General features: G+C 46.2%; 3 protein-coding genes across 4 annotated transcripts in view; all 3 read right to left on the bottom strand.

Annotated features, from left to right (window-relative positions):
• Positions 1 to 10,521, bottom strand: part of UBE2A (ubiquitin conjugating enzyme E2 A) — a 19,243-nt gene extending 8,722 nt beyond the window's left edge. The window contains exons 1-3 of the mRNA XM_066581754.1: positions 10,277 to 10,521; positions 10,119 to 10,199; positions 2,987 to 3,012 (exon numbers count right to left, since the gene is read on the bottom strand). Of these exons, the coding sequence (XP_066437851.1) occupies positions 2,987 to 3,012; positions 10,119 to 10,199; positions 10,277 to 10,320 (151 nt within the window). The 5' untranslated portion in view covers positions 10,321 to 10,521. The remainder of the gene's footprint in view (positions 1 to 2,986; positions 3,013 to 10,118; positions 10,200 to 10,276) is intronic.
• A 20,990-nt stretch (positions 10,522 to 31,511) lies between these two features.
• Positions 31,512 to 91,701, bottom strand: LOC136580867 (uncharacterized). 2 transcript variants are annotated; one of them, XM_066581756.1, is made up of 20 exons: positions 91,566 to 91,701; positions 81,872 to 81,932; positions 72,467 to 72,689; positions 68,215 to 68,348; positions 67,105 to 67,297; positions 63,566 to 63,615; positions 62,275 to 62,384; positions 61,163 to 61,267; positions 59,581 to 59,703; positions 56,778 to 56,888; positions 53,094 to 53,216; positions 50,513 to 50,651; positions 48,310 to 48,371; positions 46,990 to 47,107; positions 43,038 to 43,099; positions 42,492 to 42,714; positions 41,329 to 41,365; positions 35,263 to 35,444; positions 34,896 to 35,008; positions 31,512 to 33,978 (listed from the first exon to the last, which is right to left on the bottom strand). In XM_066581756.1, the coding sequence occupies exons 1-20, from the start codon at positions 91,659 to 91,661 to the stop codon at positions 33,919 to 33,921; spliced, it is 2,325 nt and encodes a 774-aa protein (XP_066437853.1). In that variant the 5' UTR covers positions 91,662 to 91,701; the 3' UTR covers positions 31,512 to 33,918. The 2 variants fall into 2 exon arrangements, with proteins under 2 accessions (XP_066437853.1, XP_066437852.1); XM_066581755.1 differs by having other exon boundaries at positions 53,085 to 53,216.
• A 49,789-nt stretch (positions 91,702 to 141,490) lies between these two features.
• The window catches only part of SLC25A5 (solute carrier family 25 member 5), a 3,772-nt gene continuing 1,083 nt past the window's right edge, over positions 141,491 to 144,179 (bottom strand). The window contains exons 2-4 of the mRNA XM_066581757.1: positions 142,632 to 143,118; positions 142,406 to 142,546; positions 141,491 to 141,995 (exon numbers count right to left, since the gene is read on the bottom strand). Coding sequence (XP_066437854.1) covers positions 141,838 to 141,995; positions 142,406 to 142,546; positions 142,632 to 143,118 — 786 coding nt within the window. The 3' untranslated portion in view covers positions 141,491 to 141,837. The remainder of the gene's footprint in view (positions 141,996 to 142,405; positions 142,547 to 142,631; positions 143,119 to 144,179) is intronic.

The raw sequence follows: 144,179 nt of genomic DNA on the forward strand, positions 1-144,179 counted from the left end.
AGTGGAGCTCTGGAGAATAAGACGGGTACGCTGGTGTATAATACACAGGCACTAGCAGAGTTACCCGGCCCCAGACACGGCCACTTCATGGAACTGTTAAAAACTTCATTTGCCATGGATATGAAGCAATGTAATAGAGTCCGCTCACAGCGAGTAAAGAAAGGATAGCCGGGCTGTTGTGCGCAGAAATCTGATGTCCCAAAGATTGTAATTAAAGGGGCTGCCTGGTTATTGGACAACTCCGCTTCAATAGGATGCCCTGGTCTAAAATAAAAAGTGAATTCTACCAACCCCTCCACATGCACTGGGATCCAGTGCTGCAGCCCCGCTGTGGTCTCCATGATTGCCATGACAGGTTACAAGATATCAGGCGACCCGATTTCCTGCGACGTCGGTTAGAACCCTCACGAGGGCCACAGTGGGGCCGCAACGCTCCCGGAGAGGGAAGTATACTTCAATTTTAATATAGGCAGTCATACTGAAGCCAGGTTGTTCAACTGGACAATCCCTTCAGCATTCACATTTTATTTTTTTGCGAATATGTTGAGAACGATCGGTCCTAAAGAACCGAAACCCTCTAAAGCACTAGATAGGGCATACATTATACATACATACAGGGACTGTGCGATTTCGGCAAAAAGTTGAAATCTCAACTTATGCCAAATAAACTGATAAAATAGCCATATGGGCCGTGTTTTTGTAAGACCAATTCTACTTTTGAATGGCACCACCTTGGGATACATCGTTTTTTCCCCTCCCATAACAAAATGTCATTCACTAGAGTGTAAATGACTTGTCAGTATTCTGCTGAACACCATACACTTAGGCTGGGTTCACACAGGGCGGATTTGCCGCAGCTTTGCCGCGCCGCAAATCCGCCCGCGGCCGCTAATCTCGGGATTAGCCAGCCATGTGGACGAGATTTCTCAGAAATCTCGTCCACACGGGACGGGCAATCCGCTGCGGTAAGTCCGCCTGAAACCGCAGCCGCGGTTTCAGAAGATGCAGCATGTCTATTTACTTTTTTTTTTTGTTTATTTTCGCCGGCCGCAACGGAAAAGAGCGGCCGGGCCGCTTCAAAGCCGCGGCGGTTCTCCCGGCGGAAATCTCGTTTTTTGCTGCAGCCTAACCGCGAGATTTCCGACGGGAATACGCCCCATGTGAACCCAGCCTTATAATTTCTCATTTCACTACTTTTCCACAACAAAAACAGTAAAAGAAAATATATATTGTATTTGCATTGCTGCATTTCAAAATCCATAAGACTTCTGCCACCGCTGCGCGTGTTTGTTTCTTTTTATTTTAATGTAGCAGGAGTTGTAGTTTCCATTGATACCATTTTATCGTGACTTTTTGACTACTCTATTTACTCGAGTATAAGCCTAGTTTTTCAGCACATTTTTTGGTGCTGAAAAAGTCCCCTTCGGCTAATACTCGAGTCTGGGAAGGCTTAAAAAAAACAAAAAAATTTAAATAAATAAAAAACCTCCATACTCCCCCCTTCCAGCTGGCGTCTGTCTCCAGCAGCGGTGCGGCAGGCTGCTTGAATTCTCTCCATTGTTATCCCCTGCTATCCTCTTTGCTCGGCTCTGTCATCCCCTGCCGTCAGCGCCGTGTAAGTAGGAGCTGTGATTGGATTGAGCGCCGGCCAATCGCAGCTGGTGCTCGATTATTCACAGCCAATCCAGCTGCTTTAGAATTTTCCCTCCTCGGCTTTCAAATCCCCTGCCGTCAGTGCTGTGTAAGTAAGCGCTGTGATTGGATCGGGCGCTAGCTGTGATTGGTTGGCGTTCAATCCAATCACAGCGCTTACTAACACAGCACTGACAGAGCCAAGCAGAGGACGGCGGGGGATAACAGCAGGGAGGATTCAAGCAGCTTGTCGCACACACAGATGCCGGCTGGGAGAGTATGGAGTCTTTTTTTACCTAGTATATACTCTAGTATAGCTCGGCTTATACGTGAGTCAATAAGTTTTCCCAGTTTCTTGTGGGGACACTTATTGTTTCGGCTTATACTCGAGTATATACGCTGTGTTTGGTTTTGGAGGCGACTAAACGAAAAATTGCAGTTCTGGCATAGTTTTCAAATGTTTTCCTCACCTTGTAGGATAATGGCCAATGTTTCTATACTGCGGGATATTACAAATGTGGACATATCTAGCAGTGACAGATCTATCTTTTTTTTTTTTTTAAACATGAAGACATTTTGTAGGATTTCACTCAGCCCATGTTTTTTCTATGCTAAGATTAAAGACAAGTAATAAAGGGTTAACAGTACGGAAAAAAAAGGTTGCTTGAAGTGCTGTTCCTATGAGCAAATGAAAATTGAACATAAGCTGTAATGGGTTAATACCAGGCGTAAAATACTCACAACCCATCACTGCAGCCACTAAAAGGTTAACAAACTGACACCCTTCCTTGGAGCATCAGATGTTAGAATGTAAGGGGTTAACGTGCCGACCTGTACTGCCCGGATTAACCTCGTGACCCAGCAGACTATCCAGCCATTGTACATCAGTCTAGAGTCCCTCTACCTCCTCACCTCTCCCCATGGGAGACACAGCTTGAAGTATTCCCACTACAGCAGCCATCCTTGTAGGTAGCTACAGAGCGATGACAACCGCGGGAGGCTGACCTAGCTGCAGACGCTCGGAGCCGCCACCTGCAGAGCGGTGGCAGAGGAGAGTTTCAGCAGATCCGCGATGGATGGTGAAGACTAAACCCAGTCACAGGGCTGCTAGAGAGGCCAAGCATGTCCTCCAACAGTCAGTAGTTAGCCGACAGCGTCCTCACCCTACTGCGGCGGGGCAGCAGGGGTTCTGCTTTATGCGGCACTGCGCCCCCCATTTAATAAAACAATCGAATTTAATGATTCAACATAAAAACTGAATTGGGGGGCAGTAAATTGCATCACCGAGCCCTAACATCTAAAGCTTTATACAGATATACAAGTGGAGACAATCGTTAGCGCTGCATTCACTTACCATCTTCAAATGGCGTTCCTTCTGGTCTGTAGAGAAGAAGAAGAAAAATTAGATTAGATCTTATTTATTTTTTTATTTATTACATAGTAAACAGGGAAAGCTGCAGTTTAGAATTTTTTTTTTCCTCCTCACTTTATTTTCGTCCCACTAGGGGACTTTATTATTAGCATCTAGAGATGAGTGAGCATACTCGCTAAGGCTAACTACTCAAGCGAGTAGTGCCTTAGTTGAGTATCTGCCCGCTCGTCTAAAGAGTCGGTTGCTGGCCGTGGGCGGGGAGGGGAGATCCCTCTCCCCTCTGCTCACCATCGCCACTCACCTGTCACCCGCGCCGGCAGCCGAATCTTTAGACATGAGTGGGGAGATACTCGGCTAAGGCACTACTCACTCGCTCAAGTAGTTCGCCTTAGCGAGTATACTCGCTCATCTCTAATAGCATCTCTTCTCATTCTTCTAACACTACTATATATCAATATAGAAGAGTATTAGACAGCCAATGAGCTCAGCCAGAGGCCACCATAGCTGGCAGACCTAAAGGTTATAGTCACCCTCCAGGTGCCCTAGCAACCCATTGGTGCCCCGCAATCACAGCCCCCCTCCCTCCGTCAGCCTTTTACACACAGCGGTTGCACTGACCGTGACATGTAAAGGGTTAAACACCGCCAAGGATATTTTTCCGGTCCCTGATGTTAGAGCAGGTACCCGGCTGTCATCCGACACCAGAGCACCCACTCCCCCTGGGCATGGGAGACCCGCGCCAGGCTTCTAATGCAGCGCTTTAGAATAAAGCCCCTTAACAGCTGCCATCAAAAGACACATGGGCAACTGTTAAGGGGTTAAAGGGACTAGAGCAACATTTTTATGAACGTAAACCAGAGAAACATTTTCATTTTTTCTAGTATTTTTATTTTCTGAGTGTAGAATGTTTTATTCTGTCTGTCCAGGACTGTGGGGACGGCCATTTTTCCTGAGATACAAACAGCATTTAGTGATTTGCTTTACAGCAGCTTCATGGGCCATTCACACAGCAGACAGGAGGGGACCCATTGATGTGTATGGGAGACTGTTCTAGACATGCTCTATGACCGAAGCAGAGGTCCTTGCGCAGGGAGGGGGAGGAGGCAGTCACAGCTGATCACCTATTGTGAATGGGGGTTATCTACATACAGGTGTCACCTCAGTGTAATCCTGCCTGTGATGTCAGCGAGATGACTGCTGCAAAGCTTTCTCTACAGATCAGGAAGGGACAGACTAGTATGAGCTCTGCGGTCAGTGTGAAAAATGTTGAATTTTAGTATTTAAAAATATAGATTTCCACCCGCTGCGGAGAAGCAGTTGCCGCCAAACCGCACTGAAGCCAACATGCCGTGCGGATTTCAAAGCCGCGGCATGTCAATTGTATCGCTGTTTCCGCGGTGGCCTCTCTATGAGGAGAGAAGGCCCCAGCGGAATACAGGCAGCGAAGGCGCTTCGAAACCGGAAGGCACAGGTTTTGAAGCAGCATTTCTGCCGCGGAAATCTTGCGGTATTTCCGCGCAGTCCCACTGTGATCTGTATGCGAGTGACCGCAGCCTAAAAGGGTTTTTTTTTCCTCCCCCCATACAAAGTGCTTAAGAGGCCTAAAGGATTTCCACAGGTTTGAAAAAGAAAAATCACTCCGGAACGGAGAGGTCCCAGTCTAACAAAAAATAAATAGGATGAACTTAAAGCGTCCCTCCGGCCTGGACAAACAAAGATGGCCGTGCCACTTCTACCTGGTACACTAATATGCATCGGTACAAGGGCCTCTTCACACGGACGTATTTGCGCAGGCAATATGCAGAGAGCAGAGCCTAGTCATTTCAATGGTTTCGTTCTCATTATCCTTTTTGGCACGCATGAAAACAAAAGCGGCATGCTCTATTTTTGAGCGCATTTTCCCACCAACCGCCCCATAGAAGTCTACAGGAGGAGTGCAAATAGGCACCCAGCGTGCGTCCAAACACACAACACACTGTGCAATTCTGCAAAAAGCTAGCACATCTGGCCCTCACGTGTAAGAGCAGCGCTACGTGCGTAAACCGTACAGTACTCCACGCCGATACGGACGCAAATCTACGTCATCCAACCTCGTTCACTGCACAAATACGCCGCACTGAGGTGAGCATATTTGCGCATATGCTTGCGTGAAGCCTCCCTGAAGGCACGCTTACACAGTAGAAAACCCCGCAGCCCTCCCAAATCCAAAACAGAGGCAAAAAACGCCTGCATGCCCCTCACCTAACAAGCCTTCGCGCCATCAGCGGATTGACTCCTGTTTTGAATGTGGAAATGCTGCAGTTTTATACTGGGGAAAGTCCATTAGATTTCAATGTTTAAAGTAACCCCAAGGGGTCCTGACACGGACGGATCTGCGTGTGAATAGAACCCATAGACCCGGGGTTCGCTCACATGCACGGATTGTGTGTGTGCAAAGAAAAAAATAATAATAAAGGAACCGAACACGCTCCATCTTTCTGTGCACCCAAGGCCCCGTAGAGGTCGATGAGGGGCGCGCAAGGAGATTTGTGAAGAAATGCTTCATTCTGCTGGAGAAAGAACACATCTGGAACTAATTAGCCATTTCAATCAGTGCGTCTTGTTCGCCGCATGCAGACGTGCGCCTTGTGGGCTTAAAGGTACAGTAAAACACGCCGATACGCGTGCAAAAAAGGATCATAGCGCAAAAAAGTTGCACTAAGCACACACGCTTATGACCGCGTGAAGCCCGCCCAAGACACCCCATGCTGATCTAATGGACCTGCACTGCTTATGGGGGCACCGCTGGTCCACCAAAGCGTACAACTGATGCATGCTACACCGTGCCATCAAGTGGTCAGAGAAGCAGGGCCGCCATCTTTGTTTGTTCAGGCCCAGAGGGGCGCCTGACGAATGATTACCTTGTGAGCCTTCAAGCCACCAGACCTCTCCCATTCATAAGGATATATTGTGGAGGTACGTCATGGGACCTACTAAAAGCAGCCTGGATATCTACTAATATATCAGCACTAGACGCCAATATAAGGAATGCTGCTCTCATATCGATGGATTACATGCCATTTGCCTTAACTGTTTTTTTTCTGGAAAACCCATCTAAAGTTTTTCTTGGGGGTGGGATGGGCACAAGCGGGGCACGCTGCCAACTAAACATAATGAATGATCCAAGTTTCATATGGTTCTGTATTTGGGAGCCTTTTTTGTGTGTCATCTGCTTGGCGGTGCTGAATACATTCAGGCTGTTGCCTAGAAACAAGTGCCAGAGAAAATATTCTCCGCACATCACCCACCACCATGGCGTAATAATAATGTACTATTAGGGACCTTTCACACGGGACAGAATATCCCGCAACAGCATTGCAGACAACGCAGCGCACTCAGCGTGCCGTCACCAGTGCTGCCGGATGTAACCTGGTAACCAGTCAGAAAGATGGCGGGCCGGTAACTCCATCTACCAACTGACTCCAGAAGAGCCCGTCAGCAAGCAGGCATCAGACTCGGGGTTTTCTGGCCGATTGTTTGAACGAGTGTTTGAACGAGTGACGTCATCACCAGGTCGTTCAGATTCGCTGAACAAGTCATGGAGAACGACTGCTGTGTGAGGCCGTCTGTACACGGCCAGGTCGGATTCTGCATATTGGAGCTCCCAGCGGGATCCGACCCAGTAAACAGCCGGCATCCACACATACCTGTCATTTCTTTTTTTCTGTACTGCGGTTTTTATTTATTTTTTACTCTGCTTTTCCGCGACCTTTCTGCAATGTCAATTCTGGAAGGGCCGCGGGTTGGACGGCTTCAATGGGAGTCGTCCGCGTAGAATTCACGTAAAGATAAAATATGCTGCGAATGTTCCCCTGCGAGCAGAAAAATCGTGATTTCATGTGCAGGAAAAAGCGTTTTTTCATAGCATGTCTGTGGGCGGTATTTGCTGCAGAATTTGGTGTGCCCGGAGGGGGCAGAGAAGACCCGTGATTCTCCCTAATCTAAGGAGGGGGACAAGTCTTTGCTGACGTTATCAGCCCCGCTATCAGTCAGTGTAGATTTGCTCTGACTGTCACATATGGGTTTTTACCCAGAAAAGAAGTGCAACAAGAAGGACTTGGTCATCTAAATCACTCCTCTACATTGTTTACCACCCGCAGATGCTGCAGTCATTGTTGGCCATCACATCAAAAGGTGGGTTTATTTGTTGGTTTATTTTTAAAACAGGGAAAAAAAAAAAAAAAAGTTTCCCTTCTGTCACGGCGCCCCCCGCAGAAGCCCCATACTCACCCCTTTCCAGATCCACCGTGTGCGTCCCGCCTGCCGAGCCAGCGTGCATGCGCAGTACAGCGTGACGATGCGGCTGGCGGTGGGCACGGACGTGTAGTCATGTGATACTTTCACTGTGCTCACAGCGGGAGTATAGCATGACTGCCGGCTTCCAATGACTAACGGAAGCCGGCCTCGCGTTTTTTCCGCGTCAGTTAGAACGTGCCGCGGTTTCTTTCACACTGTAGAATTCCAAAGCGTCAACATTGAGCTATTAGATTCAACAGAGCCTGATAGCTGCGGCAGAACGCCGTGGACTTCCGGCAGAAATCTGGCTATGGGCATTAGCCCTTAGATATTGAAAAGGGGGGGGGGGAAAAAACCCCCACATAATTGCCATCGCCACATCACTACATTTTTTTTTTTCATTTGGCAAGCATGAGAAATTCAATTAAAAATAAAAACCAATCCAAACAGCGGCGTTCTGATCCAGCCTGCACTAAAAATAAAAAAATACCTCAAAATGGTACCAATAAAAACCACAAGTCGTCCCACAAAAAACAGGCCGGGTCCGGCTCGGTCATGGAATGCGCTGCCACACAAAGTTTGAGAGAAACCAAGCGTCTACGTAGCGCAAAACTGGTAAATCCTCTCTGAATGTGGGGTAGTCGTAATTCCATCACCGGCGTTGGGGTCACTTCAGGGGTTCCATCTCTCTGCTCTGTTTTTGGAGGAAAGAAACTGAAATACAAAAACTGGGAAAAAAAAAAAAGGCACCCGTTCCACCGCCTGTAAAGGGGTGTGAAAGAAATAAGCCGTCCGTTTCCTCCCTCGCTGCAGAGATCAACGGAGAAAAAAAAAAAAATCTGCCGCTTCAGCTTCTCTCCTCCAAAAACAGAGCAGACGGAAACCCCGAAGGCCCAAAACACAGGGGTGACGGCGGCCCGACAGAACGCGTAGACCGCACCGCGAGCACCGGGAAACTAAGGCACTAAGTGGACTGCTTTTCCTTTTCATTACCCCCCCCCCCCTCCCCAAGCAAAAAAACAAACAAAACAAGTTATTTAATACGTTATTTGTCCCCGAAAACAGGTTTCAATAAAAACTAGACCTCGCCCCGCAGAATACAAGATGTCGCACAGTTAGGCCACTGCAGGGACCAGCGCGGGTCTCACCCTCACCCACAGCTCCGTGATGTGCCAGTCCATGTGCAGAGCCGGGGCGCCGGGAGTGACATTTCTGTTCGGGCTTCCGCACTGAATTAGAACATGTCGCGGTTTGTTTTCCCACGTGTGTTTTCACGCGGACGAATCGCGGCCATCTGCCAAGGATTGCGTTTTCTACGGCTCCTTCCCACGGACGGATTTTCCACGCGTAATACGCAGCGGAAATAAGCTGCGTTGCCCACAGCTATTAGGTTCTATTGAACCTTATAGCACAATGCCACCACGGAATTCCGCACCGTGAAATCTCCCGTCCTCACCCGCGGCATGCTCTATTTACCACCGGTGTACGCGCTGACGGCTTCCATTGCAGTCAAAAGAAGCCGTCCGTCACGCTATCTTCCGCTGTAGCACGTGACGCTGTGGACGTGTCATATGACGTGGCCGGCACGTCACATGACCCTGCGGCGCGTCACACGCTCTATTGCGCATGCGCGCCAAAGCGTCATGCGGGACGTAGGACGCCGGAAGTATTGGGGTCTCTGGGGGGCGGGCGCCGTGACAGGCTCCGCCGCGGAATTCTGCGGCGGAGCCTGTCTCGGCCGTGTGAAGCCGGCCTAACGCAATCCTATGGCAGCTTCCACGGGGCCAAAATTCTGCGGGAAATCCCTCCTCGGAATTCCCACCCGTGTGCAGCGGGCCGTACAGCGACGGGAAAAATAAGTCATTACCACCGGAACACAAAAGGGGAAGGATTTACTGGTTCTCAAAATCAGTTCTGTTACCGCGGGGTTAAAGATGCGCCAAAGGCAGAAGAGTTCTAGAACAGACGGACATTCAAAATCTACAACTTTAAAAAAAAAAAAAAAAAAGTGACATTCAGGTGTTTGCAGTTGCGGTAACCGCTGGGGGTTGGCGAGGCTGTACCGGAAGGTCCAGCTTTCCCCTCGCTCCCCCCTGACACGGCTGGGCATCCAACGCTAGTGCGCCGCCCGCCTCAGTCCCGGCTGGTCTACTTCTCGTCGCCCGGCGGGCGCAATACAGATTTTTTTTTCAGCGCGGACGGTCAGCGGTCAGACGGCTCCTACTGACATCGATGGAAGCCGACCGCGCAGATTCCGCGGCACGCTGCGATTTTTGCTTTCCGCACGTTCTGAGGGAGAACCCATCCCCCGTAGCGCACTACGCACGCTATTTTCCGCAGTGCGAACGCAGACACCCAGCCTCTTACACAGGATGACCTGCGAGGCGCAGAACCCCAACCGGACGTCCCAGGGATGATCGCTCCGATACTTTGGCGCAGGAACGATCATCGCGCCATGAATGAAGGCGGAGCCGGCCGCGGATCGTTCCATCCTCCAGTCACAGGAAGCGCTACGTTTTTTCTGTACGCAGACGCTGAACACCGAACAACAGGAGAACAAGTTGTTGCTCATCGTTCAGCCGGGGTGTGCCTTTACACTGAACACCGATCGCTCCAAAGCTGAGTGGAAAGCAGGCGGACCCCATTATAGTCCGCGGGGGCTGTCCGCTTGCGTTCCCCTTTCTCACTGGACGGAAGGGGAAACCGGAACCCCAACGCAGATGTGAAAGCGCCCAACCGCTACGATCCGCCAGGATCGACACACTGAAGAGCTGCAGGGACCGCCTGGCGGACAGCCGCAGTACTCGGGGTCACCAGCAGGGCGGCAGCACATCCTTACCCGAATATTACAGCATTCCACACCATGATGTTGTTCTCCGAGGGGGCGCCGCTCACTCCTGCGGGGGGATCCTCCTGCAGCCTGCGGGACAACAAGCAGCCCGGGTTACATCCGCCTCACTCCTACAGGGAGACGCCATCTTGCAGTCTCCCACTTACCTTTTAAAGTCTCTCATGAGGCGCCGTCTCGCTGGAGTTGACATTTGCCGAAGCTTCCGGAAATAAATAAAACAAGGTTCGGAAAATACCGGGAAGAGGAATCACCGGAGGTCTCCGCCGAACAGCCGCCCCGGAATACCGCGTCCAGCGACACCGAGAGACACGAAGAAAGCGCAGCAAGGCCGGCGGCAGGAGCCTAACCTCTTCCGGGAGCTGCCGACCCTGGCGGAGGGATATAGGAGTGCACAGCGACAGAAAGAAAAACAAGTCCTGCGCTTTGGAGCGAACCATTTTTTATAGGGGTGGTTGGTTTTACATTATTGGCTTCTGAGCATGTTCCAAAGCTTCGGCAGATATATGTGTGTATTAACCCAGTAAAAATATGTTTTTTAGACGAACGTAAAAAAAGATGAAGACTTACGCACGTCGTCAAAAAATAACGCGATATCGGCCGAACAACTATTATTTCCCCTATTATATTTTGGTACGTTCCATATTGTGTCGTCAGGTAAACAGCTGCTCCACCAATATGACGTCATTCGGTACCGCCCATCGAGAATGATTGACGGTTTGTCTCAGGGAAGACATGGCCGTTGTCTAGAGCTTTCTGGTTGATAAAAAAAAAAAAACAAAAGAAAAAACTCGAGAAGTCAGACAATAAGCTGTAATATTATATGGGCGGTGCTGGGAGGAGTCTGCTGAATAGGACTCTGCAATTAATACCCATTTAAGGGAAAAGTGGAGCAGTGTCCTGGACTGACCAATCAGGTTGCAGCTTTCATTGTCCAAAGGGCTTATGAAAAATGAGAGCTGGGATCTGATTGGTTGCTAAGGACAGGTTGCTGGTAAGGCAGCGGAAGATAGCGTGATGGACGGCTTCCATTGACTGCAATGGAAGCCATCTGCGCGTACACCCGCGGCAAATAGAACATGCCGCGGGTGAGGACGGGTGATTTCACGGTGCGGAATTCTGTGCTGGAATTCCGCACCATAAGCATTGTGCTATTAGATTACGCGGCGGAAATCCGTCCGTGGGAAAGAGCCCTAAGGGCGCCTTCACACTAGCGATCGCAATATCGCTGTTTTTTTTTTGTCAATAGGACTTTGTAATGTTAAAGGCGCATCGCACAAAAATCGCAAGTTTGCGCTTTGCGATTTTTGTGCGATGCATTTTGTAACATTAAAAAGTCCCGTTGACATTCGCGATAAAAAAAAAAAAACAGCGATATCGCGATCGCAAGCGTGAGGCTGCCCTAACAAGTGCGATATGTGCGGAGTGGAGAACGTTTGGCGCTGCGGTGGCAGTCAGTGAGGGTCGGACACGGCTGCCCTTGCCGGGGGAAGCCATTGCCAACCAGATGTTACTTTCCCCGCAGCGGCCACAACACAAGGAATACACTTGTTATGGCCCATTCCCAAGGAACAAATGTCGCACAAAATTAGTTCAAGGTGCGTGATAATTGTTACGTATAAACGCGAAGGCATCGCGCAGTTGCTGTTCGCATTTCGTTTGTCGCCCAGGTTCAGCCTGTGTAAAAACCACCGCTGGTTCGCTGACTTCTCGCTACGTGTAAACGCTCCCCGCTCGGTGTGGAACATAGAATGTGAAGCGCTGAGCGAGAAGTGAGCGATTCTCAGCGGTGATCCGCCTGTCTAAGCATTCTGCACGAGCGCGAACAACTAGCGCTGATGTCACTTACTCGTGCGCTCGTTCAAACGAGAAACGGCCGTGTAAAAGGGCGTCACATGGCAGCAGGGGCGTAAGTAAAGGCTCAGGGGCCCTGATGCAAAAGGTGAGATGGGGCCCCCCCTCTATCTGTATCTGTACCCGTACCCATACCTAAACCATGCTGCCCAGAGGCGTAACTTGAAGCTTCTGGGCCCCAATCCAAAACCTGTAACATGGCCCCCAACTATAATGCTTTATTCATAGTACTGGGCTCCCTATATGGAGAAGAGAGGCCTTATGGGCCCCCTAAGGCTCCTGGGCCCGGGTGCAACTGCATCCCCTGCACCCTCTATAGTTACGCCCCTGCATGGCAGTCATTCAGATCAGAGGAAGTCCATGTAATAAATGGGAGTCTTGAGGCCGCCAGCTTTTGATAAATGAGGCCCGATACCGTGCTCGTCAACCTGCGAGGGGATTTTCAGCCAAAATTGCCCCACATCCCTTCTGAAATTCCGCTCCTATGGTGCGAGCTTCACGCGCGATAGCAGATCACAAGTCTTTCCCATTGATTTCAATGGGAAACCTCCCATCGCACCCGCATGCACATCTCACGGCGTGCAAGTGCCGTGCGATGTATCTACGGTCCCACTGAACTCAATGGGCGATGCGTTCCGAGGAACGCAAAAAAATAGAACATGCAGCGATTGCTCTCCCCCGCCACATTGCTGTGAGGGAAAACATCACTGAAGTGTATGACTCCATTCAGAAGAATGAAGTTCATATTCGCGCGAGTTTCGTGAGTCTCGCAACGCACCAAACTCACGCGAGATTTCCGGCCGTGTAAACCGGCTATGATCACGTTTATTTGCTCCCCTGCTGCCTTCTCTCTTGGCTGCAGCAGCAGTGACATCCTGAGGGCGGATGTAGCGCGTGGCTTTCTCCACTTTTGCGGCCGTGATAATCAGAGTGGTATAACGGGACAAACCGAAACCACGGATCTCTATGGGATTGCAGTGGTTTCATCTTCACCCCCGTTAACTGTACGTCCGAGAAAAGTAAGGAGCTGCCCTATCTTCCGCGCACGTACTGAATACGGCACCCGTCTTCCCCCAGTCTTTTTCAAACTTCTGCGCTCTGGCGCGGAGTTTGAAAAGCTGGCGAAGGGGAAGAACTTCCCCTCGTTCAGGCGCAACTATGCTCCGTGCCGGCAAGCGTAATTGCGCCTACACTCATCTGAATTCGGACATGTTGTAACTAGAGATGAGCGAACGTACTCATTTAGGGCGATTTCGCAATTGTGCACCGCTTTTTTTGAGTAGCTGACTACTCGGGCAAAAAGATTCCGGGGGCGCCGGGGGTGAGCGGGGGGTTGCAGAGGGGAGTGGGCGGGGGGGGGGGGGGGGAGAGAGAGCCCCCTCAGTACTGATTTCTGGGACTATGGGGGGAGGCATTACTTTCCGACACCCTAATACAACAAGAAGAGTTCTCTGCCATGATCTTTTTGGCATATGTGCTTTAAAATGATGACATCTCCACCCCGTAACCCTTGGGGAAGGTTTATATCCACTTCTCACATCTATAAAAAGGCTGAAGGACCACTTATGTCCTGGTGAGACTGCTGACCGCTTCAACAATTCGGAGTTCTATGGAAGTTTGATGAGGTTTCCGGTTAGATTACTATTCGTAAGCAGCTTATTTGAAGCTCGTCAACCTAAGACAAGTGCTTTGATTTTGTCACAAGAGTCTTCTGTTAAACCTTGTAGAATATGCAACATTATAGAATTGGAGGACTATCAGTTTCCTGATTTAGACCGGTTTCAGAAGGCTGTAACAAAGCCATATTTTAGAGTCCGCATGATGGCCACAATTCCCATACCTTCTTCAGTTCTACTGATCCAAGCTCACGTCACCATACAACTCTCCTCACCACCTTTACCCGCCTCTTAGTATTAGGTCAAGCCATTTACCTTGGGAGCCATGAATTTTTAGGCTACCCATTCTATCTAATCATGGCATATCCTGACTAAGTGTGTAACAGGTGACCATGGTACCACCCAGGTCATTTGTGGTAGCATAAGTAGGAACTAAACTTGAGTCTAGTTTTTCCAGGGTCCACGTGACGTGTTTAGTGCGCAGTCCCTTTCTCTCCACAACTGCATAACGTGATTATTCACTAAATACGTACCGTAGGTACCCTGTATACATCGGCAACCAGTAGCCATACCTGTGACTCATATGAGCATTAGGGTTTTAGCGGAAATCTTTTAATGCAGGCAACCTTTGTGATCTCCATACTTTAACTAGTGACAGGCGTATTTTAGCCAATCATCGAACTATTCAAATATTTGCTCACATCATTTGGGGCCTTATCAATGCCCTGCTCCTGAGGAACTATCGGTCATTCCGATAGGGAAACGCGTCGAGCAAAACAACACGAGCAAAAAAATACATAATTAAAATTTTCAGCAACGTACAGTAATAATCCATCACTCTGTACTACACTCCAATGAGTGAGCAATAAAAGATTGGAACATCTACAAACTGTGCAATATTAAACACTATATTTTAATATATTAAAAAGTTCTACAAGTGTCCCTAAAAACAAGAGTCTTGTGTTGCTTGAATTAGGTGACAACAGCAAATATATACCTCCACTGCAAATAACAATCTCACTTGGAGTATATATCATCAAACAACACATTAAATTTCATCAAGCATATTCCCTTCAATTGGGGTATTAATCTTTCCCCCATTGGGAAGACTGTAAATCGACTCTTGGGGACCCGAGTCAAGATTGGGTGGAAACCTCTGATCGAGGCTCCCTTTCCCCCATTTTTGTTGTAGTTCTTTTTCACAACTTATTTGTCTGTCCTGTCACTATATGTTTGTCGTGATTGTCTTTCTTGTTGGCCTTGATTTTAAGTTTATCTCCAATAAAGTTATTTTTTAATTTTCTATATCTGTGACGGCCTTAGTATCTGTCTGGCTATGGCGAGTGGCGGACTTATATATATATGATTATATAGTTCGTGAACATATTGGTTCCATGAGGGCTACCCAGAAGAAACATCTTTTGTCGGGTGAGGTGTTACTAGTACTTTTGTTGCTCCGTGAATGTCTGCAGAAACCCTTCTGAGGCGGTATGCCAGCCGATGTTGTTGGGGAAGGGTGTTTTCGGTTCCAGTGGTTTTCTTTTTCAACAAGTTGTTCAGTTTTTCGCCTATTTTATGATTACCAAAGTACTCATAAAAAAAGTTGCATGGAGCAAAATTGGGTAAATATAGAAGATTAGGCAAGGGTGTTGTGCCGTCTTCATCAAAAGTTGCGAAACACTTAATGCTGTTGCAGTGTCTGAGGAGCGGGCCATAGCCGAGGAGGTAGTGGGGTAGATTGAGGCCTTGTCACGGGGCTCTACTATCTCCTCCCCTGGGGGTAGCACAGGATCCGTCCGAGTTTCACCGGGGTAACCCAAGATGTGGATTACTTGAAGGTTCCCTTGTCACTTGTGACACCACCATTCCTTCTTCTGCGGTGAATCGAGATGGTAGAAAAATAGGTAGTCCACACGCAGGGAAACATTTAAAGCAAAACTGGGAACACTCGGCAGCGCTCCTTTACTTGAACATAATGGTTCAACAGTCCAACATGCCAGCAGCAAAACTGGTGCAAAAACACAGTGGTGTGACAGGGAGGATTCACGAGATGACAGACGAGTCCACAGTTCACATTATCTGCGGGGTTCTGTTCCTGGCCAATCTCCTTCACCCTCTAAAGCCCTCTACCGGTCAGCACTCACATTTGGAAGACAGGCACTTTATGCTGCATGGCGGCTCCTCTCTCTCTTGCTCTCTCACTGTTTTAGGGGTAACACTGGCATGTCCTGGGTAAAGCAGGCCGGCGGATACCTTTCAGCCTTTTCCATTCTGAACCACACAGAGCAGATGGTGTCTGTGTGGCTCACTCGCAGAACAGCACTCTCCTCTCTCTTGCAAGCCCGGAACAGATCATCTCTCTTCCAGACACCTTGCACAAACATATATACGAAGCACGATCACATGACATACAACATGATACATTTTCCAGAAATCTCACATATCGGACAGTTAACCCATTCAGTGCTGCAGCTATGCAATACATATCGTATTCATGCAGCATAGAAGACACTGACAACACATAGGCACAAGACAAATGCATTCACACTTATGGAGGGGCCCCGTTAACTCTGGGCCACTACGCTGTGTGGGCAGGTGCGTTGTCATGATGGAAGAACCACTTACCTGTTTGCCCACACAATGTTGAGCGTTAAGCAATTTTTGACGAAAAACAGCATGATACCTTTACCTCACCCGATCTCGCTCCATGTGACTTTTTTTACAAGTGCTTTGAGCAGTGGGAAAGGAAACATTCATACAAACAAGTAACATCTTGCCAGCAGAAGAAGAGTCCTGTTTCTTCTGAGTGCCCCCTCGTATTCTGCGTTATTGCATTAGTTGTAACAGTGACCAATAACAATGCATAAATCTGTTGGAATTAGATTACCAATCTTAAGTGTTGCCAGTTTATTGCAGCGGTCTGGAAATTAAGGCGTTTTAGAAAATGTCTTTGTGCAGATAGCCATTTCTGTTTAATCACGCACTCACTCACAGCTAGTCGTACCCTCATATGAAGAAAACAAGAATTACCCTTGAAGCAAAAATCTTTGCATTTTTGATGTTATCTTCTTGTTCACCTCAGTTTGCATATATTTGTATGTCTCATATTTCTAAATGCTAAGTCTTATGTTTCTGTAGGCATTTTCTCAGCCGTACACTAATATGACTCTTCATACTTGTACCTTTAGAAATTGCACAACACATCCACAGCATAATGACCGCAGGGAAGGGAGGGCAATTACAGCATAGGAGGGGAAAATATGGTAACTATTGACCTAAAAGTGTTTTTTCCAGACTATTTCTATTGTTAACCTATCCTAGAACTGCGCCTGCAATTACCAGGATTGACCACTACATAGGAGTCGGAGCTATCTGCCTCTGCTATCATACCCATACCTTAACCGCAATGCATACAGCTGCAAAACAAATTTACATACATGACCTGGCCCCTTGGCATAAGCTTTCTGAACATGACTCATATCCTGGACCACGTGAAAATTTGTTTGGAGCCCTTTAGGCTGTGTTCATGATTTTTGTAGCATTTTTGAAACACAATTAAAAAACACATAAAACAACTGCATGCAGCATTCGAAAACCACATACACTACTAAAAACCGCATGTGGATTTAAACAATGCATGCAGTTATTTTGAAGCCTAATGCAGGTTTTTGATGTTCTTTTTTATTGCGTGCGAAGCTTGCAATCATATACAGGAAATACCCAGGTTAAACCAGCATGGTCCATATCACAATATACAGGAGATGTATAACTTATTCCAGCTGTACATATAATTATATACAGAGGATACCCAGGTTATATCAGCATGGTCCATATCACAATATACAGGAGATGTATAACTTATTCCAGCTGTATATATAATTATATACACAGGATACCCAGGTTATACCAACATGGTCTACATCTCAATATGGCCTTCATTGAATGGCTGTGATTGGTTCATTGAGCACTGCCTCTGATTGGCTGAGCCGTGGCACTTGAGAACCAATCACAGCCAGCGCTTCCTAGAGGCGGGAATTTTGAACCTCCAAACCAGGAAGCGCTGAAGAAAAACTTCAAGCATGTCTGTTGGAGCTTCAGGGGAGTCGCACGGGGAGCTGACAGCGCCTGTTAGGTGATGTATTCTTTTATTTTTTTTATGTAGCTGGGACTTATTTTATGGCTTTTACAGATTTCCTACTGTCCATATCACTTTATCAAGCTCAATAAAGGCTATTGCATAGCCGAAATGCGTTGTGTACCCTGAATAAACGTTGTCTCTTTGTTACTACACAAATACGATTACATTTCTACAAGCCGACCAGGATCTTAGGGGTGTCATTTTCATTGGCACCCCTGCTAAGTAAATCCTTCTTCTTGCTTTATTCCGCTTATCCGCTTACTGGAGCACTGGGTTTTTTTTTGTCTATTCTACACTACTTCCTGTTGCCTCTGGTATAACTTTTTTACCTAGAGTCACCCTGTGATGCTTTCCCTTATTGGGATGTCCCTCTGACCAGTAATTTGGATTCACTGATGACATCACCTACTCAGGACCAACCTTTGATACCATCTGCCATCCAGGACCATTAGACAAACCGTGACCTTTCCCATAGGGTCCGGTTACATCAGGGGTGAGTTCTATCTGATTCTTTCTCGATTTATCGCCATTCTCTCCACGCCAAATTGGAGCCCTAATCTCATATCTTTTACCTAATATCTCAAATATGTGCAAACATACTGTACAAATTTTTAATAAGATATATATTTCCATTTGATTACTTTATTCTGGATGCACATTTGAAAAACTTTAGTTTTTTTTTCAACCATTTAGGAGATGCACAAATTTAACATTAATTATCAACATTTTGAGGAACATTTTGTTTGCCTACACGAAGCCAAGCTTGCAAAGGCTCATAGGTGTCAGAATGACAGATCCCCCCACAAATGACCGCATTTTAAAAACTAGAATTTTCACCGTACTGATTAGAGGATTGTATATAAAACTTAACTACCTAATCCACCACTAACTTTCCAGAAAGATATTAGATCCGGATCTGAATGGTGACTCTGGCCCACATTGTAGCATTCAGGAGTAGTGCCTATAGACGCACATTACTACAATGTCGGAGAAAGGTTAGGGTGATTAATTTTTCGTATGAGACTCACTTATGATTTTATTCAATCTTTGGTTCTTCTCATATGTATATTTCGTAATATGAAAAGACCCAAAGATTGAATAAAATCATAAGTCAGTCTCATCCCAAAAATTAAAATCACCCTAAACTTTCTCCGATATTGTAGTAATGTGCGTCTATAAGTACTACTCCTGAATGCTACAATGTGGGCCGGAGTCACCATTCAGATCCGGATCTAATATCTTTCCTAGACCCATTAATAAATTCATCTAGGGGTGTTCTGCATATTTTGGCCCCACAGTTTGTGAAGGAATCTAAGCAAAGCAGAAGGAAAAAATTACGATTTTCATTTTTTGGGCAATTGTGTCATTTAAATTTTTTTTTTATACAGTACATATATGAATGAAGACTTGCACCCCAAAATGTATACCCCTGTTTGTCCTGTGTTCAAAAACATACCCATTGTGGCCCTTATATTATGTCTGTATGCACAACAGGGCTTAAACCGAAAGGAGCAGCCAGTGGCTTTCAGAACAGACATTTTGCTTGAATGTTATCTAGGCCCTATTGCCCACTTGTAGAGCCCTTGAGTGGCTAAAACGACAGAGAAGCCACACAAATGACCCCATTTTGAAAACTAGACCCTTTAACGAATTCATCTAGGGGTGTACTGCTTATTTTGACCCCACAATTTTTGAATAAATGTAAGCAAAGCAGAAGGGAAAAATTACGATTTTCATTTTTTCGGCAATTATGTCATTTTAAAAATAGGTTTTTTTGTATAGCACACACATGAATGAAGACATGCACCCCAAAATGGATACCCCTGTTTGTCCTGTGTTCAGAAACATACCTGTTGTGGCCCTAATCTTCTATCTGTATGTACAACGGGGCCCAAAATGAAAGGAGCAACCGGTGGCTTTCAGAACAGAAATTTCGCTTGAAGGTGTTTTAGGCCCCATTGCCCACTTTTAGAGCCCTTCAGCTGCCAAAACGATGGAGAACCACCACAAATTACCCCATTTTGAAAACTAGACGCCCTAACGAATTTATCTAGGGGTGTATTGTGTATTTTGGCCCCACAGTTTTTAAATGAATCTAACCATAGCAGAAGGAAAAAATATGATTTTCATTTTTTTGCCAATTGATTCATTTTAAAAACTGCTTTTTTTCGTACAGCATACATATGAATGAAGACATTCACCCCAAAATGGATACCCCCGTTTGTCCTGTGTTCAGAAACATACCTGTTTTGGCCCTAATCTACTTACAGGACACATGGCTAGGCCTACAATGGAGGGAACGCCTATTGGATTTCAGGTGAGATATAACTTCAACTTTTTAAAAAACTTTTACGTGATCGCCATTATCTATTGGATAATGATGATCATGTGACCAGGAACCGCATACCACAGGCCCCCGTGACATCTCCAGGCTCTTGCCTACCTTTGGTAGCCAGGAGCAGGGAGATTTTACATTTCCTAGGCAATCTTTGACTTTTGCGCATGTGTCCGCCATTACGCTGATGGGCACATGTGCCGAAGCCTGGGTAAGATCTGTGGATAAAGATCCCATTGGGGGACAAATCCTGGAACCTTAGTTAAGTAATTTCATCTGCCCTCACAGATGCGTAAGGGAAGATGAAACTTTAACTTTTTAAACTGTTTTTACGCTTTTTAACTTCCATGATCACTGTTATGCAGTGGATAACAGTGATCATGTGACCGGAACAGCATACAGCGGTCCTCGGTGACTTCTCCCTGCACTCGACTATCTTTGACAGCCAGGTGAAGGGGAATTTTAAATTTGCCGGGCTCTCTGGCGTTCTGCGCATGCATGCCACATCGGCGCATGCGCAGAAGCCCGTGGCAGGTCCTGATCTCTGCAGGACATCACGGATGACTGGGGTGAGTATTTTCACCTCCCCTCATGGATCCGATCCATGAGGGGAGATGAAACTTTAACTTTTATAACTTTTTTTTCACTTTTCTGTGATCGCTCTTATCCTGTGGATAACGGCGCTCACGGGTCCGGAGACTGCTCACCGCAGTCCCCGGTGACATCTCCTGCATCCCGACTACATTCAGGAGCCAGGAGATTTCAAATTTGCCTGGGCTCCCAGCCTTCTGCGCATGCGGCTGACGTAATGACGCCTGGCATGCATGCGCAGAAGGCCAGTGTCAGGTCCTAGAGGACCAGATCACCGTGGGACAGCACGGAGGACTGGGGTGAGTAATCTCAGCTGCCCCCATGGATCCAATCCATGAGGGCAGCTGAATCTTTGACTTTTTAAAAACTTTTTTGCACTTTAATGCAATCGGCGCTATCCGTCGGATAGTGCCGAAATACATTGCCGGGAGAGGCTCCCGCTGTCCCCAATGACAGCTCCATGTTGTCAGCTACCTTCGGGGACTGGCAGCATGGAGCTGTCATGTCCATAGCCAACTTGGCTTTAATCCCTGCAGGATGCATGTTTTTAAAGTCTACAGTCCACTACTATCCCCAGGTCTCTTTCCATCTAACTTTGCCCTAGCAGTAACCAATTTAGTGTATATTGGTGACATCCATTTCTCCTGCCCATGTGCATAACCTTAGATTTATCAAAGAATTTATCATTCTTCTACTCAAGCCCCCAGCTTATCTAGGTCTTTTTGTAGCCGTACATTGTCCTGCTTTGTATTAATCTTGCATAATTTCATATCATCTGCAAATATTGATATTTTACTGTACAGTTCTTCTATCAGGTCATTGATAAATACATTGAACAAAATGGGGCCTAGTACTGTACCCTGTGGCACCCCGCTAGCAACGGTGGCCCAATCAGAGTATGAACCATTAGCTACCACCCTCTGCTTTCCATCTCTGAACCATTTCCTTACCCAGCTACACACGTTTTTGCCTAGACCAAGCTGTCTCATTTTATATTTAACCTATTATGCGACACAATATCAAATGCTTTAGAAAAATCCAGATATACGAGATCAATAGACTCTCTCAGGTCCAGCCTAGAACTCACTTCATTGTAGAAGCTAATCAAATTGGTTTGACATGATTGACTCCTCATGAACCCATGCTGATAAGCTGTTATACCATTGTTTTCCATGAGGTATTCCAGGATGGCATCTCTCAAAAATATTTTTCCAATTATTGAAGTGAGACTTACTGGGCTGTAGTTACCAGCTCTATTTTAGACCCCTTTTTGTATATTGGAACCACATTGCCAGTACGCCAATCAAGTGGTACAACCCCGGTCTCAATAGAGTCCATAAATATAAGAAATAGCAGACTGTCTATCACGTCATTTAGTTCCCTTAGAAACCTTGGGTGTATTCCATCTGGGCCCAGTAATTTGTTGATTTTAATCCTTTTTGATCTACTCTGCACTTCCTCATGCGTTAGGCAGGTGATATTTAGCGGGGGGTTCGTTTTATCCCCCTGCATCTCGTGTAGCGTTTCTTTTTCCTTCGTGAATACACTTGAGAAAAAAACTATTTAATAGATTTGCCTTCCTCCCCATCATCTTCTATGATTTCTTTTGCATTATTTGTTAAAGAGCCAGTGCTCTCAGTGCAAATCCTTTTACCGTTTTTATAATTGAAAAATAGTTTGGGGTTATTTTTCCTCTCTTCGACAATCAGTCTCTCGTTTTTTCCCCATATGTTTTTTGTGCTTCTTCACTGCCTTCTTGTTTTAACAATTTAAACACTTTCTTTTTTTCGTTTATTGCCCCCCTTACAGTCTTGTTGAACCCCATTGGTTTCCTTCTACTTGTAGTTCTTTTATTTTTGAAGGGTATGAACTGTTCACATGAGGTAATTAGGATGTTTTTAAACTTCCACCATGTGTCGCCTGTACTATTATTTTTGAGGACGTTGTCCCAATTAATGTTACCGATAGTAGTTCTGAGCTGATCAAATTTTGCTTTACTAAAGTTTAGTTTTTTTGTCGCTCCCTGATAAGGCTTCTTATTGAATGACATTTGGAAATTAATTATATTGTGGTTACTCTTTCCCAAGTGTCCCTCAACCTGTACCCCCATTATTCGGTTTGGTTTGTTAGTTAATAATAAGTGCAGATTGGCCCTCCATCTAGTTGGCCCTCCCTCAAGTTGGGTAAGGTAGTTATCTTTAATTGTTTTCAAGAACTTATCGCCCTTATGAGATTTGCAGGTTTCGTCTACCCATAGTATATCCAGATAATTAAAGTCTCCCATAATAGTTACTTCATTGCGGTTTTACACCTTTTCTATTCGTCTTAATAATAAGTTTACAGGTTTTTTTTGTTATGTTTGGTGGCTTATAGAAAACCCCTATCAGGATTTTGTTATTTTTCCCCTCCCTGTTGTTCTACCCACAGAGATTCCACGTGTTCATCTCCTACACCTGTATCTTCTCATAGCCTCAGCATTAAGAAGGGTTTTAACATACAGTCATACCCCTCCCCCCTTCTGGTTCCCAGTCTCTTCTGTAGAGATTGTAACCCTGTAAATTAACCACCCAATCGCACTTATCTTCAAGCCATGTTTCGGTTATTCCTACTATGTCGTAAATTTCTTCAGACATTCTTGCTTCAAGCTCACCCACTTTACTGATCAGACTTCTTGCATTCGTTGCCATACAATTGATATGGTTGCTGTTATTCTTTATATACATTATGCTACTTATGGGCCTATTAGCTGTTTTGTTAGTTCTAACTGTACTAACCACACCACCCGCTCGACCACCATTCCCATTGCTTGGTCCCAGGTCACTATCTACACTGTCTATCCCTATTGCTCTTGTTGCCCTCTCCCCCGGTCCGTAGTTTAAGCCCTTAGTGACCAAGCCTGTTTGCGCCTTAATGACCAGGCCAATTTTTGCAAATCTGACACGTGTCACTTTAGCATGGAAAAACACCAGAAAGGTTTTGCATATCCAACCGATTCTGACATTGTTTTTTCGCCACATGTTGTACTTCATTTGGGTGGAAAAAAAAGACAGATAGAATTTGTGTTTATTTATTAAAAGCGCCAAAATTGGGAAAATTTTGAAAAAATCGTCATTTTTTCACATTTCCAACTGCAATATCTCAAATATGTGCAAACATAATATAGAAATTTTTGCTAAGATTTATATTTCCATCCGTTTACTTTATTTTGGGCGCACATTGGAAAAACTTTCATTTTTTTTTAACCATTTAGGAGACGTACAAGTGTAACATTACTTTTCAGCATTTTGAGGAACACTTTGTTTTCCTACACCAATCCAAGATTGGAAAGGCTCATAGGAGTCAAAATGATAGATACCCCCACAAGTGACCCCATTTTAAAAACTACACCCTTTAACGTATTCACTGAGGGGTGTCATGAGTATTTTAACCCCACAGTTTTTTTTCAGGAGTCAATGCAATTTAGAAGAGAAAAACTAAAATTTCATATTTTTGCAAATATGTCATTTTAAAGACAGGACTTTTTTCTATAGTACACATGAAAATTAGGATTTGCACCCCAGAATGGATACCCCTGTTTGTCCCGTGCTCAGAAACATAGAGTGACTAAAATGATGGAGAACGCCCACAAGTGACCCCATTTTGAAAAGTAGACCCCTTAACGAATTTATCTGGGGGTAGACAAGCCGAAGGGAAAAAATTACGATTTTCATTTTTTTGGTAATTCTGTCATTTTAAAAGCAGTTTTTTTGTACAGCACATATATGAATGAAGACTTGCACCCCAAAATGGATACCCCTGTTTCTCCCGTGCTCAGAAACATACCCATTGTGGCCCTAATCATATGTCTGGATGCACAATGGGGCCCAAAATGAAAGGAGCAACCGGTGGCTTTCGGAACAGAAATTTTGCTTGAAGGAGATTTAGTCCCCATTGCCCACTTGTAGAGCCCTTGAGTGACCAAAACGATGGAGAACGCCCACAAGTGACCCCATTTTGAAAAGTAGACCCCTTAACGAATTTATCTAGGGGTACAATGACTTTTTTGACTTCACAGTTTTTGAATGAATCTAAGACAAGCCGAAGGGAAAAAATTACGATTTTCATTTTTTTGGTAATTCTGTCATTTCAAAAGCAGTTTTTTTTGTACCGCACATATATAAATGAAGACTTGCACCCCAAAATGGATACCCCTGTTTGTCCTGTGCTCAGAAACATACCCATTGTGGCCCTAGTATTACGTCTATATGCACAATGGGGCCCAAAATGAAAGGAGCAACCGGTGGCTTTCGGAACAGAAATTTTGCTTGAAGGAGATTTAGTCCCCATTGCCCACTTGTAGAGCCATTGAGTGACCAAAACGATGGAAAACTCCCACAAGTGACCCCATTTTGAAAAGTAGACCCCCTAACGAATTTATCTAGGGGTACAATGACTTTTTTGACTTCACAGTTTTTGAATGAATCTAAGCCAAGCCGAAGGAAAAAAAATACGATTTTCATTTTTTTGGTAATTCTGTCATTTCAAAAGCAGTTTTTTTTGTACCGCACATATATAAATGAAGACTTGCACCCCAAAATGGATACCCCTGTTTGTCCTGTGCTCAGAAACATACCCATTGTGGCCCTAGTATTACGTCTATATGCACAATGGGGCCCAAAATGAAAGGAGCAACCGGTGGCTTTCGGAACAGAAATTTTGCTTGAAGGAGATTTAGTCCCCATTGCCCACTTGTAGAGCCATTGAGTGACCAAAACGATGGAAAACTCCCACAAGTGACCCCATTTTGAAAAGTAGACCCCCTAACGAATTTATCTAGGGGTATGATGACTTGTTTGACTTCACAGTTTTTGAATGAATCTAAGCCAAGCAGAAGGAAAAAATTATGATTTTCATTTTTTTGGCAATTGTGTCAATTTAAAAACTGTTTTTTTTGGACAGTGTACATAGGAATAAAGACGTTCACCCCAAAATGGATACCCCCGTTTGTCCCGTGTTCAGAAACATACCCATTGTGGCCCTAATCTACTTAAAGGAAACATAGCTAGGCCTATAATGGAAGGAGCACCCATTGGATTTCAGGGTACAACGGAATAAATTCCAGGCCCCATTGCCCACTTGTAGAGCCATTGAGCGTCCAAAACGATAGAGAACCCCCTCAAATGACCCAATTTTGAAAACTTAACCCCTTAACAAATTCATCTAGGGGTGTACTGCATATTTTGACCCCAAAGTATTTGAATGAATCTAAGCAAAGCAAAAGGAAAAAATTACGATTTTCATTTGTTTGGCAATTTTGTCAATTTAAAAACAGGTTTTTTTTTACAGTGTACATAGGAATGAAGACTTTCACCCCAAAATGGATACCCCAATTTGTCCCGTGTTCAGAAACATACCCATTGTGGCCCTAATCTACTTACAGGACACATGGCTAGGCCCATAATGGAGGGAATGCCCTCTGGATTTCAGGGTACAACTGAATAAATTCCAGGCCCCATTGCCCACTTATACAGAAAAAAAATTGACTTCCTAAAAATAATCCTCCCCCCCGCCATCCCCATTTTTTTGGCATTCCCTAAATATTAGATAAAGGTAATAATATAAACTGCGTTTTATGTCCGAAGACAGGGGTAATTACGGAGGCTGCTTGGGATGGGCACATGGGGCAAGAAAACCGGGTATCCCCCCCCTCCTCTCATGTATTTTGGGGGGTATTTCGTAACCTCAGCGGCGGGTATGGGGTGTAAAAAGTGGCGCTCTGTGAAGCTTTGTAATTTTGCTGCGGTGCGGTGGTCTCACACAGAAGGCGCTCAACAAGCTGCTCCTGGAACTGCATGAAGGCGAGCGTTCCCGGGGCTTCTTGTAAATTACGGATTACAGGTAGCGGTCTGAATAACGCCGGGCTCACGTAGCTGTAGGCGGAATCTGCTTGCGGAGGCGCGCAGCGGATTCCAGCTGTGAGCCCTGCGTACGGCCTCGTAATGTACTGCACATAACTGCCTACTCACACAGGCGTTTTTTTGTTTATATTTCCCGTGCCGTCGCTTAGAGATGACCCGGGTACCCGCAGCCCGTACACAATGTAATTGCATATGGGCTGCGAGTATATCCGCGTTCATAGAGCACAATGGGCTCTAGGTCGCGGATATCCACGGTAAAATATAGCATGCCGTGTTCTGTTTCGGCGAGTGGATTCCATAATTCCGACCCACTAATTGGGGGGAATTGTGTGATCCAATGCATGTGATTGATCCGTGGATTACCGCTGATCAAGCGCATGCAGAACCCGTAATTCCTCTCCGGTCATGTGTGACCGGCCTAATGTTAGTTTGCTACTTTATCACGTGACCGGGGACCGCTCAGCGAGGCCACCGGTCACTGCTCCAAGCACTCAGGGACCGTTGGTCGCTGGGAGCAAGGAGATTTAAAATTTCCTGGGCTCCCCGGCTCCTGCGAATGTGTCCGGCACTTTGCCGGCGGACACATACCCAGTAGCTGGCAGGATCCATGGAGGATAATCGCATCTGGATTCAAATGCGGAAGCCTCCAAGAAGATGGTTCATCTCCCCCCACCGATCGCATCGGTGAGGGGAGATGAAACTTCCACTTTTTAAAGAACTTTTACGTGATCTCCATTATGCATTGTATAACGGCAATCACGTGACCAGAAACCGCATACCGCAGCTCCCTGTGACATCTCCAGGCTCTTAGCCAAGCAGCAGGGAGATTTTACATTTCTTGGGCAATTTTTCACTTTTGCGCATGCGTCCGCCATCATGCTGACGGGCGCATGCGACGAAGCTGGAGTAAGGTCCACGGATCAACATCCCACCAGGGAACAAATCCGGGACCTTGGGTAGGTAATTTCATCCCCCCTTACGGATACGATCCGTAAGGGGAGATGAAACTTTAACTTTTTAAACTTTTTTTAACTTTTTTTTTTTTTACTTTTTAACTTTATATGATCACCGTTATCTGATGGATAACGGTGATCATATGACTGTAAACCACATACAGCGGTCCCCAGTCATATTTCCCTGCACTCGGCTATCTGTGACAGCCGGGTGCTGGGAGATTTTGAATTTGCCGGGCTCGCCGGCTTCTGCGCATGCGCGCCACATCGGCACATCGCAGAAGCCAGTGGGGGGTCCCGCCACCGGCCGGAGGACATCGGCGGACCTGAGGTGAGTATTTTCACCTCCCCTCATGGATCCGATACATGAGGGGAGGTAAAACTTTTCTTTTTTTACACTTTTTTTCACTTTTCCGCGATCGTCGTTATCCATTGGATAACGACGATCGCGGGTACCGGGGACTGCTCACCGCGGTCCCCGCCGACATCACCTGCCTCCCGGCTACCTACAGGAGTCAGGAGCCAGGAGATTTTAAATTTCACGCGCCGCCGGGCCTTCTGCGCATGCGGCTGACGTAATGCCGCCTGGCGCGCATGCGCAGAAGGACGGCTACGGGGCCCGAAGCATCGGGACAGCAGGGAGCCGTGCCGCGGACCTCGGTGAGTAATTTCAGCTGCTCCGATGGATCCGATCCATCAGAGCAGCTGAATCTTTAACTTTTATTGCAGTTTTATTTACTTTTTTGCGATCGGCGCTATCCATTGCATAGCGCCGATCGCAATGCCGGGGGGGGGGGGGGGTCCGAACAGCCCGAGATGACAGCTCCATGCTGTCAGCTACCTGCGGACACCGACAGCATGGAGCTGTCACGTCCACAGCCCGAGGGGCTTTATTCTCTGCAGGAAGCATGTTTTTACGTCCTCAGAGAATAAAGCCCACTTCGGGAGGACGTAAAAACACTATGGGCTGGTCGTTAAGGGGTTAAACACTTCTCCAAGCTTCTAGCCATCTTCTCCCCAGCACAGCTGAATTCAATGGGAGGTGTGCCTGGAAATCCAAGCTTGGCTGCTGCGCTATGGCTAGTGAGATCTGCTTATTGCGCTGTCCGTAGTGACAATGGTACTGGGAATCAGTTCATCTATTGATGACCTGTCCCACAGCGCATTGGTTGTGTTAGACTATCATTTCACTATACCTGCTCTCTGATTGGTCAGGGCTGATCCAATTGGCCAATCAGAGAGCAGTGCACAGTGTGCATTAGGCAATTAGAAAATTGCTGTAGCCATCTGGGATAGCCAAAAACAGAGCTTAGAACTGGCAGATTAGAGAGGCGGCAGAGAAGAACAATTGCAGGAATAATACCTTCCTCCCTCATCTGTCCTAGGACAAAATCTTGTCCCGAAACCAGAGGATTGCTTTAAATTTTCTAGAATCCAGCTTGCCTTCTTTGTATGTAAATCTGCAAAAAATATTCACATCTGGTAGGCCCTGTATACTCATAGAAGACAGAGAGAATCAGAATAATACACACATTCTGACTTGCTTTTTGTTTCCTTTTGTCCTGGTGGGCCAGGGTCTAGCAGCAAAAAATCTGGTATGCAAATGAACACTATGAGCAATTGTTGTCCATTGATATGGGATGCTACTCAGTGTTAGGCCTTAGGCTACCTTCACACTGGCGTGAAAATCGTGCAAGATTTGTGCATTGCGAGACGCAGAAATTTCGCACAAATATGAACCCCGCTCTTTTGAATGGGTTCATACAGATAAGCGATGTCTTCCTACATGGCACCTCGATGCGATGTCATGTGGGAAACAAATCACGGCATGTTCTATCCATCTGCGAGACCTCCCGTTGCCTCCAATGGGGACAGCGGCAGCAGCACCAGCCCTGTTGAAAGCAATGGAAGAACTCTGCGATCCTCTGCCGTGGCTCTGCCTCCGTGCCGGAGGATCCATGCATCCCTAAAGTGATGCAAGGCTGTCTTCACATAAAAACGCCTTGTATCCACGGGACTTTCACACGTTGGCAAGTGCGATATCGGGCCATGAATCACAACTCGATATTGCACTCGCCAGTGTGACGGAGCCCTTAAACAGACAAGCGCTTGTGCGAATATGCTTGCCGGTACAAAGCATATTATTTACGCATGAACAAGTCAAAATTTTTTTTTTTTTACCATTTAAATTTTTTTGTGCCATTGCACACAGTAAAAAAGAAAAGCAGGAAGTTAGACCCTTTCCTATGTTTTTTGACTTGTGCATTAATATCGCACGAGAATCCCGCTAGTCAAAAGGAAACCATTGAAATGAATGGTTTCGTTTCGTCACGTTTTCTGGCCGTGATTTCATGGCTGCAGAACCTGATGAAATCACGTTTGTCTGTTTAAGCCCTTTGGTAAAAAATCAGCTAGTTCAGACTGGCCTCTGTGACCTGTTTGCTCTGCCGTTCTCTTGCAAGCTCTTATCACTCAGAGTTCATATGTTAAATTTACTAGTACAAAGGGTAACTTGTCTGACCAATGGTCACTAATATCCAAAAATACATACAAACACATATAAAAAAAGTTTCACTAGTATCACTAGAGCTCCTTTAACTGCTGAAATGAAGGACACTGTTGAGCACGATGCCCCATAAGGTGCCCACACACCTCCGACAGCTGTCAACCCAATGAGTGGTCAGCCTACAGCGGTTTCCCCTCAATACAAGGCCGAGTGTTTGTGCGTTTAGCAAGGTAGGCTGCAGCCATACAGTTCTGACAGCAGCTTAAGGCCTCATGTCTACGGGCAAATTAACATTTACAATCAGCAGCGTTTTTCCTGCATGCGGATCCGTGCCCCATTAGGGATGTATTAGACACCCGCAGGTAGTTAAATACCTGCAGATGTCATTTTTCCCTGCAGGCGCGGGTCCCGCGTGCAGGAAAAAATCAGGACATGCTCTATTTTAGTGCAGGTCTCCCGCGGGGACGGCTCCTGCAGGCTTATATTGAAGCCTATGGAAGACCTCCGGATCCACGGGAGACCCGCACCAGAATTAAACTCACCTGCTCCGGACGCTCCGGATCTTCCCTTCTTCGCGGCTTGATCTTCTCTGCATCGCGGCCGGATCTTCTTTCTATGGGCCGGTGGATGCGCCGGGAGCACATCCGCCGAGCCGAAGAAAGAAGATCTGGCCGCGACGGAGAGAAGATCAAGCCACAAAGAAGGGAAGATCCGGAGCGTGCGGAGAGGTGAGTAATTGTTATTTTGAGCCCTCATGTCCGCGGGGCAGGAGGGACCTGCTGCGTATTCTCCATGGAGAATCCGTAGCGGGCCCGATTTTCCCCGTGGACATGAGGCCTTAGGGCTCCTTCACACCTCAGAGCAATGCATTTGTGCCGTGAACAAGGCGCTTTTGCACACGTATCAGCGCACTTTATAGTACTTTTTGCACTTACAGGGTATGCTCACATTGGTGCGGGATACACCCTGCCACGATTTAAAAGGCTATCTAACCTAATTAGGTCCAGATGTGTTCTTTTCCCTGTGGTTTGGCACAGTATTTTGCACATCCCTTTGTATATTGCGCACAAATGCACTATAACCCAATAAAGCCCTATTGTTATACAGGATCGGAATCAGAGTATACAGATGAGCTGTACTATACAATCCTGACAGTTGCTTATCACCCGGGGAACAAAAGGATCGGGGGTTAAAATTAAGCAGCCCTGATCATTCATTCCCCTGACATCATCTGTCAGAATCAAGTTCAGCAACCCTCATACCAGTGATTCCCAAGTTATAGTTGCTGTTCATAAAAGTCTATGGAGAGAAGAGGTTAGGGAGGAGGGAGATGCTGTAGAGAGAACACACAAATGCATAATGATCCTGCTGCTGGTTCCAGTAAGCGGTTTCTGCAGGCTCCACTATTGACGTGTTGAGGCATATAAGCCGTCAGTGTATTCAGCTTTAGCGATTTTTAAACTGATAAAAACAGAACATAGACTACTTTGCTAATATAACAACTTTATTTCTTTACACCGATAAAATTAGTAAAAAATAAACAGCTATCCCTTGAACAGAATTTGTCCTGTAGTAAAAACATTTCCCAAGTATACTGTGTGGCATATTGCACGTTTTCCCTACAATCAAAAAGAATGCCTTATCATATTTATATTTGTAAGCATTAACCCCTTCCCGCTCCTTGACGTACCGGTACGTCATTGTAGGCGAGTACTTCGCGCAAAATGACGTACCGGTACGTCATCAAGATAGCGCGAGATCATGGCTGACCTCGCGCTATCCCGCAGCAGGAGTCGGCTGTCAGTCACAGCCGGCGTCCCGCTGCAACAGCGGGGGGGGGGGGGGCATCGGAGATGCGCCCCCCGCTGTTAACCCCTTCCCTGCCGCGATCTACTTAGATCGCGGCAGGGAAAGAGTTCACAGAGGGAGCGTGCTCCCTCTGTGTCTCCGGCCAGCTCTCACGATGCCATCGCGAGATCCCGGCCTGTCGCCATGGCAACAGGACGCCAGACACTGGCGTCCTGTATTGCCTATGCCTATTATCGCTGTATAAGCGATAAGGCATTGCAGGGCAGTAGCTCTGCCATGCCTTATGACAGCGATTATAGGTACAGTGCTGCAAGTCCCTCAGAAGGGCTCAAATAGTGTAAAAAAAGAAAATAAAAAAGTAAAAAAAGAAAAATGTAAAAAAAAAGGTAAAAAAAACCCTTTTTTATGCTTTTTCTAATATTAGCATAAAAAAAGGTAAAAAAAAATTAAAAACCCACATATTGGGTATTGACGCGTCCGTAATGACGTGTACAAAAAGCTGAACATGCTTTTTATTTTGTACGACAAAAAGCGTAAAAAAAAAAGAAAAATACCAAAAATCGCTTGGTCCTCAACGCCAAAATAGGCCATGTCATTAAGGGGTTAAATGTAAACAGTTCTACTGAGCCCTTAGAAGTTTAACCCTCCAATCCAATTTTGGATTCAAGGTTTCCTAGGGGTTGTTCTCTTTTTGCCATTATACAATGGCGCCACCTGCTGGCTAGAGCCAGTACTGCGGTATGGGACATGCTGGAGAGCCCCCCCGACAACAGAGCGGCCAGTAATATACAGTAAGAATACCCTGCCGGACATCTTCCGACATCGAAAGCTATACAGCCTTCAATCAGAATGTCTTTAGACGTCAGACAGTGGATTGGAAAGGGTTAAGGCTGCTTTCACACTTGCTCTGGGGATTCCGCTTTCTTACTCCGTTCGGGGAGCAGCAAAGGGGAATCCCCGCAGGAGAGTGGTTCTGTCTCTGTATGGAACTGAACAGCGCTGGGCAGACCTGATTAAATATAATGGGGTCCGTCCGCTTTCCCTCCAGCTGCCGGGTTTTGGGATGGAAAACAAAGTGCTGCATGCAGAGCTTTTTCTTCCGGTATTTGCAGCCGGATGTACGACGGAGGTTCCAACGGAGATGTGAAACCACCCTAAGGTATTCCCTGAGTGTGTGTCATAACTTAAGGGGGTATTCTGGCAATTCAAAGTGAAAGTTATATGCTTCCTAAGACAATAACGTGTAATTGTGCAATACAGTGATCCCTCGCTATATCGCGGTTCAGTGATTGCAGATTTTAGTTAGACCATGTATAATTCTGTTTTTGCTGAGTTTTTTGCTATATCACAGAATTTTGTGGTACATACAGGAAATACCGTACGCCACTAGCACTTGCCAATGCGAGATTATACACAACACATTATTGGCTGATGGAATGTATTCTGTATCAGGCGCTGATTGGCTCACTGATCGTAGCATGCTGTTGGTTTGTTCGTTGCGTGTAAACTGCGCATGATTCATTTACTTTGGCAGTTCACCCAACAGATTGATTTGTGTTATTATAACGCCGCTACTTCACATATTTTCACATATCGCGGGGGTCTCCGGAATGTAACCCCCACGATACACGAGGCATCACTGTATAATGTTATGACTTGTTTTACAAAGTTGCAGAGATATTGATTTACTTCTGCCCCTCCTCCTGCTTCGTTCTCCATTGGTATCCAGTGGTTCTGACCGGTTGGCTCTGCTGTTGTACTGGTCAGACACGCTCAGTGCCTTCAGTCTCTGTAATTACATAGTTTGTACAGTTGTGAATACGCATTTATCTGCAGCTGGCAATGGAGCATTGTGGGAAATGTAGTTTTTTCACTCCCGGATGCCATTTTTAATAACAATGTGGAAATCTGAAGCTGGCTGGAAAGCAACGGTGGTGCAGGTCAGCAAAAAAAGGTACTGGAGTTCAGTTTGATGATTTAGATGGACATTTGGAATAATGGCAATAAGTAGAAACATCAGGGAAATTTTGAAAATGTTGCCTAATCTCCTGGATACCCCTTTAAGGAATACTATGTAGTAGAATGGTCCTGTTCAATGTACTGAAATGCCGACTTCGTTAGTGATGATTTTTGTAAGGTCCTCCAGCAGCCCCTGAAAATGGAGAAAAAACAGCAAACATTTTAACACAGCAAAGCTTAAAGCACTATTTGGACACAACGACTATCGCTCAAAATTCACTCAAAAGTCATCTTTTGAACAATAATCTTTGTGTCTAAATAAGCCCATCTTTCAGTTTTCTGCCGAACAACAGTCTTTAGTTTTCCTTGAAAATCGTCCTTCAGCAGAACAGCTGATAAGCAGGACCGCATGCTCTGCTCTGCCAGCCGAGATCTGATAAAAGCTGATAACATTGTTACAGCTGTTCTCAGTTCTCACCCTAGCTGGCAAAACAGCTGATTAGCAGGACAGCACACTGTGTCTGCTGTCCATGGTGCTGATTTCTCCATGGGAAGCCCATGGCTGAACAATACAGCTAATTACAGAGCTTAGACCTCTGTAACAGCTCCCAGAAGCTCATTTGTATGCAGATGAAGCTGATAAGTACAAAGAGCAATTAGTGTCTATTAGTACTTTTATGCAAAACGATCACTGATCTTTTAATCTTTTGAAAGATATCTGTGTGTGTAAATGGACCTTCATGTCTTGTGTTTTATCAGAGTTATGTTGAGAGGAGCAGCACAGGCAGAGCCCTTATCCCAGCTGCAGTAATGTAGAGATTTTGAGAGAGGAACAGGATGTCTGGAATTCCTCTTTGTCCCTATCATTTCTGCAGAAAGTTACAACAGCAGTTTCTTTCTGGTTGTTGTAACTTGATCCAGGCAACAGTTCTATCAGGACCTATTAACTTGGTCTGTGGTAGAAATTTAGATACATCTCATATGAACAAGAATGAGGCAACCTAACAGTAAAGTGTATAAAAAGTTGTGCATCAGTGCTGTAACTACCTGTTGTAGTGAACATTGTCCTTACTTACTTCTGTGTTTAATACTGTATGTAGAGTTACTCACATATATAGTCGCTTTGTTTGCCATTGTGTCTTGTAAATCGCGATGGGATGTCTTCAAATGGTTCAGAATCTGCTTCTTAAAAAAGGTCTTGAGAAAATAATTGGTCAGCAGTCCTGTAGGAGTTCAGTTTTCATTATCAATTCACATTCATTTCAAATCCCTTCCTCCCCCAAAGTAATTATAAATCCTCCCATATCAAAGCAGAACTAAACAGATAGGGTACTCAAGAGTCTGACAAAGCCATTTTGGTTAGCTTTACCATTAATTGATATAATCAAGAAGTTAAGAGTAGTTGAATATCTAAGGACTTTGTGATTTTTGGGGGGGATAGTAAGACTCGTTAACCTATATTCCTGGTGCAATGTACCTTGGACCTTATTGTTTAAGATCTTTAGAGCCTTAGTCTGTAGGACATCTGGTGTCAGCTGCAGTGGAGGTACTTGAGATGTTAGTAGTTCAGCAACTTGATTCAAGTACCAAACAATCTGTTCTTCTGCATATATGTTTGGTATACTCTTCAGTATATATTTACTCACGCTCTTCAGAACTCTTTAAAAAGCATAATAAAAGTAATTAATGGAGTTGTGAAACATTTAGTAATAAATTAAGTTAGTAGAGATGAGCGAGCGAGTAGTGCCTTATTCGAGTACTTGCCTGCTCGTCTCTAAAGATTCGGGTGCCGGCAGGGGGCGGGGAGTGACAGTGGAGAGCGGGGAGGAACGGAGGGGAGATCTCTCTCTCCCTCTCTCCACCCCGCTCCCCTCTGTTCACCGCCGCAACTCACCTCTCACCTGCGCCGGCAGCTGAATCTTTAGAGACGAGCCGGCAGGTACTCGAATAAGGCACTACTCACTCGAGTAGTTTGCCTTATCGAGTATGCTCGCTCATTTCTATAAGTTAGCCATTGATGCATGCAAATTACCGGACAGCAATTACAGTTTAAGACCATATATTAAAAAAGCAACTCTGAAGCCAATAAGAATATAATGAGTCAAATTTACGGACCAGATTACAAGTTACCATGGTGACTGCTAATAAAATTTCACTTCACTCGTACATGCTAAAAGTATAGTTAACAAGACTAAATGCCTCCTTTTTCAATGTAGTTACTGTGGTTTGTCCCATTCCCAGTCCCCTCTTCATGCCATGTAAAATGGCCACCACCTTCTCAGATTACCCAATGTAGTGTGTTCTCTTGTAGGCTGAGACATTCCTCCCTAGTCCAGGATGGACTAGAACTGATGATGTCAGCACTATGCCCTTTCTTTATCTTCCCCAAAAACAGGGGGGGGGGGGGCGGAGTGTCTCAGACTATCAAAGCACACTGCATAGGGTAGTCTGAGAATTTGGTGGCCATTTTATATACAACCCCCAATTCCCAAAAAGTTGGGACGTGGTGTTAAATGTAAATAAATGTTAAGAAAAAAAAAGTAATGATTTAGAAATCTCATATAATATAAATCTCATTCGCAATAGAAAATAGAACACATATCAGAAGGGGAAAGGGAGACGTTTTTCCATGTAATTTCAATAGATTAACTAATTTAGAAATTGATGGCAGCAACACATCTCACAAAAGTTGGGCAGGGCCATGTCTACCATTGTGTAGCATCTCCTCTTCTTCCTACAATAGTCTGTAAACGTCTGGGAAGTGAGGCCACCCATTGCTGGAGTATGTGATTTAATAATAATAATAATAATAATAATAATGATAATCTTTATTTGTATAGCGCCAACATATTCCGCAGCGCTTACATAGACAGGGGGAATACAGACAGACAATACAAACATAACAGAACCACGGTTACATAGTAATCAGTTGATGGAAACAATAGGGGTGAGGGTCCTGCTCCAACAAGCTTACTTACTACGAATAGAAGGGTGATACAGAAGGTAAAGGGCTGGAGATGTGAACAGTATGGCGAGGTGGAGAGTGAGGGATGCTATACACATAGACAATGGTCAGACATTTAGCTGTGTGAAGGCAGAAACACTATGACTGCAGGAGCAGTTTATGATGGCTAGCAGGGATTGCAGTCAGTAGGTCAGGGAGCATGTTATCAGGCGGAGTACAGAGTGGTTTGTTTAGGGAATGCCGTATGCCTCCCTGAAGAGGTGCAGTTTTAGAGCACGCCTGAAGTTCTGCGAGTCCTGGATTGCCCGGGTATCCTTTTGTAGTGCGTTCCAGAGGACCGGTGCTGCTCTGGAGAAGTCTTGGAGGCAGGAATGAGAAGTTCAAATTAAAGGGGCGCTCAGTCTAGTTTCGTTAGCAGAGCGGAGAGCCCGGGCTGGTTGATGGATTGAGATGAGGGAGGCGATATAGTGGTTTAGCATTGTCTTGCTGAAATATACAAGGCCTTCCCTGAAAGAGCCGTTGTCTGGATGGGAGCATATGTTCTTCTAAAGCCTCTATATACTAGCAGCATTGATAGTGCCTTTCAAGATTTGTCAACTGCCCATGCTATAGGCAACATGCCAAAAGCAACATTGCAACCCATTGCCATCAGAGATGCAGGCTTTTGAACTGTGTGCTGATAACGAGATGGATGATCCAGCTCCCCCTGAGTCCACAGTACACGAAGTCTGTGGTTTCCCAAAAGAATTTCAAATTTTGGTTCATCTGACCATAGAACAGTTTTCCATTTTGCCTCATTCCGTTTTAAATTATCTTTGGCCCAGAGAAGACGCTGGCTTTCTACCCATTTTTACTTGCCTGTTTTTAATGCAGTGCCGTCTGAGGGCCCGTAGATATCAAACACAGAAAATTGACCATTGGCCTTCGACCTTGTGCCAATGAATTTCCCCAGATTTGAATCTTTTGATGACATTATGTACTGCAGATGGTGGAATATTTAAAGTTTTCACAATTTTATGTCAAAAAACATTTTTCTTTAATTATTCCACAATTTTTAGACACAATTTTTCACACAGATTGGTGAACCTCTGACCATCTTTGCTTCTGAGGGACTCTCTAACATTTTTTTTTTTTTAGACAGTCATGTGACTTTTCATTAGCACCACTTACTTTTCCATCCTTTTATTACTCCTGTCCCAACTTTTGTGAGATGTGTTGCTGCCAAAAATTTCTAAATGAGTTAATATTTTTAAATGAAATGGAAAAATGTCTCACTTTCAAATTCTGATAAGTGTTCTATTGTGAATGACGTATGGTTAGATGAGATTTCCACATCATTGCATTCTTTTTCCTTAAAGGGGTTCTGTCATTAGAAAACAAAAATTCTATACTTACCTATTCCTCCCCTGTCAGTCTTCTTACCGCATCCTGTCCCGCCGATCTTCTTCTGGCTCTGGCAGGTTCCCCAGGTCACCTCACCTCCAGTCGCCGATTCTTCTTCTGCGTCAACTCTCTGCAGTCTCCTTGCTGCAGGGCAATATACGCAGTCACTAGTGACGCAGCGTTCACAGCCCAGCAGGAAGTGACGAGCTAGTGCAGAGACCGCATGTGCGTTGTTTCTCTGCAATAGTATATGAACTCTCACAGTGAGATAGCTCAATAGATCGGCACTCCTTCCTAGGCAGTGAACATTAGGTCACTAGTGACATAACCTACACTGACCTGCAGGAAGAAGAATGCAGAGAATAGATGCATCATAACAAGAAAAAGATGATCCTTGCCGGCTGGAGGTGAGGTGACCCGGGCAACTAGAGAAGCTTAAAGGGGTTGTCCCGCGCCGAAACGGGTTTTTTTTTTTTCAATAGCCCCCCCCCGTTCGGCGCGAGACAAACCCGATGCAGGGATAAAAAAAACAACGGATAATACTTACCCAAATCCCCGCGGTCCAGCGTCTTCATACTTACCTTGTGAAGATGGCCGCCGGGATCTTCACCCTCGGTGGACCGCAGGGCTTCTGTGCGGTCCATTGCCGATTCCAGCCTCCTGATTGGCTGGAATCGGCACACGTGACGGGGCGGAGCTACGAGGAGCCGCTCTCCGGCACAAGCGGCCCCATTCACCAGGGAGAAGACCGGACTGCGCAAGCGCGTCTAATCGGGCGATTAGACGCTGAAGATTGGACGGCACCATGGAGACGAGGACGCCAGCAACGGAACAGGTAAGTGAATAACTTCTGTATGGCTCATAATTAATGCACGATGTATATTACAAAGTGCATTAATATGGCCATACAGAAGTGCTTACCCCCACTTTGTTTCGCGGGACAACCCCTTTAAGCTTCTTGGATCACACTGTGTCAAACTTATCTGGATCATTATTACTAAATCAACTTGTATTTAGCGAGGGTATCATTAACCAAATGTAACCACTGAGAAAATGACAGTCTTGATGGGGTAGACTTCCAATTATGAATAATCAGTCTGCAGGCATGGAATAGAATCAGGTAGAAAAATAGTCTGAGAACTGAGTGGAATAATATTGTCATGGCTATCCAGCTGAGAAACCTGTGGGACGTAATGATGGGGAAAGTAAAATGGCTATTTAGAAAGGTTAACACACCGGAAACAGGAGAGAGTGAGTATTTGGATTCTGAAAAATAGTCTTGTGGAAACACGGCACTAAACAATTCACTTTGTGTATGTGTCGAAAGAGAATGAAGCTTGGCTACAAAGAAGTGGCTTAGATTTGCTTGGTTCCTATTGCGAGGATGAGCGGTGGAGGTTTTAGTTGCAGTACAAATACAATTAAAACAAAAGCAGCGTGCCAAGGATTCAAAAATGGCAACCAAAAAGAAAGGCTCCTAATAGGAGACGACTGAACTGGTGTGAACAGCCTGTCCTACGAAGGGACGGCTGTCCCACCTTGGTCCAGGATAGCATCAAAATTATATTGCTTTTTTCGTTTGCAGGAACCCCTCGTCCTTCCAGAACATCCAGCAGTGGAGACCTTCAGTGAGAACTCCGTAGGTGAAACTAACCTTGGTTGAGTAGAATAAGGGCAGACATCGCCCAGAACATAAGTAAGTACCAACATTATTCGGCTTTATCTACAACTGCATCAGTGAATTGTTTTAGTGAACCTCTGGAACTTTTTGAAAACTTACTCTGCCTTTAGTTGTAGTAGAATCCCAGTTACTTGTAAGAAATACTGATATTTTTTCTAACTTACTGATACTTTAAAAAATGCTTTTCTGAGCCAAAACACTAAGTTATGCAGATACATGTTTGTCTTTAACCAGGGTCAGGAACACTATCTTTTCTCCTTAGGGAGAGCACCTAGAAGGTCAGTGAGTGAGGAGACTTATAAGGCCATTCATGCTCTTCTGGGTAATATGCAAATAAGGGAGATGGAACAATACCTCTGCAGCGCCACCTATTGGAAGGCAGCATTCCTGCAAATCAATGTTAGACTCTTTATACAAGCCTTGTAACAATGACTATGAATTGAAAAAGTAAGCCAGAATCCATACACAGACAGCTATTTCATCAGTGTGCAATAGGTTTCTGGCTTGGCTAGCGAGCGAGAGGCCTGTGATGTTTGTCAGGAACACTATTTTTTCTCCTTAGGGTGAGTACCTAGAAGGTCAGTGAGTGAGGAGACTTATAAGGCCATTCATGCTTCTCTGGGTAATATGCAAATAAGAGAGATGGAACAATACCCCTGCAGCGCCACCTATTGGAAGGCAACATTACTGCAGGTCAATGTTAGACTCTTTATACAAGCCTTGTAACAATAGCTGGGAATTCAACTATGGATGCTACTGCTGCTCAGTCCATTGTATTCCTTTTACATCACCTGATGCGAGGCACATAACAAGCGCTGATCAACAATATCAGCAGTCATTTGAAATCTCTCCACAAAGGTTAATGCAGTTCAGAGCTTGTCCCCTGTTTATACAGGAAGGTTTCCTGCTGACAATGATGGTTTTTGCACCATCAGATAATATTCATTGGCCGGCACATTCATATGTGACTGAAGAAGGTTCCTTCTAGACTTTAATAAGAAGTTAGTTTTGTTTAAGGTATGAGCCTGACCCCTGGTGGTCACGTAATATGTTCTATGCCTTTTTTATGATTGGTCGGCATGGTCATTTGAGGGGACGTGATGACGTGCGGCGTGGTGTGTATAGAAAAGTTCACGCTCTGCGTGCCAAGAGGAAGAAGCCAGGGAACCATAGTGCGTGTAGGAGAAGACTCTGTACCAGGCTCCCCCATCAAGGCCTGTGGCATGCATTAAGCCTTGCTGGTGTCATCTCGGTGGAACCGCTCACTGCAGGTCCCCAGTTAGAGCTCCTGCCCAGTGCCCCGAAGGCCATCAAGGGACCTCCGTTACAGGGTAATGACTGGGTGAATATACATTAAGACATATATTCACTCCCAATCATCGGTCTGTGTAAACTGGCCTTTACATTTATGGTGCTTTTTATAAGATTTGCATGCTTAGAATGGGCATTCTTCTTTTTTCCACCGACCAGTGCCATACACTGATGTTCCCATAGACAATGAAGGATGCGCTTACCCAATCCTGTGCAGGAAGCAAACTCTTGATTTTCCACCTGAAATATGTAATAATTACCTGTCAGGTTTCTTTTGCGTAATATCTGTGAAATATGAACTAAAGCTGCCAGCAACATAAGAATAAAGCTGGCCATTCACTATAGATAGCTGCTCAGCTGAAAGCCATTCCTCTCCCCACCTTGGCACTGCCAAGCGTGCTTGTGTTCTGATTGTAGAGAAGGGCGGGCGGTTATCTCTCCTGAGAACAAAAGCCCGACTCTGCTTTCTCCCAACATCAGCCATTGGGGAAACGTCAGTACACCCCTATAATAGTCGTCAGATCCCACCAATTGAATGTGTATGGCCAGCTATAAGACTAAGCTCACATCTCGTTCTGTGAACACGTTTACTACATGCATTGGGCAAGTTCCTGATGCACATGCCAAACATATACGTAGGGCCGCATGCACTCAGCTTTGGCATAAGCTGGGCCGATATTTATCAGCATACCTGTATAGAAAAGTGTACTCTGCTGCACCTTTATATTAAGAGGAATGTAATCATTAAAAAAGTATACGTTTCCCAATGAGCAATGTATGCCATTATATGACTGTATACTTTGGGAATACTCTCAACATATACCTCCGTCAGAAGGAAGTATATGCACTGGGTTTGTTTTGTGGACCTTGTGGTCTGGAAAACAAATCGCAGCATGTTCCATTTTGCTGCGGATCCCGCATGGACAGCTTCCATTGACGTCAATAGCAGTCGTCCGCTCTGACTGAATTGTGGATGGGCAATGGATTCCACGGGAAAGCAGATTTTTTTTTAAAAGTCTACACTGCGCATGTGCGGTGCTACGCCCGCACACATCCACAGAGGAGAAAATAAAGATCCCCAGAAGACGCATAAAGGTAAGTAGGGAACCCCCGGTATCCTCTGCCATGGGCAGGGTCAGATTCCACTGCGGGGTCCAGCATGTGGAATCCGATCCGCCCGTGGACATGAGGCCTAAGGGTGTGGAATGCAGAAAAATTCAATATGTCAATCAGATAAATTGTAAACCCAGCTGGTTCTATATGTATCGTATGTTACATGTTTCCTGTTGGAAAGCTTAGCATGTTGAAATTAGTCTCTGTATGTAATGTACGTAAAGTATGTAAGGATAATTCATATACAATGTACCTTCTAAAACTTCATCAATTAATTGATAAAGAACATCAAGAAGATCCTCCTGTAGTCTCTGCTTCTCTTGCTCCTTAGTTTGTGCCATGTTCCGGTCAGTAAGATCTAAGCTTGTTTGAGTCTGCTGTAGTGGAATCACGTTGTTAGAGTCCATACTCATTTGCCGTCGCTGTTGAATGTTGGAGCCTTCAGATCTCATATATGCATTCTTCTCTGTATATTGCTACGTAAAGAATATGAAAACTTATATCAGAACCGTTTCGCTAATATGCCCTTGCGAGGAGCAACAGTTTTTAATGGCTTACTCTTTCAATATATTGAATGGCAAGAACAATGTCCATACACTCAATATTCATATACCCCTTTTGGGTACATGGACATCATAGAGGGCGATCCCCTGCAAACTCAGCTGTTTGCCAGGAGTGTGTGAGGCTAAATCCACGGCCATCGACTGATTGCCATGATGGCCTAAATGAATAAAGTGAATGTCTTTGTTTGATAACTATTCTAAAAATGTGGCAAAATTTGCCGGACACCCTGACTTACCTCATCTCTTGCTACAAGGTTATTCGGCAAGGCCTGTCGCTCATTGCAAGAAACCTTTTTATCTGTGGAGAAACACGAAAGTTGAGAAGTTAATTGTTCCAATTTTTTTTCCACTTCTGTTTACTTGGAGTGAAAAGTCATTACTTGACTGGAGAAGCAGTTCTTAAACAGATAATTGCTGTGATACCCGCATTGCCGTATATTGCAGACCACTTCTGGCTGTTAGTGTCCCTGGTTGCATCTGTAATTTGTTCTTCATAGATGGTAGGTGGCAACACACCTACCTCCACAAACCAAGTAATGGTGCTATGCCCCTTCTGCCTGACGTCAGGAGAACATATGCTGAGCGTTAGGAGATATAATGCCCAAACACTCCTAAGTCCAGATGTGTCCATCACCACTAGTTTGGCGCTTTTTTCACACATCCTTACCCCTGGTTGTAATATACTTGGCTGTCACAGTATCAATCGCTTCCCCAGTACTCCACCATATCCAATTTCCTTTTTAAGCCCCTCCCTTTTACCCCCTAGCTCCATCCATTGCAAATCCTCATCGTGCCACTGGTTAGAAAGCCTCACATTGATACAATGTTGCCACATCACTATGCATGGGCGTAACATTCTTGACTCCTCCACTCCCCACTTTGCATGCTCCTGCCCATTCAGCTATTCCCCCCCTTTTTATCAGTACACCCCTTCCCCCTTCACTTCCAGCCACTCAATCACTATGCCAACACAAAGTTCCTGCCACCTTCGCTCCTGATTGCTCACACTACAACCTGCCTATTCAGCTCCCATTTAAAATACCTCACCCAGGCATCCCTGTTTACTTCCGCTTCTCTCCTTGTGTCACAGCCTCGGTCCTTTCCACTTCTGGTAAGTACCGTTCCTTCTTTTTCATTTTTACCGCCCAGACTTCCTCAGTTAGTAATCCCACATAGGCCTTGCTCTGTAGTCTATTCATTGTTTTTTTCCTTCCTTTTCCTTTCTAGGTGTCAGCAACACTTTTGGGTCCATACCTCTGCAGTTCCAAGAGTTATGGCAAGTTCAGTTTCCTATGCCTATTGGCCCTCAGCCCCCCTTCCATCTTGTCTAGCAGTCCTCCCACAAACCAACCACTGCACCTATCCTCCCAACCCCAAACTCGTGGTTATCATTTTGGTCTTGTCCCACATTACTTCCAATATGGACAAGTTAATGTCCCATGTTGCTCCTGGGACCTGCAGTTCTATGGGTTTCCAGGAGTACACTTCCACAAGTGTGGGATGATTGAGCTGGCTGGGTGTGTGGATTGTTTGTTTGGTGCTCCTGCTTATTACCATCTCAACATCAGGCGGTCCTTATCAGGACGATCTCCCCGCTTGTAGGCAGTGTCCCCCTTTCCTGTGTTGTAGTTGTCTTGTTAGTGTAGGGATTCGCAAGACAATGAGGACCCTAGATGTGGGCTTGTGAGCTTACGTGTTTTGGCCAAAAATATAAACCAGTACCTCGTACCTACTTACAGATATTTCTATCTATTTGGTTGTTTAGTACATTGGTAAGTATAATGCCATCTGATGTCTCCGTTTACCCTGTGGGTGTTTGTATGCATGTCTGGTTTATGCTTGTTAGATGTTGGTGTCCGGTCATGTATGCACGTATCAACTCTCCTTATTCCTCGCCGGGCATAAATTTTGTTGCATTTGTGTAGGTCATTCAACATTAAATGGATGTGATTGGCTGACGCTGCGTGAGTTAGCCAATTACAGCCATTCAACGATGTCATTGAATGGCTGTGATTGGCTGACGCCGCGTGAGTTAGCCAATCACAGCATTAGCATTCTGGAGGCGGGGATCTTAAGCCCCGCATCCAGAAAGCAATGCTCTGTCGGGGACGAGGAGGGAGCGACAGCCTGCAGCAGCGCCACGGGAGGTGCGTACTGTTTTTTTGTTTTTTTTACACCGTATTCCAGGCGTATAAGGCGACAGTTGGGGGGTCATCTTATACGCCCCCTCGCCTTATACGCTGGAATATACGGTACTTTTTTTGTAATTATTGCCATCCACCGTTGATTATACTGTTTTATTTCTTGTTTTACCATCATTTTATGTTCTGCTTGTATGGGTTTTCATGTATTCTGAATTTTATGTATTCTATTTTTCTTTTGCCTCATTGGATTATATCTGTCCATAGACGCATACCTGGAATATTACTTTAACTTTTTTTTTTTCTTTTAGTTTTCCCTTCTTTTTATTACAATTCTCTTTATTATATTATATGTAATATAAACACTGCATGAGTGCCCCTCTATATACTGGTTTCTCTCTGCATGACTGATGAAGGGGTTCACCCCAAAACGCATATCTTTTGTTGGCTTTTAATTCACTAAATAAAAGAAGTTGGATACTTCATCCTATTGTCTCACGACTTTCATTAGAGAGTTGCGCCAAGATACCGCCTTTGCTTTCCGCACGCCATCTGTCATGGTCACCTACTACAAAAAATGTATATCTTAAACATACTTTTCTTTTTTTTAACATGGGAGCTTATGGTGACAGATGGCGGCCAGATGGCATCCATCAGGGCATCAGGTGAACTTACACATGTTTTGTTTTTAATCTTGAACCACACATCTCGGGGTATTTCAAGTTAAGGGCCAAGTTAGGGGAAGACAGATCTGTAGGCGGCAACATTCAGCAGCACAGATACTGCAGTGTTTTCACTGAGGCAGGAGAATCTACTAGATAGTTTAGGTATAGTGCTTTCCCGGTTTAGGATTCTATGCAGCTTAAAACGTAACTTTTAATAAGTATCCACTTAAGGCCGCCTGCATACGAGCGGAATTTCCGCCGCTGGAAGCCTGCATAGGATTGCGTTAACAAACGCAATCCTATGCAGACGGCTGCGATTTGGCTGCGCGAAATATCGCGCGGCAAACAAATCGCAGCATGCTCTATTTCGAGCCCCGCACAGAAATGTCACTCATCCGCCGCCGGCTCTGGTCTGCGCATGCGCCGGCTGCCCGGCAAGCTGGCACATCAAACAGCCCTGCAGGCGCTCAGGTCGGGTCAGGGTCAGGTCACGCCGCATCCGACCCGCCCGTCTGCAGGCGGCCTTAAACTTAAAAAGACTTTAAAAAGTCTCAAAATAAAACACACAGACACGGAAAATCACAACACTTCCTCAAAGCCCTCCCGTATTGGTAAAAACTGAAAGGAAAGGAAGACAGAGGGTAGGAAGGAGAGGCCAAGGGCAATGCCTCTGCGCCAAACAAAACCCTCTACACCAGGACAAGTATCCTTCGTCAAGAAGATTAGACCAGACCAAAAAGAGCCTGGTCCACGTCCATAGGAAGAAGGTCCCGTAGGACAATTCTATGTCCCTATAACTTTAAATCCTGGAAAGAAATTGTTTTTTTCTATTCTCTGCCATCGACTGGATAAACCAGTATTATAGGCCAATCTTAAAGGAGATCGTTATCACGACTATTCTTAAAGAGACGGTTCGACGCCTTTCCACCAGTAAACCTGGTTTCGTCAGGAACCAAAGAAAAACTGCCAGCAGCCAGATCAATAAGCCGCTGCAAAAAGAAACTAGGATTTCTGATTCTAGTATATCTATAAATAGGTGAGTGATAGCCGATCCTATCAAACTGAAGCTACTGTAGTATAGCATTCACACCCCACCCCGGCCCAAAATAAGAGCAGAAAATAACAAAAGAGTAGCAGCACCAGCCCTTATGGTAGGGATACGGGAGGGCTTTGACTTTTTTAAGTCTTTTTAAGTTTTAAGTGGATACTTATTAAAAGTTACGTTTTAAGCTGCATAGAATCCTAAATCATGAAAGCACTGCTACTGCAGGAATCATCTATTTGGAAACATCTTCTCTAGTCAACACATTTGGCTACAGAATGTTTTCACTGGATGGCATTACAAATCACGAAATCTGAACAATCAAGTCAGAAAAACTTACTTTTTTTATGCTTTCCTCTTGATCGTAGCCAATTACTGCCATCCGTTTGATAACCGGCTGTAGAATCGGTTTCCTTGTCACGAGACTCTACAATGGTTTCTTCATCTCTTTTGGACTGCTATATAAAGAAGCGCTGGGGGTCATTTAATTTTCACATCGGCAGGTTACTTTAGTGTTTTGAACACAGATCACATGTGGGCATGTAGGCATATAAAATCACGTTGTCAATTAAGTTTAAGTGTCCCTTCCGTGTTACTCTCCTGCCGATTTAGACTTTATGTGCAGAGACGTAATTCCACGCTGGGAAGTCGTGTTGCTGAGACAACCGTATGACACCCGGCGCGTTTTAGGTTCAGGTCCTGTTCTAATCGATATGAACCACATATAAAACTAGCTGCGCTTCGTACGGCTGCCTTGGTAACCGGACCTCCCAGCGAGAAGTTGCGTGAGAGTTACGTTGGAGAGATACTTTAACTATTACAAGAAAACGAATAGCAATTTATTAAAGACACAGAGAACAACATAAGGGCTTCTTCGGATGACTATATTTGCAGCGTTTTTGCGTGTGTAAAATATTAGCGCTCAATGCGCAGAGAGTGGAAACTATTTCATGCGCGTGCAAAAAAACAGGACCTGCTCTATCTTTCTGCGTATATTGCGCAGCAAAGGTCCCCATAGAAGTCTATGGGAGATGTGCAAATGCACAAGCAACATCATGCGCAATTCCGTGAAAAACAGACCAAATCCAGATCTCATTAGGCTAAACAGCTTTTTAAATCAGGGTGGGGGTGTTTTGCACATGCATGTGAACAGGTCCTATATGTGCAAAACGTACAGCACTATGCACCGATTTGCGCGCAAATCTGCCTTGTTCATGGCGCAGATATGTTGCGCTGAAGAATGCACAATTGCGCATACGGTTGTCTGAGGAAGCCCTAAGAGCTGTTCCTGACACATGCATTATGCTGAGATGTGGCGGTATGTACAAATAATTTAGGAGTGAGAACTAACCGTAAATCTGCAGCAATTTCAGATTGTGCTGCAGATTCATTTCAGATTTCACCCCTATTGATTGAAGGGGTTAAATACGCAGGGAAAATCTCTCTCACTCTTCCTCCCGCTCTGCTCCACTCACCCCCGCCCCCCACAGCCCACCCGAGCCTGCTCGGATCACTCGCTCGAGTAACTGCCTTACCAAGTAGGCTCGCTCATCTCTAATTGTCACACATTGGATGTTAGTAAAAATAAAAACATATATCTATTAAAAAAAGAAACTGAGATTCCTTTTAAGTTTGACAACAAGTAAAAACTTTAATTTACCATGTTTCTCTCAGCGCCAACCCCTGATGTGTCCTGAAGGTCACTAGATGTAGGTTTACTATCTGCCAAGAAAGGTAATTTAGTTCAGTAGCTCATCACAATTTATGATAACTAGTCATTTTTTTGTTTTGTGATAAGGCCCTTTTAGATGGGACGAATGTTGGGCAAACGATGCCCGACATTCAGCCCTGCAAATACTCGCTCTGGTGCTGCTGCACGGGAGCTAGTATTGCTGGCTCACAGCAAGGGGGATGCAGGAGATTTCTATCTTCGCTCTCCCCTGCCCCTTTCCATTGCCTTAACATAGCGGCCGTTCAGTACTGAATGGCTGCTAAATACACTGAACGATGAACAATCAGATCCTCGTTCATTGTTTATGCTTCATAAACGATGGGTGATGAGCTGATGGCTCAGTGTAAATAGCAGCCGTTCAGTACTGAACGGCCGCTATATTAAGTCAATGGAGAGGAGCGGAGGAGAGCGAAGAGAGAAATCTCTTGCACTGCCCTGCCCCCTGCTGGCCGCTCTGTGAGCGAGCCAGTGCTTCTAGCTCCCGTCCAACACCACAGGAGCGTGGACACAAAGGGACGAGTGTCGGGCATCGTTTGCACGACATTTGTCCTGTGTAAATCAGCCTTCACAGATGCTACAAAGTTTAACATGATTTAACAGGTTCTGATAGCTTTCTGTGCCAGTATGTTTACCCTTTCAATTACTTTTTAAAGGCTTTTGTCGTATTTAAGATAAGAGATCAATAGCTTTGGGAATGTCATCAGGATATGATCCATTATATAAATCACATTTTTGTAATAAACATATTTTTAAGAATTTTTGGTGTTTTTTGTTTTTTTTTTAAACATTTTTGGACACAATCTGAATTTTAAAAATTTAAAATGGAAATACAAACCATTATTTGCAATGGCTGTACTTACATGTGTGATTTCTATCTTGCAGCATGTTCCATTTTTCAGCCATTCTTCAGAAAACTTGCCCATTATTGCCTATGGGCAAGTTTAAAAATTGCATTGCACTCGCATTTACATACGAGTTTCATGTGAGTGCAATGCAAATTTAACATTTTCCTATTGAAACTACATGAAAATAGCATGTAAAATCGCTGGTAAATTCATGTGGTTAAGGGCTTAAACACATGGGCGCATGTGCTAATATTCTCGCCACTATGGAGCTTATTAGCTCATGAACCAGTGGGGTTTTTCTTGACTATTCAAATTCCGCGCTATAGTGCCGGAGTTTGAAAAAAACCCGATAAGATAGGTCCTGCCTTATCATTCTCGCACAGAGTTTTCCTATGTGCGAGAAAGATAGGGCAAGTCCGACTTTTTTTTGCGCATAGTATCGAGGCATGAGAATCTGGCTAGTGAGAACAATCATTGAAATCAATGGTTTCATTTTGTCCCGTTTTCACGGCCGCATAATGGGACAAAAAGTTGCCCATCTGTTCAAGGGCTCATGCCCATGAACGACGTGGGATACACCCGTGAATTTACGCCGCAGGAGTACGGCGAATAAAAACAAAGAAGTTCCAGTGAGTGATCGTGGGATTCCGCGGTCTCCATTAATGCTATATTAACAGAGACCTCCCACGGTGTAAATCAGCGGAAAATACAATAGCGATTTTTTTTCCCGCTGCGGAAATCCGCGGTAGAATTCCACATATGGGCAGGCAGAAAGCTACTAGGTTCAATAGAACCCAATAGCTGCAGAATTCACGCGCGTTTTTCCGCATCCATAAACACGCAGCAATTCTGTGTATTCAACCTAATGCCTTAGGGCTCAGTCAGTTTCCCTGAAAAGCTGCCTCTGATTGGTCCCTGCGCTCAGCCAATCAGAGGCAGCACTCAACCATTCATGAATTCATTTGTTGTGGCAGAGGACAGTGGGCAGCGCTCTTTTTGAGCGCCAAAACGCCCGTGTGACCGAGCCCTTTTGCGCGGATAAACGCTGCTAGCAGCGTTTTTTCCAACGTTCCACCCGCTTAGGTCACGCAAATTTTTGAACGCATCAGTTATGCATTTAAAAATTCACGTGTACAAACACCCGTATGACTGAGCCCTTAGAGTGTGATATCGATCAACGTTTCTCGGACCAATATGGTACTATCCTATTTCAATGTCACCTACGAGGGATGTTTATCAGGGGCAGTAATGTATGGTAGGTGTGAACTTAGCTATTAAAGACAAACCTTTCTTGGATTTTCCCCCTTTTTTATGTACTCTGTAAGCTCGAAACTGAATGCTATCGTCATCAAAATCCATTTCACTACTAGTAGAGTCTCCAGTGGATCCATCATCTGCGCTGACCCGCACACTGAAGTCTTCCTCCTAAACATTGGTTTGAGACACTGGCATCACATTTCTAAAGAGGGCAAGATGGCATGCAAATAAGCCCCAGTCATCAAAGGCAAAGACATTGCAGGGAATCAATAATAAGAGCATAATCAATTCCACTCTCGTAAATATTATCCATGTGCATCACTGATGCAATATTGTCGTATTTCATCTAAAACGGTTCAGTCTGGTATGGCCATTTTAAAAAATCTGTAAAAAAGGAACTAATCATTTTAGTTACATACACAGATTGATTTTAAATAGAGATGAGCGAACGTACTCGGATAAGCACTACTCGTCCGAGTAATGTGCCTTATCCGAGTACCTCTCTGCTCGTCCTGAAAGATTCGGGACGCGCTGCGGAGCGGGGAGCTGCAGGGGAGAGCGGGGAGGAACGGAGGGGAGATCTTTCTCTCCTTCTCTCCCGCCTGCTCTGCCCCGCTCCCCGCTGCGACTCACCTGTCAGCCGCAGCGGCACCCGAATCTTTCAGGACGAGCGGAGAAATATTCGGATAAAGCACATTACTCGGACGAGTAGTGCTTTACCGAGTACGTTCGCTCATCTCTAATTTTAAAGTGTTCTTCCGCGACCCTAATACCGATGACCTATCCTTAGGATAGGAAATCAATAACAGATCAGTAGGGGTCTGCTGATTGGGACCCCCGCTTGATCAGCTGATTGAAGGTGCTGTCATGTTCATCAATCACATGGCCTGAGAGCCAATTAATCCTATTCAAGTGAATGGAACTGAGTTGCAATACCAAGCACAGACACTAGGTGGCTGGTATGCAGTGAAGTGACAGGGGTGCTCACCCAAGTGTGGAAGTCACTTCAATCAGCTTATCGCATGAGTCTTGAGCAGCAGACCCCTACGATCTTATATTGATGAGCTATCCTGAAGATGGATCATCAATATCTTATTATCAGAAAACCCCTTTAAAGGAGTTGCCCCAAGAGTACAAGTTAACTTGTAATCTTGGTGCAACTCTAACTTGACGATACCTTGCTGATCAATGGGGGTCTCACGGTTGAGATCCTTGCTGATCTCGAGAACAGGGGTCCTATGTCCCCCATCCTCCTCACTGTGAGATTACTGCACCCCCCTCAGTGATGAGAAGACTAAATGGAGCGCTGATGCTCCATTCACTTTAAATGGGACTGTTCAGGTATTTCCGTCAACCACATTGAAATAAATGGAGTACTGAACGTGCATGTCAGCCCTCCTGTGGATAGGGGGTAACTTGTTAATCACACTGAGCAAAAACCAAACGGACCCCATTATAATCAATGGGGTCTGTTCTGCGCTGTTCAGTTCCATAATAAGACAGATCCGTTCGGCTAGGGAATTCCTCTCTCCTCTGTTAAAGTTGTGCACCTGAGATCTGTGCTTCTACAGGTTTACTTTGGCACACCTTCACAGGTAGGGGTTATTTGAGCTGGCTGGGTGTGGTATTCTCCACCAGCCAATCCCCCTTGTCTGCAGCAGATAAATACCAGCAACAGTTTCTAGAGATTGCTGGTCATTTTATGTATAACTGTGTTTATCCCACTCAGAGCTGGTGTTTGCATGCTTGTCTGTAGTGTCTCTCTTTCCTTCCCTGAAGACGTTCTGGACACCTGCTGTCTCTCCCCTCCTTGTGGTTTCTGAGGTGCATGCGCCCGCAGGTTACTCCTTATTCCTGGGCAGATGCGGCCTTCAGATACCTGATATCATATGTGTGTGTCAGATGGGTGATGCCTGACACTGCTCCCTGTATCTCAGCACGGAGTGGGGACACTGGGACTAACCATGGGTTTCTGTTTGCATATGAGCTTTGGGTGGGGTTCCCGTTCTTTGTTGTATGCTCAACCTGGTATGTTGTTGTGAACAGCGATGTGTTTTGTATGTCTGCGCAAGTGGCCAGACATGTGCTTTATGTGCAGTCCTGTTCGTGTACTTTGTTGGTGCATCTCTCTAGGTTCCTAGTCACGGATTAGCCAGGTCCCAGATGAAGTCAGTGGGGCTGTCCTTTATCAGGACAATCACCCCGCTTTTAGGCAGGGGTTCCCCACTTTCCCTGAGGGGTTCCCCACTTTCCCTGATTAGTAAAGAACATGGGTCCTTCCATCTTGCTGGGAGAGGTGTAATTTGGTCTATGCAAATAATATGAGAGGTGTTTGTGGTTTTAAATTGACACGCTTACGTCTGTACTGAGGCATGGCGCTATAGTGCGCCATGTGGACGTAACATCCTGCTCCCTGAACAAAATAGGACAACGGAACCCCCCAACACGGATGTGAAAGCTGCGTAACCTGCTGATTTTTAATAGTCCACACATAATATCATCAAAGCAAAAAGAAACAAAAAAACCCTAAATCCTTTGGCTCCTGCTTGACGCGTTGCGACTGCACTCTATTCACATAACATAATACGGTGATCTACTCACTATCCTTACATCGGTGTCAGTTACATCGCTGTTTGGAAGACATTCTAGAAACTCTTTATCATCATACTCAAAAGGTGAGAAGAAAAACACAGCATCTGCTTCTTGGTGTATTTTGATTAAGTTTAACAGTTTCTGAAAAAGAAAGTAAAAAAATAAAAAACGGAACCTGATAAAGTTTTACATTTGCAAAAAGGACAGTAACAAAATACTTAGTTTAGCATCAAGATACATCTAGGACAAGGCCACCATATTGCTATATACTGAAGTGAAGAGCAGCACTATCTTTACTATCCTATAACCTTTGCTTACTTCTCCAAAACCCACCTGGTTAGAAATCTTTGTGTTATTGAACTGGGGCAGCATGCAACCAACTTAACCTTTTAATAACCAGCAATTTTTTTGAACTTTCCTTTTTTGTTTCTTCATCCCTCGTTTTCAAGAGCCATAACTTTTCAAATTTTTCTGTCGACATAGCTTTATGAGTTGTCAATCACTGATAGCTCCGCCCATTGGACTCTTCAGCTCAGAATGAACAAAGGTTTAAATGAATAAAGTACAAGTTATACTGAATCTTTCCCCATCTGGATATATATATAAAGGTGAAAGTCCTCACTGACTGACTCACCACTAATTCTCTAACTTCCCGCTGTCGTACAAATGTGAAATTTGGCATGAGCATTCTTTAGGTCCTAAATAGGAAAAGTAAAGGGGTCGCAACTTGATTATTCAATTCTAATTGAAAAAGTAAGTGCTCCCCTATGTAATGTACCTAATATAATTATCTAACTTTCCTGTGTCGTACAAACATGAAATTTGGCAGGAACATTCTTTAGGTAATAAATAGAGATGAGCGAGCGTACTCGGATAAGCACTACTCACTCGAGTAATTGGCTTTATCCGAGTATCACTGTGCTCGGGTCTAAAGATTCGGGTGCCGCTGCGGCTGACAGGTGAGTCGCAGGGGGGGGCAGGGGAGAGCGAGCGGGAGAGAAGGAGAGAAAGATCTTACCTCTGTTCCTCCCCGCTCTCCCCTGCAGCTCCCTGCTCCATGCCGGCACCCGAATCTTTAGACCCGAGCACAGCGATACTCGGATAAAGCCAATTACTCGAGCGAGTAGTGCTTATCCGAGTACGCTCGCTCATCTCTAGTAATAAATATGAAAAGTAAAGGGGTCACAACTCGATTATTCAATGCTATTTGCAAAAGTAAGTGCACCCCTATGTAATGTAACTTCCCGGTGTCGTACAAGCCTGACATTTGGCACAAGCATTCTATAGGTCCTAAATAGGAAAAGTAAAAGGGTCTCAACTTCATTATTCAATTCTAAGTGCAAAAGTAACTGACCCCCCTATGTAATAACACACATCTGAACCTCACAAACATGAAATTTGGCACAACCATTCTTTACATCCTAAATAAAAAAAAGTAAAGGGGTTGCAACTTCAATAATTAATTCTAAGTGTGAAAAAATTCACAATAAATGATATAGTTCTTTTCTTAGAAACCATAAAACCTAAGGAAATGATTTGTATACTGAGAAGAATTCTACCTCACCTCTATGTGTATATACTGAGGGGAATCTAACACTCCTCTGTGTGTATATACTAAAAAGAATCTAGGTCCCCGCTGTGTGCATTTACTAAGCAGAAGAAAGTGGACATGGACTGCAGGGATGGAGCATGCCTTTAAGGCTAAGAAGGGGCTGCAACCTTCAGTTTGGGAGTACATTTGAATAAAAGGGGTGTTACCTTTAAGGGTAAAAAGTGAGGAGAGTGGGAGGGGTGGCATATTCTGCAGAAGGACATCAGTACATGCAGTCTGAGGAGAATCAAACGCTCTTCTATGTGTATACATATTTTATTCCTCAGTTCCTCTGAAGTAACCCCAACTTCATACAATTTTCCGTGCAAACAACAGATAAACACCTGTACCAAATTAACCTGGGTGAAGCCGGATATATCAGCTAGTAACCTATACATCAATCTGCTCAGCTCCTCCTGCTCTTTAACATGATGCCTGCAGTTTAGATAGCATATTTGAGTTGATAGACTCACTTTAAAGGTGTAGAGCTTGCAGTTGTAGGCATAAGCACATCAATGCTGTAAAAGGTACATATTGGTTGGGGAGTTGTCTTATAAAGTTTGCATCAAGGCCCTTGAACATCAATTTAACTTGTTGCTAAAAGTGAACACTGGATAGACTATCAAGTAAATGATCCATCTTTATTGGTTCAAATGTAGTTTGAAGATTGACTAAAATCTCAAAATGTTCATCCTCCTCTGTTAGGCTTCATTCAGACTCAGAGCTCAGTCACACAGGCGTTTTGACGCACAAATTTTTGAACGCATAACTCACCCATTCATGAATTCATGAATGCTGCCTCTGATTGGCTGAGCGCAGGGACCAATCAGAGGCAGCTCTCAGCTGTCATTCAATAGCTGAGAGCTGCTCTGATTGGTTACAGACAATCAGAGGCAGCCCATTCAGCAGGTGGGAATTTTAAATCCCCGCCTGCTGAATACTACTCAGAGCAGTGCAGGAGAAGAGCCGGCTGGACGCAGCTGAGCCCCGGCAGCTGCAGAGAGGTGAGTATAGATTTTTATTTAAATTTTTACACATTTTTGGATTGATTTTCAGAGAAGGGCTTATATTTGAAGCTCTTCCCTGAAAATCACTGCAGCGCTTGCCGGCAGCCCATTGCTTTCAATAGAGCCGGCTGTATTGCCGGCTCCATTGAATTCAATGGGAGAACATCGCGCTCCTCTGCCACAGCTATGACAGCTGTGGCAGAGGACAGCAATCTTCAGTATATGTTCTCAATGGGGTCGGTGCTGCTGCTGCCGACCCCTTTGAGCGTAAGGTGAGACCCCTGGATGTGAAAGCATCCAGGGGTTTCACATACATAGAACATGGGTTTGCCACAGTTACATGCGTTCTGCGAACCAGCGTCCTATAATTTTCGCCGCAGGCATTTTTCCGCATGTAAAATTCGTACTTGTGACCGCTGCTATTGAAAAGCATTGGTTCTATCTAGTGCGAATTTTTTGACGTGCGGAAAAACGCACATTAGAAACGCCCGTGTGACTGAGCCCTAACGTTTTCTCGCGGCTAATAGCTGTGAGAAAACATTGCCGGAAAATCGTGACTGTGTAAAGCATTAAATTCCAATGCATTTATTTACATGGGTGACTTTTAGCTGCGAGAAAAAATCGTGACTATTTTCAGCCGTGATTTTTCCTTGCAGCGTCAAAAAATAGGCCATGACCTATCATTTGACGAAAATCACACGGAGCTCCCATAGATTCCCATGGGAGTTTTAAAAAATGGGAGAAGGAGGGAGTTTACCTGGGTCCGGCGCTCGTTGAAGAAGACAGCTGGCTCTATTTAGCTATTTAAGCTAAATAGAGTCCTTCTGCTGAACCCCGCCGCAGCGTCCTTTTCGGGCGACGCGGCCGTCTGAATAGACAAAAAAACGCTAATCCCTTTTGGAACTAGATTGTGGCAATGCAGCGTTGCCTCGATTTTTACACGTGATGCAACCTGCGTGAAAATGCATCACTCGTGTGAATGAGGCCTTAGCCTGCAGACACATACCCAGAGCTAATAATCTTTTTTTTAAATTTAAGTTAAATTATTAAAAAACTAACAAAAACCAGCATGACTCTTTATATTAATATATTCCACTGACTCACATTTATAAACTCCGCTGGAGATACGCCAATTGAGTATAAAAATTGTCTGTCTCCATCCCTTATGGGTCGTTCTGCAGCTGCTTCCTCTGGCTTTGTCATATCAGGATATTTCTGGAAAAATGTATAAATTATTGAAATCATTAATACGGTACAGATTATACCCTCCTTTCTCTTCTGTAACGGATAGTTGTTCCCATAGACACCAGTGGCTTATGGACTGTAATATAGCTTGTAGTGTGCCATTAGGAATATATGGTTAGTAGAGATGAGCGAGCATACTCGGAAAAGCACTACTCGCTTGAGTAATTTGCTTTATCCGAGTATCGCTGTGCTCGTCCCTGAAGATTCGGGTGCCGGCACGGAGCGGGGAGCTGCAGGGGAAAGCGGGGAGGGACGGAGGTAAGATCTTTCTCTCCCTCTCTCTCGCCCGCTCTCCCCTGCTCCCCGCTGCGACTCACTTGTCAGCCGCAGCGGCACCCGAATCTTCAGGGACGAGCACAGCGATACTCGGATAAAGCCAATTAATCGAGCGAGTAGTGCTTTTCCGAGTACGCTCGCTCATCTCTAATGGTTACATTTTATGTATATCACAGATCATTTTAAGGAAAGACGTTGCTGAGCAAACAATTGTTCTTATGAGGTTTTCCCACCACATACATACCCCTGGGACCCCCACTGATCATTAAAATAAAGTGCCATGCCCCTCTGACTGCATTTGGCATCCCTTGGTGGCATCACAGTGATTAGTGATGTTGCCTTACAGCACTGGTGTTCTGAGTTTAAATCTACCACTTCAAAAACATACTGATAGGTTAATTGGCTGTGTGTCTACAGTAGGGTAATTAGATTGTAAGCCCCACTGGGAACGCTGACTGATGTGAGTAGGAACAGTCTCTGTGTACGGTGGTACAATATGCACTATACAAGCGAAAGGTAATAAATCAAGTTGATGGACACCAGGTTAGTCCAATGACTTTAACAGACCAATCAGCTGTCTTCAGAGGGAAGCTGAGTGCAGCCAACAGGAACGGAAGAAGAGCTGCATGGAAGCGCACCCACAACCCTTTGTATTGCTAATTGTGGTACTCCAATGTTTAGACTATTTACTTATCAAGTATATATGGCATAATCTGAAATGTCATAAATGTATGTGGTGAGGAAGCCCCTTTGACAACAATAATTCACAAAATTGTCTTATCGATGTCCTTTGTGTATTCAATGTCTACCTGTATGTATACTGAACCAAACTGGAATCACTGTAGAATTCATGATGATCTAAGTTTGGTTTTGTAGAATCGCAGGGTCTGAGTTTTGTGGCCATAATATGGACTATTAAACCAGGTTTTCTAGCAAATTGAGAAAACCAGCTACCTTCAAGAGGTTTTCAAGGAGAAAACGACTGATGACACATTCTCAGGATAGGTCATCTATAGGAGTCTACCACACAGGATCCCTGTCAATCAGCTGATTAAGGAGACTGCATTAAAGTGAATGGGACTGAGCTGCAATACCCATTCCAATTGTTATACAATGCTTGGCCCTTTGAGTGATATGGAGTTAAGTGGATATGCAGTTACTTCAATCAGCTAATCAGCAGGGATCCTGAGCAGCGGACCGCTGCTGATCAACTATTCATGACCTATCCTGAGGATGAAGGCCCATTTAGACGGGATGAATGCTGGGCAAACAATGCCCAACACTCATCCCTGTGTGTACTCACTCTCATGCTGCTGCAGGGGAGCTAGTATCACTGGCTCGCTCACAGAGTGGCCAGTAGGGGGGCGGGGAGGCTGCAGGAGATTTCACTACTCACGCTCCCCCGCCCCTCTCCTTTGACTTAAAATAGAGTCCGTTCAATACTGAACAGCTGCTATTTACGCTGAACGATCATCGTTCAGCTCATCGTCCATAGTTTATGCTGCATAATCGATGGATGATGGGCTGATCGCTTAGTGTAAATAGCAGCCGTTCAGTATTGAATGGCTGCTATGTTAAGTCAATGGAGAGGGGCGGAGAGCGCGAGGAGAGAAATATCCTCCAGCAGCCCCGTTTTCAGCCAGCGATACTAGCTCCCATGCAGCAGCACGAGAGCAAGTATGTGCGGGGACAAGTGTCGGGCATCGTTTGCCCGACATCCGTCCGGTCTAAATGGGCCTCATCAATGGTCTACATGACAGAAAATCCCTTTAAGATGTACAATGGAGCCTATATTAGTTGGCACCCAGCTTTATCAGAAACAGGTAAATATATGAAATAACTAATTCTAATGTTTTTTCCTTTCTAACATGTCAAAAAGAAAAAACTCAGAGACATATTTCCAACCACCGAGCCATACATACCGTAGTCGTTCAGGTTATCTAGTCAAGCACATAGCCTCTAACAGGCAACTGATCTCCCATCCACACTTATAAAATGTACTGCTACATTGGTATAGAATAGGGATGAGCGAGCGTACTCGGAAAAGCACTACTCGCTCGAGTAATTTGCTTTATCCGAGTATCGCTGTGCTCGTCCCTGAAGATTCGGGTGCCGGCACGGAGCGGGGAGCTGCAGGGGAGAGCGGGGAGGAACGGAGGGGAGATCTTTCTCTCCCTCTCTCCCCTGCTCCCCGCTGCGACTCACCTGTCAGCCGCAGCGGCACCCAAATCTTCAGACCCGAGCACAGCGATACTCGGATAAAGCAAATTACTCGAGCGAGTAGTGCTTTTCCGAGTACGCTCGCTCATCTCTAGTATAGAACAATGAATATACTCCTATAATAAAAAATTATGTGTTTGCTAATAAGACACAAAAATAGTATTACCTGATACAGTTTTTCATGGATTAGTTTAAAGTCTTCCATACATCTCCTAGTATTCCAGAGTACAGTACCGGGTGCGCTCTCATCATACACAGAAATCTCATATTCATCTTTTTCCGCAAGTCTCTAACAAAACGTAGAAATTAAATGCTTATTTTTTTATATACTAATATTGCATAACAAACAACAAGTCTGATTTTTCCTCACTAAGGGCTCCTTCCCACGGACGGATTTCCGCCACGTAATATTGAACCTAATAGCACAATTCTTACGGTGCGGAATTTCACCGCTTAATTCCGCACCGTAAAATCACCCGTCCTCACCCGCGGCATGTTCTATTTGCCGCGGGTGTACGCGTGGACGGCTTCCATTGCAGTCAATGGAAGCCGTCCGTCACACTATCTTCCGCTGTAGCACAGCGGAAGATAGCGTGAAACCGCTTCCCGGCCTTCCTCGTCATATGACGCAGCCGGCGCGTCATGTGACACTGTGGGCGTGTCATATGACTCGGCCGGCGCGTCACATGATGCTGCGCCGCGTCACGCGCTCTGTTGCGCATGCGCGCCAAAGCGTCATGCGGGACGTAGGACGCCGGATCCGGAGATAAGTATTGGGGTCTCTGGGGGGGCGCCGTGACGGGCTCCGCCGCGGAAATCCGCGGCGGAGCCCATCACGGCCGTGTGAAGCCGGCCTAACTGTATTGTAAATTACTCAGGAAGTTGCAAAAACATCTTTCATATTTGACATTATCTACATATTTTATTACATGTGCATAGAATCTGAAACTGAAAGGGAGGAGACACAGATTAAATATTACAGTGAGGGTGATCAATGAGTGGAACAGGGTACCACGGGAGGTGGTGAGTTCTCCATCAATGGAAGTCTTCAAACAAATGCTGGACAGACATCTGTCTGGGATGATTTAGTGAATCCTGCACTGAGCAGGGGGTTGGACCCGATGACCCTGGAGGTCCCTTCCAACTCTACCATTCTATGATTTTTGTCATTATTTTCAATCAACATTTATAAGCCAAAACCAAGAGTGGAACCTATGCAGGAAAAGTAAAATGGAAAGATTTGTACCTTTTCTGTATTTTGGACCCACTCCTAGTTTTGGCCAGTTTGACACAAGAGTTCTGTAACACATCTGTAATACGGATCAATAATACGGATGTGGTACAGATGAAATTGCTTCCATACTGCATCACTATTTCATCAGTGTTTGATCTGTATTTGTCACCACATTTGCTTTCATTAGTTTTACTCTCTGAAAAATATGGCCTTTTTTTTAAATTTTTTATTTTTTTAGAAAAGTGAAAGCAGGATTCTTATTCCATGCTTCAAAGCGAAGAACTCTATCAGGATTTAGGTGCAGGTTCTGTATTTAAAGTCTGACTAAATATGCAGACGTTCCACCAGCACTGCATGTGAGTTGGGTATTGCATTGGTTATTGTAACTATTTGGATACTCCTTCCCCAGATAACTTCTGATTACAGAGCTCCGTTCTCATGGATGCTGATAGACGCACAGCTGGCAATGGTTGCTGCATCCCAACTTAGGAAACATTGTATTAACTTCAGTTACCTCAGAGACTTTGGCAGTCCAGTTACTCTGTAGCCACATCTGAAGTGAAGTATCAATAACTGATAGCAAAGAATTCTCATCGCCTTCGCTGTCATCACAGCAGCCCTGGTTATAAATGAATAAACACTTAGCCATCATACAGGGAGTGCAGTGCCAAAACTCCATAATATAAAGAAATGAAAGGGGTCTTCAGGACCGAACTAGGTTTATTGTAGAAAGCCTATCCAGTATGTAAAAATAGTAAAACAAACCACCAAACTACCACTTAGCTTACTTAGAAGACATTGGCTATGGCAAATACGCTAATTCATACAATGCAAAAAGCCCTATAAGGTCCTGAGATGTGTTTCTCACAAGAAACACATCTGTGATGCCCTCCGCTCATAAAAGGGGGGCTACTTCATATCTCTGTCTTGGATTCCTAAGTCCAGGCAGAGATATGAAGTAGCCCCCCTTTTTATGAGCGGAGGGCATCACAGATGTGTTTCTCATGAGAAACACATCTCAGGACCTTGTAGAACTTGTGTAGGAGTAAATTCAGGATACCAGCATAAGAATGAACCAGTTAACCATTTCACTGCTAGCTATTTTCTATGAAGGTGGATATATGAATATATACATACATATATTTGCATAGGCTGCTTTAAGAAACACATTTTTATTATTATTACTACAACATTACCATCTATTGCCAGCTACTCTGCTGTAGGAGCCTCTCTGGCACACACACACTGGCTTTAGCCAGCAGATGGCACTGTTGTATAACATCAAAAAGAGAAAGCCTTTTAGGAAACCCTGAATCCAAAATTGGATTGAAAATGGGTTAATATTTTTATATTTGGGGGATCTTTGAGGGGTTATAGGAAAAACTCTGTCAAGCATATAACCAAACACCTCAGTACAAAGTTAGGGACATAGCTACTACTCTCATGTCTGCTTCTTCTTATGGAATGAGGAATGGACTGCTAATTCCTGCCAACATGACCAAAAATGCTAGTGTGCAAGTACAATATACTATGATAAATCTGTTCATTTCTATGGGATTAGCATTCAGGATGTGAAATACTCCGACATACCAACAGAAACACAAAATGTATTCTTTGCCTACTTACCATATCTGCAACGTCAACATCACTATTCAATCTTACTGGACTACAATATGCCCGGAACTCAGTCCCATCTTCACATTCTGGTTTTCTACTTCTATTGCTCTTGAATAATTCTTAGATAAAGTAGAACATAAAGAAAAAAAAAGACTATGTTGTTCTAAGTGTGACAATCAATAAAGTGTCATAAAAGGCTATGGATTTTAGAGGTTGGAGATATCAAGGACCGTTATTAATTAAACAAATCAGGGACATAACTATATCGGATGTAGACGCATTTGGACTCTGGAGATGGAGGTGGCCCAAAGTATCCCGCTGCTCCATGTGTGGATACCACTACTATAAATGATGTATGATAGTTCTGTGACCGTGTTACTGATTTTGCAATTAAGCTGAGGAGCTTCAAAGCTAAAGGGTTTTCCAGTGAAATACTATTGATGATCTATCCTCAGGATAGGTCATCAATAGTTGATCAGCTGGGGTCTGATGCTCGGCATCCCAGCTGATCAGGCAACTGCTGTCAGTACTGCTACACATGGGTACAGAGTTGAAGCTGTGCTTGTAACTGCAGTAGCAGCTCACACTAATCTTAATAAGAACTGTGCTTGTAGTTACAAGCGTTGGCCACTACACAGGGTTCGGAGCCACAGCTTCCTCTCCACACTCCTGTGTGTAGCAGTTCTGACAGTGAGCACCTGATTGACAGGGATCCGCAGGGGTGGATCTTTCCTGAGGATAGGTCATCAATAGTACTTCCCTGGAAAACCCCTTTAAAACTGATATACATTATATAAGCTCATTGGAAACAAACTGCTCAGCCAGTACAAATAAAGATTCTTATCCTCGTTCAGTCTAGCCTTTACTAAACAGTTAGGATCTAGTGCAAATCTCATTCTAGATACGTTGTGTAAAGGCTTGTCTACATATGTACTTGATCTAGAACAGTGTTCCCCAACTCCAGTCCTCAGGGACCGCCAACAGGTCGTGTTTTCAGGATTTTCTCAGTGTTGCACAGGTGATGTAATTATTGTCAGTGCCTTACTATAGGATATCCTAAAAACATGACCTGTTGGTGGTCCCTGAGGACTGGAGTTGGGGACCCCTGATTTAGAAGATCTACACATTACATAATACAAGTGGAAGAAAAAAAGAACATATTGGAAATGGCGCTTCAGGACCACCGTTACACGCCAAACTTACATACCAATGCGTTTGTATAGTAAGGAACATTTCCTACATACATGCACATACAGTACATGACACAATATCATACACACTAAAGTAACAGATCCTTTACCTGCACATTTCTGTCTAATTCTCCTAATGCCCCTCTTCTTCTTCTTCTTTCTACAATAAACAAAAACATAACAAAATAGTAAAACCAAGCTGTCTGTACTGCTGTATCACAGAAGAGAAGACAAAGCAGATACAATAGATTAACCCTTTCCAATCCACTGTCTGATGTCTAAAAACATTATGACTTAAGGCTGTACAGCTCCGATGTTGGAAGACGTCCATTGGGGTTCTATTACTGTATATTGCCAGCTTCTCTGCTGTCGGAGCCTATTCAACGTGTCACCCCATGCAGTACTGGCTTTAGCCAGCAGATAGCGCCATTGTATAACGGCAGAAAAAGAGTAAGCCCCTTAGGAAAACTAAGATACAAATTGGATTGGAATGGGTTAAACCAAATCTGTCATGTCTCCTATTCCCCTTATCTTATAGAACAGAATGGGGTGTTTAACTTGGGTATATATAGTTAACTATTGTTTGATTCAGCATTCATGTAAAAACAAGCAATATTCACTTCTTAAATGGCCCTGGGTTCAACATATGGGCCCCTGTCCCTGTCATGTGACCCCTCAGCCAATCACAGGCTTCTGTGATGATAATGCCATTAACAGCAGTAAACACTGAACACTGATTGGTTGGGTGAACACATGACTGCCACAGCTTCTTCTGGGATTGGAGTGGTGGGGACAAAGACTCCTGTGCTAAAATTACTCGAACGAGCATCGCTTTTTTCGAGTAACTGCCTACTCGTCTGCAAAGATTTGGGGGGCGGCAGGGTGAGTGGCGGGGTGGGAGCAGGGGGAGAGAGATCTCCCCCCCCCCTTCTTGCCCCCCCGAATCTTTTTGGACGAGTAGGCAGTTACTTAAAAAAAGCGAGGCACTTTGGGGTTTTCTTCAGTCCTAAAGGCCCTTAAACTGCCGCCAGACGTCAAGAGAAAAAGTCCATTTTGCCTGCTCACATAGTGATTGACAGCTATTCTTGTAGGAGTTTGTATAGAGGGAGAGCTGTCAATAAATGGGTGTGTGTGGGTATGTGGAGCAAGACTCAAGTATTGGTAATTCACTGCATAGAGAGGACTGCTGAGCGAACTCAACATCTATAAATCAGCATGCAGTGAACTGTTGGTTTGCGGGCACACAGTGGCTATAATGATACATATTATAGATTTGTAATCCTTGTCCTTACACTATCCAATCATTCCTTTAATTTAATGGGTTGTCCTAGGTGACAGTGTGAGGGACTCACATCAAGGTGTTAGTGTTGCCATAGAGACAGACTAAAGGGATGTACCAAAAAATTATACCAAAATTTGGCGCAGCAGAACAGTGTATGTTCACTGGACTTTGTGCGATTAGAGGATGTGATGATATAAAATGAGACAATTTTAACAGCATAGTGAAATGAAGAAGTGCAAGACTAAAGAGCAAGAAGCTGCTGGCTGTGAGAGAGAAGGAGCAGGATAGCAAGGGCCTGGAGAGTGGGAGAACCGGCACCGTTAAGAGGACAGAGAGAGGAGCAGAAAGTAGCGCTCTTGATCCCAGATAACGCTGTGGGATCGCTTAGGTCAGTGGTCTGCAACTTCTGCACATCGAACTGTCAGTGAGGCCAGCCTCTGCAACTATTATAGGTTTGCACACCTATAGTCAAGCACTAATTATTCAGCAGACCTGCTATAACGAACCCTAAATGCATATGGAGGAAGAGACTGAGTTGTAAGGGACGCTGGGTGTGGCGTGAGCTCTGATAGTCATCCATGCCAGTGAGGGAAAGTGTTGAGAACTCCTGATTTTGAGACTGAGATATTTTTGTAACGGGAAAAGAATACAGCGGCTCGGGTAGTGTCCAAGGCTTAGATAAGACAGACACTGCAAGTTATGTTCTGAAACCTGCATCTATATGAGACTTTAGTTCAATTGCTTATTCTTTACTAGTTCATTGTTTACTGTCATTTCTGTGTTCTTAAAAAAAAATTGTATACTGTGGTTACTCCATCTGCTGCGTTGTATCCTGAATCTTGCATTGCCATACCTCGACCTAAAGCAACAGTCTTTAAGGGGTCTGTCCAATGGTATTTCATTTCTCCCTAAGTTCGCACAAAACAATTTTTTAACTGGAATGATTTTTAACCCTTTCTAATCCACTGTCTGAAGTCTGAAGACATTCTCATTGAAGCCTGTACAGCTCCGATGTCGGAAGACGTCCGGCAGGGTATTCTTATTGTATATTACTGGCTGCTGTTGTTGGGGGCCTCTCCAGCATGCGACATACTGCAGTACTGGCTCTAGCCAGCAGACGGCGCCATTGTATAATGGCAGAAAGAGAAAGCCCCCTAGGAAACCCTGAATCCAAAATTGGACTGCAAAGGGTTAAAATATGCTTTTGTGTCAGAACATCCATCTAACATGTTTAGTGCTGGCGAGAAGACAGGACTTCTACTGCAACAATACTTATTGGCTGCCTGCACAGTAGCAGGAATCTCTAGGGTGCGATTGAGCCACTGGTCAAATGTAATCACTGGCACTGGACACATTAGATGCAGATTCTGAAAAAAAAAAATCAAAAAGAACACCAGTGGGAGTCATGACAGGTGTATAACAGCAATATCTAGACTTGGGGCATGCTTTTATTATGGCTGAAATATTTTATGTCTTGGATGATATAACAAAGAAATATAATGTCATATTTAAAGGGGTTATCCAGGCAGTGCCGATCGTGATACACCGGGGTTGAAGCGAAAGCACTACTCCGGTCCTGTGTAGTGGCTGAAGCTTATAATTGCAGGCACAGCTCTCATTCAAATCAGTGGGACCCCGGCTTGCAATTACAAGAGCAGCTCCCATTGATTTCAATGAGACATGTGTTTGCAATTACAAAGTGCTGGCCACTACACAATTGTTGGAGCAGCGCTTCCACTTCGACCCCGGTGCATCCTGGCAAGCGCTGCCTGGAAAACACCTTTAAGTGAGGGACAACCGCTTCAATAACTGACATAACAAATAGAGATGAGCGAGCATACTCGTTAAGGGGAGATACTCGAGCGAGTATCATCCTTTTCAAGTACCTGCCTGCTCGTCACAAAAGATTCAGGTGCCGGCGGGGGAGAGCGGGGAGGAATATCTCTCTCCCCCTCTCTCTCCCTCTCTCTCTCCCTCTCTCTCCCTCTCTCTCCCTCTCTCTCCCTCTCTCTCCCTCTCTCTCCCTCTCTCTCCCTCTCTCTCTCCCTCTCTCTCTCTCTCCCTCTCTCTCTCCCTCTCTCTCTCCCTCCCTTTCCCCCTCTCCCTCTCGCTCCCTCTCACTCCCTCCTCTCTCTCCCTCTCTCTCCCTCTCTCTCCCTCTCTCTCTCCCTTCCCTCCTGCTCACTCCGGCAACGCACAGCTCACCCCTGCCGGCACCCGAATCTTTTGTGACGAGCAGGCAGGTACTCGAAAAGCACGATACTCGCTTGAGTGTCTGCCCTTAATGAGTATGCTCGCTCATCTCTAATAACAAATATAGCATACCCGCAATATGCTCTTTATTGCACCAATGGTAGTAACTATTACCTGGATATAGTACTGTCACTTTCCATGACTGTATTAGAATCATCCGATTCTTTGCACCCAATGTCCAGTTTCATCTCATCACATCTGCCGGAATCTTCTTTCTGCTGTGTGACGGGTTCATCGTCCAAGGCCGCCACTATTGTTTCGTTTATATATGTAAAGTCAGAAAAATTGTTGATAATTTGTTCCAATACTGCAAAGAAAATGTGAAAAGAAGTTAAAAAAGGAAAAACCATTTACAGTATTTTTTGGACTGTAAAATCTGCCTTTCCGTCGAAAGATAACACAGACATTCAATATGTTAACCCACATTTATTAAAGGGTTTTCTTGGACCTAATTATTGATGATCTACTAATGATCTGCTACAGATCCCACCGATCGGCTGACTGAACAGACCATAAACCCTTCGGTGAGCACTGAGGTCTCCAGACCTATGATGTCACGTTTGTCGGTCACATGGCCTCAGAGCAGCTCAATCTCATGCAAGTTAATAGGGTTGAGCTGCTATACCGGGCACAGCCACTATACAATGTACAGCGCTGTGTCTGGTATGGACTGAAGTGATAGGGGCAGCTTTTAAAAACTTATGATATGTCATAGTGTCACTGAAGTGTTCCTGTTCAACTATCATTACAAGCGGTGTACGGACTCCATAAACTTTTCATTGTTTCCCAAAACAGTGACGGAAACAACCGAAGAGGCACAGCGCTGAGAACCCCAACCTCAACACCCGGCCCCCATCGATCAAAACTTTTGACATGCCACTATTTAGGTGAGGAAAGCATTATGCTTTCCATTGTTTTGATGAGAAGAATGGGTCTGATGGGAATCTGCGACTGAAACACATTCCTTAATGCAGACAATAAGACTGTTCACACCTGCTTTGTGCCTTTTGTATATGTATAATGGAAGCCACAACACTGACAGATCCATCGCATGATGAACACCAGTGGGGTAGGACGGACCACCCTGACTTATAATGGGGTCCTTTGAGTCCTTTTGAGATGTCTGATGTTTTGCCAGGAGTAAGTATTGCTTTATTCATGCCCCTCATGGAGCCTCTGATGCAGATGAGGTCCTAAAAGCTTATAATAATACACATTTCTTACCATTTACTGATAGAATTTCAGTTAGGAAGACATAAATAAGCCGAGAACTTTGCATTGACTCTGGCAGCCAATAGTCTAGAAGGCATCTGATGTGTTTTCTAAGAAAATCAACTTCTTCTTGACGTGTTTTAAATCTGTTAAATTGTGAACACAGATATTTTTTGTTAGATAGTACAAACTAAATCTAAACTAAAACTAAAACTTTTCTTCTACTCCTTACATTCAGAATAACATCACTTATCAGGCAAGAGATGAAGCGAGTGAGGGAAAGTGCAACCACTAATGATCTGCTACAGATCCCCACCGATCAGCTGACCGATCACCATAAACCCTCCGGTGAGCAGCGAGGTCTCCAGACTTATGATATCACGTTTGTCGGTCACATGGCCTCAGAGCAGCTCAATCTCATGCAAGTGAATAGGGGTTTTTATCTCTGCCTTCAAAGGCAATACCCTTTTCATATTTCTGTTGTCGTAGCCGTATGAAAACTTGTTTTCTGTGGGACAAGTTGTGCTTTGTAAAGGTATCACTTAGTGCACCACATAATGTATTGAAAAACTTTTAAGCGAGGTGAAATGGAAAAAGAAAGCAACTGCATCGATTTTTTGTGGGTGGGTGGTTCTTTTTTTTTTTTTTTACAGCATTCACTAATTGGTGAAAATGCAATTTTAACTTAATTTTATGGGTCGGTACAGTTACTATGACGCCAACTTTATATAGTTTTTCTACTCTTATAAATCAAAAAGCCTTTTTATAAGAGACAATTACTTTCTCTTGTCAAAATCGAAGTCCCGTAACTTTTTCATTTGTCCGTTGATGGGGCTGTGTGAACACTTGGTTTTTTTTCCATTGTTTAGGGCTGCAAGGTGCAAAAAACTGAAATTCTGGTATTGCAGTTTTTATTTAACTACGGCGTTCATCATGAAGGATTAAAAAAAACATTTAACCCCTTGAGTGGCGGGTTTCCTACCACCCTGTCGTGCCCACCAGGGCAGGTTTTTTAAAATGGTCTAATCATTGAAATTCAACTAATTTTGCAGTTGCGTCTCAAGAACCATAACTTTTTCATTTTTCCATTGACACGGCCATATAAGGGCTTGTTTTTTACGGGACAAGTTGTGATTTTTTAAACAGGAGGGAGGAAAAACAGAAATGGGGAAAAAAGAAAAAAAGAGGCCATGTCATTAGGGGTTAAATAATGCATTAACTTCCTTCTCTGGGTCATTACGACGCATGGATACCACATGTGTGATTGTATTTTTGATTTTTTTACAAAGTAAAGGGAGACAAGTGTTTTTATTATTTTTTTTATAATTTTTTAATTTTTTTTTTTTGTCCCTTTAGGGGACTTCCACAGGGATCCATCAGGACCCCTGATCACATTCCGGGGGTCCGATGGTGACAGCCCTTTACATGCTGCAGTGACAGCCCTTTACATGCTGCAGTCACATAGACTGCAGCATGTAAGGGGTTAACACAGCAGAGATCGGAGGTTTTCTCTGATCTCTGCTGTAAGAGCTAGTACCTAGCTGTCCTCTGACAGCTAACAACAAGCTCTCCCTGCCACAGAGACCATCGGCTTGCTTCTGACAAGCCGATGGTCTCTATGGCAACCTGTAAACAAAGCAGGAGATTGCCGACATATCGGCAATATCTTCTGCTGGTTTTTCAAAGCCCTTGCTTTGTTCTCTGTGGGTCTGTGCAGGCAGAGCACACTGTCACAGCTTGTGGCATTGTGCTCTGCAGCTCCCATAGTGATACATAGCCCGGAAATCTTCCGGGCTATGTTGCTATGAGCAGTGGAGCTCGTCACGGAAATTTTCCGGGCGTGCCACTCAAGGGGTTAATAAGTATTTTCTGCGGTGATACAAATTACATTTATTGTTTTTATTCTTTATATTTTTTAATGTAATAAATAGAAAAAGTTTTTTGAACTTTAATACTTTTTACTTTTTATAATTTTAAACAAGTCTATAATATTTTTTTTAGTTTTCAAGTAGATCCTCTATATATGATCTTTTGGTCGTTGTACAGAACACTGCAGCACTTGTGTATTCTGCTCTGTCATCCTAATACATCTTGTCACAAATTTACACACCTACAATAACACTATCTTCACTACACAACTACATTCATTGGAAAAAAAATCCCTCCCCTAGATGGAGTTGTCGGAATCGAATGAAACTTTCTGTGTGATTGTAATGTTGATATAAATATCTGATTACAATATTGGAGCAAAAGGATCATTTATTGTGGAAAGCTGACCCCTGGATGGAAGGCTCTATGACCCTGTTGTACCACTAGCTTGGAAGAAAGATGTGATACGAAAGGGCATGGAGGCATACAGGTTCCGTATTGTATCCTATGGCATATCGGTCCACATTTGCTGTAACTGAGCCTCTATATCATGCAAAAGACGCAGGCTGTTGAAGTTGGCGTCCCAGATGGTCCCATACTTGGTTTATTGGTGATACATCTAACCGGCAGCCCCAGAAGTGTGACAATGTTATGGGGACATTCCTGTGACCCCCTTGTGTGTGCGGCCGAGCATTATCCTGCTGGAAAATGGCTCTTGGAAGCAGCTATGAGAGGAACACATGTGGCTGCAGGAGGTCCTGAACATATCGCCGAGCTGTCATTGTTCCTCGTACCACTACTGGGGGTGACCGACTGTCCTATGCAATGCCCCCCCTCCCCCTCCCAGACCACCACACCAGCAGTGAGGGCAATGTGCCGCTTCACAGCAAAGGCCTGATTGAGGTTCTCACTCCTAGGTCTCCAGACACAAACACGGCTGTTGAACTTGAATTAGTCACTGTAGACAACCTGTTTTTCTTTTTAAACTCCTGCTTTCCTGCAGAATCCACGGTCCATCCACAATTCAGTTGCAGACAGGCTTTGGATCAGACGGCTCCCATTGACCTCAATGGAAGCCGTCCGTGCGGGAACCGCACTGAAATGGAGCATGTTACGGTTTATTTTACAGACCAAAAGGTCCTCAAAACAAATCTGCATGCTTTAATTCAGCTGCGGACGGCCATGTTTCTCTATGGGTGGCTTGAACTGCAGATCGTCCACACGGGTGCCTCCGCACGGATTCTGCAATTCAAGTCCACCCATGGACATTGGGCCTTATTTTAATAGTTTTGTATTTCATTTCCACAGTAGCCGGGAAGTTAATGGCACACTTATGAATAAATTACAATACTAATACATTTTGTTCATAGAAGCAGAAACCAAAAATGGCAACAGCACGCAAAATAACCTTGCATTATTTCATGTGGTTGGAGTATTGATTATAGGTCTGTATACCTCTGATAGTAAAGTTATTTTGCGTACTGTTGCCATTTTTGGTTTCTGCTTCTGCTGTATGATGCAGCCATGATTTAATGTGCACCTATAGGTTTCTATTGAGATATATTTCCATTGGGTAGTGCTGACCTATTTTATCTTTTTTGTAAACTTTTGTTCATAGGTGCCAGATATTGTAGGGGAGATAAAGCAAAGCCCTCATGGATAATGTTGAACAAGGACAGAATATTCTACATGGTTGAGAATCTCATTTTTATAGGACAGTCCCCATGGACTACTTACTAAAGATGTAGTCAGACAATGTTAAACCATGGAGATTAGAGATGAGCGAGCATACTCAATAAGGCAAACTACTTGAGCGAGTAGTGCCTTATTCGGGTACCTGCCCGCTCGTCTCTAAAGATTTGGCTGCCGGCGCGGGTGACAGGTGAGTTGCGGCGGTGAGCAGGGGGAAGAGAGGGAGAGAGAGATCTCCCCTCCGTTCCTCCCCGCTCTCCCTCGCCGCTCCCCGCCCCCCGCCGACACCAGAATCTTTAGAGACGAGCGGGCAGGTACTCGCATAAGGCACTACTCGCTCGAGTAGTTTGCCTTATCGAGTATGCTCACTCATCTCTAATGGAGATCAGACAAGATGGCACTGCATAAGTACAAGTTAGAGTCCTCTGTTTCCAAAGGCTGAGAGAAATAAGCAGCAGAAACGAAAATGGCTTATAAGGGATTATGAACATACTTGTAACCAGAGGCGTAACTTGAAGCTCCCGGGCCCCAATGCAAAACCTGTAACAGGGCCCCCAACTATAATGCTTTACTCATAGTACTGGGTTCCCTGTATTGGGAAGAGAGGCCTTATAGGCCCCTAAGGCTCCTGGGCCCGGGTGCAACCGCATCCCCTGCACCCTCTATAGTTATGCCCCTGCTTGTAACTGATCTTTGTTCTTACCTGTAAGTCACTTTTTTTCCTCTCTTGTTTTTAAAATGCGTAAGCAATCCAGTAGTGATGGATATAATTATTTCATATTCTTCCAAGGGACGTGTTCTGCTTTTCAGATTAAAGAAGACACTCTGTATCCCACAGCTGATCTCTTTATACAGAGGCTGATTTTGTAATTCCTCGGGCGGACCATGCCAATCTGAAATAAACTTTCCGTAAATCGCCTTTGATACTGTAAAGAGAGAAACAAAGGAGTAAGTGGGGGCATTATGGTCACAGCTTTGACATGATCTTTCTTGTTTAAAGGGGTTGTCTCGCAAAATCAAGTGGGGTTATATACTTCTGTATGGCCATATTAATGCACTTTGTAATATACATCGTGCATTAAATATGAGCCATACAGAAGTTATTCACTTACCTGCTCCATTGCTAGCGTCCCCGTCGCCATGGTTCCGTCTAATTTCGGTGTCTTCTTGCTTTTTTAGACGCGCTTGCGCAGATGGGTCTTCTCCCTTCGGCTCTGCAGCATCGGCGGTTTGGCTCCGCCCCCTTGTACGCGTCATCGCGTAGCTCCGCCCCATGACGTGTGCCGGTTCCAGCCTCCTGATTGGCTGGAATCGGCACGTGATGGGGCGGAGCTACGCGATGACGCGTACAAGGGGGCGGAGCCAAACCGCCGATGCTGCAGAGCCGAGCCGAAGGGAGAAGACCCATCTGCGCAAGCGCGTCTAAAAAAGCAAGAAGACACCGAAATTAGACGGAACCATGGCGACGGGGACGCTAGCAACGGAGCAGGTAAGTGAATAACTTCTGGATGGCTCATATTTAATGCACGATGTATATTACAAAGTGCATTAATATGGCCATACAGAAGTGTATAACCCCACTTGATTTCGCGAGACAACCCCTTTAAGCTCTTCTGTTATCAAAAACTATGTTGTTCTCTTAATCTACCATTCCTGTGATGGGGTTCTCCATGTCTACTACTCATTTAATGCTCTTTCGGGATTTCTTGTAGGATGCATTACTGTGTCCAGAATCCCCTTATATTTTAAAGCTGTCAATGGGTCAATGGTATCTAAACTGGCAGACTAACCCTGAAAAAATACTAATGCTTGAAACATCATATAAAATCTTATTGCGTTGGTACCTAACCCCCTACTGCTTATGCAGTACCAGGTTACTCCCCCAACTGTTTGCGTGGGTTTTTCAACCCCAAGCGACATGCTCCTTCATATGGTGGTCCCGGGTAAAGCGACTCTGGATTCAAGTATACTTTTTAATATATTCAGTAACTATTTGTAATGTATTCGAAAAACCCTGACAGACCCTAGTAAATAAATGTATTGATAATATTCCTTCTGATGCCAGGAAACTAATTAAGATAACAGACATCATAAAACCGTTGCATTCCTCAGCTCAGTGGACTGATTTAGTATTTATCTCCCTGCTCAGACTGTCTTGTGTCTCATATTTCTGTGTGTGAACATTTATTTAGATCAAGAGGGGTGTCTCCCTCCCCTCTGCATCTGTATGTTATAATTATCTGCCATCCAAACTAGTTTCATTCATCAGCCTGACGAAGGGGCGATATCCCTGAAAGCTTGCTGTAACATCATGTATTTTTGTTAGCCATTAAAAGGTATCATATCTACAAGATTACTTGGCTTCTCTCACTGAGAACAATCACACTTTATTCTACTGGCTAACACAGTACCAAACCTTTTTTCATATTACTGAAGGATAGACATGACAGATTTTTGAGGGTCTGGACCCTATGGTTAAATTATGTTCTACCCCCACAAGATAATAGGCCTCTAGCCTCCCTCTAATAATAATGCCTTTCTAAACCCTGTACTTCCTTTCCTGACACCAACCCCGCGGGAGAAGCTCCCTGTCCTATTACATGTCTATTCCCAGAGACAAGTTGCCATATTTGGGCCAATGCAAACAGGACCCCTACATGTAAGGCAACCAAAAAAAGACCTATAGAATATTGTTCTGGCTCTTTACATTTGTCTTCTGAATCCAATATATTAAAATATACACAAAAGGAATCAATTATCAGATTGGAGCAGCCAGATAGAGAACTCAGCAGCAACCAATCACTTCTGTCTAAACTACCTTCCCAGTTGTGTCCCACCAACAATGGATATGAGCCTCTCACTAGTCAAGTCCTCCTCCTCAGACATTTATCCAAGTGTTTCAATCATGTGCTGGAGAAACTGTAAGAGGGGATAAATTAGTATATCTTAGTCCCAGTGGTCTGACACTTTTGTCCCGTCATTGACAACCAATGTATGATGCAAGATGTATGAGGATTGACAATCTATTCACAACTACAGATCTACCTTTTAGGTCCATGATGGCGAACCTATGACACGCGTAGCCATAGTCGCTGACACACGGCCGTTGTCAGCCGTTCACCCCGTTAGTGAATACTGGCAGAGGCTGCGGCTCCCCTGCTGGTATTCACTAACCAGCGCTACTGGCAGCGCTGACTGTGATGTCAATCTGGTGAGGGGGCCACTGTCACTGCTGGGGGCTGCTGTGGTGGGCCAATGTCACTGATGGGGGCCGCTGTTGCTGTTGGGGGCCGCTGTCACTGCTGGGGGCCACTGTGGGGGGCCCTGTCGCTAGTGGGGGCTGCTGTGGGGGGACACTGTCGCTGCTAGGGGCCGCTGTGGGGGGCGCTGTCGCTGCTGGGGGGCGCTGTCACTACTGGGGGCCACTGTGGGGGGCCACTGTCATGCTGGGGGCCACTGTGGGGGGGGGCACTCTCCCTGCTGGGGGCTGTTGGGGGGGGGCCAATGTCACTGCTGGGGGCCGCTGTGGGGGGCACTGTCATTACTGGGGGCTGCTGTGGGGGGCACTGTCACTGCTGGGGGCCACTGTGGGGGGCGCTGTCACTGCTGGGGCCGCTGTCGCTGATGGGGGCTCATCATTACTGAGATAAGTGAGGGGGAGGCTGCGAGAGGCGAGGGCCTGTGCTATGGGTTTATTAAATACAGTTATATATTACAATTATACATTTTTGTTATTTAAACTATAAATATCAAAAATTTATAATTTTTTTCTTAAAGTGACACACCACCCAAGTTATGCTCGTTTTTTTTGGTGAATTTTGACACACCTAACTCAAAAGGTTGCCCATCACTGTTTTAGGTAAACAATGCTCACTAGACTGCGCTGCCTCACAAAAATTGGTTGACCGCTTTTTTGACAGCTGACGCTTTACAGCGGACGTCTCTTTCTCTTTGATAAAGTTGTTGAATTGTCCTGACATGTACAAACTAATATATTTATCTTCAATCAAAAGTAACTCAATGGGAGGAATTAAGATCCAAACTCAAAATGCTAAACACTATCTTTTGGTCAACAACCATTTCCCCATCTACCCCATGTCTCTGGAAATGCAGCAAGTTTAGACCTAATCACATAAATCGCAGATCTCTAGAAATGTTTCCACATAACTGCCAACCACAAGCTCTAAGAGAAGATTGTTTTACAAGAAATCAGGCCATGAGTTTACAGGAAAGGGACAAGATGACTTGTTTTCATGTATATTAACCCTTTAATGACACGGCCTATTTTGGCGTTGAGGACCAAACGATTTTTTGGTATTTTTCCATCTCCATTTTTCAAAAGCCATAACTTTTTTATTTTTCCGTGGACGCGGCCATATAAGGGCTTGTTTTTTGCGTGGCGATCTGTAGTTTTTATCGGTGCCACTTTTGGGTATATAGACAATATCATAAAATTTTTTTATTTTTTTTTTAATGATAACAGGGAGAGAAAACGCATCAATTCTGCCATAGATTTTTTTTTTTTTTACAGCGTTAATCATGCAGCATAAATGACACACTAAATTTTTTCTGCGGGTCGGTATGGTAACAACGATACCAAAATTGTTATATTTTTTTTAGGTTTTTACACTTTTTTGCAATAAAACCCCCTTTTTTTGGAAATCTTTTTTTTTTCTCTATAGCTGCATTCAAAGTCATGTAACTTTTTTATTTTTCTATGTACGGAGCTCTTTAAGGGCTTATTTTTTGCGAGACGAGCTGTAGTTTTTATTGGTACCATTTTGGGAAATGTACGGCTTTTTTGATCACTTTTATTGCATTTTTTGTGAGGCAAAATGCTAAAAATTAGCATTTTGCCTCTGTTTTTTAGCGTTTTTTTTTACGCTTTTTGTCGTACAAAATAAAAAGCGTGTTCAACTTTTTGTACACGTCGTTACGGACGCGTCAATATCCAATATGTGGGGTTTTAGTTTTTTTCCTTTTTTTATGCTAATATTAGAAAAAGCATAAAAAAGGGGTTTTTTACATTTTTTTTTTTACATTTTTCTTTTTTTTACACTTTTCTTTTCTTTTTTTTATACTATTTGAGTCCCTCTGAGGGACTTACATCACTGTGCCTATGATCGCTGTCATAAGGCATGGCAAAGCTACTGCTCTGCCATGCCTTATCGCTTGTACAGCGATTATAGGCACAGGCAATACAGGACGCCAGTGTCTGGCGTCCTGTTGCCATGGTGACAGGCCGGGCTCTCGCGATAACATCGCGAGTTCCGGCCGGAGACACACAAGGATCGCGATCCCTCTGTGAACTCTTTCCCTGCCGCGATCTACTTAGATCGTGGCAGGGAAGGGGTTAACAGCGGCGGGCGCATCTCCGATGTCCCCCCGCTGTTGGAGCGGGACGCCGACTGTGACTGACAGCCGGCTCCCGCTGCGGGATAGCGCGGGATCTTATGTGATCCCGTGCTATCTCCAGGACGTACCAGGTACGTCATGTTGCGGGAAGTATCCCGCTACCATGACGTACCAGGTACGTCCAGGAGCGGGAAGGGGTTAATGCCATGTGATCTACCATGTGCCCTACAAGCTCCATCTTCCTCTTGGAGACTCAAATATAATGCAGCCACTCCAATATGTATATAAAGGAAGTGCTGGAGCTTTTACACTCATAAAAACAGGATTTTTCGTAAATCACCATAAAATCCTTTTCTCGGATGTTCATTGGGGAACACAGCGAAGACCTTGGGTATAGTTTCTCCCACTAGGAGGTAGACACTAAACAAAGGAAGAGTTGACTCCTATCAGCTATACCCCTCCTGTAGCCACTCAGCTATAGCAGTTTGTACACAAGCAGTAGAAGAGAAAAGCCCATAGGCTAACTGAATATATCACTTGAAACAACATACAACTAAATGAAGAAGTGAAGGGGAAGCTCAAAACAGAGAAACGTCTGGTTCCCCCGAATAATGTTTGGGTGCTATGTCCCCCAATGAACATCCAATAAAAGGATTTTTATGGTGAGTAACAAAAAATCCTTTTTTTTCAGCTGAGTCATTGGTGGACACAGCGAAGACCTTGGGACATTCAAAAACAGTCCCTCGGGATGGGCCAAAAGTATCTCAGATGCAATCAGGGTACTGCTGCCTGTAGAATCCTGATACTAAGAGCAGCATCAGAGGATGCAAAAGTATACACTCTGTAAAACTTCATGAAGGTATGAAGTGAAGACCAGATTGCAGCCTTGCAGACCTGGAGTGTAGAAACGTTAGGGGACACTGCCCAGAAGGCACCCACCACATATGTGGAGTGAGCTGTTACCCGAATGGGCAAATTCTTGCCCTTTGCACGTTAGGCCTCTGGGCAATGGTGAACTTGGAGGCAGACCTCAATGAGGGCCGTCAGGAAAGAGGAACAGAGAATTCGTAACGTGGAAGCATTCTGTACGTGCAAGATAGATCCGTAATGCGCAGACGTCTTCAAGCTTCTGCAGATAACGTTCCATAAGCTGTGAAGACTCTGGACAGAAGGAGGGCAGAACGATGTTCCCGTTGAGGTGGAAAGATGAAAATACCTAGGGAAGGATGGAATTGGACAAAGGGCCAGTTTGTTCTGAGGAAACACCAGAAAAGGAGACCTACATGTCAGTGTGGAGGGCTCAGAGAAGTAGTAGGTGGAAGTGATGGCTACCAGGAAGACAACATTCCAAGAAAGCAGACAGAGGGAAATGTCACACATCGGCTCAAAGGAAGACAATTGTAAAGCTTCTAAGCTTGAGGTCCCAAGGTGCTAATTGAAGACCGTAAGAAGGGGCAACGTGCCCCTCCTTGAAGGAAAGTATGCGCCATGGACTTGGAAACCAGGTGGCATTAGAAAAGAATAGACAGTGTAGAGACTTGACCCTTTCATGAGCTGAGGCTCAAACCCATATCCATGCCTAACTGGAGAAAGGAAAGAACAGAAAAATGCATGGGTTGTGGATGATGTTGCTTGCACTAGCTGAAGAAGGACTTCCACACCCTATGGTAGATGCGAGAGGAAGAAGGTTTCTTCGCCCTGAGCATAGTCCGTACAAAGGGGTCCATGAATCCCTGTGCTTTCAAGACTGCGGTTTCAACAGCAACACCATCAAACATAGCGTATGCATATGTAGATAAAGAGCTGGACTCTGCTGCAGCAGATACTGTCTGAGTGGCATGGACCAGGAAGTTTCAACCAGTAGGGACACAAGATTGGTGTATCAAGGATGACATGGCCAGTCTGGCGCTATGAGCATCATGGGGACGCCCTTCATCTTGGCTTTCTTGAGGATCCATGGGATCAGAGATGTCGGTGGAAAAGCATACAGGAACAAGAACTGGTTTCCTGGGATCACTAGGGCATCAACCACCCACATTTAGAATTTTGAGTTTGGATTTTAATTCTTCTCATTTGACTTAGCTTTGATTAAAGATCATGAGTTTGTGAGACAAAGAGCATGAGCTCACTGTTGAGTCCAGATGCCAAGAGATCCATATCTGGCATGCCCAATTTAAAGGACATATCCGCAAAAACTTCCTCAAGTAGTGCTCACTCCCCTGAGTCTACTGTTTCTCTGCTGAGAAAGTCCGCCATCTAATTTTTCACTCCTGGGATGTGAATGGCTGAAATGGTTGGGATGTCTGTCCCAGTAGAGGATTTCAGCAGCCTCATTCATCACCATTGCACTTCTTGTGTTGCCCTGGTGGTTTCTATACACTACGGCTGTTGTGTTGTCTGTCTGGACATGAATCGGATGACTGACCAGAATCTGGGACCAAAGGACCAGGCACAATCGGATAGCTCTGAGTTCCATAATGTTGATGTGGCGGGCTGATTCTGAGCTGGACTATTGTCCCTCTTAGGCTGCCTAAGATTCCCCCCACTCTGAGAGGCTGGTGTCCGTGGTTATCATCTTCCAGTGGAGGGGGAGGAAGGACCTTCCTTGAAAGAGGTTGGGTGTCGTCAGCCACCAGAGAAGGGACTGACGAACCAACTGAGGTAGAATCAAGGGCCGATCCAGGGCCTTAAGCAAGCTTTTCCAGCAAGCTAGGATGGCTCATTGAAGTGGGCAAGTGTGAAACTGTGCATACGGTACTGCCTTGAATAGAGTAAAATCCAGTAAAACGTTTGTGAGAAGGAATGGAGATGATGATACCTTGGTCGAGCAAATCTTGAATGGTTCGAAGGTACTAAAAGAGTCTGGTCAGATCGGATGGTGGGGAAAAAGCAAAAAAACTCTGGGTCAGCAGAATGAAATCTATTGCGTATCCCAAAGAAACAATCTTGTGCACACAGGAATCTTGGATGTGAGCGAACCACATCTCCCTGAATACCAGGAGATGGCTCACACCATTGATAACTGTGGTGGGGACTACCCTTTATGCCAAGTAGGACTTTGCCTAAGAGGGCTTGGTTTCTTGAGGACGAGAGTGCCAGGAAGTACACAGTTTAAATGATGGGTGCTTTATGTAGTCCTGAGAGGACTGGTGTGATTTTAAATGGGCCATGGCCTGGAGCAACAAAAAAAACGAAAGGCAAGCATTTTCTTTTTGGCAGTGTACTGAGCAGAGGGCCTATATTGTAGAAGATGAGAACCTTTTCCGCCTGTTGCCTCAGAAATTATTTTGTTTAGATGGCTATAAAGGGAAGTCCTGCAAGACACATTTTTGAAGTAAGGTCAATAGACTAGCACTTTAGCCACTTTAGCTGTGGCAATCAAGGAGGAGTGGGCTAATAGCTTGATGGCATTCAAGGAGGCCTCGCAGATGAATTGTCCTGCCTGGGACAGTTAAAGAGCCAGCTCAGCTAACGCCTCCTGTGGGGCACCGAAGAGGACTCCTCAGCACTATTTTGCCCACTCGAATGTGGCCCTACTGACCCATGACGAGGTGAAGAGTAGATGAAAGGCCAAACTGGTTGGCTCAAAAGATGACTTGGCAAAGGATTCTAGCCATTTATCATGTTGATCCATAAAGGATGACGTATCTACCATGGGAAGGGTAAGACATTAGGGCATCCACCGATGGTGAAGAGGACCATTTTTTAACTGACTCCTCTGGATCAGATACCTAATGGCCAAGCACTTAAGCTTGAGGAAATGTTTATCCAGAGTTGACCATTCCTTGGTCGCAACCTGCTTAAATTCTGCATGAGTGGGAAGTGTTTTATGTGAACGTCTAGTACGATGGAAAGGAGAAGGAGCCTGCGGTGGTAGAGGAATTGTGGTCTTGCACATGGAGCATCTCTTTTACTGCCTGAGTATGAATGTCAACTATAGTGGAGACTTTGAAAGATTGTTCCTCATCTAAGGAAGAGTCAGAATTCAATATTTCATCCTTAGAGTGGGAGCTGTGCCACCTTGCCTTTGGGAGATAGGGAAGCAGCAGGGAAGTAAGGGTGCTTTTAGATAGAGTGAATTATGTCAGAATTCAATCGTGCAGCCTGTTTACAGCCTGTTTATACATGCAGATAAATTGTTGGCTTGTTCGCTTGCTAAAACATTCAGTCGTTCACATTCAACATACAAGTGAATGAGAACGACTGAACAATCGTTATTTGAACTGAATGATTAGTGAACGAGCCAACGATGATCTTCATGCCTGCATGAAATGAACGATGAACAAACAAATTCGATCATTGGCTGTGTTTACACTGAACGGTTATCATTCAAATTTGACCAATCCAGCAATTTTTTTTTTTTTAACGATCGTTCCACGCAAACGCACCTTTAGTGGCAACCCTGGTGTCCCTTCTCAGTAGGGTAGTAGAATCTGTCACCCACAAAGTCCAAAGAACTCCATGATCTTGAAGACTTGCAGTAGGAAGGTCTGCCTCCTATGGACCCTAAACTAAAACTGATTTAGTTTGGTGGGTGCAGGAGGGGTATAGCTAATAGGAGCCAACTCTTCCTTTGCTTAGTGTCCACCTCCTACTGTCAAAAGCTATACCCAAGGTCTTTGCTATGTCCCGCAATGACACAGGCGAGAAATGGTATCGTTATCATGTTTCATGAGCTCCTTTAATCCTCTCACGCAAATTCATGCAAATGCATACAGTAGACAAATTAATATTAAGCATAAAGATAAAATACCTTTTTCCAGGGAAATTTTCAGGTCACTGGCCACACAAAAATCCACGGTGTCTTCTGCTTCCTGAATGAATAAACAGGTGAATAAATCAACAAATCTTAAAACTGGGCCAGTATTTTAAAGTAGATTTGGAGTTAGTATCTGGTTAACTATTATGTCTGCAGGTAAAAAAATGTTGCAGATGTAGACATGGTAATAACTAATGAACATACGTAGAACTACATTGTAGAAGGGGTTTGATGAAATATGGCACACTGGCATTATGATAAGCAACATTTCAACTTTTAGCGGCAAATAAGTACATAAGGTATTTGTATCGGACAGTAATGTGCAGGATTATAGGGAGGGCCTGCACCACAAGACATCACACCTTGCTAGAGGCCAAGGGGCCTCCACCACCCAGTTTCCTAAGGGTCTTCCCAGACACTCCAGGCAACAAGACATAGAGTTTAAAATGATTTAAAGCACACATCCAACAATCAAAACATTCACACCAGCATATGTGTTTTTACAGGCCACCTTCCCGCACCGTAAAATCGCATCAATGAAAGATAGCCACTAGAGATGAGCGAGCGCACTCGTCCGAGCTTGATACTCGTTCGCGTATTAGGGTACTCGAGATGCTCGTTACTCGAGATGAGCACCACGCGGTGTTCGAGTGACTTCCATTTTCTTCCCTGAGACATTTGCGCCCTTTTCTGGCCAATAGAAAGACAGGGAAGGCATTACAACTTCCTCCTGTGAAGTTCCAGCCCTATACCACCCCCCTGCAGTGAGTGGCTGGGGAGATCAGGTGCCACCCGAGTGTATAAACTGGGGCCGGCCGTGGCTCGCCACAGATGCACGCTGAGAGACATTAGGGAAAGTGCCGTCTTGCTGTAGCTGCTATAGGGAGAGTGTTAGGCTGTTATCTTCGTCATCAAGAACCACAACGGTCCCCACATCTGACTGTGTGCAGTACTGTTGAGGCTGCTTTTAGCAGTTTTGCAAATTTTTTTTTTGTATATCGGGCGTGCAGACCATAGCGTCCTCAGTCTGCAGTCATTTTACTGAGTATAGGGGCAGTACTGGTGAGGCAGGGACAGTGGTACAGGGAAAGAGGTATACTGGCTATATAGTCAGTGGGCTTTTTCAAAAAAATTGGAAAAAAAAATCTTTGGCCTGCCTGTGACCGTGTTCAGTTTACTGCGTGTCTGCTGGGGGTAGTAGTCGCTCACTTATTACCCAGCTAGGTGTTAGTGCAGCCTTGTGCATAATTTTTTCTGGCTGCACTGTGCTTTCAATAACCACAGTCATCCTCCAACAGGGAAATCCATATACAGGCTATATAGGCAGTGCGCTTTTTCCCCAAAATTGGGAAAAAAAAATACTATATTTGGGCTGCCTGTGACCGTCTTCAGTTTACTGCGTGTCTGCTGGGGGTACTAGTAGTCGCTCATTAATACCCAGCCTTGCGCATAATTTTTTCTGGCTGCACTGTGCTTTCAATAACCACAGTCATCCTCCAACAGGGAAATCCATATACAGGCTATATAGGCAGTGGGCTTTTTCCCCAAAATTGGGGAAAAAAATACTATATTTGGGCTGCCTGTGACCGTCTTCAGTTTACTGCATGTCTGCTGGGGGTACTAGTAGTCGCTCATTACTACCCAGCTAAGCCTGTGACCGTCTACAGTTTACTGCGTGTCTGCTGGGGGTAGTAGTCGCTAATTAATACCCAGCCTTGCGCATAATTGTTTCCTGGCTCTGCTGTGCGTTCCGTAAGCGAAGTCAGCCTCCAACCACAGGCCAATAAGCGGCACATTTAATTACAGCGTTCAGTTTCTGCTCTACTCGTAATACACCATGCTGAGGGGTAGGCCTAGAGGACGTGGACGCGGGCGAGGACGCGGAGGCCCAAGTCAGGGTGTGGGCACAGGCCGAGCTCCTGGTCCAGGTGTATCGCAGCCGACTGCTGCGGGAATAGGAAAGAGGCAAGTTTCTGGGGTCCCCATATTCATCTCACAATTAATGGGTCCACGCGGTAGACCTTTATTGGAAACTGAGCAGTGTGAGCAGGTCCTGTCGTGGATGGCAGAAAGTGCATCCAGCAATCTATCAACCACCCAGTCTTCTACGCCGTCCACTGCTGCAACTCTGAATCCTCTGGCTGCTGCTCCTCCTTCCTCCCAGCCTCCTCACTCCATGAAAATGACACATTCTGAGGAGCAGGCAGACTCCCAGGAACTGTTCTCGGGCCCCTGCCGAGATTGGGCAGCAATGGTTCCTCTCCCACCGGAGGAGTTTGTCGTGACCGATGCCCAACCTTTGGAAAGTTCCCGGGGTCCGGGGGATGAGGCTGGGGACTTCCGGCAACTGTCTCAAGAGCTTTCAGTGGGTGAGGAGGACGATGACGATGAGACACAGTTGTCTATCAGTGAGGTAGTAGTAAGGGCAGTAAGTCCGAGGGAGGAGCGCACAGAGGATTCGGAGGAAGAGCAGCTGACGATGAGGTGACTGACCCCACCTGGTTTGCTAAGCCTACTGAGGACAGGTCTTCAGAGGGGGAGGCAAGTGCAGCAGCAGGGCAGGTTGGAAGAGGCAGTGCGGTGGCCAGGGGTAGAGGCAGGGCTAGACCGAATAATCCACCAACTGTTTGCAAAGCGCCCCCTCGCGCCATGCCACCCTGCAGAGGCCGAGGTGCTCAAATGTGTGGCAGTTTTTCACTGAGAGTGCAGACGACCGACGAACTGTGGTGTGCAAGGTTTGTCGCGCCACGATCAGCCGGGAAGCCACCACCACCAGCATGCGCAGGCATATGATGACCAAGCACCCCACAACGTGGGACGAAGGCCGTTCACCGCCTCCGGTTTGCACCACTGCCTCTCCCCCTGTGCCCCAACCTGCCACTGAGATCCAACCCCCCTCTGAGGACACAGGCACTACCGTCTCCTGGCCTGCACCCACACCCTCACCTCCGCTGTCCTCGGCCCCATCCAGCAATGTCTCTCAGCGCAGCGTCCAGCCGTCGCTAGCGCAACTGTTTGAGCGCAAGCGCAAGTACGCTGCCACGCACCCGCATGCTCAAGCGTTAAACGTGCACATAGCCAAATTGATCAGCCCGGAGATGCTGCCGTATAGGCTTGTGGAAACGGAGGCTTTCAAAAACATGATGGCAGCGGCGGCCCCGCGCTACTCGGTTTCCAGTCGCCACTACTTTTCCCTATGTGCTGTCCCAGCCCTGCACGACCACGTGTCCCGCAACATTGTACGCGCCCTCACCAACGCGGTTACTGCCAAGGTCCACTTAACAACGGACACGTGGACAAGCACAGGCAGGCAGGGCCACTATATCTCCCTAACGACACATTGGGTGAATTTAGTGGAGGCTGGGACCGAGTCAGAGCCTGGGACCGCTCACGTCCTACCCACCCCCAGAATTGCGGGCCCCAGCTCGGTGCTGGTATCTGCGGCGGTGTATGCTTCCTCCACTAAACCACACGCCTCCTCCTCCGCAACCTCTATCTCGCAATCAAGATGTGTCAGCAGCAGCACGTCGCCAGCAGTCGGTGTCACGCGGCGTGGCAGCACAGCGGTGGGCAAGCGTCAGCAGGCCGTGCTGAAACTACTCAGCTTAGGAGAGAAGAGGCACACGGCCCACGAACTGCTGCAGGGTCTGACAGAGCAGACCGACCGCTGGCTTTCACCGCTGAGCCTCCAACCGGGCATGGTCGTGTGTGACAACGGCCGTAACCTGGTGGCGGCTCTGCAGCTCGGCAACCTCACGCACGTGCCATGCCTGGCCCACATCTTTAATTTGGTGGTTCAGCGGTTTCTGAAAAGCTACCCACGCTTGTCAGACCTGCTCGGAAAGATGTGCCGGCTCAGCGCACATTTCCGCAAGTCCAACACGGATGCTGCCACCCTGCGGACCCTGCAACATCGGTTTAATCTGCCAGTGTACCGACTGCTGTGCGACGTGCCCACATGGTGGAACTCTACGCTCCACATGTTGGCCAGGCTCTATGAACAGCGTAGAGCTATAGTGGAATACCAACTCCAACATGGGCGGCGTAGTGGGAGTCAGCCTCCTCAATTCTTTACAGAAGACTGGGCCTGGTTGGCAGACATCTGCCAGGTCCTTGGAAACTTTGAGGAGTCTACCCAGATGGTGAGCGGCGATGTTACAATCATTAGCGTCACCATTCCTCTGCTATGCCTCTTGAGAAGTTCCCTGCAAAGCATAAAGGCAGACGCTTTGCGCTCGGAAACGGAGGCGGGGGAAGACAGTATGTCGCTTGATAGTCGGAGCACCCTCATGTCTATATCTCAGCGCGTTTTGGAGGAGGAGGAGGGGGAGGAGCATGAGGAGGAGGGGGAAGAGACAGCTTGTCCCACTGCTGAGGGTACCCATGCTGCTTGCCTGTCATCCTTTCAGCGTGTATGGCCGGAGGAGGAGGAGGATCCTGAAAGTGATCTTCCTAGTGAGGACAGCCATGTGTTGCGTACAGGTACCCTGGCACACATGGCTGACTTCATGTTAGGATGCCTTTCTCATGACCCTCGCGTTACACGCATTCTGGCCACTACGGATTACTGGGTGTACACACTGCTCGACCCACGGTATAAGGAGAACCTTTTCACTCTCATACCCGAAGAGGAAAGGGGTTCGAGAGTGATGCTATACCACAGGACCCTGGCGGACAAACTGATGGTAAAATTGCCATCCGACAGCGCTAGTGGCAGAAGGCGCAGTTCCGAGGGCCAGGTAGCAGGGGAGGCGCGGAGATCAGGCAGCATGTACAGCACAGGCAGGGGAACACTCTCCAAGGCCTTTGACAGCATTATGGCTCCCCAGCAAGACTGTGTCACCGCTCCCCAGTCAAGGCTGAGTCGGCGGGAGCACTGTAAAAGGATGGTGAGGGAGTACATAGCCGATCGCACGACCATCCTCCGTGACGCCTCTGCTCCGTACAACTACTGGGTGTCGAAGCTGGACACGTGGCCTGAACTCGCGCTGTATGCCCTGGAGGTGCTTGCTTGCCCTGCGGCTAGCGTCTTGTCAGAGAGGGTGTTTAGTGCGGCTGGGGGAATCATCACAGATAAGCATACCCGCCTGTCAACCGACAGTGCCGACAGGCTTACACTTATAAAGATGAACAAAGCCTGGATTTCCCCAGACTTCTCTTCTCCACCAGCGGACAGCAGCGGTACCTAAACAATATGTAGGCTGCACCCGCGGATGGAAGCATCGTTCTCTATCACCATAAAAAACGGGGACCTTTTAGCTTCATCAATCTGTGTATTATATTCATCCTCCTCCTCCTGATCCTCCTCCTGAAACCTTACATAATCACGCCGAACGGGCAATTTTTCTTAGGCCCACAAGGCTCAGTCATATTACTTTTGTAAACAATGTTTATATGTTTCAATTCTCATTAAAGTGTTGAAACTTGCACCTGAACCAATTTTTATTTTAACTGGGCTGCCTCCAGGCCTAGCTACAAATTAAGCCACAGTAACCAAAGCGATTAATGGGTTTCACCTGCCCTCTTGGTTGGGCATTGGCAATTTTTCTGAGGTACATTAGTACTGTTGGTACACCAATTTTTTGGGCCCTCGCCTACAGTGTAATCCTAGTAATTTTTATGGGCTTCGCCTGCACTCATGGTACAGCAAGGTGTGTGGGGTTGGCCTACACTTTTGCTACATAAATGTAACTGGGGCTTTGTCTATACTGCAGATACTGAAATGTGAAAGAGACTGCTATTTCCCTAAACTGTTGCAACGGGAATGTTACTGTGGCCTGTCTTGACTGCTACTACTACTGAAATGGAACTAATACTGTGCTCCCCCTATACTGCTGCTAGTGATATGTTACTGGGGCCTGTCTAGACTGCTACTACTACTAAAATGGAACTAATACTGTGCTCCCCCTATACTGCTGCTAGTGATATGTTACTGGGGCCTGTCTAGACTGCTACTACTACTGAAATGGAACTAATACTGTGCTCCCCCTATACTGCTGCTAGTGATATGTTACTGGGGCCTGTCTAGACTGCTACTACTACTGAAATGGAACTAATACTGTGCTCCCCCTATACTGCTGCTAGTGATATGTTACTGGGGCCTGTCCAGACTGCTACTACTACTGAAATGGAACTAATACTGTGCTCCCCCTATACGTATTGCTGCTAGTGATATGTTATTGGGGCCTGTCTAGACTGCAACTACTACTGAAATGGAACTAATACTGTGCTCCCCCTATACTGCTGCTTTGGAATTGTTACTGGGGCCTGTCTTGACTGCTACTATTACTGAAATGGGCGGTTGGGCAGCATGTTACCCAGGAGAAGTGGCAGGAGTGTCATGCAGGCGGTGATTGTGCTTTGTTGGAGGTAGTGTGGTGCTTAGCTAAGGTATGCATTGCTAATGAGGGCTTTTCAGAAGTAAAAATTGTTGGGGGGGGGGCCCACTCTTGCCGCTATTGTGGCTTAATAGTGGGACCTGGGAACTTGAGATGCAGCCCAACATGTAGCCCCTCGCCTGCCCTGTCCGTTGCTGTGTCGTTCCCATCACTTTCTTGAATTTCCCAGATTTTCACATCGGCGAAATACAAAAATGCTCGGGTCGCCCATTGACTTCAATGGGGTTCGTTACTCGAAACGAACCCTCGAGCATCACTGAAAGTTCGACTCAAGCAACGAGCACTCGAGCATTTTGGTGCTCGCTCATCTCTAATAGCCACTTAATTAGCGTCTTTTCGTGCATTCACACAGGCGTATTGTAGGGAAATTAGGCAATTCCTTTGGTCGGCAAATCCTTGGAATAACTTCTAATAGCTTAAATAGCAGCAGCATGAAAAATCAGTAACCAAAAATAGTCGCTGATGTCCTCTTTTGGTCATGGGAATGAATGCATTGGAATCCAATGCTTCACATGGTCGGGATTTTTCAACACAGCTCCAAGAGCTGCTTTTAGACACTCGTGTAAGTGAGGCCTTAGGGTGCGTTCACACGAGCGTAGGCGTATTTACGTTCGCACGAGCGCAGCGTATAATTGCCGGAAAGAACGTTTTTCGACGATCACGACCAGAGCTAGAAAGCGTATTTTCGTTTGTTCCTACTTTTCAAACGGTCTTTTCGGCCATCAAATATTCGCCGGCACGTATTTCGGTCGCGTATGTCCGTTTTTCCGCGGGTTGCCGTATTTACGTGCCGTAAAATCGCCCATGTGAACGAATACATTCGAAACTATTGCCTCAGATGGTCACATATATACGTTTGGTCGCAAAAACGCGCCGTTTATGCGCTCGTGTGAACGCACCCTAAGGGCGCCTACCCACTTGCGTTTTTTTTTTCCTTTGCGTTTTTTCTGAAGAGCAATTAGTATAGAATGTGTTCTTGTTTTTTTTTCGGTCCGTTGAAATTTTTTACATAGGAACTGTCAGTTGCATATGTGTCCTTATTTTTCTCTTAATGCACCCATGAATGTCAATGGAAATTAACGAAAAACGCGCCAAAACCGCCGCAAAAAACGCGGCAAAAACGCACGGAAAATGCTGCATTTTTCACGCGCGGAAATCGCAAACGCAAGTGGGTAGGCGCCCTTAGGGTGATAATATATATAAAGAGGTTATTATATAGTACAGCTTTAATTACTAGCAGTCGGAGCTGTAGTCTTGTTGTACGGAGCTTCAATACCCCATCTGTTTGCAATGCTAACTGGAAAATTTTGAATAGTGTATTTTTAATGTTATAGAAAGATAGAGATAAGCAGCGGCCAGTTACCCCTATCTCTACAGCTTATCTCCCACATAAACAATCTATTATGCTCACACACTAGTTGTTCTCATACGTGTAAACGATGCCCAACAGCACGTCCCATTGAAGCTCGCTACATTGCTGTTACACGGCACTCACGGCATGGAGGTAGAGCGGGCCAGAGAGTGTTCTTCCCCCTGACTGCCTCCATTCACTGTAAGCAGACAGACGTTCAGAACTGAATGGCTTGTCCTTCAGTTTTCTGTAAGCGAAGTCAGCGACTGAGGTTCCGAACAGAACTTCCAGCCCTCATTTGAACAAGCCCTTAGATTGTTGTTATTAGTTAGGAACACTATCCTTTCTTCTTAGGGAGAGCACCTGGAAGGTGAGTGAGTGAGGAGTCTTAAGGCCCATTTGCACAAGCAGATAATCGCTCAAAGATTTGAGCTACAGCTTTGAGTGATTATTTTGCATAAAAATAATTGGTTTTTCAGTTACTACTCAGCTACTTAAATACAAATTAGGTATGCAAATGAAGCTTTCACTGAACTCAGCTAATAGCCCAAGGCTATTATCAGCGCTCAGATCCTTTGTTCTCCATGGGGAATGAAGCTATCCCCAGTGTCGTTTGAGCGATCTTTGAGCAATTATCTGCTTGTGTAAATGGGCCTTAACAGAGGTAAACTGTCTCCCCCCTGCTCAATGGCATTGGGGGCTCGGCGTATATGCTCCAGGCCCAGGATGTCTGAAAAGGGGCAGAAACGGCAGAATTGTGTGCCCGTTCATGCGATCTTCGGTCGTGCTGTTGCCTTGACACGGCTGACCGAAAATCTTTACGCTTCAGTGAAAGAGCCCTTAACCCTTTCCAATCCAATTTGTATCCTGGTTTTCCTAGGGGGCTTACTTTTTTTGTGCCGTAATACAACAGCGCTATCTGCTGGCTGAAGCCAGTACTGCATGAGGTGACACATTGAATAGGCTCCGACACCAGAGAGGCTGGCAATATACAGTTAGAGAACCCAGACAGACGTCTTCCAACATCGGAACTGTACAGCCTTAAATCATAATGTCTTCAGACGTCAGACAATGGATTGGAAAGGGTTAAAGGTTGGAATACCATGTAAAAAACATTTTTGTGATTATCTATAGAACTAAATAAAAAATATGTTACAAAATCACAAATAGAAGGGAAATGCTTAAAACTTTACACTGGCTTCACATTAACGTAAGCACCTCAGTACGACATATTTGCACACTGAACGAGGCTTTTTTTGTGCGCGTATTGGCACATTTCACTTTATTTTTCTGCCCGAACGGCATATTTATCTCCACGTGGCAAAGAAACGCACCGATTAAAGTGACTAACGAGTTCCAGATGTCATCTTTTTTCAGCAGAATTTCGTAGCGTTTCACACATCTGTTTGCGTATTGCGTGCGCATTTGTGAATCCTCCATTGACTTCTATGGGGACCTTTAGTGCGCAAATACGCAGAAAGATAGAGCATGTTCTATTTATTTTTTTGCGCGACTGAAATACGCACACTATATACGGAAATGTAAATGAACCCATTGAAATCAATGGGTGCTGTTCTCTGTGTATTGCGCACACAAAATACCCGCTATGTGGGGGCCATGTGAATACACCCTGATTGCCAGAAAAAACATCCAGGATACGTATAAATGGAAGGGAGAAAGTTTAACCCTGTGGCACCCACCTGCGCCTGCATATGAGTAGGAGTAGTGAGCGCAGCTCCGGGTATTTATAGCTCCCGCAGTAGAAAGTATCAGTTTACTCTTTGCTACAAACAGACTGGAGCCGCTGCTTACAAATGTAACTTTATAACATTGGACAATAAATACACAATATGTGATTCCTTCTGTGTAAATACACATCAGCCCTACTCCAAGATACATTATAGTAACAGAAGAACACACGCAGCTGTGCCGCACTTACCCCTCCGGTCAATGGCGCTCTTTCAGACTGTACACTATTCTCGCAGTCCTGAAGTTGCTGGCGCTCCCTTCCATTTCTGTAAAACAACGTATTCATGAATACATTGCAGAGAAAAGTGAAACCCTTCTTTATCCATTCAAAGCAAGACATTTCTGAGCGGAGCCCAGGAAGTTGTAGATTCACTTATATAATGCTGCGTCATTACCAGAAGGTGGCGATAGAGTGACGTAGCCCTACAAAGTTTGCCGAGCAAGTCCACAGTCATGTACTTGCCTGTCTTTTCTGGGAGTGGCACTTCTGTCCCTGTGTACAATTATCTTAGGGTGCTTTTAGACGGAATGATTACCCTTCAACAAATCATTCAAATGAGTGAAAGCGAATGATAATTGTTTGGTCTAAACTCGAGCCAACGACCGAACGACGATCAAGAATCGTTCACTGTTCAATTTCTGCAGGCATAAAAGTAATTGTTGGCTCGTTCGCTTATCATTTGGTTAAAACAGCAATTTTCAGTCCCTCTATTAGTATTGGATGCATTTAGATGTAACAATTATCATTCACAATATAGTTAAAATGAGCAAAAGTGGGAGGCAGCAGAAGGAGAGAAGAGGAGGGTGCTTGCTGCAACTACATCCCAGCAGACTGCTGCCCCAAGTTTGAAAAGGGGACCCCCCCCCCCAAAGGGGACCCCCCCCCCCCCTCTATAAAGCACTAACAGGAGGTCAAGCAGGAAGACCATTAAAAACTATTTTCTACTGTGTGCAGAACTGCTAGTGTACTCTGCTGCCACTTAGTGGATTCTTGCTGAAAGATTTCTACATAATACCCCTGCTGCAGAGTTCTGATCTTGAAACTATAAATTGGGGGGTGCGTTGCTGCTAGCGCGACACGCTCATGATGATGCACACCTCGCACTCTGCTAGATATGGGAGCTCACTGATGAAGTAGCGGTATAGGTCCTGAGATAACTCCTCTGTGGTACAAAATAGCTCTGGCTAAGTGACGTCTCGACTTCTAAATATGTTTCTCTATACTTCAGTTACACCCTCCGCCTATATGGCCCCCCCTAAAAAACAAACGAAGCTCACCAATAGAGTACAGCAACTTGTGAAACCTGGAGCTATGGAAGAAACTCAACCTCATGCGTCCTGCTCACCTCAGGGGTCCCACCACCTCAAGTCCAACTATTACGGACATACTCATGGCCATAACAGACTGTCGATCTGCTCTTACTGGGAAGATTGATGCCCTGCAGTCTGACTTCAGCCTGCTACGGGCAGATTTCCACAACCTGCGAGAGCGCACCACCACTGTGGAGACGCGAGTCTCTGATCTGGAGGACATAGTGGCACCACTTAGGGCGCAACTACAGGCGCTTGAGTCTACCTCCTCTGCTCAGCAGTTAAAGATTAACGACCTTGAAAACCGCTCTCGCAGATGCAATATTAGGATGGTCGGCTTGCCGGGGGAGTGGAGACAACCCTGTGAATACCTCGAATCATTATTCAGGGAAGTCTACGGTTCTAATTCCTTCTCAACCCTCTTCTGCGTAAAATGTGTACACCGTATTCCAACCAGAACCCCGCTTCCGGGAGTGCCTACACGCACATTTATAGCCAAACTCCTAAATTACAGGGACAGAGATAAAGTGCTGGAACTGAACCGAAGGATAGACCCCCTAAAAGTATAGGGACAGCACGTGAGAATCTTCGCCGACTACTCCTTGGAAGTACAGAAACGTCGCCAGAAGTTCATGGAGGCAAAGCATCTCTTACGCACTAAACAGCTGGAATATGCAGTGATGTATCTGGCTAAGCTTAAAGGGGTTGTCCCGAGGCAGCAAGTGGGTCTATACACTTCTGTATGGCCATAATAATGCACTTTGTAATATACATTGTGCATTAATTATGAGCCATACAGAAGTTATAAAAAGTTTTTTACTTACCTGCTCCGTTGCTAGCGTCCTCGTTCCCATGGAGCCCGACTAATTTTCGCCCTCCGATGGCCAAATTAGCCGCGCTTGCGCAGTCCGGGTCTTCTGTAGTCTTCTATGGAGCCGCTCGTGCCAGAGAGCGGCTCCGTGTAGCTCCGCCCCGTCACGTGCCGATTCCAGCCAATCAGGAGGCTGGAATCGGCAGTGGACCGCACAGAAGAGCTGCGGTCCACGGAGCAAGAGGTTCCCGGCGGCCATCTTCACAGGTAAGTATAGAAGTCACCGGAGCGCGGGGATTAAGGTAAGCGCTCCGGTAAGCTGTCTGTACGTCCCTGCATCGGGGTTGTCTCGCGCCGAACGGGGGGGGGGGTTGAAAAAAAAAAAAACCCGTTTCGGCGCGGGACAACCCCTTTAAGGTCATTAAAGACAACCAGGCTCACTTCTTGGATAAGCCAGAGGATGTGATTGCTTGGCTAGAGCGCCAATAAATTGATTGTCCTTAAATATCTGAGTGGGACTGGTCGGTCAAAGTAACGTTTGATACTTCTTGATGCCATTAGCCTTACGTTCACTCTCTTATGAAGGGAAGGAGGATTCTCCTAAATGTTGGAAGAATACTTGACTATGTATTACTTTAATGCAGAGACTGTTCTACACTTATATAACGAGGACATTGAAACAACTGTTTACAATGCATAATCTCTCCTTCCTTTTCAGGCTTCTGACCGACTGAGCCCAAAGCCAAATTCTAACCAACAAGGTCTAGTATACTGTAGCTCTAATTATGACCCCTTTGCTGAGTCGGGGGCATCTACGCCCCGAGGCTGAACAGGCCACTGTTTTTTTTTTGTACTGAGTTATTCTCACATGGCTGAACGGGTCCTTTTCCTTTATTGAGTTACTTAGTACGCTGCATAATATGTGATCTCCGGTTTTCTATATGGGTTTATGGATGTTAAAATGTTTGGGACATAGGGGAGTTCTCTTTCTTTTCTTCTCTCCTTCAAACCTTTCTGCTCTTTCTTTAATTTTTTTAAGAGTAGCCTGGTGGGCCTGTGCCCCCCCTTCTGATTGTAATAGTTATGGGATTCAAACCTATCCTCGGTTGGGTTGGATTGGTAGGGTGGGAAGAGAAGTTGGTGTTCGTTCATAATAACAGTTTAAATCTTAAGTCTGAGCCACGGTGCGATTGTCCATGCGCAGTTAAACAAATGATTTGTACAGATGTGATCTTCCCATATTATTTTTAATAAAGAGGGCACTGGTGCTCAATTTCCTTAGGAATTATTCTCCCCGCATTGTTCTTCTGCAGGAAACACATTTGCAGGGGTCTAAAGTAATGGCACTCAAACGTGCATTTGTTGGCTCAGCCTATCATTCCACATACTCTAGCTATGCTAAAGGGGTGACAATACTAGTGCTTAAATGAGTCCCGTTCACATTCGAACAGCTGCTTATTGACCCTAATGGTCGCTTTCTTATATTGCAGGGCTTCTTTAACAGCTTCTGAGCATAGTCAATGTTTATTTGCCACCTCCAGCTGATATCTAGGTGCTGCATGATATCATGGCTAAGGTGATACTCCTAGTGGTAGCCCCACTGATACTGATGGGTCATTTCAACCACCTAATGGACCCAATACGTGACCGTCTTCAGCAGACGACTCAGGTGGGATCTCAGTTGCCTACGTGGGCTTTTACTTATCTGCTGGAGATGTGGCGTTCAAAGCATCCACACGATATTGCATACTCTTGTCATTCAGTGACTCATGGCTCTTTTTCTAGAATTGACCTGTGCTTCGGGTCCCGGGCATGTCTTAGTTTGGTGTGTGATGTCTCTTATCTATCTATTTCTGACCACTCAACGCTACAGCTGGTCCTCAATTTTGGGGGGAGGAACACATTTGTCCCCCATGAAGACTTAATCCCTTTTGGCTTTGTAGTGGCCCGGCACATCATCCTGGCCCCTCCATAAATGTCATACATATTTGTCTTATGTAGATGCACTGTGCAAAACTGTCCTTTTATTTCCAGTGTGTGTGTTGCACAGCTGCGGCACTTGAGAGGTTAACCTCAATAAAATCATTGCCTGCAAGTAAATATATCAGTCTGTCATGTCATGTGGTATGTGGGAGAGTATAAATAGGAGTGCATGGGAGTGGGAAAAGGTCTTCAATCTGAGTTGGGAGTTCCATCTTGTCTGCTACCTGAGTGCCACCAAACACAGAGCCACATGGAAGTACCTTCAGCTTCCTTGTGGTGAAGAAGGAGGAAAAGGAGAGATTTTCTGTAGCGACTGCAATTTGGATGTGAATGGAGTGAGCCATAAGCCTAAGAGAGAGCCTTTGTAAGTAATCACTTTTTCTGGCAAAACCCAGTGCAGAAGTACTAATTTAAAGCCACAAGTTTTTCCTACACGGCCGTCTAAAGTTAGGATCACCGTGTAGAAGTACGCTTCAAGTCACACTCACGTGTCTCCAGTGCGGGGTGCAAATCCTAGAAGTAATTAATTACTAGCAGAGTGTCTGTGGAGCGACCCCTGCCCTCTTCCTTCTCTGGAGTGCTCGCAGTCCAGGAGCAGTACCTTACAGATAACATGGACTGTAGAACCTGTTTCATCCTGTGTATCCTCCCTGACCTCGGGACGTTTTTTCTTACCCACACTGTGAAGAATTGTACCTGAATTGCTGTGAATAATTGTTTTCCCAAAGTTTATTCAAAGTAAAGTTTATTCCAGGCCCAAACCGTTCCTGGGGACCCGAGATACTATAAACCAGTGTCTGTGGTTATTCTCCGCCGTGTAGCATACTGGTGTGTGGGAATGGTGGCGTCACCCGTGGCAACAACTACTACCCCCGTCATCCTGTTTATTGGCATTTTCTATCCTAGGGGTGTCGACGGTGGCCTACAATCCCGCTCTGGCCTTGGCTACATGTCATACTTCTGGGCAAAGGAGCCTGGTAAGTGCCACCGTGACAAGCCAACACTTAACCCTCCCAGCTCCTCACATTTGTCAAGTGGCCAGGGTACTCCTCTGGGGTGTTGCAGACCTAACAGGAGGTCTGCACTTATACTGACCAGGAGGTGGAGATTAACTAAGGAGTTAGTGCAGCTTCGGCATCTGAGTCCATGGTCTGAGAGGCCTTTAAAGCCTTCAGTATAGGGTCTTTGCTGGGGCCATCTTGATTTATATAAAGGGTCTGCAGCAGGCAAGGAGGACTTGGAGCGTTTTCTCTCCAAACCAGACACCTGTTATATTATGGCTCCCACTGAGGCAAATCACTCTGCACTTAACTGTCTGAGGAGAGAATATAAGTTATTACTGCTTGATTACACCAAGAAAAGACTCTTGCACTCTCAGCATAGAGTCTTTGATCAGGGGGATAAAAATGGTTGACTATTATCTCGCCAGCAAGGACAATGTTATTCCCCCAATTGTAGGAATCCAGGATTCGTCCGGGGTCATAGTCACTGACCCTGAGCTCATCAATAATGTATTTGTTGCCTTTTACGCAAATCTGTATACCTCCCAGCTCGTCTGCCCTGATGAAGCCATGAACACTATTACTTTCCCGACATTGCCTCACACTAGTGTGACAATGCTGGATGGTGATTTGGAGCAGGAGGAAATTGTGGAGGCTATCCAATCTTTCCCAAATAAGAAATCCCCGGGTCCCGATTGGCTCCCCATGGAATGGTACAAAAGAACTGCAGAATTTATAGCCCCGAAACTCCTTGTGTTATTCAACAGTATCCTTCGGGAGGGGGCTCTACCACCGACTATGCATGAAGCTTTGATCTTCTTGATTCCCAAGCCTGGGAAGGACCCAGGGGACTGTGGCTCGTACCGGTCTATCTCCCTACTCAATAATGATATTAAAATCCTAGCTAAGGTTCTGGCCCTGCGTATTAATAGGGTCCTTGGTCACATCATACACGCTGATCAGTCAGGATTTGTGCCAGCCAACAGTGCAACTATGAATGTCAGAAGACTTTTCACTAACCCCGCGCTGTCGCATTCCAACCCGAGGGAAGCGTACCTTGGTCTTTATTAATCAGGCTAAGGCCTTCGACTCGGTGGAGTGGAGGTATCTGTGGGAAGTGATGGCTCATCTTGGGTAAGGGACAACCTTTATTAAGTGGGTGCAGGTGCTGTATCATTTTCCGTTGGCTCGGTTGCTGACGAACACCCATATATCTAAACAGTTTTCCCTTGGTAGAGGAATGCGTCAGGGCTGTCCTCTGTCTCCAGCCTTCTTCGCTATCGCGATTGAGCTGCTTACAATACAGATTAGAGCGTCAAAGATGGTCACAGGGTTTCAATTGAGAACTTATGAAGAGTGAGTGGCATTGTACGCAGATGATACTATTCTGTTCCTACAAGACCCAGAATCCTCTTTGGCCTCTGTGCTCTCAATTTTTAACAGTTACAGAGAGTACTCCAGAGAAAGGGTTAACTAGGATAAAACCGGGCCGCTGGCGATCGATGCCCCTGCGGCATCACTAGCCCTCCCTGCCCCACTGGAGTGGACAGATAGTGTCACCTATTTGGGAATAGTGGTGCGGAGATCTACTGACCATTTTTACAAAGAAAATCTTGCTCCACTTTTGGACTTCACTCCCATTGACTCTAGTTGGTCGTATAAACCTAATTAAAATGAAGTTATTACCCACATTTTTGTATCGATTTCATAACGCTCCTATCCTGATCCCTAAAAGATTCTTTACAATTCTCCATAAAATACTGCTTCGTATATTATGGTGGGGCTCCAGCCCAAGACTCAAGTTGGAAACTCTCTGCCTGCCCACGGACAGAGGGGGGTTGGCCCTTCCGCACTTATATTGTTACTACCTGGCTAGTCAATTGGTACGTGTGGGGTGGTGGCTGTCATCTACCGATAATAACCCAGTATAAGGCTTAACTAGATGGACATTGTCTTCATTCGGCCTTACATACTATGTTACTATGTTACAGAGTTGGGACTTGAATGCAGAGTGGTGGGCTCAGAACAAAGTTTGAAAGACTTGCGCCCATGTGGGTGACTCCAAATCTGGAATGCCACCCTTCATTTGATGCCTGATGAGTCAACCAAATGGTCTCCTCATACTCCTCTATGGTGTAACCCCAACCCCCCTCACTTGCAGTGCATGCCTGACATAGTCTTTTGGAGACGCCATAGGATAACTACCCTCTCAGATGCTGTTGAAGGTGGTATTTTCTGCACCTTTTTACAAATGCAGACACGTATTGGCCTCCCTAGTAGCTCCCTCTTAAGGTCCATTTAGACGCAATGATTATTGCTCAAAATTCGCTCAAAAGCCGTCTTTTGTGCGATAATCGTTGTGTGTAACTACACTGACATTGTGCAGTTTTTGTTATCCCATCGCTCATCGTTGTCTTTCAACGTGCTTAAAGACGATGATGAGCCGTATCAGGGATTCACAGCGGGATACAGCTGATACTATTGCTTCAGCTGTATCCTGCTCCCTGATAACAGTCTGGGTATGAAGAACAGAGCAGTCCAGCTCTGTTCTCCATACCCGAAACGGAGCGCTCGGCTGTGTAACAGCCGGGCGCTCGAAGCGGGGAACAGCTGGATGCAGAAGGCAAGCGGGGACACCCTGCTTGTCTTCTGCATCCTCCGCTCTGAGCGCTTGGCTGTATAACAGCCGGGCGCTCAGAGTGGGGGAACAGCTGTATGCAGAAGACAAGCGCGGATACCCCGCTTGTCTTCTGCATCCTCCGCTGGCAGCGCAAGGTGATCGCTCATCTTGAGGGATCATCTTGCTCTGTAAATGACACAACGATGATCGCTTAAAAGTCGCTTGAGCGACATCTTTTGAGCGATTATCATTGTGTATAAATGGGCTTTTAGGTATTTCCAACTTTGCCACGCCCTCAGAACCCAATTTGAGGGCCTGAGTATCCCCCTCATCTTGACTTGGCTAGAGGAGTTGGCACTAATGACTAATATCCTGCAGCCGCTCTCCTGTTTCTATAGACAGCTGTCGCGTAGCCTTGCTTCACTGGGAGATAGGGCTCTTGAAAAATGAGGCTTAGATATACCGGACCTGGACTCGGAGAGGCATTTTGGCAGGCTCTGGGCCTCCCTTAATAAGTACTAGAGATTGGCTAATACAAATCAAGTTCCTTTATAGAGTCTATTATACTCCTAGCCTTCTAAACGCTATGGGCTTATCTCCCAGTTCAGACTGCCCAAGGTGCTTGATGGATACAGGCACAATTATGCATATGTTCTGGGAGTGTCATGTTTTACAAGCTTATTGGAAAAGTGTTCTTGAGTTCACGGAGAAACATCTGGGAGCACAGTGTATCCTACACCCTAAGGTCTGTCTATTTGGCCTTTTGGAGGACATTCCGGCAGGCACCCTATACAAATTGCTTTTTTTCTATGCTAAAAAGGTAATATTACTTAAAGGGGTTGTCCCGCGCCGAAACGGCGAGACAACCCCGATGCAGGGACTGAAAAAAAGAACAGCACAGCGCTTACCTGAATCCCCGCGCTCCGGTGACTTCTATACTTACCGGTTGAAGATGGCCGCTGGTATCTTCTCCCTCCGTGGACCGCAGCTCTTCTGTGCGGTCCATTGCCGATTCCAGCCTCCTGATTGGCTGGAATCGGCACGTGACGGGGCGGAGCTACACGGAGCTACACGGAGCCCCATTGAGAAGATAAGAAGACCCGGACTGCGCAAGCGCGTCTAATTTGGCCATTCGACCATTTTAGACGGCGAAAATTAGACGGCAACCATGGAGACGAGGACGCCAGCAACGGAGCAGGTAAGTGAAAAACTTTTTATAACTTCTGTATGGCTCATAATTAATGCACAATGTACATTACAAAGTGCATTATTATGGCCATACAGAAGTGTATAGACCCACTTGCTGCCGCGGGACAACCCCTTTAATAAACCCAACAGGGCTGCCTGGCTATGTGAGTTAAATAGTGTTGTCCCTCTATATAAATTGACATATATGGCTAGGGGATGCCCTGCCAAGTTCACCAAGATATGGGGTCGGTGGGTTGACTGCCCCAATACTGCGCTGGACGTGTTTGCCTAACTCCTCTTTTTTGGGAAAACTGAAGGTCTTTTCTCAATTGGTCATTGTGACTCGCATGGACAATAGGTATACATAATATTAGTAGTGGAGCTGTGGGATTAGTTTATAGTTGTTTATTCTATTTGTTACGATTCCCCAGGTTTGGAGTCTTGGTCTCTTTTGTTATAACGGCCAAAGTTGTTTAAAATAAAAAAGGGGGTATTATAAACTCTTAAGGGAGTGAGAAAACTATAATGTTCTGATTTTGTAAAATATTCTTGATGATTCTCCCTTTTTGTTCTGTATTGTGATGTATGACATGCCCAATAAACATTCCTGCCTCTGCAATCAGTCAGAGACAGGAACAGGTTATCAGCTGTTATCAGCAGAAGGCAGGAGGTGTTTTTAACCCTTCCTGCCTTCTGCTTCCCCGATATACAGTGCTCAATGAGCACTGTGTGGGGAAAGTGAAAGTAAGATGTTCTTTCACTACGGGAGCCTGGGGGGGGGGGGGGGAGGAAGGTCATGTGACCTCCTGGGATTCCCTGCTACTGCAGAGCTGGAGGGTCAGACTAGACCCTGGCAGCTCTGCAGGTGACTAATGTCACTACAGGGGTTGCTTTCCCCTATAACTAGGGCTCCTATGGACCCCCCCAGCTACAGTGGGAAAGTGTCAAATGAAGGAAAAAAAAATATGTGAATGTCCCCCAGAGGTCTTATATGACGTCATGGGGAACACAGATAGTAAAAAACACAATTACATAAATAAATAAAACAAAATAACACAATAAAACAACAACAATACATACAAAAGAAAGAAAATAACACAAAGCAGACACCAACAAAAACCGTCGCCGTATGCGCCCTGTAAACCAAAACCATGCATACTATATATCAAAACGTCCGAAACAAATAGAGGAACCCATTCCCATACTTTATTTTAGTGTAAATATAAAAATAATTTTAAAAAAATTATAAATGTTAAAAAAACGATTTTTTTTAGCTTTTTACCCCCAATAAAACTAAAAAACGGGAAAAAAAGTCAGTGGAAAAGATATAAAAAAATAGTCCTATATGTCACGGAAAAAAAATGCAGCAAAAATAATTTTGGTAGCTAAATGAAAATAAAGAGCAGTAAAACCGCCACATGAGTAAAATCCCTAAAAAGTGTCAGGTCCTTATGGTACAAAACAGCCTGGTCCTTAAGGGGTTAAACAGCGCTCGTTCAGTCCTTCTCAGTCACTTATACAGGGACTGAACGTTTCTCATTTGAACGAGCCAACGAAGCATTTGCCTGTCTAAGCAGGCGGCACGAGTGCGAACGACTTAGCGGTGACGTCACATGCTCGTTCACTCATTCAAGCGAGAATTGGCTCGTCCAAAAGAACTCTTCCAGATATGGCTTCTTGTTAAGAGCAATCACAATTGTCCTGTAGGAAATTTCTAATTCTGCCTGGCGTTACTCCGGTTTTGTCTACAGATGAGTTTTCAGCAATTTGTATTCTGTCATTCCTCCCGACCTTCCCGGGTTCATCAGGAGAGTCCTACATAATGGGACTCGGCATCCCAGAAGGCAGAAGACATGTCCAGATTCCCTCCCCTAGGTCCCAGCTCCAGTCCGTACAGCAGCAGCCAACTTCTTCAATTCACTTACAGACATACAGAACTTGTTGGACGCCGATTTCTACTAGCATAACCTGACTCTCCCCAATCTCACTAGCCAGGGAGGGGGGAGGAGTCAGGTTAGGGTTCTTGACGTCATCACTAGCGTGTTTGCTCTCGTTCAGTCCATTTAGATAGGCAGATGCAGCTTTGGCTCGTTCAATAGAGTATTGTTCAGTTTTTCAAATTTGCTGTATTAGTGAATGTAAAAGATTGCTATTTAAACTGAACCATTAGTGAGCCCAAGATGGTTTGTATTTCTGCATAAAATCAACGACGAGAGAGAAATGAACAATTCTAATTCATCGTTCGGTTGTTGGTTTACATTTAGACCAAGCAATTCTTTGTACAATTTTTTGAATATCCAAAAGCACCCTTAGGGCGCCCACCCACTGGCGATTTTTTTTCCCTGCGAAATTCGCAGCATTTTTTTTCTCTGCAGGGGTCTATGGGACTTGTAATGTTAAAATCGCGATCGCGCAAAATCGCGATTTCGCGGTAAATTGCGATTTGCGCGATCGTGATTTTAACATTACAATTTTGCAGGGAAAAAAATCGCCAGTGGGTGGGCGCCCTAAGGGTGGACACTCATTAGCAATATTTTCTTTCTTGCGCTGCGAGAGCACGAGAAAACTCTCGCCTTGCAGCGCAAGAAAGGCGCTGGAATAGAACCGGCATATCACTAGTGCTTTCAATGGGGCCAGCGGCAGCAGCGCTAGTCACATTGAAAACATAGGGAGAATGCCGCGGACTTCTGCCACAGCTGTGACAGCTGTGGCAGAAGTCCGCTGCATTCTATCCCATTGCTTTCTGTCAAGCCCCGCAGAATGATTATCGGGGAAGAGCTTGAAATATAAGCCCTTCCCCAATAATCAGCAATAAGTGGTTAAAAAAAAAAATTATTCACCTCTCCTGCGCTCAGACGCGTCCTCCGGCTGGCTCCCCGGCACTGCTGTTAAGCTCTCTCAGCAGGTGGGGATTTAAAAATCCCCGCCTCCTGAAAGGGCTGTGCTGATTGGCTGAGGGCTCAGCCAATAGCAGCTAGTGCTTAGCTATTGGCTGAGCGCTCAGCCAATGACACATAGCCCATAGCTATTTATTCATACTGTGGCAGAAGTCCGCAGCATTCTCCATTTCTTTTCAATGGGGCTAGCACTGCTGCCGCTGACCCCATTGAAAAGACTGACGATATCCCAGCGAGATGCCGATATCCCGGCGTGATGCCGGCTTTTTTCTCGCACTGCGCTGCGAGACTTTACCTTTACTCTCGCAGCGCAGTGGAGAAAAAAAATCGCCAGTGTGCATCCACCTTTATGCTCAGTGGACAATGGAATCCAGCAAGTTGTGTGCATCTGGGAGTGATGGCTGCTTTTGGACAGACTGGTACAGGGGTCTGGCTGTGAGATGGCGCACTATAAAGTGTAACCACAGAAGGGAGAACTGTTATTGAGTGGGGCCACAAAGTGATGCACTATAGCTAAGTAGAGCCTCAGAGGAGACACTATAAGGCTTGGTTCACATGGGGCGGATTTCCAGCGGAATTCCCGCGGTTTGGCTGCACTGAAAAAACGCGTGAATTCCGCTGGAAAAGCGCAGCTTCAAGACCCGTGGCATTTCCTCTTCCATAGAGAGGAGTGAGGCCGCAGTGGGAAAAAAAATTTGACATGCTGCATATTTGGAATTCGCACCGCAATGCCAGGATCCGCCCGGCTTTGCCGCGACGAATTGGCCGTCCCGTGTGGACAAAAATTTTGCAGATTCTCGTCCACATGGCTGGCTAACCCCGGAATTAGCGGCCGCAGGCGGATTTGTTGCAGTGAAATTCCGCAGGGAATTTCCGTGGCAAATCCGCCCCGTGTGAACCTAGCCTAAGGCTTCCTGTCCACAAGCGATTCTGCATTGCATTATCTGTGGCAATAAGCCGCATGCGGGTAACGCAATGAACGCGTTCCATACGATAACTAAGAAAAGCGCAGCCCGATGTACACGGGCGTAAATCTGCCGCGATTTTCCGCTCACGTATATAAAAATTGCGGCATGCCGTAATTTTCCGCGGTGAACCTATCATAATGATAGGTTCATTGCGGAAAATTGCAGTGACTTTAGTGTTCTCCCATGGCAGCTCCCGCAGTGTTAAAATGCAACGCCCGTGGACAGACGGCCTTAGTGGTGACACAGGGGGGCACTAGAAGCAGGGCCACGAAAAGGGTAGTTCAAATTACGTAATTGTCCAACTTTCCATATATGACAATTGTCCGTATATGAACAATTAAGTAATTGAAGCTTTCCCATGAATAAAGCTTCCAGCAGCTCAACCTCCTACCCACCCCATAAGCCCAGAGGAGAGGAACAATGAAGACAGCCTGCAGGCTGCAAGTGGGTGATAAATGGAGCTATAGGGGGAAAAGCAGCTAAGAAAGATGGAGAATAGAGATGAGCGAGCACCAAAATGCTCGGGTGCTCGTTACTCGGGACGAAATTATCGCGATGCTCGAGGGTTCGTTTCGAGTAACGAACCCCATTGAAGTCAATGGGCGACCCGAGCATTTTTGTATATCGCCGATGCTCGCTAAGGTTTTCATTTGTGAAAATCTGGGCAATTCAAGAAAGTGATGGGAACGACACAGCAACGGATAGGGCAGGCGAGGGGCTACATGTTGGGCTGCATCTCAAGTTCACAGGTCCCACTATTAAGCCACAATAGCGGCAAGAGTGGGCCCCCCCCCTCCCAACAATTTTTACTTCTGAAAAGCCCTCATTAGCAATGCATACCTTAGCTAAGCACCACACTACCTCCAACAAAGCACAATCACTGCCTGCATGACACTCCGCTGCCACTTCTCCTGGGTTACATGCTGACCAACCACCCCCCCCCCCCCGCACGACCCAGTGTCCACAGCGCACACCAAACTGTCCCTGCCCAGCCTTCAGCTGCCCTCATGCCACGCCACACTCATGTCTATTTATAAGTGCGTCTGCCATGAGGAGGAACCGCAGGCACACACTGCAGAGGGATGGCACGGCTAGTAATGTCGTGCTTAATGCAGGTGGGCTTCGGCCCACACTGCATGCCCCAGTCAGACTGGGGTTCTTTAGAAGTGGACACATGCAGTTACAACTCCATGTGGACCGACAGCATGGGTGGGTGCCAGGAAGCCACCGGCGGTACATAAATATATCCCATTGCAGTGCCCAGCACAGCTGATGTAGCGTCAGCTGTAATGCAGGTGGGCTAAAAATTAATTGGATTACACTGTAGACGAGGGCCCCCAAAAATTGGTGTACCAACAGTACTAATGTACCTTAGAAAAATTGCCCATGCCCAACCAAGAGGGCAGGTGAAACCCATTAATTGCTTTGGTTAATGTGGCTTAATTGCTAACTAGGCCTGGAGGCAGCCCAGTAAAAATAAAAATTGGTTGAGGTGAAAGTTTCAACGCTTTAATGAGCATTGAAACGTATAAAAATTGTTTACAAAAATTATATGACTGAGCCTTGTGGGCCTAAGAAAAATTGCCCGTTTGGCGTGATTACGTCAGGTTTCAGGAGGAGGAGCAGGAGGAGGAGGAGGAATATTAGACACAGATTGATGAAGCTAAAAGGTCCCCGTTTTTGATGGTGATAGAGAACGATGCTTCCATCCGCGGGTGCAGCCTACGTATTGTTTAGGTATCGCTGCTGTCCGATGGTGGAGAAGAGAAGTCTGGGGAAATCCAGGCTTTGTTCATCTTGATGAGTGTAAGCCTGTCGGCACTGTCGGTTGACAGGCGGGTACGCTTATCTGTGATGATTCCCCCAGCCGCACTAAACACCCTCTCTGACAAGACGCTAGCCGCAGGACAAGCAAGCACCTCCAGGGCATACAGCGCGAGTTCAGGCCACATGTCCAGCTTCGACACCCAGTAGTAGTAGGGGGCAGAGGCGTCACGGAGGACGGTCGTGCGATCGGCTACGTACTCCCTCACCATCCTTTTACAGTGCTCCCGCCGACTCAGCCTTGACTGGGGAGCGGTGACACAGTCTTGCTGGGGAGCCATAAAGCTGTCAAAGGCCTTAGAGAGTGTTCCCCTGCCTGTGCTGTACATGCTGCTCGATCTCCGCACCTCCCCTGCTACCTGGCCCTCGGAACTGCGCCTTCGGCCACTAGCGCTGTCGGATGGGAATTTTACCATCAGTTTATCCGCCAGGGTCCTGTGGTATAGCATCACTCTCGAACCCATTTCCTCTTCGGGTATGAGAGTGGAAAGGTTCTCCTTATACCGTGGGTCGAGCAGTGTGTACACCCAGTAATCCGTAGTGGCCAAAATGCGTGTAACGCGAGGGTCACGAGAAAGGCATCCTAACATGAAGTCAGCCATGTGTGCCAGGGTACCTGTACGCAACACATGGCTGTCCTCACTAGGAAGATCACTTTCAGGATCCTCCTCCTCCTCCTCCTCCTCAGGCCATACACGCTGAAAGGATGACAGGCAAGCAGCATGTGTACCCTCAGCAGTGGGCCAAGCTGTCTCTTCCCCCTCCTCCTCATCCTCCTCATGCTCCTCCTCCTCCTCCTCAACGCGCTGAGATATAGACAGGAGGGTGCTCTGACTATCCAGCGACATACTGTCTTCCCCCGGCTCTGTTTCCGAGCGCAAAGCGTCTGCCTTTATGCTTTGCAGGGAACTTCTCAAGAGGCATAGCAGAGGAATGGTGACGCTAATGATTGCAGCATCGCCGCTCACCATCTGGGTAGACTCCTCAAAGTTTCCAAGGACCTGGCAGATGTCTGCCAACCAGACCCACTCTTCTGTAAAGAATTGAGGAGGCTGACTCCCACTGCGCCGCCCATGTTGGAGTTGGTATTCCACTATAGCTCTACGCTGCTCATAGAGCCTGGCCAACATGTGGAGCGTAGAGTTCCACCGTGTGGGCACGTCGCACAGCAGTCGGTGCACTGGCAGATGAAACCGATGTTGCAGGGTGCGCAGGGTGGCAGCGTCCCTGTGGGACTTGCGGAAATGTGCGCAGAGCCGGCGCACCTTTCCGAGCAGGTCTGACAAGCATGGGTAGCTTTTCAGAAAGCGCTGAACCACCAAATTAAAGACGTAGGCCAGGCATGGCACATGCGTGAGGCTGCCGAGCTGCAGAGCCGCCACCAGGTTATGGCCGTTGTCACACACGACCATGCCCGGTTGGAGGCTCAGCGGCGCAAGCCAGCGGTCAGTCTGCTCTGTCAGACCCTGCAGCAATTCGTGGGCCGTGTGCCTCTTATCTCCTAAGCTGAGTAGTTTCAGCACGGCCTGCTGACGCTTGCCCACCGCTGTGCTGCCACGCTGTGCGACACCGACTGCTGGCGACGCGCTGCTGCTGACACATCTTGATTGCGAGACAGAGGTTGCGGAGGAGGAGGAGGGTGGTTTAGTGGAGGAAGCATACACCGCCGCAGATACCACCACCGAGCTGGGGCCCGCAATTCTGGGGGTGGGTAGGACGTGAGCGGTCCCATGCTCTGACTCTGTCCCAGCCTCCACTAAATTCACCCAATGTGCCGTCAGGGAGATATAGTGGCCCTGCCCGCCTGTGCTTGTCCTTGTGTCCGTTGTTAAGTGGACCTTGCCAGTAACCGCGTTGGTGAGGGCGCGTACAATGTTGCGGGAGACGTGGTCGTGCAGGGCTGGGACAGCACATCGGGAAAAGTAGTGGCGACTGGGAACTGAGTAGCGCGGGGCCGCCGCCGCCGCCATCATACTTTTGAAAGACTCCGTTTCCACAACCCTATACAGCAGCATCTCCAGGCTGATAAATTTGGCTATGTGCACGTTTAACGCTTGAGCGTGTGGGTGCGTGGCAGCGTACTTGCGCTTCCGCTCCAACACTTGCGCTAGCGACCGCTGGACGGTGCGCTGACAGACATTGCTGGATGGGGCCGAGGACAGCAGAGGTGAGGGTGTGGGTGCAGACCAGGAGACGGTAGTGCCTGTGTCCTCAGAGGGGGGTTGGATCTCAGTGGCAGGTTGGGGCACAAGGGGAGAGGCAGCGGTGCAAACCGGAGGCGGTGAACGGCCTTCGTCCCACCTTGTGGGGTGCTTGGCCATCATATGTCTGCGCATGCTGGTGGTGGTGAGGCTGGTGGTGGTGGCTCCCCGGCTGATCTTGGCGCGACAAAGGTTGCACACCACTGTTCGTCGGTCATCTGCACTCTCAGTGAAAAACTGCCAGACCTTTGAGCACCTCGGCCTCTGCAGGGTGGCATGGCACGAGGGGGCGCTTTGGGAAACAGTTGGTGGATTATTCGGTCTGGCCCTGCCTCTACCCCTGGACACCGCACTGCCTCTTGCAACCTGCCCTGCTGCTGCCCTTGGCTTCCCCTCTGAAGACCTGTCCTCAGTAGGCATAGCAAACCAGGTGGGGTCAGTCACCTCATTGTCCTGCTGCTCTTCCTCCGAATCCTCTGTGCGCTCCTCCCTCGGACTTACTGCCCTTACTACTACCTCACTGATAGACAACTGTGTCTCATCGTCATCGGCCTCCTCACCCACTGAAAGGTCTTGAGACAGTTGCCGGAAGTCCCCAGCCTCATCCCCCGGACCCCGGGAACTTTCCAAAGGTTGGGCATCAGTCACGATAAACTCCTCTGGTGGGAGAGGAACCATTGCTGCCCAATCTGAGCAGGGGCCCAAGAACAGTTCCTGGGAGTCTGCCTGCTCCTCAGAATGTGTCATTGTAATGGAGTGAGGAGGCTGGGAGGAAGGAGGAGCAGCAGCCAGAGGATTCAGAGTTGCAGCAGTGGACGGCGCAGAACTCTGGGTGGACGATAGATTGCTGGATGCACTTTCTGCCATCCACGACAGGACCTGCTCACACTGCTCATTTTCTAATAAAGGTCTACCGCGTGGACCCATTAATTGTGCTATGAATGTGGGGATGCCAGAAACGTGCCTCTCTCCTAATCCCGCAGCAGTCGGCTGCGATACACCTGGATCAGGAGCTCGGCCTGTGCCCACACCCTGACTTGGGCCTCCGCGTCCTTGACCGCGTCCACGTCCTCTAGGCCTACCCCTACCCCTCAGCATGGTGTATTACCAGTAGTGCAGAAACAGAACGCTGTAATTAAATGTGCCGCTTATTGGCCTGTGGTTGGAGGCTGACTTCGCTTACGGAACGCCAGGAAATAATTTTGCGCAAGCCTGCTGTAACACTTAGCTGGCTGCGTATGAATTAGGAGGACTACTACACCCAGCAGAGACCCAGAACACTGAGGACAGTCACAGGCAGCCCAAATACATTTTTTTCCCCAAATGTTTTTGCAAAGGCCCACTGCCTATATTCAATTAATATATCTGTTCCCTCTTTGCGTCACCGCTACTGGCCCTGGAATATGTCAAATAACTGCAGAGTGTTGCACTGTGGACTGGAATACAGCGGTGAGTTAACAGCCAACACAGAGCCAGGAAATTATTTTGCGCAAGCCTGCTGTAACACCTAGCTGGCTGCGTATGAATTAGGAGAACTACTACACCCAGCAGAGACCCAGAACACTGAGGACAGTCACAGGCAGCCCAAATAGATTTTTTCCCCAAAATGTTTTTGCAAAGGCCCACTGCCTATATTCAATTAATATATCTGTTCTCTCTCTGCGTCACCGCTACTGGCCCTGGAGTATGTCAAATAACTGCAGAGTGTTGCACTGTGGACTGGAATACAGCGGTGAGTTAACAGCCAACACAGAGCCAGGGAATTATTTTGCGCAAGCCTGCTGTAACACTTAGCTGGCTGCGTATGAATTAGGAGGACTACTACACCCAGCAGAGACCCAGAACACTGAGGACAGTCACAGACAGCCCGAATAGATTTTTTTCCCAAAATATTTTTGCAAAGGCCCACTGCCTATATTCAATAAATCTGTCCCTGCCTCACAATATATGTCTTCTGTCCCTGCCTAACCACCACTTCTGGCCCTGGAGTATTACTGCAGGGCGCAATGCTCTGCACGGCCGATATACCAAAAAAAAAAAAAAGTGCAACACTGCAAAAAGCAGCCTCCACACTACTGCACACTGTTAGATGTGGCCCTAAGAAGGACCGTTGGGGTTCTTGAAGCCTAAAATACTCCTAACGCTCTCCCTATAGCAGCTCTGGCACCAGCAGCACTGTCCCTGAACTATGTCAGAATGCATCTGTGGCGAGCCGCGGGAGGGGCCGATTTTTATACTCGGGTGACACCTGATCTCGCCAGCCACTCACTGCAGGGGGGTGGTATAGGGCTTGAACGTCGCAGGGGGAAGTTGTAATGCCTTCCCTGTCTTTCTATTGGCCAGAAAAGCGCGCTAACGTCTCAGAGATGAAAGTGAAAGTAACTCGAACATCGCGTGGTGCTCGCCTCGAGTAACGAGCATCTCGAACACGCTAATACTCGAACGAGTATCAAGCTCGGACGAGTACGTTCGCTCATCTCTAATGGAGAATGCCGTCGGAGGAAGAGATCCGGCATGTAGAGGTAAAGGGAGCCATGTAATGAGGATGGAGATAGTGGGGGAAGCATGATGGGAGAGCCCGCAAGAGGGAGTGATTGAGGGTGGCCAGTTTTAGTCAAAGTGTGGCCCTGGGCAAAATTAAAAATGGGGCCACAAATTTTTAATTTGTCCCATTTGTTTGAATAAGAATTTATGCCATAAATTTCTGCGTGTGAGAAAACAAAGTAATGTAATGTGATGCGCATCAGATTTATTGTGTGTAGATTAGCTTCATTGTATGAGATTTCCCCCCTCTTACACGCAAAGATGATTGCTTAAAATGTGTTCAAAAGATCGATTGACAGTTTGAGTGATCATTTTGCATAAGCTGCTAATGGACACTAATGCCCAATAGCAGCTTATTACCTTCATGTAAATGAGACTCCTTGAGCTGTATGCAGAGAACAGCAGGTGTGAGGGATTTAATGGGGATCCACTGTGTCGCCCAACCAGTAGATGGATCAAACATGGTAGGGCAGACAATCCACTCTGGAAACCCAGATGTTCACCGCTGGGGCTGTGGCTTGGAATGCAAAGGTGACCAGGGGCTCTAGCCCTATGCTGGAAGCAGGAGATGGAAATTCCCTGCCTATCAACAGCAGAGAATTCGCCCTGACAAGTGCGGCCCTGCGCGGGAACCTAGGCGCTGATTAGCCCTGTCAGGACTGAACATCGGGAAGCCAGGAAGTTGGATAATACCACGCCATTTGCAGAACCAAGCAGTGAGCAAGTTCAAGACCAAGCTGGAAGTACCGAGCAAACTGAAGACCAAGCACCAACTGCAGACACAGGAACAACACTGCAGCAGAGGCTGTCAGGTCTGAGGCCTCTATATAGTGGTGAAGAGATGACAATCTGCAGCTGAGTGGAAGAGGCAGAACCAATTTAACCATGGATGTGCTAGAAAAAAAAAAAGGCAATCACGGATTAAGAGAACGACACCCAAGTCTGCCAGACCTAACAGCAGGTGGTCTGTTATCTGCATGCAGCCCCTTTGTTCTGCCAGGGGACTGCAGCTGAATACATTGTTATCAGCACTCACATAGAGAATCACAACCTGCATTCCCTGTTCAGCTCTCTGGACGAACAATGCATTTTAAACTCAGCTAAAAATCATCGTTCGGACGAAAAGCAAATAATGGTAGCATTTACACGCAACAATTATCGCTCAAAAGACATTAAGGAAATTTTGAGTGCCAATCGTTGCGTGTAAATGGGGGTTAAAATCTGCATGCAAATCCTCACCAGAAATCCAAGTTGAAAACACGGATATCTATGAGCCAGAGTATTGCCATCTCAAAACCAAGTTCATGCGCAAATGCACGCAGTTGCGGCAAGCGTATTTACACATACATTCATCTGTTTAAGCCCTAAGGCCGAATTCACATGGGCGTATTTGCACATAAAATTTTTGCACATGCAACGTGCAGAAAATAGAACCCAGTCTTTTTCAATCGGTTTGTTTACAAGAGCGTATTTTGCGTGCGCAATTGCGCATGACTTGCGTGAGCAAAAATGACAGTAAAAAACACAGTTGCGCGCACAAATATGCAAATTTCAATTCTACAAAAACACAGCACAAAAGCATGCGCAAATATGCTTACGCTCATAGGAACCATGCCTGAATGTGCAGGATTAGGGCTTATTCAGATGACCGTATTTACGCAGGCATTTCGGTGCATAAAAATTTGCATATAAAATGCGCTCACGCGAAGCATAGAATTGCAATGGCTTCATTTAGACAAACGTTTTTTTATTAATATTCACAAAGAGAAAAAAATAGGACCTACGCGACCATTTTCAGACGTATATACGGCACGTGAAATGATAGGTCTTTGCCTATATGCAGCAAGCTCTCATAGACTGGAAAAAAGGGAGGGAATTACCCTGCGTACAGCGCTGCCCTATGCAGGCCTTAACTGTAATTCCGAGCATTTTATTCCAATCATTGGTTGCCATCGCTTTTGCGTATTTTTTTACATACACGCAGCAGCGCCCCGTGTGATTGGCTTAAAATACGCCAATTAACCCTTTGCAATCCAATTTTGGATTCAGGGTTTCCTAGGGGGCTTTCTCTTTCTGCCATTATACAATGGCACCATCTGCTGGCTAGAGCCAGTACTGCAGTATGGGACATGCTGGAGAGGCCCCTGACAACAGAGCGGCCAGTAATCTACAGTAAGAATACCCTGCCGGATGTCTTCCGACATTAGAATTAATTCATGCAAATATACGCTGAGTACGGACGTACGTATAAACGCATACGGTCGTGTGAAGGAGTTCTTCTTCTGAGGCCCAGGTACAGATTTAGCATCTCCTGGGTAAATGATGGGGGGTACTGGGTAGGGCATGACTTCCTGCGGCTACTTTTTTTTGTTGCACTTTATAGAAGTTGGTAGGCGATTGCTTTGAGAACAATTCTTTGATACAATTTTAAGTACTGGAGATTCTATGTTTCAAAAGGTTATTTAGTACAATCCCTGAATTTGCTAGACTGTTGCAGAATTAAGAATGTCACTGCTACTCTTCCCCGCGGACAGTTCTGCTCCACTGGTGCCAGGCATTGTAGTTTGGTGCAGTTGCCACCAGTAAGAGTATGCAGTGTGTCATCTGTCCACTAGAGGTCAGTCAGCTCAAGCCTTAGATAGCGGTGCCTGATATAAAGGTAGAGCTCAGAGGAGGAGCTGCTTTTGGGGAAGCTTTTCCGCATTACAGACCTGACCATATATGGCACTCCAGCTGGAGATATTAGGGAGGGGAACCTGCTGACATGTGATTACTAGGAAACTTTATTTCCTTGTGACATTCACTGTACTAAGGTCACATCCACCTTCGGGAAGGTCTACACAAGGATTCCTCCAGACAGGCCTATTAAATACGTTAGCATGTTTAATAAATAATGCTGATACATGGAGATGTCAACTATAACTAGCAGCTGTCATATTTCCCTAGTGTTAACGAGTTCTGCTTGGCTTTTTAACAATAGAACAACGATGCCCTATCAGCTTGTAGCATGATAGAAAGTTACTCCTATCCACAGGATAGAGCATAACTGTCATATTTAGAGATGAGCGAGTATACTCGCTAAGGCATATTACTCGAGCGAGTAGTGCCTTAGCCGAGTATCTCCCCGCTCGTCTCTAAAGATTCGGGAACCGGCGCGGGTGACAGGTGAGTTGCGGCGGGGAGCGGGGGGGAGAGAGGGAGAGATCTCCCCTCCGTTCCTCCCCGCCGGCCCCCGAATCTTTAGAGACGAGCGGGGAGATACTCGGCTAAGGCACTACTCGCTCGAGTAATGTGCCTTAGCGAGTATACTCGCTCATCTCTAGTCATATTGGTTGGGGTCTGACTGCTGGGCCCCCTACCCAACCTGAGTATGGGGCTCCGGCAGGTTCTTAAATGAGGGCAGCGGATAGGGCCTTCACATTCTGTCATGACAGTTTGTATAGTTGTGAATGTGCGTTCATCAGTAACTGGCAGTGGGGCATTGTGGGAAATGTAGTTTTCGCACTCCCAAGTGGTCATTCTAAATAACAATGTGGACATCTGAAGCGGTCTGCAAAGCAGCGGTGGGGATTTAGATGGACGTTTGGAATAATGGTAAGACACAGGAATGTTAGGGAGATTTAGAAAAATTTTGCCCATTCTCCAGAATACCCCTTTAAGTTGACGTTAACACATTGAGTAGTCGTTTTGGAATTTCATTTGCAGTGGGCTGGATTCACACAAACGTATATCGGCTCGGTTTTCACGCCGAGCCGATATACGTAATCCTCATCTGCAGGGGGGGGGGGGGAGGATGGAAGAGCCAGGAGCAGGAACTGAGCTCCCGCCCCCTCTCTGCCTCCTCTCCACCCCCTCTCTGCCCCTCTGCACTATTTGCAATGAAAGGAGGCGGGACAGGGGCAGGGCTAAGTTCTGCAAATTAGCTCCGCCCCCGTCCGCCTCTCCTCATTGCAAATAGTGCAGAGGGGTGGAGAGGAGGCAGAGAGGGGGCGGGAGCTCAGTTCCTGCTCCTGGCTCTTCCATCCTCCCCCCCCTGCAGATAAGGACGACGTATCTCGGCTCGGTGTGAAAAACGAGCCGATATACGTTCGTGTGAATGCACCCTAAGGCCTCATGTTCATGGACGGGTTGGGTTTCCCCCGCGGGATCCCACAGTGGAATCCGACACTGCCCGCTGCAGACGACACTTTACCTGTCCGGGTCTTTTGCAGAGCGGTGCGGATCTTCTCCCTTCCAGGCCGGATCTTCCTTCTTGTTTACTGCGTATGCGTCTGGTGCAGTACATCCTTTTTTTTTTTTCCAAACTTGCGCTTTTTTGCAAGATCCACGGTACTTCTGCAGTGTCAACTGCGGACGGGACAAAGAAATCGGACGGCTTCCATTGACCTCAATGGAAGCCGTCCCTGCAGGATCCGTTGAAAAATGGAGCATGCTACGATTTGTTTTCCGGATCAAAAGGTCGCAAAACAAATCTGGATGCTTAAATTCACCTGCGGACGCCCTTGTCTCCCTATGGGCGCCTTGTTTTGTGCATCCCCCGTGCGGGTGTTCTGTGCGGGTTCTGCAAATCAAACCTGCCCGTGGACATTGGGCCTAAGGCCGGTCTCACATGAGTGGATTTAAATAGCAGATTGAAATGCATTTCACAGCTACAGTAATTGCACATTCCGCGAGCAGAAGAAAAATCGCAGCATGCTCTATTTTACGATGGATTACACATGTGTGGGCTCCATTGATCTCTATGGATGAGTTCGATCCGCAGTACGTACACAATTAACATTGAGCATGGACGCGGATTCATACTCATGATGCTATGAGACCAGATACAAATGGGATAAAGAAAGCAGAAGCTGTGAGCAGACAATGCAGGACAGTCTGGGGAGCAACACACCATCCAGACTGCTGTCTGCAACCCCTGCTTGTTCTTCTGGGTTCTTCCTCCAGGAGAAGATGTGTTTTTTTTTAAAGCGGTTTATACAACTTCCAAAATAAGTAGTATAAACCAGCCGAGCCTGGAAAGCCGTATCCCATCCTGAAGGCTCTTAGAACATCTCACCATGACAGCACAAGAGTATGTCACCGGAGTGATGGAAGGGTATTTCTAGGGGATTGGGCAACCTTCTGATGTCATTCCCTGCTTGTGATCTTTTTTCCACATGGATGATACACTGTCCTTAAATGTACATCCGCGTGGAAAACCGCACGCATACACGACCATCAGCGATCATTCACAGGTCTTCCACTGCAAATATCAGCACATGGAATCCGACCCACTCGTGTGAGCCCGGCTTAAACTGCACTGAAATTCTCCAATAAAATAACTTGCAATGTAAGTAAACTTGGGCTTAGCAAACCCCACTGAGGGTGAAAGTACACTGCTAAAGGCGCAACTACTAGAGATGAGCGAGCACGCTCGGTTAAGGCTCTTCTCGAGTAATTGTATACTCGTCCGAGAAAATTCGTGGGGGAGGGGCGCTTGGTGAGCGGGGGAAAGAGAGAGAGAGATCTCTCTAACTTCCCCCCCCCCACTCGCTCCCCTCCCGCCGCCCCCCTGAATTTTCTCTGACAAGTATTCAGTTACTCGAGAAGAGCCTTAACCGAGCGTGCTCGCTCATCTCTAGCAACTAGGCTTGCTGGCACGAAGCGTAGTTGTGCCTGAACGGGGGAAATTTCTTCCCTTTTGCTGGCAGAGCGCAGGAGTTTGAAAAATAAAACTGTGGGAAGATAGTATACGTGCGAGGATAATAGGGCAGGCCTTATCTTTTCTCGGGCGTAGCTTTCACATCCGAGAAATCCCTGTAGTGAAAAGGAAACCGCTGAACTCCTATTGAAATCAGTGGTTTAGTTTTGCCGTATTATATGGCCCTGATAATCCTTCAGCTCTATACAATGTGGACTTTTTGTAGCAGAATCTACAGCATTGGGGATTAAACAGATGGGCATGTTTTAGTCGCCTCAATGCCACTTTACCTTAGTGAAGCCACAAAAGGGGCATTGTAACTTAGTGGGGCGACAGAAGGGGCATTATAACTGAGTGGGGCCACAGAGGGTGCACTATTACTACTTCGGGCCACCGAGGGGGCATTATTACTTTGTGAGGTCACAGAGGGGCATTAGTACTATGGAGGTTTTGCTAAGGTTCACTGGTGTAGTGGCTAGATGCTGAGAGTATGCAGTGATGAGTTGTGGCTGGATGAAGTTTTCATGATAGTCTGGGCAGGATAGAGAAGAAAAAACAGACAACTTCAGTCAGGAGAGATATCACCTGTGATCACTGGAGGTAACGGCACTTTAGTCTCCCTCACATGGTGCAGAAAATGTCCTCGCTGAACTGCGGCGTGTCTATTCTTGCTGCGGACTTATATTGTGGTTTCCAACTCTTGACATACAAGGCTCAAACCCTGGAGGAGATCCGCAACATAATCTGTGTCAAAAACATCACCATCTAGGTGTGGATTTGATCACTACATATTTGCTGTGGTTTGCCGCTGTGAAAACTGTAAAACCGAGACCAAAGAGGTGCCCGTCTGACATATTGAACCCAATAGTTCCGCCCTGCTTTCCTTCCATGTGCACTTCATCGTGTAGAAAATGGAAAGCTGGGACACAGCTGCACTGGACAGGAGAGCGCAGTGTGAAAAGATCCTAATACGACATACAACACTGCATGCTACAAGTTGTATCTCACAGAGTTATACAGAAATCATGGTATGCCGCATCGCATGCCTTATTACTCAGGTACTATCCCATGGAGGTATTGCAGCACAGAGGTGTAGTGTCTCGGCGGGTCCTACAGAACACTCATAGCAACACCTGTCCTGTCTCACCTGTCTATGTGCCGTCCTTGGACATAGAAGGTGCTGTCCGTATGAGAGATCCTGTTTCTCCCCTACTCTCCACTAAGTCTAGAACTTAGCCCTGATGTCAGCTGGTGCCCTATTGGCTGACAGTCAGCTTCAAATTCATTGGTGCAGAGGCCAAGGGCAGAAAAATGGCAACACAAGTCCCTATGCAGAATGGGAGGAGTATAGAAAGTGCAGGAAGGAGAAGAGGAGATGTAAGGAGAAGTCAGTGAGCAGTTAGACAGTTGCAGCCCGGAGTGAGAGAATGGAGGTTGCACTCAGGTATTGGAGGAGAGAGATTGTGTCGGATGAGGAGGTGCTTGTACAAGAGAGAGAAAGCAGTTATCAACACTTTCTTTCCAAGGTTGAGCGAGGTCTCATTCTGCTCCCTTGGTGTTCCCAAGCAGAGCGGAGGAGAACCTTTCCAAGGTCGGTCTTCCACTAAAACAGTGAGTCTAAAAGCTACCCGGTGAACTCAAAGCCAGGACTAGTCTAGTGACCACCTTACACTCTGCGTCATCTACACTTAGTTAAACTCATTATCCGTTCAGCTAGAGCAACTAGTGGGGGAATTGTCCTACAAATCAGTTTCAGAGAAAGGAGAGAACGTTGAAGTCCGTTTCTATCTAAGTCAATATTGCTGTATTCTTCATTGTGTTCAATTCACTGCAAACTTCTCAATCTACTTATACCATTGCTAAGCACAGTATTGGAGATTCTGTATTGTTAACTGTTGCAAATATCAGCTTAGTAAATATGTGTACTCCCAGATTACTACCACAAGCTACCAGACTCTTCTCAGTTATTTAACTGGCAATCCATTCCGAGGTTCCCGATTGGAGTACTGGCGTCACCCGTGACAAAACAGGTCTTCCTGTTAAGCATACTACGGTATGTTCTTTGGATCACTGCACAACCCCTGAGCAGAGCACTCTTAGCGCCACTGTCAGTAGGGACTATAGATCCACCAATGGCAACCCTTCTGCAAACCCTGTAGTCTCCCTCACCTTGGCGCACTCAACTCGGCCATTGCAGAGGTGCGTTATACATAGCAACCATGGGATAGTATGCATTTCAGAGCCATACAATGTGGATCTGTGACACTGTCATGTGCATGAGGCCTAAAATTGTGGTAAAGTACAACAGCTCTGTACAAATACTTTATCCTACAACACATTGTAGTGTACAGAAGTTAATGTGTGGAAGTTTCTGGATGTTTCTCAGTGATCAATGTAGTCTTGTGCCTATATGTTATCAGTGTCTTCTATGTGAGTGAAAATGATGTGTATTGCACATGTGCAGCACTGAATGGGTTACTGCCTGAGTAATGTCTGAAAAAGTATCTATTTGTATGTCATGTGACCTTGTTATATATATGCGGTTGTAAGGTGCATGAGTGGGCTTTCTCCTGTCTGTCCTCCCTGAGAGTTTTTGGACTGGAGCTGGCCAACACACAGACACCTTCAGTCTGTGTGTAGTGAATATGGAAGAGGCTGAGAGGATATCAAACAGGTGATTTGGACTCCTTATTCTACCTCTCCGGAACGACAAAGTGGGAGCAAGAATCCGCAACAAGTGTGAGTTCCCATTGTGCAGTGCTAGGTTCATTCCTCGAGTCGGTGAGTGTGTACCGGTAGAGAGTCGGTGAGTGTTTGTGAGACTATGTCCGAGAATAGAAAAACACAGATAGCTAATTCACTCTGACCTCCCATGTTTTCCTCCCTGCACACCACGTGTTCTCCTGCACTGAATACCCTACCAGTTGATGTAAATTGTGGACTGTTGTGGACTGTATTTCAAGTTGTGTTCCAGTAAACGGCTTTACCGACTGTTCTCAGTTCTGCCTTTAAACTTCAACTCTGTGTGTTCACTTTTTATTCCGACATCGAGAGGTCACCACGGACGTCGGAACGGTGGCGTCACACGTGACAAAAGGACTAAGGTAATCCACCAGTGGGTTTCCCTATTTAAATAGTCTGCCCTCGGCCCTTGGACATGTCCCTGGTTACCCTCCGTGTGAGAGACAGTAGAGCCACCATGACAAGGCCTACATCTATACCCCACTGTCTCCAGCCTTCTTCCCCACCAAGCATAGAAATACCAGCAAAACTTTCCCGCCACCAGATTCCCACCAAGGCTGAGGAGAAAGTAGGGGGAGTCGCCCCCACCACGGAACAGCCTGCAGAAGCAGAGGACTTCATTGGTGAGTGAGCCATTAGATCTTTCTTCACAGATCATCACTAGTCCTCACCCAGAGGAAATGGCTACAGGAGCAATAGTAGGAGTGCCAGCCAGGTATTCCCCCACATGACCCTGCTTCTATTGGGGGAACGAGCCGAAGCTGCAAGGGTTGGCGATGCCACTGCCAGCACCTGTTTCCCCACTGCTGTGGGAACATGGCCCAGAGCCTTCTGGAAAACACTTTATTAGGCCTGGAGGCCTAGCACCAGTTAGGAAGCGATCCCCACCGACATCAGTCCCCTCGGGGGAAGAGCAAATGCCTGCTGCCTCGAGAGACACCCGCAATCTCTTTATATCACTGCTATTCTGTTAGATAAAGCCCTGCTTGTTTTAGGGTACTTTTACACGTAGCGATAATCTACGCCCAAGCAATCCAGCAAACAACGACACATCAAGATCGTTCAGTCCGTTGTATCGGTGAAGGAGAACGACTGAACGATCGGTGTATAAATTGAATGATTAGCTAAGGAGCCAACGATGATTTTCATGCTTGCATGAAATGGACAATAAGCAAACAAAATATCATTCTTCGCTCAATATCATTCACATTCAAATGAAGCAGCAAGTTTTTTGAATGCTAATTCACTCCTATGTAAAGACACCTGTAGTTTTGTCCTCCACATGAGGCTCTCTTGAACCATATGACGTCCCTCACTCCTCACTACATCTACAGGTTACTGTTTTACTCCTCATTTTTCAAACTTCAAACAACCTTTAAATACTCAAAGACATTGATGATGAAGATGCGTTATTAACTTTACAGCCTATTGTTTCTTTTAGTTTACATGTTAATTGCTGAATTCAATGGAGAAGATACATATCCAGATTTACGTCTCTTTACTGTCTCTCCAATTTACCTTCTCAGTAGATAAACAATGTCTTAGGGCTCCTTCCCACGGACGGATTTCCGCCGCGTTGCCCGCAGCTATTAGGTTCTATTGAACCTAATAGCTCAATGCTCACAGTGCGGAATTCCACCGCGGAATTCCGCACTGTGAAATCTCCCGTCCTCACCCGCGGCGTGCTCTATTTGCCGCGGGTGTACGCGCGGACGGCTTCCATTGCAGTCAAAGGAAGCCGTTTGTCACGCTATCTTCCACTGTAGCACAGCGGAAGATAGTGTGAAACCGCTTCCCCGCCTACCGCCGCCGCGTCATATGACACGGCCGCCGCGTCATGTGACGCTGTGGGCGTGTCATGTGACGTGGCCGGTCATGCGGGACGTAGGACGCTGGATCCGCAGGTAAGTATTGGGGTCTCTGGGGGGCGCCGTGACGGGCTCCGCGGCGGAGCCCATCACGGCCCTGTGAAGCCGGCCTTAGGGCTTACACAGACAGGCTATGTCCCGTTATGAAAATCAGATCATTGTTTCATTTTCACTATAGGGATTCTTGCATGTTAATACTATGTGCAGGAAAGAGACTTTATTTGTATAGCGCCAACTTATATCAGGTAATTTTTATTATTTATTACCCTCACCAAGCTGCGTACTCATTTTACCCACCTTGGAAGGATGGAAGGCAACCTGAACTTGCAACCTTTAGGTTGTGAGCGAGAACTTAGGACTGCATTCTGCTGCCTTAGCACTCTGCACCACACCAGGCCCTAGGGCAGTACTAATTTTTTTTTTCATACTCACGCACTAGCACAGAGTTTGAATAGCCCAAAGAAGAAAACCCTGGTTTATGCACTAATACGCTCTACAGCAGCGAGTGTATTAGCGCATGCGCCCATGTGTTTTTGCCGTTAGTGTCCTTTTACACGGGATGACTGTTGGGTATTTCAGCCTCTAATAGCCGTCCCAATGATAGTCAGTGCTGTGCTTTTACACAGTGTATGGAGGTGGAGGGGCAGGGGATCGTCCCGGCTGCCGCCTTTGTTCACAGTAAACAGGCAGTCCTTCATATACTAATGACTGCCTGTTCACACAGGCTGATCTTCATTTGATTTTTATGCCCACGTCATCTAAATGATGAACAGATTATTGTGCACCATTCCGATCTTGCAGGGCTTCTTCAGACGGACGTACTAATGCGTGGGCAAATCTGCTGTGCGATTTCGTAAAAAAATAGAACACATCTGGATCTTATTAGGCTAAATTGCCTTTTAAATCAGGTTGAGGGGGTGTCACACGCGCATGTAAGCATACCCTACGTGTCTACACATTGTATTGTACTTTTTTGCGCATCCAGGGCTTGTTTATATGCACACGCAACACCTCTGTCCTGATTTAGATGGCTATTTAGCCTAACGTGGTCCTGATTTTTTTTTTCCCCATGGGTTTTTCACTGTATTTATGGCGTCCACTTGAATATCGCGTGCGCAAATATGTAGGCTTCTATCGGGCCCTTAAGCACACAAATGCACACAAAATAGGGCATGTCTTATTTTTTTCTATTTCTTATACATCCATCTTTTTGCTGCGTTTTGCGCAGTGCCGCACCCTTCACCTTGCATATTTTCACAGCTGCCATAGACTTCTTTGGCACTTTTGGTTCGCAAAATGCAAAAAAATAGAGCTTATGAGAACAGACCCATTGAAAGCAATGGCTTTTATTCTCTGTATTTAGCACACACAGATGTATGAAGGAAGCCTAAAGTAAAACTGACATGGAAGAGGACTCAGGGATTTTAGCTGACAGTAAATTTAACCGAAGCAACCAGTGTCAGGCAGCTGCTGCAAAGGCAAATGAAATCATAGGATACATGAAAAGAGGGGCACATGATGAGAACATTGTTCTTCCTCTCTACAAGTTACTGGTTAAACCACACTTGGAATACTGTGTACGGTTTTGGTCAGACTCACCAGTACTCAAGAAGGACATACCAAAAATTGTGTTGTCCATGTGTGACGGCTGAACATGGGACCTGGTAGCGGCGAATTGGAGGGAGGGCATTGAAGAACAACTGCAGGAGGTATACCCCTTCCCTCCTCTGGTCACGGGACCAAATATTTCCCAGAACTTGCTTTACTCTCAAGTTTACTTCCTCAGTGCAATACCATGTATTGCACAATCATGTAATGACATGCACTTTATAAGACACTGCTCGGCTCGGCTCATAAATCAGCACGGATTGGTTTAGATGTTTGATAACTGACTACTTCTGAGTAAAGTCAGTATTACATGGCAAACAATGAATGGCTGTCCAGGTAATACTTGGATGTCGAAGATAGTCAGAGCAAGAGCTGATACTTACAACAGCTCTCCACTCTGACTAATAGAGGGTGGCCCCAAGCATACGACTATCCTCTGTGAGGCCTATATGGTCTAACAGGGTAGATAGAAACTGATTGTACTGATAGGGCAACCCCCTTAAAAGGGGTATTCGAGCCTTTTACGACCTATCCTGGACCATAAGAGGAGCTGGAAGAGTAATAGAAGCTCGGCGCTCCCATTCATTTTAATAGGAGTGAGGCGTGCACGTTTACTTCCTGCCCTGATGACGACATCCATTCCTGAACCACTGACAGTGGGCCACACGATCATCTGACGGATGAGGATCCGGGCGGTGGATCCCAAACGATCACTTCTGATGACCTATCCAGAGCATAGATCATCAGTTGTAAAACCAGAATACCAAAGCCAAAATCTTAGCATTACAATTGAACTAGAATTACAGTGCAATAATTAAAATGATCTATGTAGCTTTTAGGCTATGACTAAATGTGACTTTGGCCGTAACTCAGGGTCATGTGGCCAAAGATCGCATTACAACTTAAAGTAAGTGAATACTCTTGCCTTCCTGCTGGATTTCTTGCGATTGTTGGGCCAAAGTTGCCATTTAGCCCTAGTATACAGATAGATAGGCTGACCACGGAGAATCGGGGCAATTCGCAGCATGCTGCGAATTGCGGGCCGCGAGCGGAGAATCACAATGATTCTCCTCTCGTGGACAGGGGGCCAGCTCTTTCCATAGCAATGCTAGGGGGCCTAATAGTGGTGTCTACTTCTCTAAACGAGGGTGTACTCACACGGTGAGGTGCCACGTTTTGCAAAAAAAAAATGAGCTTCAGTTTGGAATTCCCTTGGTCATCAGAAATCCGTCTAATAACTTTATAATGACTTAAATAGAGGCACCTGTCCTCCTCTGTTCCTGGTGTTGGGCGCAGCTAAACTCCCTCTCACTCCCTTTTTTTTTCCGGGGCTCCCATACGAGTCTATGGAGGCTCCAGTGTTTTTCAGTCCAAAGATAGGGCAAGACCTATTTTTTTCGGCAGCAGGAAATGTCAGTCGTTGAATTCAGTCGCTTATGTGCCATATTTTTCGGTCCAATTTTTTTGCGAGGCTAAAAATCGTTTGTCTGAATGAATCCATCGGAAACCATTGGTTCTTACGGTCACGGTTAGAGATGAGCGAATGTACTCGGTAAGGGCGATTTCGCAATCGAGCACCGCGATTTTCGAGTACTTCACTACTCGGGTGAAAAGTACTCGGGTCGCTGTGGGGCGGGGGGGTTGCAGAGGGGAGTGGGGGGTAGCAGCGGGGAACAGGGGGGAGCCCTCTCTCTCTCCCTCTCCCCCCCACTCTCCACTGCAACCCCCCCCTCCCCCCGGCGACCCCGAGTACTTTTCACCCGAGTAGTGAAGTACTCGAAAATCGCGGTGCTCGATTGCAAAATCGCCCTTACCGAGTACGTTCGCTCATCTCTAGTCACGATGTTATTGAGCAGCTAACGTAGCCGGGCAAAAAAGCTCGTGCAAATGAGGCCTGATGTTGTAGTTTTTTGCTGTTAATGGAAATCAAATTATGCAACAGGCAGATGACTTTATCTGTCATGAGATTTTGTAAACTTTTTGTCATGTGACAACTACAGGAAGCAATCCTACTTACATCCCACATGTGAGCAGCAAAAAAAATGCTTGTAAGAAGTAGAGAGCGCTCCTGTATGCCTTTAGCGAGTATCTCCCTGCTCGAGACTGCAGGTTCAGGTGACGGCAGCGGGCACGGAGCTGCGGGGGAGAGTGGGGCGGAACGGAGGGGAGATCTCTCTCTCCCTCCCCCCCCCCCGCTCCCACCTGCTGACAGCCGCTACTCACCGCTCCCCTGCGCCGGCACCCAAACCTGCAGTCTCGAGCGGGGGAGATACTCGCTAAAGGCAATGCTCGCTCCAGCAATTGCCTTTAGCAAGTATACTCGCTCATCTCTACCCTTGATCATTGCTATAATGAAGGGCCACAGTGGTCTGGTGTGTATGGCGTGGCCTGACGTGTATGGCGTGGCCTGACGTGTATGGCGTGGCCTGGCGTGTATGGCGTGGCCTGACGTGTTTGGCGTGGCCTAGCGTGTATGGCGTGGCCTGACATGTATGGCGTGGCCTGGCCTGTATGGCGTGGCCTGGCCTGTATGGCGTGGCCTGCACATGCTTCCTTTGCGTTTTCCTGAAGGAACAATAAAGTACTGAATAATTTTACCAGCCGCTGGAACTTTATCCAATTTTTTCCTACTGAAAGTTCTTTAGTAAGAAGACAACTAGTGTTTGGAGTTTGCTGGGTCGGTGCGGGGGATCACTCTTCTTATTTTCACCTTTTAAAATTCCCAACAGTGATGCTTTCCATAGACGCCTTCCCTCCGGGTGCCAGAGCTGCTTTACAACTCCACTAATCATCTGGCAACCAGAAAATAGCACATAATCTCTCACTGATTGGATTATATACAGCAAGGTGTGCAGCATAAATGCAGAACCAGTGTTACATTCACGGGGGATCCACAATATAGATGCCCATACTTTAACCCCTTAAGGATGCGGACCCTTTTTTTTTACATTTTCGTTTTTTCTTCCTACTTTCAAAAAATCATAACTCTTTTATTTATCCCTCACCGTCGCTGTATGAGGGCTTGTTTTTTGCGGGTCGAGTTGTATTGTTCAGTGGTGCTATTTAATATACCAAATATATAATGTACTGAAAAACTAACTAATGGGAAAAAAATGCAATTATGTTCAGCCGCCATCTTCTGACTTATTTACTTTTCCGTCAACATATTTGTGCGATGGCTCGTTTTTGGCTGGACGCCCTGTAGTTTCTATGGGTACCATTTTGCAGTACATATGACCTTTTGATCGCTTTTTATTAAATATTTTCTTGGAGACAGTGTGACCAAAAATGCGCAATTCTGACATTGTCAACTTTTTGGGGGCTGTGAACAAGGCTTTTCTGTGCGCATGCTGGCATATTTTACTGTACTTTTTAGCCTGCAGGGCATGTCCATTTGCGCACAGCAAACTAATGCACTAATTGAAATGGCTAATTAGTTCCAGATGTGTTCCTTTTCCAGCAGAATGACGTAGTGTTTCATGCATCTCCTAGAGTATTCTGCATGTATTTGTGCATCACCTATTGATTTCTATGGGAACCTCTGGTGCACAAATACTCAGAAAATTAGAGCATGCTCTATCTTTTTTTGTGCGTCCGAAAATGCGCATGCAAAATACGCAGATTTAAGGGCTTAGTCACACGGGCGTATATCGGCCGGGTTTTCACGCCCGGCTGATATACGCTGCCCCTCTGATGCATTGGCTTACAATGCATCAGTGCACAGGGGCGTATTTCCGCTGCGTAAAAGTGCCTGACCGGGTGCTCTCATGCTGGCGGTGGTGGCTGCATAGATTCCTATGGGAGCCAGTGACAGCTGCAGGAGAAGGGAGGTGGGAGGGACTTTAGCAACGTGACTGCTATACTCACTCCCCCTTCTCCTCTCCGCCCCTTGCCACTGTTTGCAATAGGAGGGAAATGTCTCATTGTTGGCTGCAGACAAGGGGCGGGAGCTTAGCTCCGCACCCCCCCCCCCCATTTCAAACGTCCGGAGGGGAGGAAAGAGGAGGTGAGCCGTTGAGTGGGAGGGAAATGTCTCCACAAGCCCCACGGCATTGCGGCCTTGGCAAATATGCGCCGGGCCCTTTTCCAGCCCTTTGCACTGGCGTGTAAATGGGCCCTAAGGCCGCCTGCACACGGCAGAGCCAGATTCCGCATGCGGGAACCTGCAGTGGAATCCCACCCTGACAGTACCGGTCTTTTCCTCTTCATTTGCACTGCAGATGATCGCGGCGAGCCACCATCGGTCATGCTCAATGTACACTTTTATTTTCAAATGTTTCTTTTTCCCGCACCGTTGCTACGCGATGATGCAGAATCCGTGACTTGTCCTCAGTGTTAATTGCAGATGGGCCGTGGCTCAGACAGCTTCCATTAACTTCAATGGAAGGCGTCTGCTGGAATCCGCGCAGAAAAAGAGCATGCTGCGATTTTTCCTCCGATCGCGAAATCCGCAATTGGCTTCTGCGAGTGTGCAGGAAGAATCGATTTCCCATAGCATGCTATGGGCGGTGTTTGCTGCGGATCCGCGGTGCGGACACCCGCCTCTGATTCCGCAGAAAAATCAATTCGTGTGCCTGATGTGAACTCAGTGAAATCAATGGGTTCTATACACTGCACATTGTGCGCGCAAATTTTGTAAACGCAAATATGTGCATGTGAAGGAGCCCTAATGCTCCAACAATGGAATATAGAGACAGAATTGTGACTGAAAGCCCTAATGCAGGTGTGCAAGGTATTTGCGCCAAGTTTGAGGCTTTTTTGCGTGCGTATCGGCATATTTTACTGTACTTTTTTTGCATTTTTGCACATGCAGGACATGCTCATTTGCGCACGGCAGACGAACACGCCCTGATTTAAATGGCTATTTAGCCTAATGAGTTCCAGATGTGTTCTTTTTATTATAGAATTTTGCAGTGTATCACACATCTCCTAGCGTATTGCACGCGTCTTCGTGCACCTCCCATAGACTTCTATGGGCACCTTCGTTGCGCTCAAAAGAAGAGCAGGTCCTATTACTTTTTTGCGCACAAGAAATGAGCGTGCGAGAAAAAGGAAATAAGAACGAACCCATTGAAATCAATGGGTTCTATTCTCCGCGTATTGTGCGCATAAGTTTTGCGCACACAAATACGCCCGTGTGAAGAAGCCCTTAATTCACATATTGTAGCATTCGTGTCCTTGAGCAGCATGTAAACATTGTAGCATGAATGATGTGCGGCAGAAGCATGAAGCAGGCCATTATACTGGTCATTGCCTTCCAGAACATGTACAATATTTGCCTTTTGTGACAATATGGTAAATGATTACAAAGTATATTCCGTGACCTGCCAGACCCGTGCGGCGCAGTAGAATTGTGTCAGATACGGACATCTTTGGGAATGGCTGTCATGAGTTTACACTTAGGGCAAATTCTGAGAAGGAATGTTAATGATACTTAATGAGAATGTTTGGCAGTCCAGGGGTTAAAGTCCAGAGTGCGAAAGCCTGGAACAGCGTGTCTCATCGCGGACTGCTGCTTGCGCATAACTTTGTGGAATTGTCCTAACCTTCCGGTGGCGCCTTAAGATTCAGTAAGGCCACCTGCAAATGAACGGGTGGGATTCCGCATGCGGGAGAACACAGCGGAATCCGACCCCATGCCCGGCCGGCGACCGTACGTACCTGTCATTTTGTCTTCTCGTCTGTACTGCGGATGCTACGCACGGCTCGCCGTTAGACATGCGCAGTACAGTTTTGTTTTTTTAAACTCCTGCTTTTCCCGCATTATCTCCTAGAGATGACGCACAATCCACCACCTTGCGAAAGGATCGTGGGTCAGACGGCTTGCATTGACTTCAATGGAAGCCGTCCGCCTGGAATCCGCACAAAAATAGAGCATGCTGAGATTTTTTTTCCATAAACGGAAATTCGCAATTACTGTCCGCCCGTGTGAGCGGACATGCGGATGCTCTATTGCTTTGAACTGGTGCAGAATGACAAGGATCATCCGCGCGGGAGGTGATCGCGGATTCCGCAATTCAAACACGGTCGTGTGCAGGCAGCCTAAGAAACAGTTCTTAGGCAGTTGGGGGACTACAAACCCCAGAGACCTCTCACTGTTACCATAAGGGCAGCTTCAGATGAGTGTATGCGCAAATAAGCTCGCCTCAACACAACATATTTGTACTACTACATTGGCCAAAAATCGTGACCATCCGATGCATTGGATTCAATCGGAAAAGATAGCGCATACGGTGCGCATTGTGGCTGGCCGTTTTTACGCTGGCCGGTCCCATAGACTTCTGTAAAAGCCTATGAGAGCTGCCGAAAAAGGGAGGTAGGAGGGAGTTTAGCAGCGGCTCTCCTGCCTCCTCCCATTGCTGGCTGCGGACAAGGGGAGGGGGCAGGAGCTTAGCTCCTCCTCATTCCCCCCCTTCCTATTGCTAACAGCCGGAGGGGAGGAGAGAGGAGGGGAGCCGTCCAGGGGGTGGGAAGGGCAACGGCATGGTGGCCTCAGCATATATGCACCGGCCCCATGCCATCTAAACGGGAGCACGAGAAAAGATAGGACCTATCTATCCGCATTTTCTTTCAAATCCGCACACAATAGCGTGGAGTTTGAATAGTCCAGGAAAAAAAATGGTTCATACGCTAATTCGCTCCATATCCGCGTCCGTATTATCACATGCTAATTACTGAGGGGATTTTACTGTCAGATCAGCATCTGTAAAATCGGACAGGAAGAAGCCGATGTGAACATTCCCTTATAGGATCTAGTGATTATTGTATATTCTTAGTTTCACTTCGGAAGAGTTGCAGTTTCTGGCAACGGAGGGAGCCTGGGAATGACCTTGGGAATGACCTTGGGAATGAAAAAAGGATATATACACACTGTGAAATGTTGTAGAAACGAAGCCAGGACATATGATTACAGAACCACTAAGCCGGCTCGTAGAATATCGCTTGTACAGTATGTGCCAAGTTCTGTTCACACTTACATTCTTGGTTCTATCACAGCTGCTCCTAGTGAACGGGATAGAATACATCTGTTTTTCCAATTAATTTCCTATCTCTGCTATTCTAAACCACAGAATCCACTAAAGGAAATAGCGTCCGGTCCTCCTCTGACAAAGCGTGCATCGACAACTACAGCGAGGGCTTCTGCAGATGAGCGTATACGTAGATACGTTCGCGGCAGCGTGACATAAGGGAGCACTATCTCAGGCTATCGCGCATTTTACTGTACTCTTCTACGCTGCCGGGACCGTTCACATCGGCGCAGGATTCACCCGCTGGGAGGCCTAACTAGTCCCCCGTGTTATCAATTAACACCACGAAATGAGCACAAAAATAGAGCATGTGGCGCATATTTTCAGGTTTGAGAAAAGTGGGAGCGAAAACGCAGAATGTGAGGGAACTCGTTCGAATCAGTGGGTTCTATTCTCTGCTGTTTCTGCAAGCGATATTGCGCATGCAAAAACGCAAGCAAAATCGCCTGCCTGTTTCACATCTGCTTCGGAACCTCCGGGCGAAGGTTCCATCGAAAAAACGGACGAAAAAGCGCTGCATGGTCAATTATGGCAGCATGACGTATTACTCGAGGAATTTTACGCGTGCGCAAATGCGCAGCTATTGTGACGAAAAGAAGTAAATTATATACCATTACGCGTGTAAGAAAACCCAACTGACTGCAGAAGTACGTTGCGCAGGAGCGAGCATATTTACGCTTACGCTTGTGTGCAGGAGCCCTAAAGGACATGCTTAGGGCCCTTCTACACAGGTCAATAAATCGTTCAGATTCCTACATCCGGCGGGAATCTGATTGATTGTTATTCAGTGTAAAGGCACGCCCCGACTCAATAACGAACAGGAATTTGTTCGCTACTCGTTCCTCGTTCAGTTTCTTCATGCATAAAACTGAACAACGGATTGACCATGTAAACAGGCAGTTTATTTACTTTTAAATGACTGCCTGTTTATTGTGAATGGAGGCAGACGGGCCGAAATGATCCCGCTCTGCCTTCATTCACTGTGTGATCATTGCTGGGCCGACCTAGGGGCATCTGTGCCTTGCAGGTCGTCCCATGTAAAAGGGCTATAAGGAGAAGATAAGGAAGGGATCATGAGGTATTTAGAGACACCCTTATCAGGGCAATTACCCTGCTTTATAAAACGGCATAGGGGCAAGTGTTTAGGACACACAGTTGACGCTGGTTCAGATCAGGCAATTGCAACTGTCTGTCCATGTAATGCCCAAAACCTCAGGGACACTTTCTGGAGACTTGTTTGCCTTCTACCCTGTCTTGCCTTGTTTCTGCATCAGCCGTAAGACAATGTCCATTTATATGTATGCACCTATTTATTATTAATGCATCTTTATAACTTACACATTGAAGGTGTTTTATATACAGATATTAGTAATTGCTCTCACACATGAGCATATTTTACTGCGTATTACATGTGCGGTAACATACTTCCCATTACTTTACTGCCTCTCACACATAGCTCTCGTGAAAAAAGAACACAGCATGCACTATTTTGGCGCCTATTATGCCTACATAAATGCCAAGATAATGTACGGTGATTTCTTGGCATGCTGTAGTACGCAGTGCATAGCGTACTGCTGCATGCTCCCTGTGCGGGAGGTAAGCGCACAGTAAGCACTCGTGTGAGAGAGCTGTGTTTAAGTATTTTTTTCCCTTATTTTTGATTAAAGACGCATTTAGCAGATATAAAATTAGTTGCCTTTTTTTCATGCATTTTTGGAGCAAAAGACACTACACAGAAAGCGTGTGTGAAGAAAGCCTAAGGCTGGGTTCACATAGGACGGATTTGCCGCGGAAATTCCATCCAGAATTTCGCCATGGCAAATCCGCCTGCGGCCGCTAATCCTGGAGTTGGCCAGCCATGTGCATGAGATTTCTCAGAAATCTCGTCCACACGGGATGGCGAATCTGTCGCGGCAAAGCCGGCACTGCAGCGTGGATTCACTGGCCGCAGCATGTCCATATTTGTTATTCCACTGCGGACGTGCTCTCCTGTATGGGAGCGCCGGCCGCAGCGGAAAAGCAAGCAGCCAGGCCGCTTCAAAACCTGCAGCTAAGTGCTGCGGGTTTTGGAGCAGCGCTTTTCCCGGCAGAAATCTTGCGGTTTTTTTTTTTTCTGCGGCCAAACCGCGAGATTTTCTCCGGGAATCCAGCGTGTGAGAACCCAGCCTTATAATGAGAAATGTATGAAGTGATGACTGCTAGCTCCGTGCACAAAGGTTACAGCACTTGTGAGGTAGTTACCAGTCACTACTGCTGATGTGTCAATAAAGCTGTGTCCTTGGTGCAGGAGTCACTTTCACAGGTAGCCACATCCCCATCACATTCCTATAGGGCCGGCTGCACACGAACGGATTTGTATTGTGGAATCCGCGGTCGGCATCTGCAACAAATACCGTTTCTTACCTGCTATTGAGAAGCGCTTCTTCCTGCACACTTCTGGAATCTAATCGTTATTTCCGCGAGCGGAGGAAAAATCGCAGCATGTTCTATTTTAGTGCAGATTCCGCACGGACAGCTTCCATTGAAGTCAATAGAAGCTGTCTGATCCGCGGCCCTTCCGCCACGGAAAGGTCGCGGATTCTGCATCATCGTCTAGGGACGGCAAGGGAAAATAAACATTTTAAAAAATCTGTATTGTGTGTGACCAACGGTGGCTCACCACAGCCATCCACAATACAGATAAAGAAGAAAAATGACAGGTACGTGCGGACGTCGGCTGCCGTCAGGGCCGGATTCCGCTGTGGGTTTCTGCATGTGGAATCCAACCCGTTCATGTGCAGCAGGCCAACGCCTAACATTACACATGGAGCTCTCAGAAACAAACTCTAAGGGTGCATTCAGGCGATCATATATCGGCTGGATTTTCACGCCGGCGTCTCTCTCTGCAGGGGGAGGAAGCTGGAAGAGTCGGGAGCAGTGCTCTGAGCTCCCGCCTTCCTCTCCGCCCCTTGCCACTATTTGCAATGGGAGGGGGCGGAGCGTCACATCGGAACATAGCTCTGCCCCATCCCGCCCCTCCCATTGCAAATAGTGGCAAGGGGCGGAGAGGGAGCGGTAGTTCAGTTCCTGCTCCCGGCTCTTCCAGCCTCCTTCCCCTGCAGAGAGGGACACCGTATATCGGCTGGACGTGAAAACCCGGCTGATATACGGTTGTCTGAATGCGCCCTTAGGCCGTTTTTACACAGCTGAGAAAATCACACAAGATTTGTGCGTTGCGAGATACACAAATCTCGCACGAATATGAACCCCACTCTTTTGAATGGGGTCATACACATGAGTGATGTTTTCCCGCATTGGCACCGCGATGCGGGAAACAAATCGCGGCACGCCCTATCTTTGGGCATGCCCTCACATCGCATCCCCCATTGTTTACAATGGAGCCGGCGGCAGCGAGGTTTCCCCATTGATTGCTACTTCCCCAAAGTGATGCAAGGCGGTTATGAAATAAAATCTCACATCTGCGGTGAAAGCACCATAATGGTAGTCGTTCCGTGTAAATTAACCCTAAGACAGACCTACCTTAATGAAACATACCACTAGGCAAAACTTAACTCCTACTGTAATCCAATGGGGTGACGGTTGGCAACATTAAAGGGGTTTCTGTAAATATTGATGACTTATCCTTAGGATAGGGCAAGTATATTAGATTAGTGGTGGTCCAGGTCTTGTCACTCCCACTGATCAACCGCTTGAAGGAGCCACAACACTCGGGCGAGTGCCTCTTCATTGTATACCAAGCACAGCGCATACATTGTATAGCAGCTTTGCCTTGTATTACAGTTCAAGTCCATTCACTAGAATGGGACTGAGCTACAGAATGGCCATGTGACTGATGACCATGACGTTACACGCTGAAGAAGACTCTCTAGACGGTGTCTCCAAACGGTAGATCAGTAGGGCTGTTGGGGGTCGTAACCCCACTGATCTCATATTGATGACCCGTCCTTAGGATAGGTCATCAATAGTTAAGTCCTTTAAGGCATCATGCATATAGCTGTATTACGACTCCATTTATAAACAGTCATAGCAGGTCACCCATAGACATACATGGGGCTATATTCCACCTTCTGATTTCACATGAAGGCACGCAGAGTGTTTTTCAGTCGGTTTCGGCTCCATTTTATTTCTTCTGCATGCAAAACACTAGTTACATATGGAACGCGATGGAGCTCTGTGTGGTGGCACTTGTTGTCACAGCCTCCGGAGAGCCTCTGAACTGGGTGTATGAGGCCCAATATGACAGGTTGCTTCGGTCCACCTTATGCCCTATCCTCTTACTGCAACCAGGAGGAGGTGATTTAAGGTCAGGAAGGGAAGGTTCACTTTGTCTATCTTGCAAGAAGGTTTTCCCCTATTAACATTTATGACGTGTTGATAAGCTTTTGTGGGTTGATCTTTGGATTACGGAACTTATTGAGATATGGAGACACTAATAAACTCCATTCTTATCTTCATCTCACTAATGGCCGCTTGCACCATCAGAACAGGAAGGCAGGCGGTGTGGGAAGTATTCTGCAGTCACATCCCCTTTCGGATTGTGATGTTCTGCAATAAACATTCTCCTTAAGGCGACCGGGAAGATCATTTTATTCCGATTTGGTCTAGGAATTATAAAACGTGCAGAAATGTACTTTGCAAAGTCTAAACTTGTCCCGTAGAACCGTCTCAATAGTTAATTTACATGTAGTATTCTGGGATGGGTCTTCCAAACAAAGTGTCCTCAAACTCCTTGCGAAGGGCGGGCGGCACCTATAAGCTATCTGGTTTAAACCTGCCCCTGGCCAGAGGCTGCTTGTAGAACAGGTCTCTTCAATCCAGCACCAGCAAGAGGCAGCCGAGAGGACTCAGACGCTACGAGGTGGACGTACTGTAGACCTCTGTGTCAGTATGACCTTCCAGACCCTTACCTGGACCGTATGGGTGCTACACACTGCCACTTGCTGAACTCTTACTGATTCATAGAAACCCTTCAGGATACAATGGGCATGAACAGGGCGGCACGCTGGCACAAGACCAGGTGTGACGGGGAAACGCCAAGCCTTTCCAGAGAATGACATTGTAACTCGCTGCCTTCTTCCAACAGCAGGCCCACACCCTCAGGTTGTGCCACCCGCAGGAGCGTATACCTGCAGAGAGCAACACTGTATTGGATTGTTGTTTAAAGGCTCCTTCAGACGGGCGTAAGTGCAATGCACTGAACGTGGCAGATTTATGCACATATCGGCGCATAGTACTGTACTTTTGCGCACGCATGGCCAATCCACATGCGCAACCGACACCCCACCCTTCTCCGTGATTTAAAAGGCTATTTAGCCTGAGGTCCAGATGTGCTCTATTTTTTACTGCGCAGTACAGAGGACGCCGTTTGGTCGCAATGATGATTGCTGAGTAGCTGCGGGACGGACGGCTTCTATTGACTCTGAAGAACTCAATGAGTAGTTCGGTCTTGTATGTGTTTGGGAGGATCATTTATAATCCGTCCGCGGGGAACGCAGTGCACGCTTTCCATACCGTTGCGATGGAAAGTGCAGCCCTCCCCTGTCCACGAACGGAGAATCATAGCGATTCGCATGCTGCAAATTGCCACGATTCTCCGTGGTGAGCCTATCCGTTAAATAGGCTCACCGCGGAGATCCGTCAGCTGGCTCCTGCTCCCCAGCGATGGAGATCCGCCGCGGCATATCACAACCCCCGTGGACAGGCAGCTTAAAAGCTGGGCAGCTGAGCAGAAACTGAATGGACCCTATTATAGTCCTAAGGCCGACTTTTCACAAAGGCGTATTTGCGTGTGTAATCCGCACAACAAGAACCCATTGATTTCAGTGGGTTGGCTCTAGAGATGAGCGAGCATACTCGCTAAGGCAAACTACTCGAGTGAGTAGCGCCTTATGCGAGTACCTGCCCGCTCGTCTCTAAAGATTCGGGTGCCGGCAGGGGAGAGCGGTGAGTTGCGGGAGTGAGCAGGGAGGAGCGAGGGGGGGTGGGGAGAAAGTAAGAGAGAGATCTCCCCCCCCCCCTGTTCCTCCCCCGCCGCTCCCCGTCGGCACCCGAATCTTTAGAGACGAGCGGGGAGATACTAGCATAAGGCACTACTCGCTCGAGTAGTTTGCCTTAGAGAGTACGCTCGCTCATCTCTAGTTGGCTCACATCTCTGTATTCTGCGTGCACATTTCGATTGCGCAAATTAATATAGAGCATGCTCTACTTCCTACGCATTTGCGCACCAAAGATCCGCATAGGCTTCAAAGGGGGGGTACGCAAATGTGTGCGTAATACGTAGGAGATCCGGGATATGCTCCATAATTCTACTGGAAAAAAACACATCTGGAACTCATTAGACTAATTAGCCATTTCAATCAGTGCGCCTTTATGTCCCGTACGCAAAGGAACAAGCCTGCGGGTGGAAAAAGTACAGTAAAATACACTGAGACGCACGTAAAAAAGCATTGCTGCGCTCAGGCACGCACAAATCTGCATACGCTTATGTGAAGGGGCATAATTGTGCAGAATTCCAGCTTCGACATCCTGGATCCCGGCGTCTGAACATTCATCTACCGCCTATATAGGCTGGACCCGCGTCTGCACCATGTGCCCGGTCGGGACGATGACTAGTATCATGATGATTAATTGCACTTATCTAGAAAACTAGATCGTTTATTAGCGGCGATCTCTGGGCGTGTGCCGTAATTAGATTCTGCTCCGGCTCACAGCTTGTTCCGCGTCGGCTGAAGTCGTGCACTTTGTCTGCTGCCGTCTTGTATGGACACAGCGACCGGCATCATTTAGGCATTTTCTGTGCACATATGAAGTCTACTACGTTCCTTGCTCCGCACGTGGGAAGGCTCGCTGACGTCTGCAGCTGATTGCTGCTGCAGGTCATGTGGCGTACGCTGCAGAGATTTTCCAAGAACTTGTTTCACCCTGAAGAGTTAACAGAAGACGTCTTACTTCCTGGGCTGTTACCTTCGCAGCCAATAAGAAGGAGCCGAACCCTCAATGGTGACTGTGTGCTCCATAGAGGTCATATCCTACGCTGTCTGCAAGGTGCAGGCCTACAGATGCAGAGCGCAGGCCTCAGCAAGTTTCACTTTACGGAGTATCTCCCAGCCTAGACTTTAGAAGTAGTGCCTTAACTGCTATCAGCATATCCCACACATATAATATATATAGATGGGTTATGGAGATGCTCATAGATTAATCATTACTTAGCCATTATGCATATTGTGTCTGGGTCATTTAGTAGCAGTGGTCATTTACCGCGTTTCCCGGAAAATAAGACAGTGTCTTATATTAATTTTTGTTCAGAAAGGTTTAACTTTTTTACATGTATAGCTGCCTGGACACTATTTAAATTGACTTTTTTAATTAACTGTTAGTAGGGCTTAATTTTGGAGTAGGGCTTATATTTCAAGCATCCTCAAAAAGCCTGAAAAATCATTTTGCATCCTCAAAAATTCTGAAAAATCATGCTATGTCTTATTTTCACGGAAACAGGGTAGTAGCAGTGCACATTTTTTTTTTATTTAGAGGCATATACAGTTACGGGTGTAGGTTTGTGGCGTTGAGCACATTTCTGGTGTACTATGGGTAAACTCCCACAGGATTTCCGCCCGTGCACTCTACCATAGGATTGCATTAGGTAATGCAATCCTATGCAGACGGCTGTGAAAACTCATGCTGTAAACAAATTGAGGCATGTCCTATTTCTGTGCAAGCCTAGCAGAGGCCCGCACCGAAACATCACGGATGATGCGCCGGTTCTGCATTGTGCATGTGCGGCTGTGGGCCAACCGGTACATCGCAGTGTAGACAGAGAAGACACCGGACGGGTGAGTATAAGGCGAATGCCGGGGCACATCCTGCTGCGAGAATTCTCACAGCGGGATCCGACTCGGCTGTGTGCATGAGGTCTTACTGCGTATGTCCAAAATAATGCGTGCAAAATAATCTCAGCTGTGAGCGGTCCAACGGAAATCACTGTGCTATTAGAATTGCGTATTATATGCGCGTAATACAATGCGCCCATGTGAGCGAGCCCTTTAATTTTTATTCAGTATGCACGCGCATTATGGCTGCGCTCGCACGACCGACCATAATTTATGTACGAGCTGCGGGCCGCCCACAGCCATGTACTATTTTGGCGCGTAAGCGTGCGTAATACGTGCCAAGATAGAACATGCTGCAATTTTTCTTGCACCCGTATTTCGGCAACACGGCCACCTATGGGAGATTGGTACAGCATAATCCGTGCAAATACGCTTTCCTGGCACAGTCGTGTGAGCCCAACGTATGTCATATGTTCTATGGTAAAAGTACGGGTATATGTGGAATTTTGCACAATTTAGCACCTTTTGGGTTTTTCTCAGACATAAACCTGTTGAAGTATACGAAAGGCCTTTTTCAGAGCTGAAGTGCAACCACTAGGCAAGAGCTACAAGAACGTTGCAACATTACCCGCATCAACCACCAAAAATACAATTCCGTTTTTCTACAAATGACATACAGCAAAGCCAGCTAGTGGGCGCTGCTCTGAGAGGGCTGACCCAGCATCAGTGCCAAGCCAGCTAGTGGGCGCTGCCCTGAGAGGGCTGACCCAGCATCAGTGCCAGGCCAGCTTTAAGGGAGACTAGCTTATAGTCATAAACATACATAGAGACAACACGTTTCACCTAAGGACCCTAACCAAGCATACAATTCAGTTTTCCTGCAAGGCTTCTTACGTTAAGGCCTCGCTACAAAGTGCGATTGGGTTAAAAAAAAAAGCGAAAGATAATTGTTCAGTGTAAACGCAGCCAACGACCTAATGATAAATCGTTCACTTTATGCAGGCATAGAAATCATTGCTGGCTTATTCACTCCCTCTCGGTCACTTATGCTATGAATGGCAACTAGAGATGAGCGAGTATACTCGCTAAGGCACATTACTCGAGCGAGTAGTGCCTTAGCAGAGTATCTCCCCGCTCGTCCCGGGGCCGGCGCGGGTGACAGGTGAGTTGCGGCGGGGAGCGGGGGGAGAGAGGGAGGGAGAGAGAGATCTCCCCTCCGTTCCTCCCCGCTCTCCCCGAATCTTTAGAGACGAGCGGGGAGATACTCGGCTAAGGCACTACTCGCTCGAGTAATGTGCCTTAGCGAGTATATTCGCTCATCTCTAATGACAACGTTTGAATGAGCCAACAATGTATCTGTATAAACAGGCCGCACGAGTGCGCTCCAACATTATTTGCTCATTCAAACAATGTATCGTTTGGTGTAAACGGACCCTTACACACAATGTTACCGCTAATCTCAGGCACTTGCATGTCAAAGCTGCGACCCAACCCTTGGATGAAGAAGCAAACTGCCAAAACTGCATCAAGGATGCGTTCACACGGGGGGCTTTGGAGGCAGTGAAAAAAAAAAAACATACCAAAATTTTTTTTTTTTACTGCATCCAAACCATCCCTTATATCTCATTAGTTTTGCTCAGGACACTCCAGGATAACTAACATATTCACACCACCATTCAGGTTTATGACACTTTAGTGGATGGTACTAGTAGCAGCTCTATTCCTTCAAAACACAAACCTGTCAAACACCATTATAGCAACGGGATGCAGACGACATCGCCTGGATCTTTTGTGAAGATAAGCAGAGCCTTGACATGAAACATAGTATGTAAGGCCAAAAAAAAAACCCATTTCCAACTAGTTCAGCCTATTACCCCCACAGTGTTGATCCAGAGGAAGGCAAAACAAAAAAAAGCCAATTTTCCCCATTTCAGAATAAAAAATTCCTTTCTAACTCTAATCTGGCAATCAGAATATTTCCCGGATCACCGACCCTTCTGAAGTAATTATAACATATAATAGTGCATCTCTCATGAAAGGCATCCAGGCCCCTCTTGAACTCTGAGTTCGCATTACTACATCCTCAGGCAGAGCGTTCCACAGTCTCACTGCTCTTACAGTAAAGAACCCCCTTCTATGTCAGTGTAGAAACCTTCTTTCTTCTAGATGTAGAGGGCGCCCCCTTGTTACAGTCCTGGTATATATACACATGATGGCAGAGATCTCTGTATTATCCCCAGCTAGATTTATACAAAAAAACAATTTTCATAAAGTATTTCAAAGTCTAGGTAAGTTTAGTAACCATTTCTGTGCAAGGCAAAAAACACATGGCAGGTTACACTTGGCCAAGATCAGGGCATTCATTGTGCAGCTGTGAGACTTGGTCTCAGCAGATCGGTGCCTTATCATATAGTCTGAGTAATGCAGCTTGGCAGCCACATCCATCAGCTGGCAGGATCTGACCGTGCACACTGCCAGTCTTACATGAGGTATGCCTGCTATGCTAAACGGACATTTGTCCCTGACCAAGAACGCAGGACAGTTATTGCAAGCTTAGTATTTACAACTCAACGAGCTCGTTAACAAGCCAGACCCGTCTTCAGTTCCCAACACCATCACAGATGACGTTCTTCACTTCCAGGCTTGGATAAACCTAACAGATCGGTAAGAGTGGGTTCCCATAGTTTGTTTTTGTGCCTTTCATAGGCAGGAAAAGAAAAGCAGAAAGTAAATAGGGAGCATAGAGTGTAAAATAAAATACGTGCTTTGATTAGAGGAGAACCTGCCACCAGCTATAACAACCATAATCCAAGCTATTGTGCTCATGGGGCAGGTTCCAGGAGGGCATCTTTTATACTTACCCTGAAAGTCAGCATGCAGTGGACTCAAAGCTGTAGCCTGCACATGCACTCCCAGACTTCTGCTAATCTGCCCTATGAGCACAATAGCTTAGTTTATGGTTCTCATAGCCAGTGACCGGTACCTCTAAGTGCTGCTCAAGACATACATCAACCCCACGTATAGCTTTTAAGACTTGTAATGTGTGCGTTCACAAGTTTTTCAGAAGTTGCACGGGTATATTTAAGGCCTCCTGCACAGGATTTCCGCCCGTGCATGCCTGCATAGGATTGCATTACAATACGCAATCCTATGCAGACGGCCACAGTTTGTCTGCACGAAATTACATGCAGAAAACAAACCGCGGCATGCTCCATTTCTGTGCTGGGCTCGCACAGAAAATGTCACTCCCCGACTCCGGTCTGCACATGAAAGCCAGAGCGGGTGAGTGCTGCGCTGCAGGCGCTCGGGTCCCGCTGCGAGAATTCTCGCAGCTGGATCCAACCTGGCTATCTGCAGGCGGCCTAAGTATGCGAGTTTCCTCTTGCAATGATGCTGCAAGACAGAAAATACAATATACTGTGACTTTCATGAGAGTCCTCAGAAATCTTGCAGTTTCCAGTGGGGGAGGGGAGGGTGAACACGCACATGCAAACTGATGTTGAACCTTTCCTAAGGAAAGTGCATGAGATTGGCATGCATGTTCTGCAATGATTCACACAAACTATTTGTCTGTGAGTACCTTACCCACAGAACTGTGCTGCAAGGCCTCCTAACCCCTTCAGTGGCAGGTTTAGTTGGTCTTCAGCACATTTCAACGCTGATTTTTAGGAGATTTTCTGGGAGTGTCACTAAAGGGGTTAAAGGCCACATGATTCTGGGTAAACTTTTGCTCACAATCACAAGAGCAATTTGAAGCCTGTACAGATTAGTAGAACTACATGACCAACTTCCAGCTGCATCCCAGCCACTCTTTAGATACCATGTATAAATGCTTAAACCCGCTGCTGGTGATCAGATCTGAAGGCCAGCCATATAGCCAAGACATCCTAGGTGATAAAAGACTACACTGATAGGTAATAGAAATGTTTAAGTCTCTACTTTTATTAGTCCAACGCTCAATTGTTAGTATTTGGAACCGGTCAGCATTGCCTAGAGTCATTACACACACAAGAGATAGTTCCATATTTTTTATTTCTTCCAACCTAAGTTACTTAAAAACAAAAAAAAGACTGAAATAAAAAATAAAGGAGCATTGAGTCCCATCAAGTCAGCCCACGTAGTGCCATAGGCGCACTACAGATTGTTCACTGCAGGCTCCTATGGAAGTACTTGGGTATAGGGAATGATTAATGTTAACGTGGAAAGCTGGTGAGATGTAATCAAATTGGTTCCCAAACATTAATAACCAGCATTACCGGTTACAACTTATAAATAAAGGTGTGTTTGACAAAAAAATATAAAGTCCATGAATGCTCAGGGTATGTTATTTTACAGCATGCCAGGTCAGACATCACGACACGTTTACATGTACTTCTTCATCTCATCGTACAAGACTAGCACAAAAGCACCACCCATTCCTCTCAGGACATTGGACCAAGCACCCTTGAAGAAAGCCTTTGATCCTTCATCACGAGCGATCTTCCTCCAGCAGTCCATTGTGCCAGTGTACATGATGTCAGCTGCAAAGAGAGAGTTGTTAGTGCGCTGCAACTAGAACAAGTCCATTACAAACCAACACAGTCCATCTACATTTTGCAAAAAAGTCACATGACAATTAACTCTTTCCAAAAGAATTTTGGATTCAGGGCATCCTAAAAGCCTTTCCCCTTTTTGCTGTTCTACAACGGTGCCATCTGCTGGCTAAAGCCAGTGTGTGCACCAGAGAGGCTCCTACAGCAGAGTGGCTGACAATAGACGGTAAGAATACCCTGTCCGACGTCTTTGACATTGGAGCTGTACAAGCTTCAATCAGAATGTAGGAAGATGTCAGACAGTGGATTGGAAAGGGTTAACCCTACCAATCCTATTGCTAAGTACAGAAATGCAAGATCTACTGGGTTAACAGAACGAGGCAACAGCGCTTCTATACCTCCTTTCCTTCCGGACTGCATCATCATACGACGACGGACTGTGTCAAATGGGTAGGAGGCAAAACCGGCCACGGCTGTTACCGTCTGAGCGATCATCCAGCTTATGATGATGTGTGTGTTCTTAGGATCTGGAAGCATACCTGCAGGAAGAAGAGTTTACATGTTCAGGTTGTTCAGCCTCTTCCGCTGATCTACAAGACACTTTCCTCCCTCCTCAAGTCTCACCTTTAGCTGTGTCATAGATGCCAAAGTAGGCGGCTCTGTAGATGATGATGCCCTGGACAGACACATTGAAGCCCTGGTACAGGCCTTTAAGCCCATCAGATCGGAAAATCTTAGCCAAGCAATTGCCAAGACCGGAGAATTCTCTATCAGCACCAGCTTTGCCCACATCAGCGGCTAGACGGGTTCTGGCAAAGTCAAGTGGGTAGACAAAGCACAAGGAGGTGGCACCGGCAGCGCCTCCAGATGCCAGGTTTCCAGCAAAGTAACGCCAGAACTGGGTCCTCTTGTCAACACCGTCGAGGAAGATCTTCTTGTACTTGTCCTTGAAAGCGAAGTTCAGGGCCTGGGTTGGGAAATACCGGATGACATTGGCAAGGTTACCACGCCAGAAGGACAAGAAACCTTGTTCTTTGGGGATACGGACAACGCAGTCCATGATGCCTTTGTATTGCTTGTCTGCTGTGATTTGTTTGCTTGCATGTTGGACCTAAAAAAGATACAAAGCCAAGTTATAGGAAGTGTAATTAAGACAACTGCAGCAAGCCGACTATTGCATGAGTGCCCTGTGTGCCAGTAATAGAGCCAATTGGCAGGGAAATAAGCAGCCACTACTAGCACTCCCTTCTGCCAATCACATATTGATGACCCATTACTGGAACCCCACTAACAAGCCATTTGAAGTGGCTGCGCTGCTGGGGGGGCGGCAGCGGACATGATTGTATACTAATACAGTGCAATACTCTGCTGCAGCAGCAGATTAGACCCATTTACATGCATAGGTCATGTGATCAGACCAATGGAAACACCACAGCGCAAGTGACAGTCACCATCAGCCATCTAGTTACTAGTATTTATGACTTATTAGTCCAAGTACCACTATGGGAGTCTTATCAAGTGTCCCCTGAACCCCAAGAGTTAGAGGTGTTAAGGACACCATCACTGGGTCCCACATGCCTTAACATAAAGTCAGCGCTTCCTCACGGCCCGCCCTCCACTGTGGCATCCCCTCAGATGCTGATCCCCTCTACAAGCCAGCAGTCAATGGCAGTGCTCAGTGATCGTGCGCCATCATTGGCTGCTATAGTAGTTTTATGTGATGTCACTGCTACCTGTAAACAGATCGGTGAGAGGAGCTGCTGTAGAGGAACCATTGATTTCCTGAATTTTAAGGCATGGGGACCCAGTGACACAACCTTCTATAAACATGGACACCCCCTTTAAATAGATCTTTAAAGGCTTAAGGCTGTGGTCACACGGTGATCTTTCCACACGATTGCGCTATGGACAGAACTCGCATTTTCAATGGGGTAACACAGGAGTAAAATCATTTATGTCCCATTTCTGGCCAATTTTTGTTCAAAAGTCACCCATTCCCTACAGTAGGGTGGGGAAAAAAAAGTTGCAGGAAATGGTAATTTTTATGGACGGCTGACCTCAGCGGCGGCTCACACCATGGCTGCCTGTAAGCGGCATTGTACGGCTGCTCCCACGTAGCGGACGCACCATGGTTGGATAAACCGCTCGTTAGATAGCAGGTCCCACCATAAT

The sequence above is a fragment of the Eleutherodactylus coqui genome, chromosome 10 (assembly GCF_035609145.1).
Source record: "Eleutherodactylus coqui strain aEleCoq1 chromosome 10, aEleCoq1.hap1, whole genome shotgun sequence".
Taxonomy (NCBI): domain Eukaryota; kingdom Metazoa; phylum Chordata; class Amphibia; order Anura; family Eleutherodactylidae; genus Eleutherodactylus; species Eleutherodactylus coqui.

Coding starts and splice junctions, on each gene's coding strand:
- LOC136580867 (XM_066581755.1), bottom strand. CDS start 91,661: ATGAATACGTTGTTTTACAGAAATGGAAGGGAGCGCCAGCAACTTCAG. Junction 56,889..59,580: donor TCCATGAAAAACTGTATCAG/GTAATACTATTT, acceptor ACATTTTTCCAG/AAATATCCTGATATGACAAA. Junction 35,009..35,262: donor CTTAAACAATAAGGTCCAAG/GTACATTGCACC, acceptor GAACTCCTACAG/GACTGCTGACCAATTATTTT.